Source organism: Balaenoptera borealis (assembly GCF_965194805.1).
Source record: "Balaenoptera borealis genome assembly, chromosome: 9".
Classification (NCBI taxonomy): domain Eukaryota; kingdom Metazoa; phylum Chordata; class Mammalia; order Artiodactyla; family Balaenopteridae; genus Balaenoptera; species Balaenoptera borealis.
In genome coordinates, this window is record NC_138873.1 from 8,593,901 (window position 1) to 8,738,079 (window position 144,179).

General features: G+C 40.2%; 1 protein-coding gene and 1 long non-coding RNA gene across 9 annotated transcripts; one reads left to right on the forward strand and one right to left on the reverse strand.

Moving 5' to 3' along the window:
• Positions 1-11,422: 11,422 nt before the first annotated feature.
• LOC309634527 lies at positions 11,423-17,660 on the reverse strand. The gene is made up of 2 exons (XR_014248182.1): positions 17,555-17,660; positions 11,423-11,643 (listed from the first exon to the last, which is right to left on the reverse strand). It is a non-coding gene; the product is annotated as an uncharacterized lncRNA (long non-coding RNA).
• A 309-nt stretch (positions 17,661-17,969) lies between these two features.
• RSPH3 (radial spoke head 3) lies at positions 17,970-91,754 on the forward strand (the record flags this gene model as incomplete). 8 transcript variants are annotated; one of them, XR_014248116.1, is made up of 10 exons in its annotated part: positions 17,970-18,478; positions 22,799-22,886; positions 28,415-28,556; positions 30,118-30,263; positions 31,610-31,813; positions 33,393-33,555; positions 35,728-35,814; positions 36,230-36,601; positions 46,286-46,348; positions 72,264-88,109. XR_014248116.1 is itself a non-coding variant. In XM_082404582.1 (8 exons), the coding sequence occupies 8 exons, from the start codon at positions 17,970-17,972 to the stop codon at positions 36,541-36,543; spliced, it is 1,653 nt and encodes a 550-aa protein (XP_082260708.1). In that variant the 3' UTR covers positions 36,544-36,723. The 8 variants fall into 8 exon arrangements, 1 of the variants encoding a protein (XP_082260708.1); XR_014248114.1 differs by lacking the exons at positions 46,286-46,348; positions 72,264-88,109 and adding an exon at positions 91,473-91,754; XR_014248115.1 differs by lacking the exons at positions 46,286-46,348; positions 72,264-88,109 and adding an exon at positions 91,328-91,466.
• Between the last annotated feature and the right edge of the window lie 52,425 nt (positions 91,755-144,179).

A 144,179-nucleotide genomic window follows, 5' to 3' on the forward strand; every position in this document is an offset into this window, starting at 1 on the left:
TCTCCAAAATATATAAACAGCTCATGCAGCTCGATATTAAAAAAACAAACAACCCAATCGAAAAATGGGCAGAAGACCTAAATAGACATTTCTCCAAAGAAGACATACAGATGGCCAAGAAGCACATGAAAAGATGCTCAACATCACTAATTATTAGAGAAATGCAAATCAAAACTACAATGAGGTATCATCACACACCAGTTAGAACGGGCATCATCAGAAAATCTACAAACAATAAATGCTGGAGAGGGTGTGGAGAAAAGGGAACCCTCTTGTACTGTTGGTGGGAATGTAAACTGATATAGCCACTATGGAGAACAGTATTGAGGTTCCTTAAAAAACTAAAAATAGAATTACCCTATGACCCGGCAATCCCACTACTGGGCATATACCCAGAGAAAACCACAATTCAAAAAGACACATGCACCCCAATGTTCATTGCAACACTATTTACAATAGCCAGGTCATGGAAGCAACCTAGATGCCCATCGACAGATGAATGGATAAAGAAGATGTGGCACATATATACAATGGAATATTACTCAGCCATAAAAAGGAACGAAATTGGGTCATTTGTAGAGACGTGGATGGATTTAGAGACTGTCATACAGAGTGAAGTAAGTCAGAAAGAGAAAAACAAATATTGTATATTAACGCATATATGTGGAACCTAGAAAAAGGGTACAGATGATCCGGTTTGCAGGGCAGAAATTGAGACACAGATGTAGAGAACAAACATATGGACACCAAGGGGGGGAAAGTGGCGGGGTGGTGGGGGGAGGGGTGTGATGAATTGGGCGATTGGGATTGACATGTATACACTGATGTGTATAAAATGGATGACTAATAAGAACCTGCTGTATAAAAAAAAAAGTGATCAAATGTATTCTATTGGAAAGAAGCAAAAATAGACCATGTTTACTGTCTAAATTATATAATAATTTAATGATATTTAGCATCTATTGCAGACGTATTTATTATTGCAGATTGTATTTGCCTTATCAATGTCTTTGCTTTGGTAATCAAAAAATATTTTTTTTAATTTAAAAAAAAGAATACAAGTTCAGAATTGTTATACCTTCTTGATGAATTGAATCTTTAATCATTTTATAATGTCCTTAATGCTGCTTTTTCTTGATGTTATTTTGTATAATATTAACAGTGTCAATATCAGCTTTATTTTGGTTAATATTTTCTTGGTATATATCTTCTATTTTTTTCTTTCTGTGTTTTCTGTTTCTTTTTTTTAGTTTTAGGAAAGTATGAAAAAAAGAAAAAAAAAAGACAAATATTTTAAAGTCTTAAGGAACCAGAAACATGTCAAGTGGGGGCCCTCTCTGCAGAGTGACAGGGAAGTCATCTGGGCATTTCATTCGTGACCCCAATTATTTTTATCTGTGAATCTGTAGCAAAAAGTGATGGGGTTTTCACTGTATTGGAAATAAGAAAAAGCTTGGTTTCTGGAAGACTTGTAGGTAACACAACACTTGAATTGCATGCACTTAGTTGCTAAGAAAAATTTTATACAGCGAGGTTTATATGTCTAAATCCTGAAAGGTACAGCAAACATCTGCAGGCCTCAGAACACACTGAGATGCACACGATCTAAATTTATTCCTTCCAGGATTATTAATTATAAAGTTCAATAACTCCTTTAAAGACAGGAATTGTTTGTTCAACAAACATTCCAGCAGAGCCAAGCAGCAAAGCAATCTGTAAAACTGGGCATTTGGCCCCAAAAGAGATTCCTTGTCTCAAATTGCTAAACTGATGTTGCTAAACTTAGCAGTTCTTGCCTAAGAATTTTCACAGGTGTTCATTTGCATGTGAGCAGTTCCTCTTGTTACATCATTTTTTAAACAAATTGTTTGAGTCATGTTTCAGATCTAATTTGTGAACGTTGGTATCTGACTATGCAACCCCCTAGCAGAGATGGTAATTTTTCAAATTTTCCGGCCATTCTTAGAAATCAAAGAGTTAGAAATTAGGCAAAATTTAAACTACAGTCTACTGGTCCAAGTCCCTATCATCAAATGCCCAGGCTTTAAAAATGTCATCTTATTTAATATCCTTGCCTCTGTGGATGAAAAAATTTTGCCTGACGTATCATTATACAAAGGATGTTGTGGCCATCAAGCCAGTAGCCACTGCAGCTGCCCCCAGCTGTGCTCCCTGAAGGGATTCAGGCTGGGGAAAAGCAGGATACTGGTCCTAAGGTACCTATGAGAGGAAGGATTTCAATGAGCCCAGACTCCTGCATCTTCCCATATATAGAAAAGCACGTTTTCTTTAATTAACAGTAATCTTTTGATGTTCTGCATACCTGGTCTTTCTTGCAAAAACTCCTCTATATCCTGGCTCCTCCCTTACCTCTCGGGAGCCATCCCTTAGAACGATCTGAGAGGCTGTCTTCCGGGCCGAAGTGCTCAGTTTTGTGCTCGATGCCTCAGTGTGCTCCCCCTGCAACTGATACAGCGAGCAGTGATGGGAAGCCTCACCTTCCAAACCTCACTTCATCATGTTTATCAAGACCTTCACATTCCACTCTCCTGCCTGGCCCACTAGAGGTGGTCTCTTTGCTCTTGGAGTCCCCTCCATCGTCACTGTCATTACCCCCTTATGGGGCCCCTCATGGCCCTGCCACAAAGCATAGCGGGTGAGGCTCTCCATCATCTGACCCTGCCTCTTCCTCCAGCCCACGGCTCCAGGCGCCCCTGCACCACTTGCCATCACCCCACCTGCCCCTCCCACACGCGAGCGAAGCTGATTCATGCCTGCGCCTTTGTTCACTCCGGCTCCTCTGCCTGCGCTCTACACCGTCCACACTCCTCCACTTCCTCTGCTGTGCACTTTCTCGTCTCAAGAATCACCTCTGCCATGAAGCCCTCGCTGAGCCCGCCTCCTTTCTGATGTAAAACTGATCCTTCCTCTTCTGCACGCCACGTTTTAAAGTCCTTATTTTTGTCACGTTACTCTCCCCCATGTAGACCGTAACTTCTCTGAGGGCAAAAACGCGTTGCGTTTCTCTTTGTATTCCCCGTCCTAAAAACCTTCCTGGCATATGTTATAATGTTCGTTACATGTTTGTTGAGTTAATGAAAGAACAAACAAATAAATGAATGTGAAAACTTTAATTCAAGCAGGAAAATCTAACAGTGGTTCCTTACACATCATTTATCTGCTTGCATCTTAGTAGAATTTCTCCAAACTATAATCATTCATCTTTCTACAACTTCCTTCAATATTCATCAACTTCAAGGGCTCCATGATTTAATCCTTTTCCTTTGATCCTTGTTTTCTGCTATATTCTAGATCCCAAACTCTTTGGATGGAGATTTAAGACACTATCTTTCTTATCCTTTAAGCATTTACTTAGCTCCTTCTTGGTGCCAGGGGACTAGATGGGGAAGGTTTTTAAAAAATTTTTACCTCTATCTCATTTAATTCTCACAACTTTGTGGGTGAATATTAATATCTATGTTTTATAGATGAGAAAATTTAGTAAATTGCCCCATAATGAAGTCGGCATTTGAACATGGATATTCTGAAAATGCACTCTTTTTCTCCATACCAGCATGGGGGGTGAGGAGCATACTCGAGGCTGGATACTGGTTTTATGTTCTTTCTGTAATAAATCTGCTATAAATAAATCTGTAATAGAGCTTCACAGACCTGAAATATTTTTAAAACAACAGAGTAGTTCCTGGCTTTAAATTAAAATCATATATGTACAAAAGTAATTTTATTATGCAAGTCCATTTTTCCTGTGTTTTGAAACAGCAAGACACCCAAGCACAGTGGGTGCAAAAGGGGGGTAGCGGAGGGGCTGCCCCAAGGAAAGATGTACGGAGTCATGGGCCTTATCACAATCTGCTAAATTCATTTCCAAAAATGTATTCAGGTCTCAGCTCCTGTGACAAAAATAACTCTTATTTTTAAGAATAGGAAGAGTGAGGGGGTTTTGATATCTTCTTACAAGAAATTTCCATCCACTGGCTTTAAATTGTACTTTTTATTCAAAAGCACAGCATGTTTTTATATTTAAAGCTTCCTGGGAAGATGAGAGCCATTTTCTCACACTCTGAGTCATGGTTTTACTCTGACTAGGTGAACAGCATCCTCAAACTCTTACTAGGCAGAGCCACTGAAACCTTTTAGATCAAAAGGAAATGATCGGTAAATAGCTCCTCCAATTTTCAGTTCTGCTGTAGGAAATGGAAAAGCAGAAGCTACAATGCTAAATATTAGCATCAGATTCAAGTAACAACTTTGCGGAAGAACAAGGATTAATCTGAAACTTGGGCTCTTTTAAGCCAGACCCAGGTATTGAGGGGCCTTCTGTCATTTTGGAGAAAAAGGATGCAAACTTACAAATACAAATTTAAAAATGAATACAAATATTTATATAGAGAAACAAATCACAAATTATAAATTTAATGTTCACATTAGATAAGTTATAATGTTAATGAAGCACTGGTTTGTTTGACAATAAAATCCCCCCTTAAAATTACATAATATTAATATTTTGATTAACAACCTCTAGACACATTTCATTAATGCTCCTTTTTCTGCATACATTTTTTAATCACTTTTTTTAACATCTTTATTGAAGTATAATTGCTTTACAATGGTGTGTTAGTTTCTGATTTATAACAAAGTGAATCAGCTATACATATACACATATCCCCATATCTCCTTCCTCTTGTGTCTCCCTCCCGCCCTCCCTATCCCACCCCTCTAGGTGGTCACAAAGCACCGAGGTGATCTCCCTGTGTTATGCGGCTGCTTCCCACTAGCTATCTATTTTACATTTGGTAGTGTATATATGTCCATGCCACTCTCTCACTTCACCCCAGCTTACCCTTCCCCCTCCCCATGTCAAGTTCATTCTCTACGTCTGCGTCTTTATTCCTGTCCTGACCCTAGATTCTTCAGAACCTTTTTTTTTTTTTTAAGATTCCATATATAAGTGTTAGCATATGGTATTTGTTTTTCTCTTTCTGACTTACTTCTCTCTGTATGAGAGACTCTAGGTCCATCCACCTCACTACAAATAACTCAATTTCATTTCTTTTTACGGCTGAGCAATATTCCATTGTATATATGTGCCACATCTTCTTTATCCATTCATCTGTCGATGGACACTTAGGTTGATTCCATGTCCTGGCTATTGTAAATAGAGCTGCAATGAACACTGTGGTACATGACTCTTTGTGAATTATGGTTTTCTCAGGGTATATGCCCAGTAGTGGGATTGCCGGGTCATAGGGTAATTCTATTTTTAGTTTTTTAAGGAACCTCCATACTGTTCTCCATAGTGACTGTATCAATTTACATTCCCACCAACAGTACAAGAGGGTTCCCTTTTCTCCACACCCTCTCCAGCATTTATTGTTTGTAGATTTTTTGATGATGGCCATTCTGACTGGTGTGAGGTGATACCTCATTGTAGTTTTTTAATCACTTTTTAATAAGATTTTTTCTGCATACCCTTTTAAATCACTTCTTATAAATAAAGATTTTGTAACATTTTGTGTAGAAAGAATAAAACTTATATCTGATTTTTTTTAGCTTACTTGATTAAAATGGTGTTCTCGTCAACATTAATAGTTTAGAATAATTTTTTCAGCTTCTCAACTCATTATTGGTAATGTCATTTAAATTTTTAAGACTGTTGTCAAACTTGGAGAAATTTCTATCAAGTTTCTTTCATATAGAAGCTGTAAAATCTGGAAATTTTTTCCACAGGCAACTTTCTGGCTCCATATATTTCAAGCCTTTTTTCTCCTCCAGTACCCACATACTGAGTCAGTGCTAGGCTCTGTAGAAAGTGTTCTTATATGTGTTTTTTTTAACATATTATATATATATTTTTTTAATTTATTTATTTTATTTTATTTATTTCTGGCTGCACTGGGTCTTCGTTGCAGTGCGCAGGCTTCTCATTGCAGTGGCGCACGGGCTTAGTCGCTCCGCGGCATGTGGGATCTTCCTGAATCAGGGCTTGAACCCGTGTCCCCTGCATTGGCTAGGCGTATTCTTAGCCACTGCGCCACCAGGGAAGCCCCTTATATGTGTTCTTATTCGTCTCAAAAGCTGGGTGAGTAGGCACAGTGGCCAGTGGGAATACCTCTGCAAGGCCCTTGTACCCCAGATCAGCTATTAACAGCTTATGTATTCAAGGAGGTGACTGCAAACCACATAAATACATCTCACTGAACCCAAATTAAATGTATCCATAAGTCAACTTTCCCTTAGCCCAGGCCCCAAATCTCCATGGCCACCCCAAGGCCATCCAAGTGGCTGGGGGTCGGGGCAGAGGGTCAGAGTGGAAGGAGACCACAGTCCTAACTGATTGCAGTTAAAATATCTTTTGCAGATTTTTTCAAAGCCACATGACCATTTGATCCATTTTTGACCTTGACCCTTCCCAAAGCCTTAGGAGGGACCTGGGTAAGTAGAGACTATTAGCTCAAGCGGCCTTTGCTTCACAGGAAAAGCCAACTCTAGGCTTCCTAGCTTTTCATGCCCTTAGTCTCCCACTAACAATCAGGGAAAATCATGCATGAGCTCTTAAATTACTTCAGTCTTCCACCTACCCCCATAATCACAGTCACGGAGGTTGTCAGTTAGACTGTAGAGAGTGAAGGCGAAGCTTATGAGGCACCAGGTTAGGTGATTTCAGATGTGTTCGTTCACTGACATCTCACAGCAACACTGAGAAATAGTCCTCCTATGTTCAGATTAGGAAACAGGCTCAGAATTACTAAGTAGCACAGCAGGACCCAGGGTCATCTCCCTGAAGCCCTTACTCTTTCTACTTTCAGTGGCTGCTTCCTGCGGTCTCTTTTCCCTCCCATAATAAAATGACACACACTTATGATAGAAAACATTTTCAGTATAGAGAAGTAGAAGGAATTTTTTAAAAAATTACCTATAGTTGCATTACCCAGATACAACCAAAGTATATTTCCATGTTTTATGGAACCTAGAAATTGACATTATTACATTAAATAAATCTATTTCCCTCACTTTTAAAGAAAAATATGTTCCTTGTAAAAAATATGAAAAATATTGAAAAGTATAAAGAAACTAAAAACCATCTGTGTTAGTTTTCTAGGGCTGCTGTAACAAACCGATTGGCTTAAATACCAGGAATTTATTGTCCCATAGTTGCGGAGGCTAGAAGTCCAAGATCATGGTGTTCATGGTGTTACTCAGGTTGGTTCCTTCTGAGGGCTGTGAAGGAGTCTATTCCAGTCCTCTCCCCTAGCTTCTGGTAGCTCCCTGGAAGTCTTCGGCATCCCTTGGCTTGTAGCAGCACCATACCAATCTCTGTCTTTAGCTTCACAGGGTTTCTCCCTGTGTGGTGGGGTTTGTGTCCAAACTCCCCTTCTTAAAAGGACACCAATCATGTTGGACTAGGAGCCCACCCCCACTCCAGTATGACATCATTCTAAATAAACTAATTGTATCTGCAAAGACCCTATTTCCAAAGTACTGAAGGTTAGGGCTTTAACAGATGAATTTGTGGGGAGACACAATTCAACCCATAACACCATTCCAAAACCTGTGAGCCAAAGAAAACCAATGTTAGCAATTTATTATTAGGTAGTTTCTAAAATAGAGCCACAAATTTTTTGACACTCCTCCCATTGAAAGTGGGATCTACGTCCCCTTTCCTTGAGTCTGGGCAAGGTAGCAACTACTTTGCTCAGTGGTCCTAGTATTTAAGTCATCACAACCCAGGCACCAGACAGGAGAGTGGAAGAGCTTCCAGATGTTTCCAGCCCCTAGCTGTCAAGTCATCCCCAGTTTGACTCTTACTAGCTGAGGTCCCAGGCCTCACAGAGTAAAGACGAACCATCCCCATTGCATCCTGTTCCAATTCCTGACCCACAAAATCTGGGAGCATGAGACAATGGTTATTATTGAAGCCACTCATTTCTGGGGGAACTAGTTACACAGCAATAGTAACTAGAAATGTTATGATTTTCAGGTTTTTTTCTGTGCCTTTAAGAATATCTCTCTTACTGAAGTGAGTCACTAACTTCCTTGATCAAAAGGAAATGATAAATTGTTTATCTGCTTCTGAGATTTTCTGTAAGAAATAGAAAAAGAGATAAGCTACTTTTCTAAACGTCGGCATCATATGTATATAATGAACATGCTGGTTCCAACCATAGGTAACACAGGGACATTCACAAGTCCCAGATGAGATAAAGTGAAGCTTCAGGACTCAACCGCTGCTAATACACAGTTTACTAGTCTTGCCCAATTAAAAGAACCGCAAGATCTTGGACATGAAAATGATCAATAAGCTACACGACTCTGCTCTGAGAAAAGGGGAGTGTTTAGTTCTTCTTGACATTGTATCTCAACCAGATAAGTAGCTAAGCCAATATTAGTAGACGTTGGAAAGCAAATCAGTTTTTTTTTTAAATTTATTTATGTATTTATTTATTATTTATTTTTGGCTGTGTTGGGTCTTCGTTTTCTGTGCGACGGCTTTCTCTAGTTGTGGCAAGCGGGGTCACTCTTCATCGCGGTGCGCAGGCCTCTCACCATCGCGGCCTCTCTTGTTGCGGAGCACAGGCTCCAGACGCGCAGGCTCAGTAGTTGTGGCTCACGGGCCTAGTTGCTCCGCGGCATGTGGGATCTTCCCAGATCAGGGCTCGAACCCGTGTCCCCTGCATTAGCAGGTAAACTCTCAACCACTGCGCCACCAGGGAAGCCCACCAAATCAGTTTTAAGCGGTCATCAAACATGACATTCCTTCTGAAACAAGGGGTAAAGCATGTGAGGCAAGAAATTCATTTTCTGGGACATGAGAGTTGACTCAGGAGGAATAGCTCAGGGAAGTTCTGCAGGCCAAGCTTCACCCTCAGTCCCCAGAACCGACCGGGGCACATGGAGGTCAACCAAGTAGCTGTATTTTGGTCCAAAGTGAGTAAGGTTGGTCTCATAAGTCCTCGTGAATCATCATTTCCTCATTACTGAGTTCTTCATTTTGACTGCTCTTTTGTGAGTATTTTTTAATGAGGGGCAGGATGGTCTATGGTGCAAGGCTTTGCAAATCTGAAAGGAAATGCTCTTGCCTTGAAAAATAATGGAATTTTTGAGGGTGAGGTTGTTGCCAACATTTTCCCTGAAAACTCTATTAGATGTTGTTAAATTGTCCTCTGATCTTGTTGCAGAAAAGCCTAAGGTCAGTGGGATTTTCATTCTTGCAAGGTAATTTGCTTCTTTTTGCCTGAATGCTCATAAGATCTGTTTTCTATATCCCTGTAGTATAAAAATGTTGCCATTCATTTTTCTTGGATTGTGGAGAAGCTTCTTGATCTGTGTATTCAAGTACTTCTTCAACTCAGGGAACACTTGTTAAATTACATCTTTCGTTGTTACTTCTATGGTCCCATAGGAATATGAGTTTTAGGTTGAATTGTTATCTGCTCTCTTATATATCAATACCTATCATCTCCCATGCTGGGTCAATATTTTAATCTTTTCCTCTAATTCTGGGAACATTTCTCAGGATGGTTCTTTAAATCACTGATTTGACGTTCGACAACATTCTCCATAATGTGGATTTGAATTCTGTAACTGCATGTTTAATCTCCTTTTAATCACATATTTTTAATACCCCCTGCCTCATATTCTGATTCAGACACGTTGAGCTCTCAGATCCTCAAAATTCTAGGCATTCTCTCACCTCTTGGGCTTCACACATGGTATTCTTTCCCCCTCATTTCATCTGGCAAACTCCTACAATTTCATACGGCCTGATCTCCAGCATCATGTCACGCAGGAAGCCTGCTATGACCCCAGCATGGGTTAGGGGTCCTCGTGCTTGCACCCTGTCCCACCCTGTTATCACTCATATCACACAGGATTGGAAGTTTCTGTTCCCCTGGGTTACCCCACTAGACTCGTGAGGGCAAGAACCATGGCAATTTTATTCATCATCCTATTCTCAGCCCCCAGCACAATCCCTGACATTCAGAAAGTATTTTTGCCTATGATATCACTCCCTTTCAATCGCATCTATTGTCTTTCAAGTATTCTTTTTCTTGTGGCTTCCTGCTCTTATTCATGGGTGGTGCCAATGTCTTTAGGGATGCCAAACAGTCTCACTTCTAGAGACGCATCTTCCTCTGACTGTCCAAATACATATTTCCTTTCCCCTGTTTGACAGCACTTTTTCCAGAAGCTCCATGTTTCTCCTCTTCCTCCTCACTCTTACCTTCCAGCAAGGGAATAAATCCAGACTTGGTGCTTTGCCAACAAACAGCATCATAACTGCCCCCCGGCCTCACTCGTTGTCTACCTGGGTGCATTTTAAATCTCCTTCTCAAGCTGAAACAGACTGCTATGCACAACTTCTACCCCCTGCCCCTTGCTTACATCTACTGCGCTCTTCTAAACAGAAATGAACAAACCCTATCACTGCTGCCATGGATATGTAGCTAGTACTTGGAAGAAATTCCCACTTCAGACAATGCCATTTTAAACCAAGAGTCCCCAACCCCGTGCTTTTAAAACAAATCTCAGCGTCAAGGATGTTATAATTTCGGGAAATATCCTTGAACAGTTTAGAAGACCTAGTTATGCCCTATGTTGTATTAGAGCTTCTTATAGAGATCTAAATATTTAACAATATTCATAAACAGCTGGGGCATATATACAATAAAGCACAATCCTACCGATGTTGTCAGTGTTTGGGTGAGCTGTATGAAGAGCAGGGAGACACCAGTCTCCCAGGAAAGGGAATGGTCTCTGCTTTTGAGATGTTTCCCTCAAAACAGGGGACTTGAAGTGCTAGTGTCTGCATTTCCTGGATTTCAATATAATCTCAGGGCTGGGAAGAGAGATTCCATCCATTCAATATAAGAAAGTTTATAAAACTTGCTTCTGCTTCTGCTAAGGGAATTCAGCTCAGGAGAATTTATTTTCAGATAAAATCTCATGGATAACTAAAGTGACTTTTGATTAATTAATGCATATGCAGGGAAAAAATTCAGTAATAGTTCTTTTTAAGATCTTTTGGTTAAAAGGAATTGGCATACTTGGGGGGGTTAAAAGAAATTAAATAGATCATACATGACTAGCAAATACACCTCATAAAATTGTGATACATATGTTCTTGAAGAGTTATGTAAAAATAGGTTTTAATTAACATATATTCCAGATCAGAATGCCTTTTAAAAGAATACCATTCTGAAATGTTTAAAATGAAGATTTCTTTTTAAAAAATTATACCTATCTCATTTTTTGGTAATTAAAAAAAAACTTTGATTTCTTTAAATTAGGTACATTGATCCCGTTATCTTAACTCTTTATAATATGAATTTATTGAAGATAATAATGAAAGACTGTCTAATTTTTTAAAATAAAGACATGTAGACCCAAAGATACTAGACTGTTTCAGAACATTTGGTTTTTATTTTTTTTAATTTGAAAGTCAGTATTGACAATAGCTTTCATAAATTTGAAATTCACATTCTCTTCACCAAAATCAAGGTAATTTATAGCATCTACTTCTTCAGCTGTCTTCTCACCTTCTCAACCAACAGGATGTTGTCATGTGGATGTCCCACAACCTTCATAATATCAACATGTTCCCTATTAGGTGGAGGAAGCAAGCTGGAACCAAAGAGATAAAGACATCATACAGAACGAAAGAGGAAAGTAGGGGTGCCCACGTTGCTGTCATTCAAATCCCTGATTCCAGTGACGCCCGAAGCCCTCCCATCCCCGCAGCGCTGCCATTCCGGAAGTCACATGAACTGCCCTTAGAAACATCAAAACATACCCTGCTTGCCAAGCAAGTTCAAATTGGGTTTCTACCATTTGCCACCAAGAGTCTTCACTAATATAACTGCCTAATGTTATACCTACATTGCTATAAAGTTGGGCATAAATGATTTTTATAAAAATTGTTTTAAATCTTGTATTTACATTGCACTTCACCATTTTCTAAGCATCTCTGTTATACACATCTCTTTTGACGTGTACAAATAATTGGGTGAGATGCGTAAAGTGGCCTCTACTCTTATTTTAAAATAATAATGAAAGATTAAAAAATAAATAAGACAAAGAATCATTTAAATTTTGCCTGAGGTCACACAGCTAGTGAGCGCAAAACTGGTGTTGCACCCCAGTCTTCTAACTCCGAATCCAGTGCTCTAAGTGCAGAATCCTGGCCCTCTGATTCCCAGCCTCGTGTTCAATGTGTCCCTTTAGGCCTGTGCACAGATGTTGAATACTCTAGAGAGACTGGCTCTTGAAAGGAAACCTTTCCACAGGGTAAACAACTACCTTCTAATTGGCCTATTTTGTAAATATGATTAAAAAAAACAACAACAACAGTATTTCCTTAATACAAGGTATGCTTGTGCTGCAATAATTTTACTTACCAGAAGATAATAAAGAATTAGTGACACCTTGTGGCAAAAACATATTAATTTGTGAGCTACTACCATCCATTTTCAGTTGAGAGACTTGTCCAAAGGCCTTATGCCCTTCACGAAGTAGTTAAGACAATAGCAAAACTTCTGGAAAGAGTAATCTATGGTTATAGACTCTGCTTCTCACAACTAAAACTGTCCTCCCCTTGTTCCAGTTGGGCTCAGTTCCCACCACTTCACGGAAACTGCTATTTTTGTCAAGTTCACAGACAACTTCCACGTTGGCAAACCCAATGGTTACTTCTCAGTTCTCATCTTACTTAACTTCTCATATTTGACCAGGCTGACCCCACCGGTCCTGAAACTTTTGGTTTCAGCAAGACCACACTGTTTCTTTTTAACTTCTAAAGTCTCTAAAGCCTCTAAATGTTCATGAGCACCAAATTCTTATCTCTAGCCCCAACCTTTCCACCAAACTCCAGGCTCACATCTCTAGTCTACTACTGTGACACATCCATTTGATGCCCAAAGCATTTCAGAATGAACATGCCCAAAACAGAACTCCTGATTTCCTACTCCTTCCACCCAGTCGACTGCGTCTCCGTAAATGACATGATTATCACGTCATTTTGCTCAAGCCAAAAACTTAGCAGTCAACCTTTGCTCCTTTATTCCTCCCCTCCATCTAATCCATCAGTAAGTTACCTAAATTCATTCTCCAAAGTATCCCAAATGCACCCCTTCTCTCCACCTTCCCTGCCATCACCCTGACTCAAGCCACACCCTCTCTCTAACCTGCAGTGCCTTCCTGACTCATTTCTTACCCTTACCTCTTACAATCCTTTCTTCACAGAGTGATGGGTGACCTTTCACCCACTAACTCAGATCGGGTCATCCCCCCACCTTAAAACTTTTGAACAGCTCCCCATAATCCAAAGTCCTCTCTCATCCTACAAGGCCCTAACATGCTTTGACTCCTCACTACCTCTAAAAACTCACTGCCCAGCTCTCTTCCCCTTGGTCCTGCCTTCAGGACGGGACCGTGCACCAGCTCCTCCCCTCTGCCTGTGCTGCTGTCCCCCTAACTCCATGTGGTTGCTTCCTTCTTATGTCATACGGGTCTCAAGGTAAGTATTACCTCCTCAGGCCTTGTCTTCGAGCTAATCTAAAGCAGCTGCTCAGGCACTCCTTATCATAACACCCTGCTTTGTTTCCATCGAAGCTTTTATCATTCCCCCCAAATGTTCTTCTTTCTTTCTTTTTTGGTTTACTTGCCTGTTATCTGCCTCTACCTACCCCTAGCTCTCACTAAAGTGCCTGGTACAAGGAAGGTGCTTGATGTTTCTTGAATAATGAACTGTCATAAGTTCTCTCTTGCATTCTCTTACCTATGCTCAGAAAATTTCAGAAACCACAGCCATTCACTCATTTTTTAAAAACTCTAAATTTTTTAATGCTTCCTTTTCTTTTCCTTGGAAAAACTATACAACTGTGCCATTCATTCATTCATTCACGCATTCACTCAACAAACTATTATAGACAAACATTACAAACACAAATAGGACACAATCCCTACCCTCAAGGAATTCATGGCCTAGGTGTGGAGGCAAACATGTCAACACATCATTATGACTATCACTTGATAAGTAAAAGATAGAAATATGGTTGAGGACTATGGAGAGTCTAACAATACTTGAGACTGGAAAAACAGGCAGTAACCAGACAGTGAAGGCTCATAGCATGTTTAAGGAGTTTGAACTCATAGGGCAAAGTGGTGACAGAAATATTTGAGGAGGGAACTAGCACCATCAGAGTTGCACTTCAGACAGACCATTCTCTGGTTGCACAGAAGATCCAACTTAGGCTGTATGGGTCTGGTCAAAGGCTGGTAAGAATAGTAAGAATGCAAAGAAGAGGACTCAGAATCAAGAAGAATTTAGGAGGTAAAATGGGCACGGCTTGATGATTATTTGGGAGATATATATATATATTTAGAGAGAGAGAGAAACACAGCAAAAGAGGTGGAGGGATGGGAAGAGAACAACCACCGTAAGCTGATATGTTAGTGCACAGGTTCTAGAGTCAGACAGATAAGGGTTTAAATCTTGGTTCGGTCAATTACTTGCTGTATGACTTTGGTTACATTAAAATCCTTAAGCTTCAATTTCCTTGTAAGTTAAATAGAAACAATATGACAACTAACCTCAAAGGGTCATTGTATGAAATCATGTACGCAAAGTGCTTAGCATAGCGCCTGCTATATCAGAAATCTCCATGAATTGTTAAAGGGGTTTTAAAATTATAGATCCTCGACTTACAATGGGGTTATGTCTCAAGAAACCCATCGTAAGTTGAAAATATCATAAGTCGAAAATGCATAACCTAACAAACATCACAGCTTATCCTAGCCTACCTTAAACGTGCTCAGAACATTTACATTAGCCTACAGTTGGGCAAAACCATCTAACACAAAGCCTATTTTACAATAAAGTATTGAATATTTCATGTAATTTGTGGAACACCTTACTGGAAGTAAAAAACAGAATGGTTGTAACTGTATCAGTTGTTGACTCTCCTATCACGGCTCACGGGGAGCTGTGCGTCACTGTCTCTGCCCAGCATCATGAGAGAGGATGGTCCCACATACTGCTAGCCTGGGAAGAGATCTAAATTCAAAATTCAAACTAAGGTTTCTACTGGATGCTATTGTTTTCACAACATTGTAAAGTCAAAAAATCATAAGTCGAACCATTGTAGTTGGGGACCATCTGTGTTTCCAATCTACCTGAATCTGTGATCATATACCTACCTTTTCTCCAATTGCTATGGATGAACTGTCCATGCTTCTAGACAAGGCCAATCCCTCTACTTGTGGGTAAGAGCCCATCCCTTCTTGCCTACATCCTTACATCCATTCCCTCTCTCTCCTACATCATCCATTCTGCCCTCTCTACTGAAATCACTCCTTTAAATAAACACATATACAGTTAATTCTCCCATTAAAAAATAGAAAACCTTCTCTTGACCCAACTTCCTTCTAGCTACCACCTTAGTTCCTTCTTTTCCTTTGTGGCAAACCTCCTTGATTCACAAATTTCTCTCCCCCCATTCTCTTCTGAATCCACTATAACTGACCTTTCTTCTCCATAACTCTACCGAAGGTGTGCTTTCCCAGATCACCTCTGTGTTGCTAGATCCAATGTTCACATCTTGCTTAACTTCTGAATAGGATCAGACATCGCTGACTACTCCCTTCTCCTTGAAACACTTTCATCACTCGACTCCCAGGTGACCAAACTGTCTGCAATTTCCTCCATCTCTCTGATCACCTTCTTCAGTCTCCTTTGCTTATTCTTTAACTTTCCAACCTCTAAATATGCTCAAGGCTCATCTCTCTATACTCCCTTGATAATCTCATCAAGTCTCATGGCTTTAAATGCCATCTATATGCTGTTGAGTCAAAAATCCACATCTCTACGCTGGACCAATCCCCTGAAACCCTAGACTCCCATATCCAACTACTACTCAACATCTCTACATTCAGATGACTAACATGTTTCTCAAGCTTAATGTGCCCAAAACTGAGCTTCCAATGCTACCCCCAAAATCTGCTCCTTCCCAGTGTTCCCTGTATCAGTAAATGGAAACTTCATTCTTGGCATAACTTCTAGCTATGACTTAGGAGCTTGAATCAAACCAACACTTCTATAGGAATTAGGAATATCTGTTGCTGAAAAGAAAAATAAAACCAAAGGATACGAGTAAAACAAAAACCAAAAAAAGCTGAAAACATTTAAAAACAAAACAAAACAAAAATCACACAGGCGATTTGAAGGCACTAGAGAGCAACCAAGCCAGTGAGGACATAAGGGATTGGGATCCCAGGGAGAAGAAAAATACATAGTGATAGAGAATTTCTCCATTGCTTTTTCTCCTGGGGCATTTACTGAGTTTCTGAGCACAGCACTTAGTGCAAGCAGAAAGCAGTGACCTAGAAGTGTCGGGAGTCTTTCAGATCTGGGAAGATAAAAGTTAGAGTTGAGAACTTTAGGCAGGTCTTGAAGGGACAAGACCCCAGATATAGGGGGACCACAGAGAAGTAAATCGGACAATTTGCTTGACTATTATCCTTTTATCCTTGAGACATTTGCTTAATTCTAAGCTGCAAGGGCACTAGAAATCAAGATACCAAGCAGGTGCTAAGTGGTCAAAAAGCTAAGTAGACCTTTCCACAATCTCAAAGAGCTGGGAATACAAACTTACAGAGTTCAAGGTCCCCCAAGATGGGGACCTGTTAAAACGCTAGGTTTTCTGTTGAGATTCTTAAAGGCCTATGGTCTGGAATAAGGGCAAACCAGAAATCGATCAGTCCTCCCAAAGCCTGAATCCTTTATTAAATGTCAACTCTGCCAATTGAATAAAATTAAATCCTCTGAAGGAAAACAACATAAGCTAGAGCGTCTCTGCCTTTTTTTCTATACAATGTCCAACATTTAATCAAAACCCTTAAAGTGATCTTTATTTCCTTTCTTTCTCTAGCCCCCCACTTCTAATCCATCTGTTTCTACGCACATCAAACACAATTTAAATGTCACTTTCTCCTTTAGCCCATTCAGAAACCACCTCAAAATTCAGAGATCAGACCTAAAATCTTCATCCAGTGTTTTTACCTCTAGCATTTACCATATACCTTTATGTTAGTGTTTATACAACGCCTACATCTGCTTTAGACCATAAGCTTCAAAGCACAGGAGGGATCTCGACCTTATCATTTACCAGATACAGTTCTACGTATTTTACACTTAACTCTTTTTATCCTCATGACAAACTCTTAAGAGATAAATTCTATTACCCCTATTTTGCAAATTAGCAAGATGAAGCACAAAAACATTAACTTGCCATTCGTTACAGGGCTAGTACATTGCAGAACCTGGATTTAAATCCACACAGCACTTAACTGAATTGAAGAACGCAAACACAAATGCAAATAACCGATCACTCAGGGATGCCTAAACTTCACTTACACAAACCAATATTTTTACATTGCCAATACTAAAACCAATCCATTTGCGTTTCTAAGGGCAGACCCACCCCATGATGCTTCATTCTTCAGGGCAAAGGGGGCCTAAAAGACCCAAGGCGCCCACCCTTTCCCAAAATGAGACGTCCGTGGGGCAGGCCTTCACGCTCCGTGCGCCCGAGGGTCCCTGAAGGACTAGCAACAGAGCGCTAAGCGGAGAAGGCGGAAAATGCAGACCAGCTGCGGAGGACGGCGGCAGGCGGCCCCTGGGGCGGCAAAGGTGGCGGAGCTGGGAGGCACCAGGGAAGCCCTGGCCCGGCCCTGGCACGTAACAGAGCTAGGAGCCCGGGTGCCACGCGTGTGCGATCGTAGGTGGACAGCCCGGAGTAGAGGCGCGGCGTCAGTGCCGGGAGAAGCAGCCGAGGGCGGCCCCCAAGGAACGAGGCCTGGGAGAACGGCGCCAACACAGGCCCCGCAAAGCCACACTCAAAAGTGGGGCCGGGGACCGCCGCCGTCTTCCTCAAGCCTCCGCGGGGGCCGCCATGTCCACCTCTTTCACGCGCAGGCGCATCTATAAGGAAGGCTTGGGTGGGCGGAGTCAAGAGCCGGAAGTTCCCCGGCGCACCGGCCTTCCCCCGAAACCGGCCAGCAGGAACTTCTCTGAGGTCCCGCTTCCAGCCGGAACGCTGGGTTGCTGGGCAACCGGTGCGGGTGGCGCCGGCGGGCTCAGTGCTGCACCGAGTAAGCCGAGCGTAGCTCCCACCTCCTGCCCTGGCAACTTCCCGTCCCGCCCTCTTCCCTTCTTGCCGCCTCTCCTTGCGTCGCGGAATCCCTGCCCTTGGCACTACGTGCACCTCTCCGGCTCCCACGACACTTTCGTGCCCACCTGCTTCGAAGCCAAGCTTCACCGAAAGCGAAGCGGTCTGACCCTGGGCGTGGCCTGCACGTTGACGGACCGCGCCTCCCCGGCCATGGCCACCTACACCTACACCAGCCAGCCCCGGGCCCTGCCTTGTCAGCGCCGCCGTTACCGGGACGACCAGATGCAGCCGTGAGTGAGCCAACCAACCCCTCTGTGGTCTCCACCCGCCCCCCCAACCCCGTCCCGGGGCCGCGGGATCCTGGCCCCTTCGCCCTGGCAAAACCTGCCTATGCTGCTTTCCTTTCTCTACACTCTGCGAAATATAAAATTTCCTCCTCTAAAGAACTCTCCCGTGGTGTGGAGGACTGAAGCACGAAGGCATTATTTAACTCTTACTGATGATGATGCTGGCATGATTAATAACATGTGGACGGAACCGACTTATTTCACTAAGTTTTAGTCAAGTGATGTTTATTGTTGGCCGACTATGTGCCATGCAAGCACCTTCTAGGGGCACTTACAGACATTTTCTTACGTAGTCCCCAGTGCTGTGAATTTGGTTCTATAACTCCATTATGAAAATGAAGAAACTGAGGTAAAAAGGGGTCACAATAGCGTGTCCAAAATGGGAGCCAACTAAAGCTGTTTCACAGCAGTCTTCGGGCAGGAATCAGGTTATCCTAACATGCTGGACCCCAAATTGTACTTTTACATTCATCAGTATTTGCAAATATTCAAATATCCATATTTGGAAAGGGCATTAAATGTTATGGTTCTCTTAAAGTTCTTGCCGTAAGCCTCAAATTTTGGAATCAGCAGAACTTTCCAAGAATGCATGCTCCATGCAAACAGGAACCTTTGTGACTTTTGTTCACTTAAGGCTGTGCCTGACACATAGCACTCAACACAAATTGTTGAATTAATAACAACAGGAGCAGTGTAGCTCTTGATGCTTATTTCAAACAGAGTCTAAATTCATGATTATCTTATTCTGACAGTAAAGACTTCTTTTATAAGAAATGTCTACCACTTTAAGAAAACCAAAACAAGAAAATTTAAATTTAAATTATTTATATTATAAAAGGATTCAATTTTAAAAGGGACTCCTTTGAGAAATACTTCCTGGTGCCTTTAAGTGGTTGCTTACAAATCCTTCCTATTAAATCACACCAACAGATGAAATAAGAATCAATGGTGGTTCAGCAGGAACAATTTCTTTTTTCTATAGAGTTAGTTGATTGGTATATTCAATCTGTTGATTCAAGCCTTTGACAGGAGTTCTTTTATATTATGTCTTTGATTTTTCAGTTTAAAATTATCCTTATTGGTGATTTTCAATTTATAAAAGTAATATATGCTTGTTGAAGCAAATGAAAAATACAAAATAAAGGGGAATAAAGGCAGAGTTAATTATCTCCCACTGACCTCTACTCCCACTTCCTTGTTGTAACCAAATTTAACAATCTTGGGCTTCTCTGGTGGCTCAGTGGTTAAGAATCCGCCTGCCAATGCAGGGGACACGGGTTCGAGCCCTGGCCCGGGAAGATCCCACATGCCGCAGAGCAACTAAGCCTGTGCGCCACAACTACTGAGCCTGAGCTCTAGAGCCCATGAGCCACAACTACTGAGCCCACACACCACAACTACTGAAGCCTGCGCGCCTAGAGCCCGTGCTCCACAGCAAGAGAAGCCACTGCAATGAGAAGCCTGTGCACCACAACGAAGAGTAGCCCCTGCTCGCCACAACTAGAGAAAGCCCGTGCACAGCAAAGAAGACCCAATGCAGCCAAAATAAATAAATAAAATAAATAAATTTTTTAAAAAATCTTTTATTATTCTTTCACGCCTCCTTGCTTGTTCACACATACAGGAGCATATGCACATATGTATAGAAGGTTTATTTCCAAAGTAGAATCATACTACACATATTAATCTGCAGTTGGCTCCCCCCCCATTTTATAAGCTCTAATTCCTTTTTTCCCTAATTTCTTTAATCTTTTAATAATTATCCTATCACTCATGCCTGTGGGTTTTCTTAGTACAGCCTTATTCCCCAGCCCCTTCCCCTGCAAACCTACTCTCCCTCTCCTGCCCCCAAACCATGTTAATGACTTTGAATACTTTTGTACTTTTCTCCAGGCTCACATGTTTATGTACACATGTATAAATATATACATACAGATACACATCTACAAGGGCTTTACTTCATAGCAAAGATAACATACACAATTCTCAACATCTTCCTTCGCTCACTTAATTCTTTGTGGAAATTCCTCCAATTATTCTTAATAGCAGCATGATATCCCTGATACCATATGTTATTAAAATTTTCCACTATTGATAGATATTCAGTTCACTTCAAGTTTTTACCACAAAGAAGGAAGTTTCAGTAAACAGCCTTATGTACTGGCTTTTTTATATCTATGAGGCAGATTCCCAGGGTGAGATTGTTAAGTCATGTGTTTTTTTAATACAGACAAATGGAACAAAATATCTTTCCTCCAGAAATGTTTAAATATATCCTTTTTCCCACATCCTCTCCAGCAATAGGTGTTATGGATTTTTTTTCTTTTTGTCTTTGATATCATAAAAACAAAACCAAAATTTATCCTCACTATCACTTTTAATTAGCACTAGGAGGCTTTAATCAAGTAAGCATTATGTTTGGATTTTTCCATTCTGAAAGATCACTGGCTACAGTGGATAGAAATGTTGGAGAGAAATGTTGGAAAGAAATGTTGTTCCACACAGTTAAGAGACTAAGAGACTTCTGCAACAGTCCCAGTAAACGATAGTGGTGGTGGTGAGCAGTGGGTGGATGCCAGAAAGATTTGGGGGGTAGAATCAATAGGATTTGCTGGTTGTAGAAAATGGGGAAGAGGGAAGAGTCATGGATGGCTCCCAGGCTTCTAAACCAATTGGGTGGTTAGTACCATTTAATGAAATAGAGAACACTACAGAAGTAACAAGTTGGAGTGGGAAAATGATAATTAGATCAATTTTGAGGTTGCTTTTTAGACATTTGAGTGAGATGTCATCAGGCATGTCAACTGGCTGTACAGTCTGGAGCTCAGAAGAGAGTTCTGAGCTAAAGATAAAATTGGAAGTTTTAGGTATATGGACATTAAGTGAAGCCTTGAGAGTGGATGAGGTCAACTCAGGACAAGAGAAGGCTGAATCATGAGGAAATTCTCCAGTGGGGGAAACTAACAAACACCTGGCTGAGAAAGGAGTCAGAAAAAGCAGAAGAGCATTCAGAATAATATGGTGGTATCAGGGAGGCCTGGGATGGAGAGTACTTCAGCGGGGAAGTGGCCGGCTGAGCCGAACACTGTCCAGAGGTCAAGTAAGACGAGCAGTGAAGCATGTCTGGGTTTTAAGTAATATGATGTCAGGCTATCCAGTAGTGGTTTCAATATGTGATAAACAAGCAATTTACTACCCCTAACAGAATCATTTCTGAGAGAGTACTGTTATTGGTATAGGTCGCTATTTGGTTTCATAGCCACAAATGGCATATCATTTAAAGAACTTCAAATGAAAATATCAGCTGTGTATTTTTCACTATTGATCATTCTGACCTCTGAAATTTAAATTTTATTAATATTTAAAACAATATTTTAAAATCTCTTTGAGGTTAAAGAACAATAAGAAATTTAACTTATTTTTTAAGCCTGATTCTATTAATGTAACTTTTCAATTCTGGAATCAAAATTTTTTCAGTCCTTTAGAGCAAGCCCCATTTCACCTGGGCTCTTTTCAGGTTTGTTAAGTAGTCTAACAGATTTACATCCTAAATCTAGCTCCACTTCTCACTAGCTAGGTAACCTCGGTCAGATTCCTTTCTGGGTCTACTCCCCCTTCAGTCAAATGGCAACCATCATTCCCAGCTTGAAGCTTATTGTGAGCAATAAATAATACCTGTGAAGTGCCTGGCTTTATAATAAACATTCCATAAATGGCAGCCATTTGTCTCCTTATTTTATGGACTGTGCTAAAAAAAAAAATCAATTAAAATATTTTCATCTTAAAATATTTTCATTTCTAAATCCTATTAAAAATGAGTTGACTTCAGACAGAGGAAGACAAATATGACATCACTTATATGTGGAATCTAAAGAAGTGATACAATTGAACTTATTAACAAAACAGAAATAGACTCACAGACATAGAAAACAAACTTATGATTACCAAAGGGGAAAGGGGGGAGAGAAATAAATTGGGAATTTGGGGTTAACAAATACACATTACTATATATAAAATAGATAAACAACAAGGACCTACTATATAGCACAGGGAACTACATTCAATATCTTGTAATACCTTATAATGGAAAAGAATCTGAAAATATATATATATATATATATATGTATAATTGAATCACTTTGCTGTACACCTGAAACTAACACAACACTGTAAATCAAGTATACTTCAATTTTAAAAAATGAATTGACTTCATAGATACCAATACTCTATTACAGTGATTATTTAGAATTTGCTTTTTTACAGAGCTGAAGAACCTATGCGTTACGGAAACATAATGTATGACAGAAGGGTGATCCGAGGCAACACTTATGCTCTGCAGACAGTACCACTGGTAAGTATAATTTGAATAGTCTAACACAGAGCGTTCCAGACTACCTGTGGTGAAGGACCAATTTTTGTTTCTTTTAATTTCTAATCTGTTATAGACTAACACATTTATGAAATAAAATAAAGATGAATTGCTAGAAAAATGAAATGAAAAAAAAAAAAGACATGCAAAATACAAGCCAGATAGTAGTTGCCAGGGATGGGGGAATAGGGAGTCGTTATTTAATGGGTACAGAGTTTCAGTTTTACAAGATGAAAAGAGTTCTGGAGATGGGTGGTGGTGATGGTTGCACAATGTGAATGCAATTAATGCCACTGAACTGTGCACTTAAAAATGGTTAATATGGTAAATTTTATGTTATGTGTATTTTACCACAATTAAAAGTATTTTAAAAAATACAAGCCCCAATTTTTTACTAGGTTAATAGAACTGTGGAGAACTATTCTAAAAGTCTCCAAATGTTTACTCTCAATTTCTGTAATTAAATTGTTATAGACCAGTTCAAATAGCTCACAGACAACACGAGTCTGAGGACCACACTTTCAGTAGCACTGGTCTAATATATTTAGGTTTGTTTAAATTATCTCATGCTCCAATACTGTTATCATTATTTAATCAAAAAGTCTGAATTATGCTTCTTTTCTTTAGTTCACTCAACAAATATTTATTGAGTTTTAAGTCCTGTGCTGGGTACGTAGGATACAGAGATGAGTAAGATGTAGTGTGATATTAAGAATGATTTCTTGGGGATTGACATATATGCACTAATATGTATAAAATAGATAACTAATAAGAACCTGCTGTATTAAAAAAATTAAATTTAATTTAAAAAGAAGAATGATTTCTTGGCACAGAAATGAAATATAGTTAACTTGTTAACACTATTTGACATATAAATGCCTAACACCACATGGGATGTATGGGATGTTAGACATTCTGAATCAGCATATATCAAAATCACCTAGAAAACTCAAAAATATATATGCTTCAGCATACCATGCATCTACTGCATTAGAACCTCCAAAAGTTGGACACAGGGGTATGTAGTATTAATAAACTTCCCTGGGCAATTCTGGTACAGCCAGTTCAGGGGCCAGCATTTAGAAACAATAGCTCAAATATGTGATATAGACATGTTTCAGCATTTTCTTGTGGCAGTAGCAATGAATACTGCCAGACCTCGAACAAGAGTAGAATGGGGAATCACTGCTTTTTTAGTCCTTTTTTAAAAAATTAATATTATGATGATTTGGTACATTTTTTTTTAGTTCTTTAGTCAGTTCATCAACACCTCACTTTAAAAGTATACTCAGACTTCCAGTTCCAGACAAGTAGGAATTCACCAATTCCTTCCAATTCTTCCTCTTACAACTAAAAAACCCTGGATGTAGCACCACAAACAAACATAGGAAGATTCTGAAAGGTGGAAAGAAGAAAGTGGACTGGCTAGGGACCTCTGGACTTGAACAACATGGCAATGAGTCCATGGGTTTTCTTTTTGCCTCTCACATATCCCAGAGTGCCAGAGAAGCCTGCAACCTGCAACCATGAACACCCTGGAACCTGGCACACCCTAAGAAAAGCCCGCTCCCTCTGTCCAAAGATAGAGGGTGGCCTCGTGGAACAGAAACCTTCTTACCATAGTACCCCTCCTCCAGCCACACACCAATGGGTAAACCGCCCTGCCTCTCCGCATGGCCATTGGTGAGGCTAAGGTGGAGAGCTGGACCTTGATCTCCACGTGACAGCAACAATACGAACCAGTCCTCTGATTCATCCATGGAGTTGGTGTCAACAAGGGCAGAGCAGGAAGCTGAAGTGCCACCCTCACCCAGGGGCAGTGAGGTGGTAAGAGATGGTATAAATGGATCTCCTACTTTTTCTGGGGTGGCATCAGCCGAGCCAGGAGGGAGCTGAATTTTCAACCCTCCCTGACAGCAACAAGGAGGGACAAGGTAGTAAGAGGCAGTGCTAGCCAGAACTCAACTCGCCTACACTCCAACACTCGTGTCAGCGGAGCATGGCAAGGAGCTGAGTTATCACCCCCGCCTGGCACCAATGAGGTGATACAGGTTGGCACCCTGCTTTCACTTCGTGGTGGTAAACTTCCCTCTCCACTCACACCTGTGCACTAAAACAAAAGGGGTGATTTCCTGCTAAAACGATTAAGACCCATAGTCTCACAACATAATACCCAAAATGTCCAGAATACAATTTAAAAATCACTCAATCGTACCAAGAACCAGGACAGTCACAACTTGAATGAGAAAAATCAATCAAGAGATGACAACACCAAGATGACTCAGATGTAGGAGTAACCTGACAAGACTTTTAAAGCAGTCATCATAAAATTACTTCAATAAAAAAGGAACAATTATGAACTTTCTTGAAACAAATGGAAAAAAATAGAAAATCTTTGCAAAGAAATAGACAATATTAAAATGAACCAAATGGAAAATACAGAACTGAAAAATACAATAACCAAAATAAAAACCTCTCAGATGGACTTATTGGAGATGACATAGGAAACAATCAGTGAATACAGAAATAAATCAGTGGAATTACCTGGTCTGAAGAACAGGTAGAAAATAGACCCCTGCCCCCAAAAAAGCCTCAGAGATCTGAGGAGCAATAACAAAATATCTAAATTCATGTTATAAAATATCTAAATTCAGTCCCAGGAAAGGAGAAAAAGTATGGGATTTGAAAAAATACTCAAAGAAATAGTGCCTGAAAATTCCACAAGTTTGACAAAAGGCATAAACCTACAAATTTTCACCAAGACACATCAAAATCAAACTTCCAAAAGCAAAAAACAAAAAAAGTCTTGAAACCAAGATTAGGGAAATACAAATTAGGGAAATACAAATTAAAACCACAATGATGTAACTACACACCTGTTAGAAAAGCTAAAATTTTAAAATAATAGTAAGAAGAAGTGCTTGTGAGGATGTAGAGCAACTGGAACTCTGGTAGACTGCAGTTTGAAATGTAAAATGGTACATTGACCCTAGAAAATTGTTAAGTGGCTGCTTATAAAAACTAACAAGCACCTACCGTTCAAGTCCACAATTGAACTCTTAGACATTTATCCCAGAGAAATAGGAACATATGTTCACATATTAACTTGTTCACAAATGAACATTGATAGCAGCTTTATTCATAATAGCCAAAAAACTGAAAAAACCCAAGTGTCTTTCAGTAGGTAAATGGTTAAACAAACCTGGTACGTCCATGCAATCAAGTACTACTAACAAAAAGCCATGAGGGCTTCCCTGGTGGTGCAGTGGTTAAGAATCTGCCTGCCAATGCAGGGGACACAGGTTCAAGCCGTGGTCTGGGAAGATCCCACATGCCGCGGAGCAACTAAGCCCGTGCACCACAACTACTGAGGCTGCACTCTAGAGCCTGTGAGCCACAACTACTGAGCCCATGTGCTGCAACTACCGAAGCCCATGCGCCTAGAGCCCGTGCTCCTCAACAAGAGAAGCCACTGCAATGAGAAGCCTGCGCACCGCAACGAAGAGTAGCCCCCGCTCGCAGCAACTAGAGGAAGCCAGTGTGCAACAGCGAAGACCCAACCCAGCCAAAAATAAATAAATTAAATACATAAATTAAAAAAAAAAAAAGGAATGAACTATTGATACATGTAACAACCTGGGTGGACCTCAAGGACATTATGCTTAGTGAAAAAAAGGCAATCTCAAAAGGTTACATTCTGAATGATTCCTTGTATATAACATTATTAAAAAGACAAAATCTAGAGATGGAGAACAGAATTGAAGGTGGAACTTGGAGAAATATAAAGGAGGCTCCTTTGGGGCAATGAGTTAGGTCTCTATCTTTATTGTGGTAGTGGTTACACAAATCTATATATAAAATCACATAGAACAGTATACACAGACACAAATCAATGCATGTAAAAATTGTGAAAACCCAGTAAGATCTGTTAATATCTTACATGTTAATTTCCTGATTTTGATATTTTGTTATAATTGTATAAAATGTCACCATTGAAAGAAGCTGGGTGAAGCATACACAGGATGCTATATATAGTTTTTGCAAATTTCTGTGAATTATTTCAAAGTAAAACTTTTTTAAAAAGAGATTATAACTAGATTTGAAACAGTTAAGTTAGGCAATGCATTTCTAAAATGAACTTGTTGTATTTCTGTTACCCTAAATCTTTCAAGGCTGACATTTATAATTCTATTACATTAAAAAAATAGAAATAAATCAAGCATGATATTTATAATAATGTAGAATATACACATTATACAAACGAAAAGTCCTCCATTGAATAATCCCAAAATGATATTAGTAATTGTATTAGAAAAACAAAACTAGGTGATATTTCTTTCTTTTTGGTAAAGATATTTGGTAAAGATATTTCTTTCTTTTTGGTGGTTATTTTGTAATAAAAGGAAGTGATAACTATGTAGGGGAAGAGCTAGTCTATGACAGGTATTGTGTTAGACTTGTTACCTTATCACCTGATTTGTTCCTTATAATCTAAAACTTAACAGACGTTATTCCCATTGTACAGATGAGAAGACTGAATATCTGAAAATGTGGGTTAATAGTCCAAGCTTTACTAATCCTAGTAATTAATAAATTAAGGAGTTGGAATTTGAGCTTCAGGGCCAATGCTCTTCTTTCCACTATATAATGTGAATATGGGGAAAATTTACAATAGGTAGTGTTAAGTTAGGAAAACAGTATAAAATGTATGGTATCATCACAACTTAAAAAAAACTGTATGCATTTAAATAGCAATAGCCATTGTATTAGGAAGATGGGATTATAGGTAATTTTCTTTTTTCTTTTTAAAAAAACTACAATTTCATTTCAATTAAAATGTTTTTAGAAGTCTAATTTTAAATATTAAAAATTTTCATGTACTTTCATATTTCTCCTTTTCTTTTCATATTTACCTTGAGATAAGACAAGTTAGCTATAGAGAAGGACTACAAAATTAGATATGGATACAAAATCAAGGACTGCCACATATTGCAGAACTACTGTGAATAATTATACTTTTAATCCCTGAGTCAGCTATTATTTTGTGCACTTGGACAGGCTTCGTTTGGACTGAGGCTATTTTCTTTGTGAGCTAATAAATTTTTTAAGGAAATTCTGTCCATGAAATCAGATTTTTAAAAAATTCGAGTGCTTTTCAATTTCTTAACTATACATTAAAATTTACTGTGACTGAATGGTTATATCAGTTTACTAGGCACCAGAGGAGTTCATGGTAAAAATCCTTGAATGAGGAAAAGCAATTTGTTAGATGGGATTCTGCACCCATTTTAATTAACAGTCATAAATTGAAGTTACTTTATATGTTTTGTCAGATACCTTTGTAATTACCAGACAAAGTTCAAATAAATTTTTAATCATCAAGTCACTGATAATCAGGAGGCATTCTATGACAGATGCTTTTATACCATCCAGGAATCACTTTTGGAACAGCAGTCCTATATGTTTTGAAAAATATTTTCTAAATTTTAGAAGCCTTTTCTGTCACTCAGCCTGGGCAGCCCGATCTTGCAGAGATTCAGAGACAGCAGCAGGCTAAGAGGAGAGCTCTTGCCAAAAAACGAGCCCAAGAACAGCTCAGACCACGAACGCCCGAACCCGTGGAAGGCAGAAAGCATGTAGATGTGCAGACAGGTATGTGGGCCCGCCATTGGCATGGTGGCTCCTGGGTGTGCTTGGTTTTCTAAGTCAGTTCATTTTATGTGGCCTTTGTATTATTTATGTATCTGTTATGCTGTCCAGTACTTCCCCAGTCACATGGTGGGAGAAGTTCCTTCATTAAACAAACTCATAGACTATATATTATTATTATATTGGGTATGGCTGAAAGTATGAGATGGGGTTTTTGAAAAAAGAATTTAATGACCAAATTAAGTTCTCTCTTAGCCCTTTTCACATATTCTATTCTCAAACTGGCATTATTTCTTACTTTTTATAGCCCAACATGAATCAGTGTTGGACCAACAGGAGAGGACAGCAATCTAGTTTTATTTTGGTGTTTGTCTTTTGAGGGGCGTAAACCCATTTAGATCTGAGTTCCCCACCTCTCTCACCATGGCCTCTTCTTGTCTCTCCTTTTGTTCTCCATTCGCTTTGCATACTCCCCAGGGCCATGCGGGCTCTCCTAGGCTAGTGCCAGGCTTTTCCTGCTTGTTTGACTGTTGTCAGCTGTGGAGGCTTACCTAGACCTATAGGGTCTAGCTGTGTTGTTGACAGAATCTTGATAGTCAAACAATACTTGGTGTTCTCCTTGGACCAGTGTAACTACTCGGGATTCACCTTGCACCCTGCCAAGATGGTGAGTGGATTCATCTGAGGTATTTCCGGATAATAAGGATGAAAGGAAGAGGACCATTCCGTGTTTTTTCCCTACGTTGAGGCCAAGTCTAGAATGAGTATATGTCTGTGATTAGCCAACATAGTTGTAATTCTGAGAGAGCTAAATTTTAGTGTTTATTTATACCATCAGAATATTAAGTGATGGAATAGCAGCTACTTTTTGTTGAGTATTTCTTATATCTCAGAGACTATACCAGGTCCTTTTCCTATGTATCTCCTTTATTAGAAAGAAGACTCCATGTGACTGATAATTATGATCCCTTTTACACATAAAGAAACAGGCCCGAAGAGGATGTAATTTGGCTAGTTTCTGTGTTCAACATCTGACTCCGGTTCTCATGCTCTTTGCATGATACCATACTGCCCTTGCCTCATATAAATTATTCCTAAGGTGAAATTTGGTTTCATATGTCTGTTTATAATATGTAGGCTAGAGGGAACATCAAGTAACACAGTGACATGGTGCATAGTTTTTTTTAATATCCAGGAATTTTCAAATCTTTATAAGTTGGCTATCTTAGGACTCGTTAAATAAATGGATTGTTAACTTTGCATCCTGTGTTATACTTTGTGTCTTATATACATCTATGGTTTCATGCTCTTCTTTAGTTCTGTTTTCAAATACAAAGCTCAGTGCTTTCTCAACATTTAATTAATGTTCTAGCCTGAGTGACTCTATAGTCTTCCAAATATCATAAAAACGCTTAGTACACTATGTGAATTGAACCCCACATTTGAGTACTTTTATTCCAAGACTTGTTTTCTGATCCATTCAATTCTATTTTGAAGGAACTGTAGTTTCAAATACTTGAAATTGACCAGAATTTCTAACTCAATGTATATGGTGTTCTCTTAGAATTATACCTTGAAGAAATTGCTGACCGCATAATAGAAGTTGATATGGAATGCCAAACAGATGCATTTTTGGACAAACCACCAACACCGCTCTTTATTCCTGCCAAAACTGGCAAAGATATGGCCACCCAAATTCTAGAAGGAGAGGTATAGTACATTATTGGACTTCCCTCTATCTTCTTTATAAATAGTTAAAGTTAGGTTTAGTTAAAAGCTTAACATGAATACAAACCACTTCACAGTCAAGAAGATTCTATTTACAGCATTTCTTTCCAAATTTATCTATAATAGTTTTATCCTGAGCTACCCAGAAATGTTTTTATTTATTTATTTTTTTAACGTCTTTATTAGAGTATAATTGCTTTACAATGGTGTGTCAGTTTCTGCTTTATAACAAAGTGAATCAGTTATACATATACATATGTCCCCATATCTCTTCCCTCTTGCATCTCCCTCCCTCCCACCCTCCCTATCCCACCCCTCTAGGTGGTCACAAAGCACAGAGCTGATCTCCCTGTGCTATGCGGCTGCTTCCCATAAGCTATCTATTTTACGTTTGGTAGTGTATATATGTCCATGCCACTCTCTCACTTTGTCACAGCTTACCCTTCCCCATCCCCGTGTCCTCCAGTCCATTCTCTAGTAGGTCTGCATGTTTTTAAATACCATGATCTCATTTTCCCTCTTTGCTGTTCAGAAATAAAGATTTGTATAAATGTTTTTAGAATATTTACATATTTAATTTTTGTGTGTTTGCATACTTGCTTAATGTATGAATATAAGGTAGATTTGTACCAAATAAAGAAAAATAATATCTCTGGTATAAAAAGTTCCACTGTTAGTTAGTTCCTTGTAGATTATATAAATGTTATGAGGATAATCTATGGTAGGAAAATAATCCTAAAATAATTACATTTTCATATCAGTGTGGAATACATAGATAGGCCAGTTTATGAAATTGAAGAAGAGAAGGCAATCCTTATGTACATAATGACTTCAGTGAGATTTAAGATTCGAAGGAACTTGAAAGTACTGTCATTGAAATTGGGAAATAAAGTAAGTTTTCATAATCTACATAGAAGGGTATATTTGCCTCGAAATCCTAGAGATGAATCACCATAATATCCATTATTCTTCAAACCGTTATCAAAACAACCAGTAAAAATTGAGCAGAAAAGGCAGAGAATAAGAAAGACGGATATTTCCCTTGGGTTTCAGAGTTTGATCTGAAAATTGTTGAGTATCGAGGTTCATTCTGATGATTGCATAGGTCTTTTTATAACTTTGACTCAATCAGTTTTTGCTTGTAAACAGCCTGTGTGCCCTTCAGGCTATTTTGAGGATTAGAAACCATAAATAAAACACCAGCACGGTGTCTGGCACACAGAAGACAATAAATAGTATACTGTTCTTGCTACTCTTCTGGATATTTTTTCACTGAGCCTTTGGTTCATGATTACTATTTTAAACTTGCTTTGTTTTGTGTGTTTAAGCTCTTTGACTTTGATCTTGAAGTTAAGCCAATGTTAGAAGTTTTGGTGGGAAAGACCATCGAGCAGTCTCTTCTGGAAGTAATGGAAGAAGAAGAGTTGGCAAACCTGCGGGCCAGTCAGCGCGCACATGAGGAGTTACGCAATGTCGAGCTCGCGGAAGTTCAGCGACTTGAAGAGCGAGAGAGACGACACCGAGAGGAAAAAGTATAGAATTTTAGTTTCTCTCTTAGATTTTGATTATTTAATAGACTACGTTCAAAATCACATGTAGTATGAACAGAGCTAAAGATCTTTGCAAACATATAGAAAAGACCTGTAGTAATTGTTGCTCAGGTCTCTCCTGTAGATCACAGATCTTTCCTGGACTGAATTACGTTTTTAAATTCCAGTTTACATAAATGTACCTACATAGAGTTCCCAAAGTTCCTAAATGTAACAATTTAAATTACATAGGTTCCAGTGAAAGGCACTCTTAAGTATCAAGAGTGCTAGAGAAAGAAAGAATGTCGATTTGCCCCAAGTCAGTGGCAGAGAAGGTGGCAGGAAAAAGTGGAGTATCTTTGGGTAGGTGGGTGGTAAGAAGCAGAGGATCTGCCTAGAATTCTGGATCTTCTTCTCTGTGGTGAGCCCTGCTCCACATCTGTAGAGTCTACTACTTGGGTCTTTATAGAATATTTATACTTGGGTCTTTATAGAATATTTCTCTAGATTATAGGTTTTTAGAACCTTTAATAAGAAAAGTTTTAGAATCCAATTTTTAAAATATGCCAGAAACCTCTAGTTAGGAAGCACAAGGCTCAGTAATCTTTAGATAAGAGTCTGTCTGGGGCTGGCAATAACTGTCACCCTGTGGTAAACACTGGCTGGATAAATGATAAAAGAGTTCCCAAACACCTGAAAGGGCTCAAAGAGTCTAGCTTACTACACAGAATAGCTTAGTTGTCGGGACATTCTACTCAAAACCTAATCAAACGGACTTTCAGTTCTCCTCCAAAGTGAATAATTAATTGTGTAAAGAGCATGGGGCTGATGGTAAAGATTGTGCAAATGCACGATTATTTGTTCACAATTATAAAATGAACACTGACAGAATTAGCTTTGTTGAAATAATTGGTGAAGCCTTTATAAAAAAATAGTTAAATTTGTTTATTTACTGTTAGGAAATATATTATAAAAAATGAAGTCTACAAATCATCTAGATTTATATTTGCTTAAACTTTGAAAATAGATTTAATTAGAAAATATATTAATGTTCCCACTTGTACACAGGAGTAGAGAATAGTTCATTAGCTTCACAGATTTCATAGGAGCTACAAGAAGCAACAACAACAAAAAGAGGTTTTATAATTTTCTGAACTTTATGAACTCAAAGAATCATTACAAATGAGATAATTTATTGGCCCAAGTTTTTTAATCAAAAATGTCTAAGCAACTGTAATTTTCATATCAGCAATACTTTATAATACTAATTAAAAATACATATAACTATTATTATTCTTTGGTGTCAGCCATACAGTCAAACACGTATATCTTGAAGTTATTTTACTTGAAAATGGATCAGGAAATGAATTTTACCTTAAGCTTCATCTCCTCTGAATTTAGTACCTACCTAGTTGTTGAAATTCATTAAAATCTTGATGAAAAACATGAACTGGTAATAGACACCTTGCTGTTCATTTTTGGATACAAATATAAGTCCAAATTCTTTCGCTCACTAGAGTCAGTATTTGGGGAAGACGTAATAGCTGAATAACCACCTGTGGTGGCGTTTTTCTCTGGGCAGGAGCGTCGTAAGCAACAGCAGTGGCAAGTGGTTCACAAGCATAACGAGACTGCACAGAAAATCGCCGCCCAAGCATTTGCACAGCGTTACCTGGCCGACCTTCTCCCTTCTGTTTTCAGCAGCCTCAGGGATGGTGGCTACTTTTATGATCCTGTTGAAAGAGGTCTGTGGAGGTCTTTGTTAAATTAACTGTCACAATAAGCATCCTCTTCATGGTTCAGATTTATCGCGTGCCCATTTTTAGTTTGAATTGGAATCTTTCTATCTCTGAAACAAATTTTAAAATCAATTATAGTTGTTTTAAGAAAGAACTTTTACTAGTAAGAGGTGCATTATAAAGATCTTGATTTTAGGATGTTTACTTTCATTGAGAAACAACATTGGATAGTAGAAAGAAATATGGACTTGATGTCAAAAACTTGAGCTTGAATCCCAGTTTATCATTAACTAGCTCTATGACCTTCAGTCTCCTCCTGTGTGACACGAGGATTATTTAGGAGCTAAATGTCATAATGTAAATAAAACTTAAACGCGGACTTTTTTCACCCAGTACGTACTGCAGTACGGTCCGTGGTTGGTTGAAGCCGCAGATGCAGACCGGCAGATACAGAGGTCTGCCTGTGAAGTTATACGCAGATGTTTGGCTGTGCCTGCGGTCAGCAGCCCCAGCCGCCATGTCCTCCAGGGGTCAGTTGTATATGTAATCTATATGTGTAAGTAGTTGTCGCTAAGTTTTTCTCAGTAGACTTCCTATTCCAATCAAAATCTCTTTGGGGACAGCTAGTGAGGTTATGTAATGAGGTGTTTATACTATCCCAGGCACTGTATTAAGTGTTGGAGGCTTCAACAACAACCAAACCAACCTGATCTCGGCCTTGATAGAACCCGTACCTGTTAGCCATCTCCCAGCATCCCCTCACAGCCACTCTCCTCAGCTTAGCATGGCCAAACGGAGGGGAAAAATTGGCACTTTCTCACTGCCGCCCTCCTTCCTCGGGTTCAAAAGCACTTACATCCATGTTGCTTTGTACGCAGGTCCTATTTCAAATGGCTAATACTGTCTGAGGGCAGATATTCGCAATGTCAGTTTTCACCGATGACGCACTCAATTCAATACATAAGGGTCAGGCTACAGACAAATATTATTAGTTTACATTTCTATTGTACTTTGCAATTTTTGTCGTGTTTTTCACACGTGATACCATTTGGCGCGCCCGAAAGGGCTGTGAGGGAGGGAGTATGGCAGATTAAGTCCCATTTTTCAGAAGTAGAAACTGAAGCTCAGAGAACTTGAATTGCTCTTGGACACTCGGGGGTGCTTAGGCCTGGACTGACTGGGGCTCTGACTCCAGGTCCAGTGCCCTCGCCATGCTGCCAGCTGCCCAGGGTCCAGCTGGGCCTCTTGCTGTTAGTCACAGAGGCCAGCAACCTTTTCTGCATTCATGGGCTGCTGGAAAAGTCAGTTATAGATCATGTAAAAGCTTGCAAAGGAGATTCATGCTTCAGATTAAGACTACTATAGTAGTGAATATATATTCTATCACACTCTCTCTTGTCACCCATTGAAAAATAACAATTAGATGCCTGCCCCCAAAAAAACCTTTTTTTTTTTTTTGGCCATGCCGCACGGCATGTGGGATCGCAGTTCCCCAACCAGGGGTCAAACTTGTGCCCCCTGCAGTGGAAGCACAGAGTCTTAACCACTGGACCTCCAGAAAAGTCCCCCAAAAAAGCCATTTTAAAACATTAAAATGTATATTGTAAGGGACCATATTTTTTAAAGGCTTACACCATAGAGTAGATTTCCATTTCAGTTTGAACAAATTTATCACTAATGGAAACACCTTGTTTCCGACCCATTTCTACATGGCCTTCTTCTCAGATGCCCTCTGACCCTTACCTCTGAATCTTGATCAGCTTCCGTCAGACCCCAGGCTTCAGCTGGGCTTCAGGTGGAGGTGCCAGCATTGCTCAGTCCTGGCTTTGCATTACATTTGGATTGGAGTTCTGCTCCCAGTTCCACACCCCATGCTTCCACCCCCCGCCTCCTTAATTCATCTCATGTTGCACCTATAAAGTCAGTTCTAACAGCTTTGACTCCAAGGAAGGCCTCATAGTTCTAAAAATACTATTTCTACTGCAATTGAAAGGAAATAGACCAGAAGATATATAGAGAATGTGGTAACAGCAAAAGTGATGCTGTATGAGTCTATTTGACATTTTATAATAAGAAAACAATATTGATGTATCTGTAACATTAGGGGAAAGCACAGATGCTTCCAATCTATAATGATTCCTAAAAATCACTTAATGAAGTTAACTTTTTAAATTACAGATATTGAGATAGGATTCCTTCCATGGCTAATGAATGAAGTTGACAAAACCATGGAGTGCAGCATGGTTGGAAGAACAGTGGTTGACAGTAAGTTCTTTTATTTTATTATTGAAAAGTCATCTCTGAAATTTTTCAGTAGAAAGAATATATAGAAGAAAAGATATTTTAAAGTTTTGGTTCTTAAATTTTCAGTATATCAATTATATTAACAAAGGTACATATTTTTACCCTCAGTATTAATTTTGGTTCTTTTATAATTTGATCAGAATTAATATCTTCTGTCATTACTTTATAAATTATATTCTGTTAAAACGGGCATTGAATATAATGCATATTTAGTGCATTAAGTGGCACAGAAGGTAAGTATGTTGAGTTTATATAAAAGGTCATGCTACAGGGAAGGGACGAGGGCTGGTGAATATTTTGTACTCATCTGTAAGTCAGCATTATAACTACTAAAATACGGAAAATCACAGTGATTTCTGCACGTATAATTTTTCAGTGTTGATTCGTGAGGTGGTTGAGAAACGACTGAGTCTGTATGAGCGTAAGGGGGACAAGCACTCTTCTCTGAAACCTGAGGATGGGCTCAGTGGTCCTGGAGGAATGAGAGATCCACTGGTGGGCTACGAATCCCAGGATCACGGTGCATCACAGGCACAGAGGCCACTTCCGGACAGAGACTCCCCGCAAAGAACACCGTATGATGCAAGGTATATGGAGAGAGTGTCGTCCCAAGACAGGAAGCTTATGGAAGAAGAGGTTGAGCAAACAGAAATGAGGAAATCCTTCAGGAGTGAAGAACCGTTGCAGTAGAGGGGAGCTTCGGAGCCGTGGAACCCATCAGCAGCCAGTCAGCATTGCGAGCAATCAGGTAATGATGCGCGAGTCCCCTCAGGTTATGCATTAGGTTGTGTTTAGTCAACCTGCCTTCTTGTCTAATGGACTGAGCAAATCAAATACGTTGAAATAATAAAACTAATTTTTAAAATGAAACTTTATTTAATAGTAGACTATTTAGAAGCTATATTATAACTCTAATGAGAATTATGTCTAATTACAAGCTTCCCATTACCAGTATATATAACTAATGAATGTATTTTTCCTTAGTCCTTCCATCGCCACTGTGTAACTAGTATATTTTTACTTACTCTTCCCATTACCACTGTATATAGCTAATATATTTTTCCTTAGTTTTGTGGTTTAGTTCTTTTTTTAGTAAGTATGCTATTTAATGCTAGATATCAGTGCTGTCAGCCATTGAGCTTTTCTTCTCTGTAGAAAAACTGTTTAACTTACTCTAACCAAGAATCCCTAAATGTTGGGTAACTGAAAGCTATAGTGCTGTCTCCTTGCAAAGACCAAGAAGTATACCCATATTTGTATAAAATTAAACAGATAGTTATCCCTTCAATCTTCAATATTCAAGTAATGCTCAAGGGATTCTATGAATTAGTAATATGCTCTCATTTATTTTTTCACATTCCTGCTATTAAAAAATTTCAGGCAATGCCAATAAAGCTAAAAGTCCCTCCTCAGAGACGACCACTGTCATCCATCAGGTGTGTACCTTCCAGGCCTTTTTCAAGATAGTTTTATAGATATAGATTTGAACACCTGGAAATATATGGGTTGTATTATTTGCATTTTTCACCTAACAGTATATCTTAGACCTTTCAACATTAGTACATATAAATCTCTTTTTAAAATATGGTAAGATATTGCCTAGTATGACTGTGTTATAGGGAATTACCATTTGACTTTTTAATCTGAACTTCTGTGGTGAATTTACCTGCACTATTGAAAATCACAGGTATTTTATTTCTAAAGTTATGTTAATCTTTAATCACTGAAGTCTTCTGAGGCTTTCGGTAGATATAGTCTGTTTTTCTCAGAATATTTATAAATATATAATATTTATAAATATATATAAATATTTATAAGTATATAAGCTATTTGAAATAGCTTGCAGTTATTAACACACTTACCTTAGTTTCTTTTTTTTAAAATTTATTTATTTATTTATTTATTTTTGGCTGTGTTGGGTCTTTGTTTCTGTGTGAGGGCTTTCTCTAGTTGCAGCGAGCAGGGGCCACTCTTCATCACGGTGCGTGGGCCTCTCACTATCACGGCCTCTCTTGTTGTGGAGCACAGGCTCTACACGCGCAGGCTCAGTAATTGTGGCTCACGGGCCTAGTTGCTCCGCGGCATGTGGGATCTTCCCAGACCAGGGCTCGAACCCGTGTCCCCCATTGGCAGGCAGATTCTCAACCACTGTGCCACCAGGGAAGCCCTTCTCTTTTTTTTTTTAAAGATTTTTTTTGATGTGGACCATTTTTAAGGTCTTTATTGAATTTGTTACAATATTGCTTCTGTTTTATGTGTTTTGGTTTTTTGGCCACAAAGCATGTATCATCTTAGCTCCCTGACCAGGGATCAAACCTGCACCCCTTGCATTGGAAGGCGAAGTCTTAACCACTGGACCGCCAGAGAAGTCCCAACCTTAGTTTCTTTCTAAATTAGGTATTAAAAATATATAAGAACATCTTCTCCATTTGTAAAAAGAACTGCACTGTATGTCTCTATAGCATTTTTCATGATTCTCAAGCTAATTCCCCACATATTATAACCCCACATCATTTTAACCTCAGAGCAACTTCTGCGGTGTATGTGACAATATTTTTATTTTCATTTTCAATCAGTCTTTGGTTTGTTCAGCCAGCAAACATTAACTGAGTGCCTGCTGGGTGTGGAGCACCTTGAGGAGGCTGCAGATACAGCCTAGCAGTGGAGCTGAATGAAGCAGGGGTAAAATGAGGAAACCACAGCTCAGGGGTTTTAAGTGATTTGCCCTAAGTGACAAACCTAGTAAATAATAGGATGAAACCTGGAGCCCAAATCTCCTTCCTTCTAATCTACTATACTTTCTTCTGAACAACCTTGAACCTTTGTGAGGTACAAAGAATAACTTCAAGTAAATTATTGCATTAACAGCATTTTAAAAACTGGAATCACTCCTGTTATTCACTGCTGGGTTGGTTCCATCTTGTTAAACAGTCTTTATGATCCTCCTAAAATTTACAAAATACTAATTTTGGTAGTAAGAGCAGGAAATGTTTTTTAATTGGGGTTGTTGTGGATCACTTTTATTATGGATTGTTAAATACCCACAATTTTAAGAATGCTTTCAAGATGGATTTGAGGTTATCTTCTACAATTCTAACCTTCCTTTATAGTAAGCCAGTGCATTAAACACTTCGCAGATGTTCTGCTAACCATCCAGTTCTGAGCTCTACAATTCCATAAGTTAATTCAATTTATTAAATATCCTTACATCTGTAGACCCCACACTGAAGTTGGTTAAGCTTAACTGCCATCCTGTTCCATCCTCGAGAGAAAAAAAATAGTTGAGAAGTTAGGGCACTGTCCCGTGAAGCTGGTTATATATTATCTGTAGAAAAAAAATATTGAACGGAAACTTTAAATTGGCTATGCTCACATTTTCTAATACTCTTCTTACGAGTTCTGTTCCTTTCTATTTTCAACCAACACTAAGCTAACAGAAGCTAAATAGTAATAAAACAGATAATATATAATAACTTTATAGAGATTGTCATCCCTGACAAAAATTCCCATATCACTGAAATAGATCTGAAAGGTAGAAGTAATTTTCTCTAGTGTAGGTATCATGGTGTTTAAGCCATTCTGACTTCTGTTGAGCTGAGGAATACTGGCGTGGCCTGAGAAGTCACTCAGGGCATCACAGGGTGGTGACTGAAGGCAGACAACAGAGCCAGACTGCCTGGTCTTGAATTCTTCACCACACATAAGGGGTTTGCCTCTGTAGTTACGAAAAAGAACTGGTTTATCAGACTGTGGTTTATTTTGAAAACATGTAGGAGAGTGGAGGTTTTGCAGAAGGAAGAAGTATTTGGAGAGGATAGTTCCTTTACATCTCATAATGCATGTGGGAGAAGTGGCATTTTGCATATCGTATCAAAATGTTATGGTACCATAACCATCAGAATGTTAATGGTACTCATTTCTTCTAATCTAAAAAACTTTCATTTTCTTGTCATGTTGTTAAAACATATTAACCACATCAGCTAAATTTTTTATCTATAATTTTAGTTTTCATAAGTTTTATTTACTATGCAAAATTTGTTACATTCTGCTTTTCTCTTTTGTTTGTAGGTAAATCACAGAAAGTTTTATTATGCATTCTATAGCTCAATAGCCATAGCCATTTATCTGGGTTTATTTAGCATAAAGGCATTCTGAAGAGGCCCAAATATGGGTTTGATTTCCCCATAGCCCAATTAGCACCTATTGTTTTTTAGCCATAGCTCCTAGGTCTAACCAGAAGCAACCTTCTCCAAGCTTCTCCAAGTTTGTTCACAGAGACCCAGACAAAAATGTTACAGATCAGGTGTCACTATCATGAAAAACTACTGTTAATGGTATTGGATTGATGTCTATAATTCTCCCTTTGAATTAGAGCATATTAACCTTTCTGTTTTAGTGCTTTCAACTTACAAATTAAAATTTAATAAATTGATAGCTTAGGTGATGTTTTTCTGTTTTTCATAAACCATGAAAATGGCATAAATGAAATATATGAGTTAAAAGATACAGTAATGGTGTTATAGGTTTGCTTATAAATAAAATCAATCAAGGTATTGAAGTTTGAAATTTCAGTATAAAAATATAACATTTAAAGAATTTAAAATTCTTTTTGAAAATAGAATTTGAAACATTAATACATTTTTATCACAATGTGCATTTATAATTTTTGTAAATTATACATTTTGTTGTTATACATCTTTATTTTTGATAATGAACTTGTGTGTATGGTCTTCTAACATTTTGGATTATTTTGATATCTATTTTTACCACTAGGTGTCAGTAAATCCCTAAAGTAAAGTTGACTTGCCTCCAACGTCATACATAATTTAATGACCATAAAGAGACCTTGGTAGACAAAGAGTTCAAAAATATATTGTACTCCTTGGAGACTCTAGACCAGGGGTCCCCAACTCCTGGGCCGCAGACCACTCCCGGTCTTCAGGCTGCCAGGAAGCGGCCGCACAGCGGGAGGTGAGCAGTGGACCAGCGAGCGAAGCTTCATCTGCCGCTCCCCATCGCTCGCACTACCGCCTGAACCATCTTACACCTCCCAACCCATCCCTGGAAAAATTCTCTTCCACGAAACTAGTCCCTGGTGCCAAAAAAGTTTGGGACTGCTGCTCTAGACTCACACTGAGTATTTTATCTTGCCCTAAAGTCATCTGCCAGCTCTGTAGGGACTGCAGCAGACTCCACCCTGTACCTCAGACCCTTAACGTGGTAGCGTTACAATGGACTTTAGCTCTATATACTCCAGTCTTCTATCCAATGCAGCATCCTTAACAGGTGGTCACTTAGTCTTTGTTTAATCACTAAGGATGAGGCTTTCCCTTTATGAGCTGCCCTAGAATAGTGATTCTGTCTTATTTAGTTTTGTCTCCCCAGGCTCAAGCTATGGTAATACTTAGTCAATTATATTGTTGGACAGTTCTCATTATTAGAAATCTCTTCTATATTGAGTCAAAATCTGTCCCATTATAACCTATTCTTTTTCGTTTATAACCTATAATCAATTGGCATGATTATGGTGGAGGGAGACAGAATATTTTTATTACCATACCAGCCCTGTCCTGTACTCCAATAGTTTTTTCTTTTTTCCAAGTTTTTCTTTCTCCCAATGAAGTACCACCACTCTTCCCAATTATTCCTTGTATGGCATAGTTTTAGAACTACTCACTCTCCATCCTGGTTACTGTTACCTTGAAATTCCTATTTGGTCAAAGCCATCTTAAAACATGTTTCCCAAAATTAGGTATACCACTATAGATATAATCTGACTCAGCAAGGAGTATTGTGGGACTATTATCTCCCGTGATTTGGACATCACCAACTCAATTCTTCTAAATTCAGGTATCTAGAAACCTCAGTTTTAGAGCATAAGAGAGAGAAAGCCAAAGTGACTTCTGAGCAGTCTCAATGTCAGAGTCCACACATTTTGCCATGGACCATCCAAAGCTATTCTAACATTGCTACCCAATTTGGCTGTTTATTAACCCCACAGCATATTAGAAGTAGCATATTGACAAGGAGAGAGGGACTGCTATGGGAAGACCGTGGGCTGACATTTATAAGAAAAAAAAGGTAGAAGAAAGGAAAAAATAGATAGCTCAAAAGGCACAGCAGTCTGGGGCCAAAACTGAATATTCCTCATCAGCTCTTGAATACATGATTACATTACAGCACAGTACAGAAATTAATGTTTATGGAAGAAGCCCTTCTGGAATGGTGGAGTAAGGACCTCTGAAACTCAGCTCCTCCATAAAAGCAATGAGAACACAGGCAAAAATTGTCAAAAAAATAACATTTTCAGAACTCTGGAAATTAACCAAAGGCTTGCAACAATGAAGAGTATCTATTCAAGAAAAGTAGCTGAATCACAGACAAGTAAGCTTTGTGGCATTTTAACTTGCCCTATTCCCATCTCATTCTTCCCAGCTCCACAATAGCCTTGAAAACCAACAGACTCAAAACCATGGTAACTGAGAAAACAAGCAGCCTGTCAGCCACTGGAGGGGGCAAAACATGCCTAGAGCTCTCCAGAAAAGCCATGTCCCCAGAAAACTGTCAGTATTCGACCTGTCTGGTGGCTAGCTCCCTGGATAAGTCCTGTTACAGGGCTTATCTTTGTTTGACCTGACTCAGAGCTTGCTCGGTGAGGAAAGTCCCAACACCAGGACATTTGTTTAAAACTAAATAAATAATCAGCAGTAATTGTCCAACATCACAGCTGGCTGAGGTGGAAATGCCAGTTGGAGCAAACAGGAGGCTGGCCAAAAAACTTGAAAAGGAAATCTGAGGAATGAGATGTCCACAGGAGGTTTTGAAAAGCTTCAACATATTCCTGGGAATCTATATGTATAGGGTGCTTTGTAGGGCTGTTTGCATGCCCAGGAAAGACCTGGGAAGGCCCTTATCTCTCATCCCTGGCTGACCTTGAGGATCTACACAAGCAGGAGTTAAAAGCTAAGTCAGAGTTGTAAACTGCTGAAATACTGAGGGTGTGTCTCGACACACATAGAGCCCCTCAGCAAAGGGTGTAAGACTTACTGGTTCAGGGCACTTAAGAAATCTCTCTAATGATTAGCTGAGCACTAAGCTAACTGAGCAAACTTCAGTGGCAGCACAAAGAATACAGACTTTACAGAATTTGTTTAGGAAGGTCATTAAACAGACAAACACCAACAAAAAACCCAGGTTGAAGGGGTAGAGCAAGAATCTGATGTCCAGAGTTACCACATTTTAATTCTTTAAAATGTTCGGGCTTCCCTGGTGGCGCAGTGGTTAAGAATCCACCTGCCAATGCAGGGGACACGGGTTTGAGCCCTGGTCTGGGAAGATCCCACATGCCGTGGAACAACTAAGCCCGCGAGCCACAACTACTGAGCCTGCGTGCCACAACTACTGAAGCCTGTGCGCCTAGAGCCCATGCTCTGCAACAAGAGAAGCCACTGCAGTGAGAAGCCCACACACCGCAACGAAAAGTAGCCCCCGCTCACTGCAACTAGGGAGAAGCCCACACGCAGCAACGAAAACCCAACACAGCTAAAAATAAATAAATAAAATAAAATGTTCACATTTCAACAAAAAAATACAAGACTTGAAAAAAATAAGAAGGTATGGCCCATGCAGAAGAAAAAACAAAGCAGTCAATAGAAACTGTCCCTGAGAAAGTCCAAATTTTGAACCTGTTTAACAAAGACATTAATCAGCAATTATAAATATGTTCAAAGAACTAAAGGAAACCATGTCTAAAGACTTAAAGTATGAGAATGATTCTCACCCAAGAGTGAATATCAAGAGATAGAAATCATAAAAAGGAACCAAATAGAAATTCTGGTGTTGAAAAGTACAATAACTGAAATGAAAAATTAACCAGAGGGCCTCAGATGTGAACTGTTAGAAGAAAGAAGCCATGAAATTGAAGTTAAATCAATTGAGATTATCCATTCTGAGGAACAGAATGAAAAATGAATGAAGATAAACGAATAGAGCCTCAGAGATGTGTGGGACACTATAAGAACACTGACAGACACATAGTGGGAACCCCAGAAGGAGAGGAAAGAAAGGGGCAGAAAGAACACTTGAAGAAACCATGGCTGAAAACGTCCTCAATTTGAAGGGAAAAAAAAGTTAATATTTACATCCAAGAAGCTCAGTAAACTCCATGTATAATAAACTCAAAGAGATCCACAACTGCACACATCATAGTCCAACTGCCAAGAGACAGAGACAAAGACAATTCTGAGACAGTGCTGGGGAGGGAGAAATTCTCCCCCTACCCATCTTGAATTCTTTTGGCTGGTCTAATAATTAAACTGCCATAAGACAGATTAATAGGAAAAAAAATCAGTTGAATTTGTATGCACAGAGGTCTCATATAAATGGGACCCCCAAAGTCACCAAAGCAGATTGTTTAAATATCATTTTTAGACAAAGAAACAATTATTTGTGCCTGTTAACAAAATAAAGGGGCTTGTGCTTGGAGTAGCAAAGAAAGGAAGTAACAAAGTTTGTTTACAACGCTTACTTAACCTTGAATTTCCTAACTCCGTTGTTAAGGATGCTTTCTGTCCTGCTGGTACAGGGAGGATACCTTCTTCACATGGGAGATTTATTTCCCACTTTTAGGGGGTAAGGAGTTGGGGGCATAGTGGGTTTTTTATATCATTTTTTTCACTGACTGTTTCTCAAGTAACTTTAATTCAAAATAATCAATATGCCACTGAGGCATAATTGGGGGCAGCATGCCCTGGGCCTCAACAGCAGCAAGACAAAAATAACTCATCATATACAAGGGCTCCTCAATATTAACAGCTTATTTTTATTCAGTCACCATGGAGGTCAGAAAGCAGTAGAATGATGTACTCAAAAGTGCTAAAAGAAAAAGGCTGTCATTCAGGAATTTTATATCCAACAAAACTGTTCTTAAAAATGAAGGAGGAAGTAGGCAATCTGAATAAGCCTATGTCTATTAAATAAATTGAATCAATAGTTAATAACCTTACAAAACAAAACACCAGGCCCACATGAGTTCACTGGTGAATTCTACCAAACATTTAACAAATTATACCAATTCTCTACAATTTCTTTCACATAATAAAAGCAGAGGGAATATTTCCTAACCTACTCTATGAGACCAGCATTACTCTAATACCAAAATCAGACATAGACATTACAAGAAAACTACAGACCAATATCTCTCATGAACCTAGTTGCAAAAATCTGCAGGAAAATATTAGCAAACTGAATTCAACAACGTATAAAAAGAATTATAGGGTTTCCCTGGTAGCACAGTGGTTAAGAATCCACGTGCCAATGCAGGGGACACGGGTTTGAGCCCTGGTCCGGGAAGATCCCACATGCCGCGGAGCAACTAAGCCCGCGTGCCGCAACTACTGAAGCCTGCGCCTAGAGCCCTGCTCTGCAACAAGAGAAGCCACCACAATGAAGCCCGTGCACCACAGCAAAGAGTAGCCCCCGCTCGCCACAACCAGAGAAAAGCCCGCCCACAGCAATGAAGACCCAACGCAGCCAAAAATAAATAAATAAAATTAAATAAATTTATTTTTTTAAAAAAAGAATTATATACCGTGACTTAGTTGGATTTCTCCCAGGAATGCCAAGCTGGTTTAACATTTCAAATTCAATTAATGTAATCCATCACAGAAACAGGCTAAAAAAGAAATGTCACATGATCATATCAATTGATGCAGGAAAAGCATTTGACAGAATTCAACACCCGTTCATGATTTGAAAAAACAAACAAACAAACAAAACCTCTCAGTAAACTGGGAATGAGGGGAATTCCTCAACTTTATAAGGAATATGTACAAAAAAAAAAAACCTACAGCTAACACCATGGTGAGAAACTAGAAGCTTTCCCACTAAGATCAGGTACAAAGCAAGGATGTCCCCTGTCACCATTCCTTTTCAGTATCATACTGAGTCCTAGCTAATGCAATAAAACAAGGAAATAAAAAGTATTTAGATTGAGAATGAAGAATTAAAACTGTCTTTGTTTGCAGATGACATGATTGTCTATGTAGAAAATCTGAAAGAATCAACAAAAAGACTCCTGACACTAATAAGTGATTATAGTAAGGTGGCAAGATGCAAGGTTAATATACAAAAATCAATCACTTTCCTATATACCAGCAATTAACAAATGGAATTTAAAATTTAAAACAATACCATTAACATTAGCATCCCCCCCCAAAGAATGAAATACTTAGGTATAAGTCTAACAAAATATGTACAAGATTTGTATGAGGAAAACTACAAAACTCTGATGAATGAAATCAAACTACTAAATGGAGAGACATTTCATGTTAATGAATAGGGTGACTCAATATTGTCAAAATGTCAGTTTTTCCCAACTTGATCTATAGATTCAGTGCAATCCCAATCAAAATCACAACTAATTATTTTGCAGATATCAACAAACTGATTATATGGAAGCGCAAAAGACCCAGAAGAGCCAACACAGTATTGAAGGGTAAGAACAAAGTTGGCACTACTTAATTTCAAGACTTACTATAAAGCTAATCAAGACAATTTGAAATTGGTGACAGACTAGACACATAGATCAGAATAAAGGGTCCAGAAATAAACCCACACAAGTATAGGCAACTGATCCTGACAACGAGCAAAGGCAATATAATGGAGAAAGAATAGCCTTTTTAGCAAGTGGTGTTGAAACAACTGGATATCCACAGGTAAAAAAATGAATCTAGACACAGACCTTACATGCTTCACAAAAAGTAACTCAGAATGGATGACAGACCTAAATGTAAAATGCAGAACTATAAAACTATAATATAAGAGAAAATCTAGTTGACTTGGGTTTCGTGATGACTTCTTACTATACTACAAGAAGCATAATCCATGAAAGAAAGAATTGGTAATCTGGACTTCATTAAAATTAAATATTTCTGATCTGAAAAAAAAAAAAAAACACTGTCAAGAAAATGAAAAAACAAGCCGCAGGCTGGGAGAAAATATTTGCAAAAGACATATCTGATAAAGGACTGTTATCCAAAATATAAAAAGAACTCTTAAAACTCAACAATAAGAAAACAAACAACACAATTTATTGAAAATGGGCCAAAGACCTTAACAGACACCTCACCAAAGAAGATGTATAGATGGCAAATGAGCATAAGATGTTCCATGTCATTTGTCATCAGGGAATTACAAATTAAAACAATAATGAGATACAATTACCCACCTAATAGAATGACCAAAATCCAGAACACACAACAAATACTGGTGAGGAGGTGGAACAACAAGAACTCTCATTCATTGCTGCTGGGAATGCAAAAGGTACAGTCACTTTGGAAAAGAGTTTGGCAGTTTCTTACAAAACTAAGCATACTCTTACCATACAATCCAGCAATTGTGCACCTTGATATTTACCCAAAAGAGTTGAAAATTTATGTTCACACACAAAAACCGTACAAGAATGTGTATAGTGGCTTTATTCATGATTGCCAAAACTAGAAGCAAAAATGATGTCCTTCAGTTGGTCAATGGATGAATAAACGGTGGTATATCCAAACAATGAAATTTTATTCAGCACTAAAAAGAAATGAGTTATGAAGCCATGAAAAAACATGGAGAAACCTTAAATGCATATTACTAAGTGAAAGAAGCCAATCTGAAAAGGGTACATACCTATGATTCCAACTATATGATGTTCTGGAAAAGGCAAAATCATGGGGACTTAAGGCAAAATATCAGTGGTGGGACTTCCCTGGCAGTCCAGTGGTTAAGACTTCGAAGGCCTTCCAATGCAGGGGTGCAGGTTCGATCCCTGGTCAGCAAGCTAAGATCCCACATGCCTCACAGCCAAAAAACCAAAACGGAAAACAGAAGCAATATTATAACAAATTCAATAAAGACTTTAAAAATGGTCCACATCGGGCTTCCCTGGTGGCGCAGTGGTTGAGAATCTGCCTGCCATTGCACGTGACACGGGTTCGAGCCCTGGTCTGGGAAGATCCCACATGCCGCGGAGCAACTGGGCCCGTGAGCCACAACTACTGAGCCTGCGCGTCTGGAGCCTGTGCTCCGCAACAAGAGAGGCCGCGATAGTGAGAGGCCCGCGCACCGCGATGAAGAGTGGCCCCCGCTCTCCGCAACTAGAGAGAGCCCTTGCACAGAAATGAAGACCCAACACAGCCAAAAATAAATAAATTAATTAATTAATTTTAAAAAAAAAGAAATGAAAGGTTAAAAAAAAATGGTCCACATCAAAAAAAAAAAAAAAATATATATATATATATATATATGTATCAATCAGTGGTTGCCAGGATTTAGAGAGGAGGGAGGATGGATAGAAAGCACAGTGGATTTTTAGGGCAGTGAAAATACTCTACATGATACCATAATGATGGATACATGTCATATATTTGTCCAAACCCATAAAATGTACAACATCAAGAGTGAACCATTATGTAAACTATGGACTTCGGGTGATGATGTGTCGATGTAGGTTCATCAGTTGTAACAAATGTAACACCCGGAGGGGGAAGCTTATAATGGGGGAAGCTCTGCGTGTCTGGCTGCAGGGGAGATACAGAAAATCTCTGTACCTTCACTTCAATTTTGTTGTGTACCTAAAACTGCTCTAAAAATAAAATCTATTTTTAAAATGTTATTAACATTTTTAAAAATTAAGGAGAAATTAAGACATTTCCAGATAAACAAAAACAGAACTTGTCACTAGCAGACCTGCCCTACAAGAAATACTAAGGGAGTCCTTCAGGGTGAAATAATAGGACACTAGACAGTACTCAGGTCCACATGAAGAAATAATGAGCAGCAATAAAGACAGTATATATGTATATAAAAGAGTAGAAATGTATTTTTCTTTATCACTCTTTTGTCATTTAAAAGGCAGCTGCATAAAGCAATCATTATAAAACTGTTGATGGGCTTCTAATGTATAAAGATGCAATTTATAGGACAATAATAACACCAAGGAGAGGGAGGGAACAGAGTGATATTAGAGAAAATGTTTTGTATACTATTGAGATTAAATTGGTATTAATCTGGACTGGACTGTGTTAAATTAAGATGTTAATTATAATCCCCAGAAAAACCACTAAGAAGATAACTTTTTAAAAAAATACTAGAAGAAACAAGATAAAATTAAAATGGTACAGTAAAAAATATCCATTTAATACCAAAAAAAAAAAAAAAGGCAGTAATAGAAGAATAGAGGCACAAGAAAAACATTAAAAAAACAATGGAATGGCACATGGAAATGCTAACTGGTCAGTAATTACATCAAAATTAAATGGGTTAAATGCTACAATCAAAAGGCAGAGATTGGCAAAATGGATTTTTAAAAAACAATTTAACTATACTATCTATGAGACATAATTTAGATTGAAAGACACAAATGGGTTGAAAGTAAAGGATAGAAAAAGATATGACATGCAAACAGTAACTAAAAGAGAACTGGAGTGGCTATACTAATATCAGACAAAATAGACTTTAAGACAGAAATTGTTACAAGAGATAAAGAAGTGTATTATATGATGATAAAAGTATCAATTACCAGGAAGACATAACAATTATAAACACATAGGAATATAACAACAGAACCCCAAAATAATGAAGCAAAAACTGACAGAACTAAAGGGAGAAATAGACAATTCAAAAACAACAGTTGAGGACTTCAAAACCCCACTTTCAGTAATGGATCAAACAACTAGGCAGCAGATCAACAAAAAAATAGAACATGGGGACTGCATTATGAACCAACTAGGATTACACATCCATAGAGCACTCCACCCAGCAACAGAATATATATTCTTTTCAAGTGTACCTGGAACATTCTCCAGGATAGGTGATGTTCGGCCATAGAATAAGCCCTAATAAATTTGAAATATTAAAGTCGTACGAAGTATGTTCTCCAACCACAATACATTTAAATTAGAAGTCAATAACAGAAGGACATTTTGGAAATTCACAAATATGGAAATTACACATACCCCTAAATAAATAGGCCAAAGAAGAAATCACAGGAAAATTAGGAAGTATTTTGAGATGAATGAAAACAAAAATATAACTACCAAAATTTATGGGATGCACCTACTTTTTTTGTTTGTTTGTTTGTTTTTGGCCATGCTGCGCAGCTTGCGGGATCTTAGTTCCCCAACCATGGATCGAACCTGTACCCTCAGCAGTGAAAGCGTGGAGTCCTAACCACTGGACCACCAGGGATTTCCCTTTGTTTAAAAGAAGAAAGATCTTAAGTCAGTAACCTAACCTTCCACCTAGGAAATTAGACGATGGAGAGTGAAATAAACTCAGAGGAAGCAGAAGGAAGAAAATAATAAAGGTTAGAGTAGAAATAAATGGAGAATAGAAAAACAATAGAATCAATAAAGCCACAAGTTGGTTCTTTGCAAATATCAACAAAATTGACAACCCTTAGCTAGACTGACCAAGAAGACTCAAATTACTAAAATTAGAAATGAAAGAGAGGATATCACTACCAACTCTACAGTAATAAAAAGGATTATTATGAGAATATTATGAACAACTGTATGCTACAAAGTTAAATAACCTAGATGAAATGGACAAATTCCTAGAAAGACACAGATTACCAAAACTGACTTAAGAAGAAATAGAAAACCTGAATATACCTATAACAAATAAAAAGATTGAGCTAATAATTTTAAAAACTTTTCACAGAAACCCAGGCTAAGATAGCTTTACAGGTGAATTCTAATAAGCATTTAAAGAAAAAGTAATACCAATCCTTCACAGACTCTTCAAAACATAGAAGAGGGAATACTTCCCAGTTCATTGTATGAGGCTAGTTTACCTTGATACCAAAGACGTCAAAAGAAAACTACAGATCAACATCCTTTAAAGTCATAGTTGCAAAAATCCTCAACAAAATACTAGCAAATTGAATCCAGCAACATATAAAAAGGATTATGTATCATGACCAAGTGGGATTTATCCCAAGGATGCAAAGTTGTGAAATCTGAAAATCAGTCGATGTCGTATACCATATTAATAAAATAAAGAACAAAACCTGATCATCTCTATAGATGCAGCAACAGCATTTGACAAAATTCAATTTTTTAAATTAAATCAGCCAACAATACTGGGAATAGAGGAGACCTCCCTCAGCCCTATAAAAGGCATTTAGGAAAACCCCACAGCTAACATCATAACGTAACGTGAAAGACTGAATGCTTTTTCCCCCTAAGATCAGGAACAAGACAGAAATGTCTACTCTTGCCACCTCTGTTCAACATTGTACTGAAAGTTCTGGCAATGGCAGTTAGGCGGGAAAAAATAAATAAAAGGCATCTAGCATCCAGATTGGAAAGGAAAAGTAAAACTATCTCTAATTGCAGAAGACATGGTCTTGTGTACAGAAATTTTAAGGAATCTACGAAAAGACTACTAAAACTAATAAATGAGTTCAGCAAGTTTTCAGCCTATAAAATCAATAGTATGCAAAAGTCAATTGTATTTCTATACACTAGCAATGAGCAATCTGAAAGGAAATTAAGAAAGCTATTTTATTTATAATAGCATCAAAAGGAATAAAATACTGAAGTATAAACTTAACCAAAGAGATGCAGAACGTACATAATGAAAACAACAAAACTGATGAAAGAAATCAAAGACCTAAATAAATAGAAAGACATTGTATGTTCATGTTGGAAGACAATATTGGAAAGATGGCAGTGCTCCCCAAAGTGAGCCGCAAATTCAATGCAATACCAATCAAAATCCCAACAATCTTTTTTTCAGAAATGGAAAAGCCTATCCTACAATTCATATGGAATTTCAGGAGAACCAAAAAAACACTAAACAATCTTGAAGAAGAAGAGCAAAGTCGTAGGACTCACACTTCCCAATTTCAAAACTTACTACAAAGCTACAGTAATGAAAACAGTGTAGTGTGGGATAAAGATAGATGTATAGATCAACAGAGAGTCGAAATAAACCCATACATTTATGGCCAATTCATTTTAACAAGTGTTCAAAACTATTCAGTGGAGAAAGAATAGTCTTTTCAACAAATAGTGCTGGGACAACTGGATATCCACATGTAAAAGAATGAAGTTTGACCCCAACTTCACACCATATGCAAAAATTAGCTCAAAATGGATGAACTCATGTGGATTTAGGTCAAAAACCTAAATGTAAAAAGCTAAAACTTTAAAACTCTTAGAAGAAAACATAGGAGTATAATTGTGTGACCACAGTTTAGAAAATGGTTTCTTATATATGACATCAAAAGCATAAATGACAGAAGAAAAAAATAGATAAATTTGATTTCATCAAAATTTTAAATGTTGTTCTTCAAAGGACACCAGCAAGAAAGTAAAAAGACAAACCACAGAATGGGAGAAAACATGTTCAAACCGTATACCTAATAAGGAACTTATATCCAAACTATACAAAGAACTCTTACAACTCAAAAATAAAAATGACAACCCAATTTAAAAATCAGCAAAGGATTTGAATAGACATTTTTCCAAAGAATTTAAACAAATGGGCAATGAGCACATGAAAGGGGTTCAATGTCATTAGTCAACAAGGAAATACAAATCAAAATCACATTATTATACTACTTCATACCCACTAAGATGGCTAAAATCAAAGCCAGACAATAACAAGAGATCATGAAGATAAAGAGAAATTGGAAAGCTCATTTACTGCTGATGGGATTGTAAAATGGTACAGCCGCTTTGGAAAACAGTTTGGCAGTTTCTTAAAATGTTAAACATAGAGTTACGTATGACCCTGCAATCCACTCCTAGGTATTCCATTTCTCCACCCAGGAGAAATAAAAACATATCCACACAGAAATGTGTACATGAATGTCCATAGCAGCATTATTCATAAAAGCCAAAAAATGGAAAGAATCTAAATATCCATCAATGAATAAACAAAAAGTAGTATATCCAAACAATGCAATATTATTTGGCAATAAAAAGAATGAAGTGCTGTTTATATGCTATAACATGGATGAACCTTGAAAATAAATTATACTGTAGAAAGAAGCCAGTCATAAGTCACATTATGTCATTCTATTTATATGAAATGTCCAGCATAGGCAAATGCTAGAGGCAGAAAGTATATCTGTGGTTGCCAGAGGCTGTAGAGGGTGTAACTGGAATGCCTGCTAATGGGTATTAAGTAATGAAAATGCTCTAAATAATGGTCATAGTTGCACCGAGTTGTACATTTTAAAAGGATGAGTTTTATTATATGTAAGTTATGTCTCCATACAGCTGGCATAAAAAAGTTAATGTTTATAAAGATGACCTTGAAGCATCAAAAAATTAGTGAAATTATGTTCAGTGCATTCCATGTAAGATTCTTAGTGTGTAATGCTCTATAGAAAAATTTGAAGATCAGACAACTGCACAATTTTGCTGTCCACAATAATTTATTCTTCAGTCTTCCTGGATAGATGAAAGACTGTTTTTCTGCCCCAAATATGTTCAGTAATTGAGGCTTCCTATAGATAAACTAGTTTTTGCTGTCGCACAAAGAAAGAGCATCATATTCTCAGTCTTTTGAATTGTTGCTCCTTCAGATATACCTGCCTTAGGGTAAAGAGTTCCATGAAAGAATTTCAAAAGAGCAGATTTCCACCACCTAATAAGTAACCAATAACTAAAAAGCTCTCCCCTTTAAAACAACAAAATATACATGGGGAAAAAACCCAGCAAACACACTGCTTTTAATTTTCTACAAGTGGAATTGTTTTTTTGCAAATATTCTTTGCTGACTTAGGGTATATGACTATGTCTCAGTCATTTAGGAAATATCTAAATCCATTAGGAAATTCCAACTGTCAGAATAGTAAATATTATTAAAATTCCAAAAAAATAAAGAAAAACTTAAAGTTTTAAACCCTAGAGATGGCTGAGATACAATACCAATTTATTTACAAGTCAATCCTTCTTGCCACATGATGGTTTCTAACCCATTCTACTATGAGTTCACTGTGAGTCTACCAGAAGAATTTCTGCATTTCAAGGTGAAAGAATTTTCGTGGCCATCAAAATTCAGCAAGCAAATAAAGTTAATGATTTATGACAGGACATTGATCATGTATGGATTTCAGGCCCTAAAAATGAGTTGAAGACCATATAATCATAGCACAGAAAGAGACTTGAGAACCTGTCTAATCCTGTGGATCTCAAAATTCGATTTAGTCCTCAAAAACTCTTCATTAAGCATGGCAAACGTCGAAAAATAAGGACAGTGCTATGAGTTTTTTGTTTAAAGATCTTTAATTCTGAGATTATATTTGGGAAGGGGGTGATGAAAGCAATTGAAATAAAGGTAACAGAGGGTAGTTGCTTGGGATTTTTCCCTCTACATGTGCATTCTTAAACTTGTTTTTTAAAAGTTATGAGTCTGTGGAATCTAAAAATGTAGGAATATTTGTCCAGACCTCCCTTGTCTCTTGAGTAGAGTACATATATTAATAACTCCTGATAATTCCTATCCTATAAATGAAACTAGCAGAAATTCTTTTCATTGGGAGTGAGAGGAGCCTTGAAATTTTACTTTCTAGTATCACTTTCAAGATCTATAGACTTTTTTATTGAAGTGTAATTGATTTACAATATTATTTAGTTTCAGGTGTACAACGTAATGATTCAATATTTTTATAGATTGTAATTCATTTAAAGTTATTATAAAATATTAGCTATATCCCCTGTGCTGTACAATATGTCCTGTAGCTCATTTATTTTATACATAGTAGTTCATACCTCTTAATCCCCTATCCCTACCTTGCCCCTCCCCTCCCCATTCTTCTCCACACTGGTAACCACTGATTTGTTCTCTATATCTGTGGGTCTGTTTCTGTTTTGGTATGTTCATTCATTTGTTTTATTTTTTAGATTCCACATATAAGTGATAACACACAGTATTTGTCTTTCTCTGTCTGACTTATTTCACTAAGCATAATACCCTCCAGGTCCATCCATGTTGTTGCAAATGGCAAAATTTCATTCTTTTTTATGTCGGAATAATACTCCATCATATATATACCAAATCTTCTTTATCCAGTCATCTGTTGATGGACACTTAGGTTGCTTTCATATCTTGGCTATTGTAAATAATGCTCTATGAACATTGGGGTGCATGTATCTTTTCAAATTAGTGTTTTTGTGGGGTTTTTGGATATATATACCCAGGATTGGAATTGCTAGATCATATGGTAGCTCTATTTTTAGTTTTTTAAGGAACCTCCATACTGTTTTCCATAATGGCTGCACCAACTTGCATTCCCATCAACAGTGAACTAGGGTTCCCTTTTCTTCACATCCTTGCCAGCATTTGTTATATGTGGTCTTTTTGACAAAAGTCATTCTGACAGGTATGAGGTGATATTCATTATGGTTTTGATTTGCTTTTCCTGGTGATTAGTGATGTTGAGCATCTTTTCATGTGCCTATTGGCCATCAGTATGTCTTCTTTGGAAAAATGCCTGTTAAGGTCTTCTGCCTGTTTTTTAATTGGGTTGTTTGTTTTTTTCTATATTGAATTTTATGAGCTGTTTATATATTTTGGATATTAATGCCTCATCAGTCATATCATTTGCAAATATTTTCATATTTTCTCCCTTTCTATATGTTGTCTTTAATTTTGTCAGTGATTTCCTTTGCTGTGTAAAGGCTTTTAAGTTTAATTAGGTCCCATTTGTTTATTTTTGCTTTTGTCTCCTTTGCCTGAGCAGACAGATCCAAAAAGATATTGCTACGAGTTATGTTAAAGAGTGTTCTGCCTGTGTTTTCTTCTGTGGTTTCAGGTCATGCATTTAGGTCTTTAATCCATTTTGAGTTTATTTTTGTATGTGGTGTGAGAAAATGTTCAAATTTCATTCACTTTCCAGTTTTCCCAGCACCAGTTATTGAAGAGACTGTCTTTTCTCCACTGTATATTCTTGCCTCCTTTGTCATGAATTAATTGACCATAATTGTGTGGGTTTATTTCTGAGCTCTCTATTTTGTTTCATTGATCTACGTATCTGTTTTTGTGCCAGTACCATTACTTTTTGATTACTGTTGCTTTGTAGTATAGTCTGAAGTCAGGGCATGTGATACCTCCACCTTTGTTCTTTTTTCTCAAGATTGCTTTGTCTATTCAGGATCTTTTCTGGTTCCAGATAAATTTTAGGATTATTTGTTCTAGTTCTGTGAAAAGTTTAATAGGGATTGCATTAAATCTGTAGATTGCTTTGGGTAGTATGGGCATTTTAACAATATTAATTCTTCCAATACATAAACATGGGCTATCTTTCCATTTTTTTGTATCATCTTCAGTCTCCTTTATCAGTGTTTTGTAGTTTTCAGAGCATAGGCCTTTCACCTCCTTGGTTAAGTTTATTCCTAGGTATTTTATTCTGTTTGATGTAATTTTAAACAGAATTGTTTTATTGCTTTTTCTTTTTGATAGTTCATTATTAGTGTACAGAAATGCAACAGATTTCTGTATATTAATTTTGTATCCTGCAACTTTACTGAATTCTAATAGTTTTTTGGTGGAGACTTGGAGACTTCAGGGTTTTCTATATAAGGTATCATGTCATCTGCAAATACGTGACAGTTTTACTTCTTCCCTTCCAATTTGGATGACTTTTCTTTTTCTTGTCTGAGTGCTGTGGCTAGGACTTCCAATAATATGTCAACTAGAAGTGGCAAGAGTGGACATCCTTGTCTTATTCTTGATTTTAGAAGAAAAGGTTTCAGCTTTTCACCATTGAGTATAATGTTAGCTGTCATAAATGGCCCTTATTATGTTAAGATATGTTCCCTCTATACCAACTTTGATAAGAATTTTTATAACGTTGAATTTTGCCAAATGCTTTTTCTGCATCTATTGAGATGATCATGTGATTTTTATCCTTCATTTTGTTCATGTGGTGTGTCAGATTAATTGATTTGTGGATATTGAACCATCCTTGCATCCCTGGAATTAAATCCCACTTAATCATGGTATATGATCCTTTTTAAGTATTGTTGAATTCTGTTTGCTAATATTTTGTTAAAGATTTTTGCATCTATATTCATCATACATATTGACCTGTAATTTTTTTTAATTAATTAATTATTTATTTATTTATTTTTTGGCTGTGTTGGGTCTTCGTTTCTGTGCGAGGGCTTCCTCTAGTTGCGGCAAACGGGGGCCACTCTTCATCGCGGTGCGTGGGCCTCTCACTATCACGGCCTCTCTTGTTGCGGAGCACAGGCTCCAGATGCGCAGGCTCAGTAGTTGCGGCGCACGGGCTTAGTTGCTCCGCAGCATGTGGGATCTTCCCAGACCAGGGCTCGAACCCGTGTGCCCTGCATTGGCAGGCAGATTCTCAACCACTGCGCCACCAGGGAAGCCCTTGACCTGTAATTTTCTTTTTTTGTAGTGTCTTTGTCTGATTTTAGTTATCAGGGTAATGGTGGCCTTATAGAATAAATTTGGGAACGTTCCCTCCTCTTCAGTATTTTGAAATAGTTGGAGAAGGATAGGTATTAGCTCTTCTTTATATGTTTGGTAGAATTCCCCTGTGAAGCCATCCAGTTCTGGACTTTTGTTTGCTGGGAGTTTTTAAATTACTAATTCAATTTCACTACTAGTGATCAGTCTGCTCAGATTGTCTATTTCCTCCTGATTCAGTCTAAGAGATAGTATGTTTCTAGAAACTTATCCATTTCTTCTAGGTTGTCCAAGGATCTATTAACTTTTAAAAAGTAATTTTATTGTTGTTTATTCCATTATTTTATTTCATTGAGACGATTTGGAAGTTATTAAACATTATTAAAAAGGAAAAAGATCACCTATAATCTCACCACCAAAAGCTAATAGGAGTTATCACCTATAATATTTTCTTCCAGTCTTTTTTTTTTTAACATGAATGTGTATGTTTATAATTCCACCAGATTGGGATCATGTTGAATATAGTTTCATTTTCTGCTGTTATCATTTAATCTTTTTTGCATTTCACACTTTATTCAGTATTCTTTACAAACAGTACCTAAAGTGCAATTACTGGTTTAATGATGTCCTACTGTTGGTCCTTGAGGAACTTTAGGCTCACTACATATTGATGTTAACTGCTTTCCAGAAAGATTGCCCCAGTTTTTTACCCTCCCATCAAGGTCAGTGTAATTTGGATGTTGTATTTTTACCTTCTTGAAATAAATCACCTTTAAGCTAAAAGGCAAATAGGAATCTCAACCTCCAGTAATGACAGAATAAGACCTGACTGGAGAACTCCCCACAGAAAGCAACTGTAAGCCCTAGACATAATACAAAAAGCAACTATCTCAATGAATTGGAGAGTGAACAGAGCAGACAGAATTTGGTGGAAAGGACAAGCTCAGAGTAGGAGAGGAGGGAGCTGCACAAAGTAAGTTCCCTGTTTTATGGCTTCTATTCTGGGGTTAAATGTGGTCTATGAGTAGTACATGGTCTTGGAGGAGGTGCTAATTGAAAACAGCAATCTCTTTGGCCAGAGAATCATGGCCACTGAAGAGAGTAGAGGAATCTTGGAAGGGAAAGAGCAAGAAAGGGTTCCACCAAATATGTCTACTCACATCTGAGTGACCCCTGAACCATGTATATATAAACCAAACTGAGCAGCTCATCTAAGGACAAAATATCTGAACTGAGACTGGAACTGTCACCCAAAAAATAGATTTTACAATTCAAGCACAGACAAGATAGTTGCCCGCTTAAACAAAAGAAACAATCATGTGAGAAAAATAACAGAATTCAGAATTTCCCCAATTTAATATTTATCATTACTGGGGTACAGTCGATACCTACTTGTCATATAAAGAACCAAGAGAATGGAACACATTCTCAAGGTAAAAGAAAATCAACTGAGTCCAACACCAGGATGTTCCAGATACTGGGACTAGAAGACAGTGATTTTAAACAGCTGTCTTCTTCAGTGAAGTAAAATAAAATATGCTTTCAATAAGTAAAAACTAAGAAATATCAGGAGAAAAATAGAAATGATTAAAGAAAGAACAAAATGACATTCTAGAACTGACGAATTTCTGAAGTTTTTAAATTATTGGATGAACTTATCAGACAAATGGAGATGACAGAATAAATAGTATACTTGAAGAGAAATCAATAGAAATTATTCAGTGTGAAGAACAGAGAAAAAAGTGAAAGATATCAGATGGTCAGTGAACACCAAGCAGAATAAACAGGAAAAATTTCACACCAGGGCACATCATAGTCAGACTGTTGAAAGCCAAAACTAAATAGCAAATGTTGAAAGTCATAAGAGGAAAATGACACATTACATACTGGGGAAAAATGATTTGATTAACAAATGAGTTCAAATCAGAAACTATTCAGGCCAGAAGAGAATGGACCAGCATCTTTAAAGTGTGAAAGAAACAATCGACCTGGAAATATATACCCTTCAAGAATAAAGGTGAAATAAAGACATTTTCAGACCAAAGAAGACAGAATTTATCACCAAGAAACCTACATTTCAAGAAATGCTAACAGAAGTTCTTCAGGCTGAAGGGAAATGATACCAGATAGAAAGTTGGATCCTCAAAAAATAATAAAGAGGATGAGAAAGGATAAATATCGAGACACGCAAAAGATGATTTTCTTCTTTTTGCTTTTTCCACTTTTAAATTCTTTATACAGTGTAAGTTTTATAGCTGTTTAAAGCAAAAATTATAAAAATTGTCCTTGATAATAAACAATTAAGTGTTTACTCAGCAAAGGTTTATGAGTACCTATGAGAACAAAATTGCATACTTAATATATGCCAGGTACCATATCAAGCCTTTTTGCATGCATCAATTTAATTATCACAATAGTCCTATAAGATAAGAATTCCCATTTTACATTAGAGGAAACTGAGACTGTGAGAACTTAGGTGACTTGCCTATGGCTGGCCTGCTCGTGCACAGCAGAGCCAGTACCTGATTCCAGTTCTGCCGGATCCTCAAGCCCAGGCTCTCAACTCCCTGTACTGTGCTGCCTCCCATCTATTTGGACTATAAGGTATGAGACACATCTGGAAATACGAAGTGCCAGAAGAGAGATAGAGACCAGAGCCTGCAGTGCTAGTGGGAGGAGAGATCAATGTGGACTGCAGAGAAACAGGGAAACCTTTAATGAAGAGGGGGAGATTTTAATAGGGCCTTAAACAATGGTTAGGGTTTGTATTGGCTTTAAGGTAGGAATAAGCAAAATATTTGGGAAGGAAGTATGGGGTTAGTAAACCTATTAGACTTACACTAACATTTCATGGTGGAAACCGGTATGAAATTGGTTTAGAAAAGTAAATTAGAGGGAATTCCCTGGCTGTCCAGTGGTTGGGACTCCGTGCTTTCACTGCCGAGAACGCAGGTTCAAATCCCTGGTCAGGGAACTAAGATCCTGCAAGCCACACCAAAAAAAAAGAAAAAAGAAAAGTAAATTGGAGCCAGGCTGGAAAAGCTTGGATATAAGGATAAGGTATAGCCATGTGTCTGTGTGTGTGTGTGTATTTTATATATATATGTATATAAAATCATATCAGAGGCACTTTTCCAAACCTTAGACACCTCACTAGTATAATCAATCCTCTCTTTCCTTTCCTTCACACCCACTTCTTGAAACAGGGACTGCACTTGTCCTCCCGTTCTTACCTCCTACTGTTTTCAAACCCATGGCAATCTGGATTTTGTCTTCATCACTCCTCTGAAACTGGTCATCCTAAAGTCTCCAGTGATGTCTCAAGTTTCAGATACAGACTTGCTTATCTTACTGACTTTCACAGTAATTAACACTCCTAAGCCCTCCTGTGTGAAGCTGAAGCTCATTCTCACGTGTCTGTGTCTTGGTCTGTCCCATGTGCTCTTCTCCCCTCCTTTCTCTGCTGGTAGTCAGTGTTCTTCAAGGTTCTCTTCGCTCTCATCTCTCACTTAGTGCTTCTACTCCCCAAATCGCAGGTAATCTCATCAGCACCCACGACTTCAACCCACCTGCACTCTGATGAGACCTCGGGCCTAAGCTCCAAATCTGTATCTCTAACCATCTCTGGATAGCTCTGTCCAGAACTATGAACTACTTCCAAGTTATCAAATTAGCCTGCCAGAGATTCATGGATGCTGGTAAATTTTGGCATAAGACTCCTGAGTCGGAGACATAGGGTGATGTGTTACTCACGGCAAGAGTTGTACCCAGAATATCAGCGTTTTTGTGCTGGTTCTGGAACCCTAGTTCCCACAATGCAAAATGAAGGCCTGATGGAACTTGCACATGCGGTGAGTGGCCTTATGGGAGAGGAACGTGAGCTTAGAGAACTCCAGTCTTTTATAGTGGGCAGCAAGCATGCCTGCTCTTTGCTCCAGAGGGAGACACTATCTTTTTCTTCAAAAGTTGTTCAAGTGTTTTGGGACTTCCCTGGCGGTTCAATGGTTAGGACTTCACCTTCCAATGCAGGGGGTGCAGGTTTGATCCCTGGTTGGGGAGCTAAGATCCCACATGCCTTGCGGCCAAAAAACCAAACCATAAAAGAGAAGAAATACTGTAACAAATTCAATAAAGACTTTAAGAACAGTCCACATCAAAAAAAAAAAATCTTAAAAAAAAAAAAAAGTTGTTCAAGTTTTCTTCAAAGGTTATTTGCTATCTAAACATCCCTGAAAAGATAGTCTGAAACAAAGGACAGTCCATGACTTACTCTCAAGATGCACAGAAACTCAGGTGACTCATAGAGAATTGTTTCTTTACAAGTTCCATTTTGCTCTCACCGGCCTCTCAAATTCAAGACATAGTTAAACAAATTCATCATCATCTTCTGAATTGGTTCCTTTCTGTCTTCACTATATTGAATTAGTGGTACTACCCACCATTGATTTCCTTACTTCTATACATCAATATAGGCTAAAAGCTGAAATACTTAAAAACAAATCAAAAAATCTCAATGGCTTAAACACAATAAAACTTTGTATTACTCTTATGTAAAACCCAGTTCAGATGTTCCTGGGATGGTGACTCTCCTGAGAATCTCCCTTACAAAAAAATAAACCAAAGATCCAGGCTGTTCCTGTCTTGTGGCTCCACAATCCTGTGGCTTCAGGGTCTCTTTGGCTTGATCACATGTGCAGTCATTCAACTCGACAGTGTTCCCTCTCCCGTCATTTTCTTCTAGACCATTGCCACCACCTGCCTCCAGTCTTAACCGTCCTCTCACTTCTACTCTGGCAGTCCATCAGAACTTTAGATCTGATTGTGTCACTTTCCTCCTGAAAATCCTTCAGTATCTTAACCATAGTGTACAAAGTATAAAGTCCTTAATAGGACATGCAGGCCCTCTGTGATCTGGCCTCTTCCTATCTTTCCAGGCACATTTCCCATGACTCTTGCACACATAGCCCTTTGTTCTCACCAAATCAAATTACTAATGATTTTCTGATTTTTATTTCCTCTGGTTTGCTTTCTGCTTTTGCACGTGTTGTTCCTCTTGTCTATAAACCTCCCCCAACCACTGCCACACACACACATACGCACACACGTACACACACACCATTTGCCTGTTTAGCAAACTTCTCATCCTTAAATACTCAGCTAAAGTGTCCCCACTTCATGAAGCCTGCCTTAGGACTGTAGCGTTCTGGCAGCACACATACCAGCCTGAATAGTACTTATGGGAGGAAAACTTAGAAACAGGAGTAGTAAAGTGCAGAGTTTCCCCATTCTCCATCACAATCTGGGGTAGCTGACAGGGATTGAGCAGAGCTGGAACTAGACTCCAGGAGAGAAACCTCAGCCCTGTGTTATGACATGCATCTGATCAGTTGCATAATAGGGTAAGTATTAGGCCCTCCCCTAGCAAGATCAGGGTCTGGGATCCAGGCCTTATAGTTGCAGCTGTATAACGTGGTGGATCCGTGATTTCCAGCTCTGATCTGCCACTCAGCATTCCATCAGGACTGACTGCACTGCCTTAAGCACCCAGCTATGGCCAGTTTCCTTAGCGCAGATCGAAGATCCCAGTGGTCCTGTTCCATGGAAAGCCAACTCCGTCTCTGAAAGGCCAATTCTGCAGAGGCGGAGTCCTGGATAGGTTGACCCCTACCTCAGTTCACCTTCCTACATCCAAAAGCTGCCTCATTCCTTGTTCCTTCAGCATCTCATACCATTTCACTCACGAGGACTGAGATGCCAGTCCTTGACATACTCTAAAGAGGCATTGCAGAACAGCCTAGAGGCCGTAAGATCCAGATCCAGGCAAGAAAAGAGGTCACAAGATCAGAGCCAGCATCACGGGTGTGGCACCTGTGTCCCATTGCTTTTATAGGGGCTCGAGCTTGATTTAATGCTCTGTTGTCACTATCTTGAAATTGTTAATAGTTTTTGCACAGGGGCGCCACATTTTTATTTTGCGCTGCACCCGCAAACTCACGTAGCCAGTCCTGTCCAGGTGTTCCCTGGAACATCGTAAACAAGCATCCTTCTCATTCTTATACGTGGGAGACTGACTGTTCCAACTCACTGCTGGTGTCGATCCACATTCAACACGACGTGTTGGCCAGTGGGCAGACAGGCACACCCTTAGGCAGCCAGCAGAATGTCAGGAGCGATCCTCTTATCTAGAACCACCCTGGCCAAGGAAGCAGGCCAGCCTGCTGGATCTTTATGCCTTGGAAAATCTCACTGGCTCTTTGTCCAAGCACAGCTAACAGATCGATATCACTGTTGTCAGCTCAGTTACCCCCAGCCAAGAATGAAGCCACTTGAGCAATTGTGGTGTCTCCTATATCCCACCGGAATATTCCACCATCACAGGAAGGTTGCCCACTCACACTGGGGCCGGGGGACGGCTGCTCTGGGTAAGTGTCACGTGTAGTCACAGGGATCAGTTGGTCAGTGGCCATTCTCGCCAGCAGTGGGCACAGCGATGCCATGAGAATGGGCTCTCTGAGGTCAGCAGCGTTGCTCTCAAGCATTCTCCAGTGGCACCCCTGTCATCCTGGCACACTGAGCATGGCCTGCTCAGCCCCAGGGCCAAAGGTCCATTGCTGGCACTATCTTACCTCAGATTCAGCCCCCATCACGTGGTGTTATCGCTGTTCATCAGCCAGTTTCTACCACTAGACTGTGAGCTCCCTGAGGACCAAGATATGCTTTGCATTTGAATTTTCGGTTCCACATCGTGGGCATCAACAAATGTCCACCACGTGAACAAAACCAAGGAAGGATTAGCCAACATTCGTCTGGCTTAAACTTCAACAAAGCTATTACATCAAGCTCACTTCATTTAATTGTTTTCCGTATTTTTCTGACCCCTTAGTTTGCCGGTACCCATTCTTATAATTCACCTCAACTCATACATCACACTTGTAGTGTATGAACAGTGCTTGCCCAAATGACCAACGCCTTGTTTACTTTTTCATATACCTAGTAATATTTTTGTGTCAACCAATTTTCATGCTTTCTTATGACTTTGGTTTTTCCTAAATTTCTAGTATCTGATCACTTTTTTAATAAGATGAATCAATAAGATACACTATTGCGGATGTGTTACCAACATCACCTAAAAAAAAACTCGTTTCAAAAGTAATTTTGGCAATTAAGTTAATCAGTGACTCATTTTTGTTAGTTACCTTGTTGGTTAAAACTAAGTTACTCAGTGCTTTAAAGGTAAACTTATTAACTGCCTCTTGGTTGAGTCTCCGCGTTCTCTGTAAAGCAGTCATGCCACAGAGTGGTAAACTGGACTCCGCTCTCAGGGGTTGCGCTGAGGCCGCTGAGAAAGAGGCAGGAGGTGCAGGGCTACTGCCTGGGGAGCAGGGGCGCTCGGAGCAGGGCCCCGAGGAGCTGCAGGGAGCCAAGTACCCCAGAGTGGGGGTCCTTTGGGGGTGACTGGGGCGCTGTGCAGTTTCTAGGCCGGAAGGAGGCTTCCCGGGGACCACTCAGGAGTTTGACCTACGATCCCTGGAGTTGGAGTTAATTGCCGTTGAAGGGTTTATAGCAAACTTTAAGAAGTATCACCAAATAATAAACAATGGATTTACACAGCACGTCATAAGTGACAAGCTGCTGGACAGGAGCATTCAGACTCCCCTCAGGACATTTTAGGGCAGGACCTACCATGCCCCTTGTTCCTGCCCACCCCACTGACCAACAGCTTGGTGACTTGAGCATCTGGCAGGCGAAAGTGCTGGCTGGAGCCCCGGATGGCCCGCCAGCCCTCAGAGCTACCCCAGCGGCTGATGGCAGAGCCCACTTCTTCAGTCAGTGTGAGACAAAGAGCCAAGCCCTTACATCCACCATCCAGAGGGCCCTGATGGCAGAGCACAGCTGCCCACCTTGGGGGGGTCTCCCTCTCCCTGGCCCGGGCTCGGAGGGGTCAGAAACAGGCGTTCACAGCATGTTGGGGAGACTGGGGGAGAAAAGGAGGAAGGGCCTGACACACCACCCCCAGGCCTCTGCCACCCCACTGCAGACCAGCAAACCTGAAGCTGGCTGAGTCCCGGAAGGGGAAGCGCTTCTGGTTGGATGAGAGTCTGGATTTTGACTACTGCACTGCATTAGACTCAATTATTAAACTGGAGGTTTAAGTACCCTAAGAGTGACCAGAAAAGCTCTAGAACCTGCCCAAGATTTCATCCAAGAAGCAAGGAGAAACAAGTCCACAGAGTGGGCTTAACGAGCCAGTGGGGGAAGAATGAAGTGTGTTCTGCCTGCCCTGCCTCAAGTATAGCTTGCTCAATACTCTGCTTCCACTGTGTAGGAGTAAAGTGTATTCATTAAATGCCATGAAGGTCAACTTCTCGACATTGCCACCCTGTATAGATTCTTTTGTTCTATTCCACAATCATTTATCTTTCTCTAAACATAACACAAAGGGAATGCAAACACACACATTTACAGAGCATTGAGTTTCTAAGCAGACATACAGCCAGGTTTCTATCTTGCCCTGGTAAAGTTGAGTACTTTGACAGCCAGCAGGGTTTCAGCAGGTCCCTGAATTGTAAGCGAAGCCACTGTAATCAATAGAAAATATCAGGTAGTGACTTCACATCTTCTATTCTCATTCCTTTTAGGAAGAGTCCTTATAAGTTTAAAAGTTTACCAAAATAACAGGAATACATAGCATTTTGCACAATGCTGAACTGAATCAATTTAGTTAAGAAGGTTCTCAATATTTATCTTCAAACAACTATATCCAGTTATCTGTTTTTTAAAAATCTATCAGAAAATGAGAATGGAGTTTTTAAATATAAAATAGTAGAACTAAATAAAAGGCTCTCCTATAAAGCTTAAATTCCTCGACAGCTGAACCCAGTGAGTTCAGAGGAGACAGGACAGGCCACGCTGGCCTTGGCAGTAACGTTGTGAGAACTCAGCATCGGTGTGCTAATGTTACATCAAGCAATGCTGTGACCCCGCTACTGTTAGTCTGCTTCTCTAGAACTTCACTTCAGACTCTGAAGTAATAGAACATTTGAGTTTTATTTCCACGAGGTCTAGGAATTATTATTTAGTAGGTGGCTCAGCCTGTTGGGTCATCTAAGACCATTCTAGCACATAATGTGTGTGTGATGAATGTTAATTTTTAATATAAGAACAGTACTGAATAAGAACTATTGCCTTTAGCCTGACACACCAGAACTAAACTGACTATATCTTATAGATAGATGTATTTGCTGTTGTTACATTAATACCTCTATACACATATAAGGGAATGCTACTTGTGATATCTTTGTCTGGATTTGGTATTAAAGTGGTGCTGGCCTCATAGAAAAAGTTCGGAAGTATTCCTTCCTCTGCAAATTTTTGGAATAGTTTCAGGATAGGTGTTAACTCTTCTCATTTAGAGAAGAGTTTAGTTTTGTAGAATTCACCCATGAAGCCGTCTGGTCCTGGACTTTTGTTTGTTGGGAGTTTTTAAATTACTGATTAAATTTCATTACTGGTAACTGGTCTGTTCATATTTTCTGTTTCTTCCTGGTTCAGTCTTGGGAGATTGTACCTTCCTAAGAATTTGTCCGTTTCTTCTAAGTTGTCCATTTTATAGGCATATAGTTGTTCATAATAGTCTCCTATGATCCTTTGTATTTCTGTCGTGTCGGTCATAACTTCTCCTTTTTCATTTCTAATTTTATTGATCTGGCTCCTCTCCCTTTTCTTCTTGATGAGTCTGGCTAAAGGTTTATCAATTTTGTTTAATTTTTTCAAAGAACCAGCTTTTAGTTTCACTGATCTTTTCTATTGTTTTTCCTGTCTCTATTTCAGTTATTTCTGCTCTGATCTATATGATTTCTTTCCTTCTACTAACGTTGGGTTTTGTTTGTTCTCCTTTCTCTAGTTGCTTTAGGTATAAGGTTAAGTTGTTTATCTGAGATTTTTCTTGTTTCCTGAGGTAAGCTTGTAAACTATAAACTTCTAAGGGAATGGTATTTGAAGTGTGCCTCTTTTAAAGAATTATGCTGAGAAATAACATAGTACTTTGAAAAGATTGAAACCATACTACCTACTCCCTGAAGGCCAATTGAAAATTGTGTATACCAAATTAATTTTTCTCTGCTCTTCAGTCTGGATTGTGGAAACTGTTTCATTCTAGCTTCTGTATTGTGATGTCTGGTCAAGGATGAAATCTTCTGGGAGGGCAGGAGAGGGCAATAGTAGTTTTTAAGAAAGGAATGACCTCAGATTTATATTTTGAAGATAATTCTAGCAGAACTTGAAAATAGATTTTCGGTATGATTGGAAACAGGAAGGTACAATCCCAGTTGTCCAGACAAGAGATAGTAAGGTATTGAGAGGGTGGAAAATGAAAGCAAGGGACAGTTATGAGAGACAAAGCTGAGAGATTATAGATGAAACAAAGTCTATAAGTTAAGAATTTAAGAGAAGATGAAATCAAATTCAGGTGAAGAAATTGGACTAATTAATTGCTCACTGAGTCTCAGTTTTCACATTTCTAAAATGGAGATTTAACAATATAGTCCCTCAGCCTCATCACAAGATTTCTGTAAAAAATAAAATAGGTAAATGTCAAATGGCTTTGTAGTTTCAAAAATGATCCACAGATATTTGTTCTTATTATCTCTTGAAATAGATTTTTAAAATTTGTGTGCCAAAGCAAAAATATGTCACCAACAGATTGAGCCGACAGCCACTTGTGCAATAAATACACACTGCATGCTTGCTATGTGCTAGGGACTACTATTCTAGACACTGAGGTTCCAGCAGTGATCAAAACAGACCAGAGGCCTGCCCTCATGAAGCTCCCACTCTAGTATCAAGAGACATAGGAACAGCCTTTGGGAACCTACCCTGCTTCTGAGTAGAGACAGTGAAAGATGAGAAGATAGTGGAAGTGCCTGTGACAGAAACAGGACTGAAAGGAACTGCTGGTTTGCAGGGAAGGAACAGGGCGGCCGTGATTTGGAACCTGTTCAGGTTGTGGGGAAACGTCCTCGTGGAGGTATGCAAATAAGCTGTTGGGGTGACAAAGAAGAGTTTGGGCCAGGGATTGGTTTCGGGGCACCATCTCATAAAGGTGGTAACTGAAAGTGAAAGAATGCATGAGATCTTGGAGAGTGAAAGAGGAGAGACATTCACAGGGTGATAGTTGTAGAATGCAGTTACTGGACAGGAGGAGGGAAGAGGAGGCCGGGAAGGGAACAGATGATACGATAGAAAACTTGGAGGAAACCTGAAGAAATGGGACAGTAGAATAGAAAGTTGGATTTAGCTTCTAAAAAAATCATTGTAGGATTCCTTTAGGCAGCCTTTCATCTTAATTTAAAATTAATTAAACTTGTAAAAATCACACTTTATACAGACTCTAGATATACCTCAACTTCATCTAAGAAAACGATACCTGAATTTTTCACATTTCTAGACCAAAAGTTAATATTCAGTCATAACGGGATACTTTAAAAATACTTAATTCTCTAAAATGAATATCAAAGTGTGACTAATTAGTTTCTGATATAAGTTGTCAGCAGTTCTTTTTATGATTTATTTAACATAGTACCACATTTCATCATTCATGGCATAGTTGTGTATTAGAATTTTGCTACCACACCTCCCCGCAAAAAAGAAATGCTGGAAGTGATAAGCTGAATAATGGTTCCCCAAAGATGTCCACATCCTAATCCCCAGAAACTGTAAAGATGTTACCTTTCATGGCAAAAAGGACTTTGTAGATGTGACTAAGTTAAGGATCTTGAGATGGGGAGATTATCCTGGATTATCTAGTTAGGCCCAATGTAATCACAAGGGTCCTTTTAAGAGGAAAGCAGGAGGGTCAGAGTCAGAGAAGGTGATGTGACAGTGGCAGCAGAGGTTGTAGTGATATGCAGCCACAAGCCAGGGATTGTCGGCAGCCTCTAAAAGCTGGAAAAAGCAGGGAAATATATTCTCCTCTGGAGCCTCCAGAAGGAACCAGCCCTGCTGACACCTCAGTTTTAGCCAACTGAAACTAATTTCGGGCTTCTGACCTTCAGAACTGTAAGACAGTAAACATGTGCTGTTCCAAAGTCGTGAAGTGGTCATTTGTTATAGCAGCAATAGGAAACTAATACGCTCAATAAACATTCTTAGTGGAAAAGAGGACTTTGTAAATTTATTTATTTATTTATTTATTTATTTTTGGCTGTGTTGGGTCTTTGTTTCTGTGTGCAGGCTTTCTCTAGTTGCGGCAAGCGGGGGCTACTCTTCATCGCGGTGCGCAGGCTTCTCATTGTCGCGGCTTCTCTTGTTGTGGAGCACAGGCTCTACACGCGCAGGCTCAGTAGTTGTGGCGCACAGGCCTAGTTGCTCTGCAGCATGTGGGATCTTCCCAGACCAGGGCTCGAACCCCTGTCCTCTGCATTGGCAGGCAGATTCTTAACCACTGCGTCACCAGGGAAGCCCTGGAAGAGAAGACTTTAAAGTCAGATGAGTGAATTGTCAAAATTCCTAAAACTTCAGGGATTACTTTCATAAACTGTCTAAAAACAAAAACAAATAATAGAAAACAGACCTATGCTCTGGACTGCACTAATAATTGACATACCTACTGGCATGTTGTTATTGATGGCATAGTGATTGCCACCAGCAAGTCCACTCCAGGAGAATTTTGTGCATGTACGATATTAGAAACCCTTGTTGTTTTACTTTTCATATTTTTTCAGATTCATATGATGGCTTTTCTTTTTCTAAGTTCAGTTACTATGCAAGAACTCGACCCTTTATAATGTAGAAAATACTGGATGTAAGAAAATACATCTTACAATGTAGAAAATATAATGCAGAAAATGTAGAAAATACTGGATGTAAGCGCCAGGTCAGTGGTTGCTCCCTGTGCTATCCCGCACAGCCTTGCACACAGCACGTGGGTGCTCAGTGGGCGTCTGTTGAATAAGTGAGCAGCGTGAAGCCCCGTCAGGAGCACCGGACTCTTGTCCCAGCCCCTGCTTGGTGGCTGTGGAAGGGGGAAAGCCCTTCAGTTCTCTCATTTCACTTTCTTCATTTGTCCAGTGAGGGCCTCAGCTAGATCTATGCAAGGTCTCTTCCAAATTCCTGAATGCTGTGAATGACGGCGGCATCATGCTCACTCTTGTTTACTTCTCACAGGCAGTGATGGATGTAAAAGATTGTGTCAAAAATCCTCCACCATGTTCGTTTGTGACCCTCCCTCAAATGCCCACTTTTAAAGCCGATACAAATGTCGTCTCCCTCAAGCCTCCTGAACATCCTCCAGGGAACCTTTTTTGCAGGGCTTGGACGAGCAGTGCAACGGGACTCCAGCCACAGCATCCAGTGTGATAAGACTCCTGGCTGCTGCGGTCATAGGCGTTTGTAACAGACGTTTAAGGGTGCCAAGTGCCCAGGAAAAAAAAAAAAAAAACCAAAAGCATGTGAGGCTTTGTCAGTGTGGAGAGTAATAGCTAAGTGGGTAAGACCTAGAGCCATGCTAAGCTCCCTGCCCTCCGTGTGGCACTGCAGCCCCCCAGCTGCCTCAGACATAGTGAGCACTGTCATTATCCCCCTTGGTACAGGGGGAGCTAAGACCACTGAAGCTGAGTAATTTGTCCCAAGGTCACACAGCTATTCAGAGGCAGGGCCAGGATTCACACCCAGCAGGCTGGCCCCAGAGGCCCCTCCTGCTAAGCTGGGAAAGGACGGTCAGCTCCACCATTACCATCTAAGTGAATTAGCAAATAGGAAGCTTGCCTCTAGAAATTCCGTTTATATGCTGACTTTCGAGAGAGAACTGACATTGCTTAAAAAAAGATATATCAGCAGCTGGGTTTTCAGATTAACCCTGATGCTACTTTTCTGGTCATATTTAGACCATATAGAACCTCAGAAAGTTTGTATCACTTTAAAATAAAAAGTGACTGCATTCACATACTGCACACGGGATTTAATTAGTTATAGAGCTAGTTCCACATAAATGAAGACAATGGTATAATAGTTTACATGACACTGAAATAGTGTAGTCTTCCCAGAAGTCAAGAGAGAACAGTTTGGTTTACATGTGTGTAACATGTGCTTCTTTCTTTCTTTTTTTTTTTTAAGTAGTATCCAATAAGTTGCTATGCATGGGTTTTTTAGGAAAAAAAGGTATTTGTAAACAAACGAATATGCCCCCAATTTTAATGAAAAGTTATCATTTAAAAATTGTTTAAGGTTCAGGTTCCCATTCTTCGGTTAATACAGGCAACAAATATCCCTGAAATGACTCATCTACTTCTGATCATTAAAAAAAAATCTTATTTCTTCTACTTAGGAAAATTTTTAAAAATCTAATGGCAAATAAAAGCTGTCTATAGCACCTTAAGAACAGACTATACAGGGACTTCCCTGGCAGTCCTGTGGTTAATACTCCACACTTCCACTGCAGGGGGCACAGGTTCCTTCCCTGGATGGGGAACTAAGATCCCACATGCCATGCAGTGTGGCCAAAAAAAGAACAGATTATACAAAGGACTCATAAATATACAATACACAAATTTGTTATTTTTAATACTTTTTATTTCTTGTGTAGTACATGCTAAAATTATTCCTAACAAAGTCACAATAGGTGAAATATGTTTAGATAGCATACCTATATAAATTATAAAATAATTTTAGTAGATCTAGAGATTATAGTGTTATAATTGCTTCAATATTATTCATGTTTAAAGTATTAGTCATTCCTTTAATAATGTTCATGTAACTTCTTAAAGAAATCATCATGCATTGCTTTCTATTGGGGGCATGTCAGCTAAAAATTTCCATTGGACTCCCTCAGCAGGGTCATGTTTCCTGTCCTAAAAAAATGGGTCCCATGGAAAATCATGTTGTTTGGTCAGGGTTCTGGATTTTTTCAGTGAGAGAACTGTCTTATATTCAATGTGATTTTATATATTTTTATATATTGTGTATATGTAATTTCACAGATCTTTATCCAAGATCATTCTTCATCCTTGGCATCAAGAAGATTTTGACCACAACATTTTGAATCATCTGTTTTCATTTTTTGGATGGAGGAAGAAGGGATAAACGAAAATGTGAACACTTCTATTTTGTGGTGGTTATCTATTCAATATAGATTCTTAATGAAACCCTTTTTTTGACACTATTGTTTTCACTCGTGAGTCAGAAAAAACATAAACCACTATTTACTCCTTCCTCCAACCAAAAAAAAAAAAAAAACACCCAACATAAAAAGATAGTATTCAATAAGAAGAGGCATAAATATCGCCTGTCAAGCAGATGACAGTTTTGTTAGTGGGACGATCAGGGAGGAGCCAGCTGCGCGCTTGAAGGGAGAGTCCAGAGTGCACGGCTGAACCACGGGGAGAAAACAGAGTTAGTCTCCATAGTGTGTCATTTATTTATTCAACAAATATTTATTCAGTACCTACTGTGTGTCAGGCTCTTTTTTGTGACTAGGAACACAATGGTGAACAATCAGGTAAAGTTGCTACCCTGACTTTCACATCTCCTGAAAACAAATAAATAAAATTCTGCCCCCCTCATTTAGCAAACCCCGTCAGCCCCATTATGATCATTATGAGATACACCTAAAAGTACTTTTCAGACAACGCTTTTTTTAACGTTTATTTATTTTTTTTAATTGGGGTATAGTTGTTTTACAGTGTTGTGTTAGTTTCTACTGTACAGCGAAGTGGAGTTCCCTGTGCCATACAGCAGGTTCTCATTAGTTATTTTATACATATTAGTGTATATATATATATGTCAATCCCAATCTCCCAATTCATCCCACGCCCCCCCCCGCAAACAACACTTTTTTCAGTGAGTATAAATTGTGATTCAGCTGGTCTGGGCAGGGCCTGGCTATCATTCTTTTAAAGCTCCCCAAAGCTAGCGGAATGTGCAGCCACACACACTGGTGAAAAGTTGAAAACCTCTAAGCATTGTGTCTTCTCTGGGTTCTTTCCTAAATGGTGGTTTCTTTATTCTCATTTGACCCAGAATATACTTCCCAGTGTTACAGAAAGAATAGAATTGGAGCCACTGGATTAGGGGCTGCTGCCAGACCCTAGCCATGCCTGCCAACCTCTCCACCCCCAAAGAACGTGGCTGGAGGGAGCGCGGGCCATAAACGCGGTGCTGAGGGGAATATGGTCATCACTGACCCCATCCGCCCTCCTTAGCCACCTGCTACGTAAAGTGTTCAGGTAGAAGTGTGGATAAGAGTCCAAGCCCCCGGAGAAAAAAAATGCCCCAAATCTGTCTTATTTATAATTAAAATGACTATAACCACATTGTGTCTTCTTTGCTTTGGTGAATGGTAAAAACAATATTATAAAATTATATAAAAACAATCTGTTCCTTTTTATTCAGAAATGTAGGAGATATCTATTGATAGATTTTAAGAACATAGTCATGGATTTATTTTCAGGTACTATTGGCCAAAGCAAATATTACAATATTAAAATAGCATCACATAATAAAAATCAATGAAGTATGAACGCTTTAAGTTTAAATAAGTTATCTATTTTAATTGATCAGTTATTTAGTGTGATTATTATAATATATATATAATTCCTACAATGCTTTCATGTCCTGTAACTTGCTTTGGTTGAAAATGTAATTTAATTAAAGGTGGTTTATGAGTTTCTAAGTTGATAATTAACCATAAACTGTAATGAATCTCACCGGGTGGGAAAGCCTCACAGCGTGTACAGTGTGGTCTGACAATCCTGACATATGGCTTATTGACTGAAAACCTCATATCATGTTCTCTTAAAACTATTCCAAAAGTTCCAAGACATACTCAAAGCAGCATATAGTACTTTTTAAAAAATATTTATTTATTTATTTTGGCTGAGCCGGGTCTTTGTTGTGGCATGCGGGATCTTTTAGTTGCGGCATGTGGACTTCTTAGTTGCGGCATGCATGCAGGATCTAGTTCCCTGACCAGGGATCGAACCCAGGCCCCCTGCATTGGGAGCGTGGAGTCTTACCCAGTGGACCACCAGGGAAGTCCCCAGCATATAGTACTTTTTTTGTTTTGTTTTATTTTTGTTTTTGTTTTTTTTGAATTTTATTTTATTTATTTTTTATACAGTAGGTTCTTATTAGTTATCCATTTTATACACATCAGTGTATACATGTCAATCCCAATCTCCCAATTCATCACACCACCACCCGCCCCGGCCACTTTTCCCCACTTGGTGTCCATACGTTTGTTCTCTACATCTGTGTCTCAATTTCTGCCCTGCAAACCGGTTCATCTGTACCATTTTTCTAGGTTCCACATATAATATAATACTTTTAAAAAACAGAATCGCTATGCGTCAACAGCTTCCAAATTAAGCAAAACTGATTTTATATTTTAAATTGCTGCCTGGGTGAACAAAGAGGAGAATAAAAATCTTAAAAAAAAAACATTTGTACCTCTATAATATGTTCAGAATTTGTCAGAGACTACTAATAAATACCTTTTCTTCACTCATTCATTCCTTCAACAAACATTTATCAGGCTCCTGGGTTTGCGAGATACAAGGATGAACAAGACAGACAGGGTCCCTGCCTTTCCAGAGCTTGGACTACTTCAGTTTGTTTTCCTGCAGAACAGAGTGTGCCAAGGTGCACAGCAATACCAGAAGCAGGAGCCCAGATAGGGATTTAGCCAATGTCCAGCATTGAGAACTGAAGTAACAATGGAGAGAGTTTTAATTTGGTAGTAATCTTAAATAAAGTATGTCCATCTGGAGGCAAACAAATGGAAAGACATTTTGTAAAATTCAAATTATACTGTTTAAATAGCTAAAACTAGCATTTACAAATAACTGCACTTAGGAAGCCGGGAGGAGGTTAATTCTTTGAAGCATTGTGCTCTTTAGGAGATAAGCAGGTGTAGGAGCGCGTTCTTTATGATGTTTGGAAATATTGTGGATGTTGACTGCGTTACCCACAACCCAATGCTCCCCGGAGCCTGGTGCGAGGAGGGCATCGTATTTCACCAGTGTCCTTTCATCAGCTTCACTGAGTTTACTGACTGAAGAACCAGTGTTAAGAGACACTGTAAACCACCTGCTAAAATATTCTGATACTTACTTAAGACTGCACCAAACGCTCCCTGGGAACGGGGCGCTAAAGTCAGCACATTAACTCTTTCAGACGGAAGAGTCTGCATCAGGCAGATGCAGGAGTGCCTGGAAGCAGAGCACTTAGGCTGACGCTGCTCAACCCTGAAGCCCTTGGCAGAGCCTCTGAGACTCTGGGAAAGAGGCCTCAGGTGGTTTATTCAATTGAATTCAATTTCATCTACAGAGCAAGGTTAACAAAAGAACCGGTATAAGTTACCTGCTTCACCACAGAGAACATAGACAGAGGACCTGTGATGTTAGCCAAAGGGTCCCAGGGCACTAAAGTATAGGGAACACAGGTAACAGCCTACTGCATCCACCATTAAATCTTTGGGACCAAAGATTCTGAAATCATGTAATAAAGCTCTGAGCCTTAACAGATTTAAAAATAATAGAATCAATGTTACTGATCTACGAACAAGACAGTCTAACCCATAACTTTGTTTTATAGCAATTTTATAAATGTACCATTAAAAAAAAAAGTTTGAGTTCTTGCTTTTTCTGGTGCGGAATAAAATTGGTCAGTAAATATTTGGTAAGGAAGGTTGCGGGTCTAGTATTCTTAACTGAAATCAAAAGTAAATTGCAAAAATATAAATGAGGTTTTCAGTCCATTCTTTAGACTTGACGTTTGAACACTGCCAACTGCCTGTCCTTCGTGGCAGAGTACATTCTTGGGGAATGATGTCAGTGGAGGGCTCTGAATGCTAATGGAAAATCACATTTTGTCCTTCTGAATTGTTAATGCAAAATGTTATTGACTATAATCAGCTACAAGAGATGAAGGAAAACTAAAAAAAAAAAAATTATGTTCATTCCATGACCACACTCTCCATTGGGTGATCAGACAATGAAAAGTATTTTAAAAGGGGATTTTCCTGGAAAATCCAACAGTTTCACTTTTATGAATCTTATACTGTAGAGGCACTGTACTCCTAAGAGAACACAAAAAAGTAGGGTTATTTTTTTCTCTCCTGACTCACAATTAACTTAATGCTGCTAAAGTTTAGAAGAAGAAAATATTCTCATCTGATAATAAAGTAATTGTGGGTTCTCTGCTTTATGAGAAAAGTACAAGAACAGTCCACATTTGTAAAATGCAATTCCAGTATGCAGACAAAATCACTATTTATATACATTTATTAATTAGGTAGTAGCATTCAAATAAAATGAGCTTGCTACCCCTGAAAAAGATTTCACTTAAACTTTCAGTTTCAGAAGCTCAGTCTTCTTATGTATACTAGTTTTTCATTGTTTTTTATGCACTATTACTTTTCTAAGTGCATTTGTTACATAAGGTGAACTTACCTTGGATTTCCCAGGCAGCCTATGTAATTTAAGTGAACTCAATAATCATTTTTAAATGATGGTAATAAAAGTTCCACTTCTGGCAAAACTGAGTTGTTTCTGGGCCAGCACTCCTACCAAGAACAATTTAGAAAACCTGGACGGAATATAACAAAAACAGGTTTGAAGATTTCAGAGATCTCCCAAGGCAGTGAGGTACCTTCAGAGCTAAGATATGAAAGAGGTGGGAAGCCAAGAGAAGTAAGCCCAACATCTGGGACCACTTTTCTCCTTGAGGCAATTGTCAATTCAGAAAGCAAAAGCAATAGCTGACAGGTTAAAAAGGTGAACAGAGCTTTTGATTGCTTCAAGGGCTGGGGGAATAAAACTTGGACTTCTGAGTCTACCCAGGATGAAGGGCCCCTGTAAACACTCTAGGGTTTTAATTGGGACCCCTAAGAAAGGTAAACCGAAAATAGACCAGCTCTAAAAAGGCTGGAGCCCAGCTATGAAACGTCTCAATCTCTGACAAAAATCAGGTGATCTATCCCCAGCCCAGCTGTCTGCCAAAAGCAAAAGTAGATTTTCTCTGGAGGAAAATACCATCATGCAGCACCTCAAATTATCACTAAAAATTTTATGCATAACATCTGGCACTCATTCAAAAATAACCAGAGCATAGGAGAAATCTGGCAAATTCTGCTTTAACCACGTGATCAAAATAAACGTCACTAAAAGTGGGACTATCTAAAATTTTGTGCCTCCTTAGTGATGCACTAAGAAGGACACAACATCAGTTATTATCCAGTATTTCTGCCAAATAAGTGTAACCTTATTCTAATCAATCAAACTCAAATTGAGAAAGCTGTAAAACAACTGATTCATACTCATCAAAATTTGTCAATGTTATGAAAACAAAGGCGGAGGCAATGTTTCAAATTAAAAGAAAACTAAAAGAGATGTGACAACTAAATGCAAGATGTGACCCTGGATGGATCAGAGATAAGGAAAAAATATAAAAGATTGAAACAAAGGGCATCAATAGGAAAATCTGAATATATTGGGTGAGCCAAAATGTTCATTTGGTTTTTTCCGTAAGATGGCTCTAGTAGCACTTAGTTGTCTTTAACTTCATTCGAAACAATTTTGTTAGATTGTATGTTACAGCTGTCATATCAGCATGCATTTAAAAAAAGACATCAAAATTGGTGAATTTTTGTGTAGCCATTTTAATATTGAAAATGGAAGAAAAAAACAACATATTCAGCATATTATGCTTTATTATTTCAAGAAAGGTAAAAATGCAACTGAAACGCAAAAAAAGATTTGTGCAGTGTATGGAGAAGGTGCTGTGACTGAAGTGTCAAAAGTGGTTTACAAAGTTTCGTGCTGGAGATTTCTCGCCGGACGATGCTCCACAGTTAGGTAGACCAGTTGAGGTTGATAGCAATCAAATCGAGACATTAACTGAGAACAAGCAACGTTATACCACACAGGAGATAGCCGGCAGACTCAAAATATCCAAATCGAGCATTGTAAGTCATTTGCACCAGCTTGATTATGTTAATTGCTTTGATGTTTGGGTTCCACATAAATTAAGAGAAAAAACCTTCTTGACCATATTTCTGCATGTGATTCTCTAATGAAACGTAATGAAAACATTCCGTTTTTAAAACCAGTTGTGACAGGCAATGACAAGTGGATACTATACAACAATGTGGAACAGAAGAGATGGTGGGGCAGGTGAAGTGAACCACCACCAACCACACCAAAGGCCGATCTTCATCCAAAGAAGTTGATGTTGTGTATATGGTGGGATTGGAAGGGAGTCCTCTATTATGAGCTCCTTCCGGAAAACCAAATGATTAATCCCAACAAGTACTGCTCCCAATTACACCAACTGAAAGCAGCATTTGACGAAAAGCATCCAGAATTAGTCAACAGAAAACGCATAATCTTCCATCAGGACACTGCAAGACCACATGTTTCTTTGATGACCCGGCAAAAACTGTTACAGCTTGGCTGGGAAGTTCTGATTCCTCTGCCGTATTCACCAAACACTGCACCTTCAGATTTCCATTCATTTTGGTCTTTACAAAATTCTTTTAATGGGAAAAATTTCAATTCCCTGGAAGACTGTAAAAGGCACCTGGAACCGTTCTTTGCTCAAAAAGATAAGTTTTGGGGAGATGGAATTATGAAGTTGCCTGAAAAATGGCAGAAGGTAGTGAAACAAAAGGGTGAATACGTGTTCAATAAAGTTCTTGGTGAAAGTGAAAAATGTGTCTTTTATTTTTACTTAAAAAACCGAAGGCACTTTTTGGCCCACCTTATAGATTGTATTTTAGACAAAAGTATCATACCAGTATTAAATTTCTTTTTTTACTGAGGTATAATTGACACACAACATTATATTAGTTTCAGGTGCACAACATAATGATTCAATATTTGTATATATTGAGAAATGATCACCACAATAAGTCTGGTTAACGTCCAACCATACATACTTACAGAATTTTTTAAAATTTTATTTATTTATTTATTTGGCCGTGCCATGCAGCATATCAGATCTTAGTTCCCTGACCAGGGATTGAACCCATACCTCCTGCATTGGAAGTGTGGAGTCTTAACCACTGGACCGCCAGGGAAGTCCCCAGAATTTTTTTGTGTGTGTGTGATGACAACTTTTACGATCTACTCTCTTTGCAACCTTCAAATATGCAACACAGTATTATTAACTATAGTTGCCATGTTGTTCATTACATCCCCATGAATTACTTACCTCATAACTGGAAGTCTGTAACTTTTGATGCCCTTCATCCATTTTGTACAACACCCCCCTTCCCACCTGCACCTGGCAACCACTTCACCTGTTCTGTGTATCTGTGAGTTTGGTTTTTGTTTTTGTTTTGTTTTTAGAATCCACATATAAGAGAGATCATACAGTATTTGTCTTTCTCTGTCTGACTTATTTCACTTAGCATAATGCCCTCACGGTCCATCCATGTTGTTGCAAATGGCAAGATTTTATTCTTTTGATGGCTAAATAATATTCCATGGTGTGTATGTGAATATGTGTGTATCACATTTTCTTTATCCATTCATCCATTGATGGACACTTAGATTGTTCCATACCTTGGCTATTGTAAATAACACTGCAATAAACATGTATCTTTTCAAGTTAGTGTTTTTGTTTTCTTCAGATAAATAACCAGAAGTGGAATTGTTGGATCATACAGTAGTTCTTTTTTAAATTTTTTGAGGAACGTCCGTACTGTTTTCCATAGTGACTGCACCAATTTATATTCTCACCAACAGTGCACAAGTGTTCCCTTTTCTCCACATCCTCACTAACACTTGTTATTTCTTGTCTTTTTAAAAATAATAGTCAACCTAAGAGGTGTGAAGTGATATCTCATTGTGATTTTGATTTGCATTTCCCTGATGATTAGTGATGTTGAGTATATTTTTATGTACCTGTTGGCCAAATGTATGTCTTCTTTCAAAAAACTGTCTATTCAGGGAATTCTCTGGCAGTCCAGTGGTTAGGACTCGGTGCTTTCACTGCTGTGGCCTGGGTTCAATGCCTGGTTGGGGAACTAAGATCCCACAAGCTGCGCGACATGGCCAAAAAAAGTCTATTCAGATCCTCTGCCCATTTTTTAATCAGACTGCTTGTTGTTTTGCTATTGAGTTGCGTGAGTTCTTTCTATATTTTGGATATAAACCACTTGTTGATTTTTGCTTTTGTTGCTTGTGCTTTGGTGTTAAATCCAGAAAATCATCACCAAGACTGATGTCAAGCAGCTTACTGCCTATGTTTCTTCTAGAAGTTTTACAGTTTTAGGTCCTATATTCAAGTCTTTAACCCATGTTGAGTTAATTTTTGTGTATGGTGTAAGACAGTGGTCCCATTTCATTCTTTTGCATGTGGCTGTCCAGTTTTCCCTACACCATTAATTGAAGAGACTGTCCTTTCCCCATTGTATATTCTTGGCTCCTTTGTCATAAATTATTTGACCATATATTCATGAGTTTATTTCTGGGCTCTCTGTTTCATTGATCTCTGTGTCTGTTTTTATGCCAATACCATACTGTTGTGATTACTATATTTTTCTAATATAGTTTGAAATCAGGAGCATGATGCCTCCAGCTTTATTCTTCTTTCTCAAGATTGCTTTGGCTATTCAGTGTCTTTTGTGGTTCCATACAAATTTTAGGATAGTTTGTTCTATTTATGTGAAAAATGCCATTGGAATTTTTATAGCGATTACACTGAATCTGTAGATTGCTTTGGGTAGGTAGTATGGACATTTTAACAATGTTAATTCTTCCAATTCACGAACATGATATACCTTTCCATTTATTTGTGTCTTCAATTTTTTTTCATCAACCTCTTATAATTTTCATTTACAGGTCTTTCACCTTCTTGGTTGAATTTACTCCTCAGTATTTTATTCTTTTTGATACAATTGTAAACGGGATTGTTTTCTTAATTTCCCTTTCTGATAGTTTGTTATTAGCATATAGAAATGCAACAGATTTCTATATCCTGATTTTGTTTCCTGCAACTTTACTGAATTCATTTATTAATTCCAACAGTTTTTGTTAGAGTCTTTAGGGGTTTTAATATTTAATATCATGTCATCTGCAAAGAGTGACAGTTTTACTTCTTCATTTCCAATTCGGACACCTTTTGTTTCTTTTTCTTGCGTAATTGCTGTGGCTAGGACGTCCACTACCATGTTGAGTAAAAGTGGCAGGAGTGAACATCCTTGTCTTGTTCCTGATCTTAGTGGAAAAGATTTCAGTTTTTCACCATTGAGTATGTTAGCCATAGGCTAGACATATATGGCCTTTATTATGTTGAGGTACGTTCCCTCTATGCCCACTTTGTTGAGAGTTTTTATCAGAATGGATGTTGAATTGAATTAAATTTATTGAATTCAATAACTGCATTGTACTTATATAGGAGAATGTCTTTGTTTTTAAGACATATGCTGAAGTATTCAGGGATAGAATTCCTATAAGGTGTCAAGGCAGAAAAGAATAAGAACAGTTGGTCAAAGTTGAGTATTTCTGTCCACATGCCCCTCTTCCTGGCATATGAGCCTATCTGGGGGCTTGAGCAGGAAGCAGAGACGGGGCAGCCTCAACAACCATGTTGTAGCTGTTTGATCCTGTGCTCTGCCCCCCACCCCCCTTGCCGATTGGTCCATGATAAGACAAGTGACCCAAGGGAGACATGCCACATTCTTTCACACTGAGAGCTGGAATTTCAAGGAGACAGAAAGAAACAGAGAGTGGTAATTGCTAGTATAAGTCACATTAAAGACAGTGTCCTTTTCAAAGTTCAGTTGTTTAAATTCCCTTGAAATCCCCGGGCCTCCTCCCTATAAATTCCCTTTTTATTGAAAATAATTACAAAGTTGGTTTCTGATACTTGAAACCCAAACAACCTTAGCAATTACAAGCAGATTACTCCAGAGGAGCTATAAAACGTGAAATGCAATGAATGCAGAAATTACTGGGGGTGAGTTATGTCGTGATCAGTTGTAATCATAGTTTATTGTCATTTAATGATTAGCTCTCTACTTCCTGCCATTATCTTCTCAAACAGAAATCCTCTGCTAATTCCCTTTGGAGAGTTGAAAGAGTACTCCAGACCTAGCTTGAATGTATCCTCCTGTACTGATCATACTTTTTTTTTTTTTTGCCGGGAGTGGGGGTGCTGCGTTGGGTCTTCATTGCTGCACATGGGCTTTCTCTAGTTGCAGCGAGCAGGGGCTACTCTTCATTGTGGTGCACGGGCTTCTCATTGCGGTGGCTTCTCTTGTTGTGGAGCACAGGCTCTAGGCACACGGGCTTCAGTAGTTGTGGCACGTGGGCTCAGTAGTTGTGGTTCACGGGCTCTAGAGCATAGGCTCAGTAGTTGTGGCGCATGGGCTTAGCTACTCTGCGGCGTGTGGGATCTTCCCAGACCAGGGCTTGAACCCGTGTCCCCTGCACTGGCAGGTGGATTCTTAATGACTGCGCCACAGGGGAAGTCCGTGGTTTTTCTTGTTTTGGTTTGGTTTTTTTTTATCATACTCGTGTTGTTTGTGTGTTAACACAATCTGATTTTAAAGGAATTGTTTCTTAGTAATAATAATCTGGCTTCTATGGTTCACATAAATAACAACAAGAAGTATAGCCCTTGTTACATTGTTCAGCTGGTCATAAAATCATAATGTGATGTGCCTCTTTCCACTTCTGACAAAAGGAAGAGTTTACACACTATTAAAATGCCTGGCTACATTTACTGGATAAGAAGCATGAGTTAGAACATTCTGTCAAAAGTGTATTAATTTTTGTATATTGGATTTTCATAAATTATGGCTAAATGATGATCACTTACAGTATCTCCACCTACTAAATAAGATTTGTTCCAGATCAAGTATTCTGCCTAATTCAGCCACATCAAGTTCTGAAACATTAAAAAATAAAGCATATACCATTTGTTTTAAGAGAATGTTTTAAAATTTGTCTCATTGAGAAAACACTCTCTCTCTTATTTTCCAAGACAACCACACTCCTCAATAAAGGGAATTCCAGCACTGTCCAAACTTCCCCATAGTGAGAATTATCTGGTTGCTTGTTAATCACACAGCTCCCAAGGTGATCCTAATTTAGTGGGTCTAGGGTGGATCCCAAACTTCACCTTGGGTAGTTGTTATCATCAGAAAAGCTGGATTTGATGATAGTTGTGTTCCTTCTCTGTTGCTTTTGAAGTTGCTGATGTTGACAGTTGTGGTTCTGCAGCAGTTGGATATTGTTTCCATAGGTATCAGTTAGGTCAAGCTGGTTGATAGTGTTGGTCAAATCTTCTATAACATACTGATTGCCTATTTGTTCTATCAATTACTGAGAGAGGGGTGTTAGAAATCTCATTATAACTGAATCTTTTATTTCTCTCTTTAGTTTTGTAAGTTTCTGCTTCATGCATTTTGAAACTTTTTCACTAGGCATATACACATTTAGGATTCTTAGGTACAATCAATTGCTTTGATTAATTGATCCTTTATCATTATAAAACTTCCATATTTTTCTTCAGTAATACTCCTTGTCTTGAAGTCTTCTTTGTGTTATATTAATATACTCACACCAGCTTTTTTATACTTACTGATTGCATAGTGTAACTTTTCCATCCTTTTGCTTTCAACTTGTCTCTATGTATTTGAAGTATGTCTCTTCTATACAGCATATAGTTGTCTTCCTTTTTTCGAATCTGAAAATCTATAGATTTTAATTGAAGTTTTTAATCCATTTATATTTCGTGTAATTATTGTATAGTTCAGTGTAAGTAAGTCTACACATCTATTGATATGATCAGATTTAAGTCTACCATCTTCCTATTTGTATTCTAGTTGTGCCATCTGTGTTTTGTTTTGGTTTGGTTTTTTGTTCCTCCATTCCTCCTTTCCAGCCTTCTTCTCAGTTAATCAAATATTTTTTAGTATTCCATTTTAATTCCTTTCTTGTCTCTTTAGCTGGACCTCTTTATTTATTTAGTGGCTATTCTGAGATTACAATATTACTGCTTATCTCACAGTCCACTTAGAGTTAATATTGTCATTTCACATAAAATCTAAGACCCTTATGAGAGTAGAATGTCTGTTTAAGTCTTCTGCCCATTTTTTGATTGGGTTGTTTTTTTTTTATATAAATTTATTTCACTTATTTTATTTTTGGCTGTTTTGTGTCTTCGTCGCTGCATGCGGGCTTTCTCTAGTTGTGGCGAGTGGGGGCTACTCTTCATTGCAGTGCATGGGCTTCTTATTGTGGTGGCTTCTCTTGTTGTGAAGCATGGTCTCTAGGCGCGTGGGCTTCAGTTGTTGTGGCTCGCAGGCTCTAGAGCGCAGGCTCAGTAGTTGTGGCACACGGGCTTAGTTGCTCCGCAGCATGTGGGATCTTCCCGGATCAGGGCTCGAACCCATGTGCCCTGCATTGGCAGGCGGATTCTTAACCACTGCACCACCAGGGAAGCCCATTTCCTCTTTTTTTTTTGATCTTGAGCTGTATGAGCTGTTTGTATATTTTGGAAATTAATCCCTTGTCAATTGCATTGTTTGCAAATATTTTCTCCTAATCTGTAGGTTGTCTTTTCATTCTGTTTATATTTCCTTTGCTGTGCAAAAGCTTTTAAGCTTAATTAGGTCCCACTTGTTTATTTTTGTTTTTATTTCCATTACTCTAGGAGATGGATCCAAAAATATATTGCTGCAATTTATGTCAAAGAGTGTTCTGCCTATGTTTTCCTTTAGGTGTTGTATCTTGTATCTGGTCTTACATTTAGGCCTGTAATCCATTTTGATTTTATTTTTGTATATGGTGTTAGAGAATGTTCTAATTTCATTCTTTTACACATTGCTGTCCAGTTTTCCCAGCACTAGTGGTTGAAGAGATTGTCTTTTCTCCATAGTATATTCTTGCCTCCTTTGTCATAGATTAATTGACCATAGGTGTGTGGGTTTATTTCTGGGCTTTCCATCCTGTTCCATTGATCTATATTTCTGTTTTTGTGCCAGTACCGTACTGTTTTGATTACTGTAGCTTTGTAGTATAGTCTGAAGTCAGGGAGTCTGATTCCTCCAGCTCTGTTTTTCTTTCTCAAGTTTGCTTTGGCTACTCAGGGTCTTTTGTGTTTCCATACAAATTAAAAATGTTTTTGTTCTAGTTCTGTGAAAAATGCCATTGGTAGTATGATAGGGATTGTATTGAACCTGTAGATTGTCTTGGGTAGTATAGTCATTTTGACAGTATTGATTCTTCCAATACAAGAACACAGTATATCTTTCCATCTGTTTGTGTCATCTTTGATTTCTTTCATCAACATCTTAGAGTTTTCAGAGCACAGGTCTTTTGCCTCCTTAGCCTGATTTATTCCTAGGTATTTTATTCTTTTTGATGGGATGGTAAATGAGATTGTTTCCTTAATTTCTCCTTCTGATCTTTCATTGTTAGCATATAGAAATGCAACAGATTTCTGTGTGTTAATTTTGTATCCTGCAACTTTACCGAATTCATTGATGAGCTCTAGTAGTTTTCTGATAGCTTCTTCAGGATGTTCTATATATAGTATCATGTCATCTGCAAACAGTGACAGTTTTACTTCTTTTCCAGTTTGGATTTCTTTTATTTCTTTTTCTCCTCTGATTGCTGTGGCTAGGACTTCCAAAACTATGTTGAATAAAAATGGTGAAAGTGGACATCCTTGTCTTGTTCCTGATCTTAGGGGAAATTCTTTCAGCTTTTCACTGTTAGTATGATGATGGCTGTGGGTTTGTCATATATGGCCTTTATTATGCCCACTTATGGAGAATTTTTATTACATCCACTTTTGTCATATATGGCCTTTTTCTGTACCCACTTTCTGGAGAATTTTTATCATAAATGGGTGCTGAATTTTGTCAAAAGCTTTTTCTGCATCTATTGAGATGATCATATGGTTTTTATTCTTCAATTTGTTAATGTGGTGTATTACAGATTGATTTGCAGATATTGAAAAATCCTTGCATCCCTGGGATAAATCCCACTTAATCATGGTGTATGATCCTTTGAATGTATTGTTGGATTCGGTTTGCTAGTATTTTGTTCATAATTTTTGCATCTATGTTAATCAGTGATATTGGCCTTTAATTCTCCTTTTTTGTGGTATCTTTGTCTGGTTTTTGTATCAGGGTGATTATGGCCTCACAGAACGAGTTTGGGAGTGTTCCTTCCTCTGCAACTTTTTGGAATAATTTCAGAGAGATAGTTGTTAACTCTTCTCTAAATGTTTGGTAGAATTCACCTGTGAAGCCATCTGGTCCTGGACTTTTGTTGTTAGGAGTTTTTTAATCACAGATTCAATTTCAGGCTTGTAATGGTCTGTTTATGTTTTCTATTTCTTCCTGGTTTAGTCTTGGGAGATTCTACTTTCTAAGAATTTGTCCATTTCTTCTAGGTTGTCCATTTTATTGGCATATAGTTGCTTGTAGTAGTCTCTTATGGTCCTTTGTATTTCTGGGGTGTCAGTTATAACTTCTCCTTTTTTATTTCTAATTTTATTGATTTGGGCCCTCTCCCTTTTTTTCTTGATGAGTCTGGCTAAAAGTTTGTCAATTTTGTTTATCTTTTCAAAGAACTAGCTTTTAGTTTCTTTGATCTTTTCTATTGTTCTCTTAGTCTCTATTTCATTTATTTCTGCTCTGATCTTTATGATTTCTTTCCTTCTACTAACTTTGGGTTTTGTTTTTTCTTTTTTCTCTAGTTGCTTTGGGTGTAAGGCTAGGATTTTTATTTGAGATTTTTGTTGTTCCTGAGGTAAGCTTGTATCACTATAAACTTCCCTCTTAGAACTGCTTTTGCTGTGTCCCATAGGTTTTGGATCGTCCCATTTTCATTTTCATTTGTCTCTAGGTATTTTTTAAATTTCCTCTTTGGCTTCTTCGGTGATCCATTGGTTGTTTAGTGTTACTCTGTTGTTGTTTTTTTAATATGTATTTATTTTCTTTATTATTTTTTTTTTGGCAGCATCAGGTCTTAGTTGCGGCATGCGGGATCTTTTGTTGCCACGCATGGGCTCTTCATTGCGGCTCACGGGCTTCTCTCTAGTTGTGGCGTGTGGGTTTTCTCTCTCTAGTTGTGGCGCGTGGGCTCTGTAGTTTGCGGCATGTGGGCTCTCTCAAGGTATGCAAGCTCAGTAGTTGTGGCACACGGGCTTAGTTGCCCCGCGGCATGTGGGATCTTAGTTCCCTGATCAGGAATCGAACCCGTGTCCCCTGCACTGGAAGGTGGATTCTTTGCCACTGGACCACCAGGGAAGTCCCAGTGTTACTCTGTTTTTGCAGGTCATTTTTATTAAACTATACCATAACAATATGTTCTAACACAACACCAACATGTGTTTACTGACTGCTTTGAAGATTCTTTAGACCTGAGACTGCTCCAGTAGAACCAAGACAGAACATTGAATTTGTATATTAGAAAGCCCATAGCTAACTTTAGAACAAAATTGGGTTCAAGAAGTTAGCCAGGGGCTTTCCTGGTGGCGCAGTGGCTAAGAATCTGCCTGCCAATGCAGGGGACACGGGTTCAAGCCCTGGTCTGGGAAGATCCCACATGCCACGGAGCAACTAAGCCCATGCGCCACAACTACTGAGCCTGCACTCTAGAGCCCGCGAGCAACAACTACTGAGCCCACATGCCACAACTACTGAAGCCCATGCACCTAGAGCCTGTGCTCTGCAACAAGAGAAGCCCCACAATGAGAAGCCCACGCACCGCAACAAAGAGTAGCCCCCGCTCGTCACAACTAGAGAAGGCCTGCAAGCAGCAATGAAGACCCAACGCAGCCAAAAATAAATAAATAAATAAGTTAATTAATTAATTAATTTTTAAAAAAGAAGTTAGCCAGGCCAATTCCCATGAATCCTAGTCACTAGTGGTAGGAGGAGGGTAGCACCCAGGGAGTGGATGAAAGTGTCTGGAGACTGAAAGCATCTTCAGAAACATCCCTAGAGTAGAGACCACCACATTTTTCATCTTCTATCTCTATTTTTTTTAATGTTTTTTTATTGTGGTAAAAGTCATATAACATAAAACATACTATTTTAACCATATTTAACTGTGCAGTTCAGTGGCACTAAGTACATTCACATTGCTGTCAGCTCTCACCATCATCCATCTCTCGAATTTTTCACCTTCCTAAACCAAAACTCTGTCCCCATTAAACACTAACTCCCCATTCCCCCTACCCTCCAGCCCCTGGCATCTACCAGTGTGCTTTCTATCTCTATGAATTTGACTATTCTAGATGCCTCATATAAGTGGAATCAAACAGTGTTTGTCTGCACCTAATGTATATTGGAATGCATTTTTAAGGTTAACAGAAGGTAGCTTGTATTCCTATTAATGGGGTTTCTAAAATAATGTTTTATTATATTTGTTAATATTACCAAAAGGCTTATCCTCGTTATATATATATATATATATATATATATATATATATATATATATATATATATATATATTTAGAAAGAAAATGTGATTTTAAATGTTGCATAACTTTTTTTTAAACATCTTTATTGGAGTGTAATTGCTTTACAGTGGTGTGTTAGTTTCTGCAGTATAACAAAGTGAATCAGCTATGTGTGTACATATATCCCCATATCTCCTCTCTCTTGCTTCTCCCTCCCACCCTCCCTATCCCACCCCTCTAGGTGATCACAAAGCACCGAGATGATCTCCCTGTGCTATGTGGTTGCTTCCCACTAGCTATTTTACATTTGGTAGTGTATATAAGTCCCTGCCACTCTCTCACTTTGTCCCAGCTTACCCTTTCCCCTCCCCGTGTCCTAATGTCCATTCTCTATGTCTGCGTCTTTATTCCTGTCTGGTTCTTCAGAACCAATTTTTTTTTTAATTCCATATATATGTGTTAGCATACGGTATTTGTTTTTCTCTTTCTGACTTACTTCACTCTGTATGACAGACTCTAGGTCCATCCACCTCACACAACTCAATTTCATTTCTTTTTATGGCTGAGTAATATTCCATTGTATATATGTGCCACATCTTCTTTATCCATTCATCTGTCAATGGACACTTAGGTTGCTTCTGTGTCCTGGCTACTGTAAATAGAGCTGCAATGAACATTGTAGTACATGACTCTTTATTTTTTATTTTTTATTTTATTTATTTTATTTTTGGCTGCATTGGGTCTTTGTTGCTGCACACAGTCTTTCTCTCGTTGCGGCGAAGGGGGCTACTCTTCGTTGCAGTGTGCGGGCTTCTCATTGCGATGGCTTCTCTTGTTGCAGAGCACGGGTTCTAGGCACAGAGGCTTCAGTAGTTGTGGCGCACGGGCTCAGTAGTTGTGGCTTGTGGGCTCTAGAGTGCAGGCTCAGTAGTTGTGGTGCACAGGCTTAGTTGCTCCGCAGCATGTGGGATCTTCCCAGACCAGGGCTCAAACCCGTGCCCCCTGCATTGGCAGGCGGATTCTCAACCACTGCGCCACCAGGGAAGCCCCTACATGACTCTTTTTGAATTATGATTTTCTCAGGGTATATGCCCAATAGTGGGATTGCTGGGTCGTATGGTAGTTCTATTTTTAGTTTTTTAAGGAACCTCCATACTGTTCTCCATAGTGGCTGTATCAATTTACATTCCCACCAACAGTGCAAGAGGGTTCCCTTTTCTCCACACCCTCTCCAGCATTTACTGTTTGTAGATTTTTTGGTGATGGCCATTCTGACCGGTGTGAGGTGATACCTCATTGTAGTTTTGATTTGCATAAAATGTTGCATAACTTTTAAAATTATTGGTTTAATACTTTATGGTACAGCAATTTGAAGGTCTGGTTTTAAGCTCATTTTATTTCATTACTTGGTTAACTGAAAAAAGTATCTCATGAAGATGAGTAGAGTCAAATGGAAGAAAGATATATATCATTAGCTGTGTTTGTTAAATTACAATACTCATTTATTCATCACATTCACCAATACACAAAAGTTTTGGGTTGAAATTCAGCTAGCAAATTTAAATCCTCTCTGATACCCATCACTTGTTCTTGCAAACTAATGAGAGTGTTCCATTTTTATAATTTTAATAAATGGTTTGAAAGACTGAAAATTTTAACTTGGAACATTTTAAGCAGGTTAGAAAATTCTGTTTCCAACTTTTGAAGTGGGGAAGTATGAAAAATTTAAAAAGTCACACATCATTTTCAGTAACAAAATCACATAATAATAGAAATAGTTCCAAAACAAAACAGTGCATAAAAATGATCCTCCATGAACAAAGGAAATAGTTTAACATTGAGTATATTTTATTTTGGTTTCCAAAAGTAGCCACCAGGAACTTGCCATGTCAGAAAGCATTTGCAAATTTGGAACAGTCTTTTTACATAAGAAAACTGTGTATCTCATCTTTAATTTTCATAACTCTTTTTAAAAACTTTTCTATGAGAACTAGTGAGCATCTGTATGGTACAGAAGATTTTCATAGTCATTTCCTATCATTAAAAATCACTATCGGGAATTCCCTGGCGGTCCAGTGGTTAGGACTCGGCGCCTTCACAGCCGTGGCCCGGGTTCAGTCCCTGGTCGGGGAACTAAGATCCCACAAGCCGTGTCATGGCCCAAAAAACAAACAAAAAAAATCACTATAAATAACTCTAGTTCAGATTTTTTTGCTAATACATCTTTATTGAGGTATATTGACATGTAATAAACAGCACATATTTAAGGTGTACAATTTGAGTTTGGACCCATGTACATTCCCACCACCACAATCAAGATAATGAACATACCCATCATTCTGAAAAGTTTTCTCACGCCCTTGGGAATCCACACATACCCCCATCCTCAGGCAACCACTGATCTGCTTTCTGTCACTATAGATGTGTTTGCATTGTCTAAAATTTTATAGAAATTCAATCATACAGTATATACTTTTTTTGGTCTGGCTTTCTTTTACACAGCATGATTACTTTGGGATTCACCATGTTATTGCATGTACAATAGTTCATTCTTTTATTAGTAAGCACTGTTCCATTATATGGCCACACCTTAATTCATTTATCTGTTCACCAGCTGATGGACCGTGGCCTCATTTTCCAGTCCTTACTTGAGATGTGAGCTTCTTATTCCTGTTAAATGAGTCAGTCAAGATCTAGGATGTGGGATGGGAGACAAGCCAATACTTAGGGCTGATGTCAAGTGTGGCACAATCCTACAGACTCTGCACTTCAACAAGAACAAGACCAAGCAGCCTGGAGGTTCCTGCGTGAAGAACGTTCTCTGGGAAGAGATGAGCCATGTTTGTGTTTGTCACCGATCCCCAAGCTCAGCTGTGAAATTCTCTGGTCCTCTGTGAAGCCAAGCTATTATTTCTTCTAAAACATCTTTATATCCTGAAGGGAAAAGAATGTGTGTGTGTGCATGTGTGTGTGTGTGTGTGTGTGTGTGTCACAAAAATGTGAGACTTGCTTAATGAGATTCGTATCAAGAAATGGCTGGCAAAGTTCCCATGAAAATGCCCTTGCTTGACTTTGCATGACCTATCGTGCAGTAACCACTGGGCCTCACATAAGGAACCCAGGGTCAGTTCACAATTCAAATGTGTAATTTGACCCAGCTGTTTAATGGTCTACCACAATAAAAGGGTAATCCTAACAGCTCTAAAGCTATTTCTAGCACAGATCCTTACCCCAGCAGTCAAGTCACAGCCAACCATGCCCACATGTTTCCTAAGGGAAAAGCAAAATTAGAAAAGGGCAGTCTCTCCATTTGTTTTAACCTCTCTGATCTAAGATGGATCTACTTCTCAGAAGTCTTGTGGGAAAGCCACAGAAGGTCTTCTTTCCCTGGGCAATAATACAGCTTCTAAGTAACGTGCACTCTCACAACCCAGACCTCCTGGCCATGCTCCGCCCTGGGGGAGGGGGAGAGAGAGGAGGAGGGGCTTCAGATGACCTTCAAGGCACACCAAATCATCTTCTGCCCGTTTCTTTCTTTGGACCAAGAATTTAATTGAAAAAGAACTTTAAGTCTAACTAAGTATATGTTTCAGAACTCCTACCATTTTACCTACATTAAAGTGATTGGGGTGGGATGGAGAAGAGCCAGTTAGAGATAACGGTACAGCCCACCCATTCTAAAAGTCGACTTGGGCAACAACAACAACAGGCCCTCTGCCTGGGTATGTAGGTTGTGTCTCTGAAACATCTAAGGAAAGGTTGTCAATCTGCGACCATCTTCAAGTTTCTGTAAAACAACCAGGGATGAGCTTGATGACCTTGCAAATTCCCTTCCTGATCTGACATTCTGCAATCTGATGGGAAGAGACTTGGAGAACCAGAAATAATTCTTCAAGGACATTCTTTTTAAAGGTGTTTCTCAACATTTGTTCCATTTCTGTCTTTAAATCCACATGCAGAATATGTCATCACTCTTTCTTCGCTGCTCCAATAACGTACCATGTTACCATCTGAAGGTCCTGCTGCCCACTCACTGAGGGCCACGGGCTGTCTTGTTCACCTGTGTGTCTCTAGAATCCAGTGCAGCACCTGGCACCAAGCAGGGACTCAGTAAAAGTTACTGGGGAGCGACTGAAGAAATTCACTGGATGGATGGAGACACAGTGTGTAGTGCTAGGATCAGGAGGTGGAATAACTCAGGAAGACAGCTGCGGCCCTTTGGGAGGCAGGAAAAGCAGACGGCTAGAATCCAGTGAAAAATTAGAGTTTGGCAGAGACGGACGTGCAACTTCTCCATCGCAATTACTCGTGGACCGCCCTGGCTGGAGCCTCTCTATAGCTCTAGGTTTCTTATCCGATGGCCTAGTATCTGCTAGTCTGAGGGATTTCCTCTGTGCTTCCACCTTTCAGGTAAATTACCCTCCAGGACCTAAGCTCCCTGAGCAGGAACCTTTGTCATTTTGAGTAGCTTCTATGTATTGTCCATATATTTATTATGAACACAATGTAGTTCAAGTGTCTAGAACAGTGCCTGGCACTTATTAGATACCCAGTGTATATTTACTGAATGAGTGGATACATTCAGAATGAGAAAGTTCACTGAGTCTGAAGCGAGAGCCATTATTTTCTGACCAAGCCAATATTTTTTGTGGTGCAGAGCGGTTGCAAATTTTGCAAACACAAGGCTTAGGTGAACGAATGACTGCAAACAGCCTCCACAGAGCAAAGCAGTGGGGCGGACGGACCAGCTGCCCGGCTGCCAGGCCCCGCTTTGCTCCGCAGGAGCCGCGCGCTCAGGAGCCTCCAAGTGCCTCTGTCCCCCGCAGCCGTGTGGGCTTAACGACAGCACCTTCCTCTCAGGGTTTTTATGAGGATTAAGTAAATCAATAGGCAAAACGCATGCAGAAAAGAGCCTGGTGCCCCCTGCTAAGTACTACATATGCCACGTTCATTAGGACTTTTCTGGATCTCTTGAATTTGCTGAAATTGTATGCAATTATTAGGTGAGAGAAGAGTGTTGAGTTCTTTTAGCAGTGCGGACCAGGCAGTCCTACGTGATCGTCCAAATGGCTGTACTCCTCCACAGTCCCAAAGGGTCAGCAGGATAGCAGCTCTAATAACTTGAAAACAATATTTGCAGTTACTACCCTTTCTGCAGAAGCCCAGCGCTGTGGAGATGAATCGAATGCATACATCAAGTTATAATCCAGGAATGGTCTTTATTAAAGCTAAAATATAGCCAAGAATCCCAGCCCGTCACCCTACCCATCCCCGCCGGAAAAAAAAATCCCCACTGAAAAGGTCAACTGGACCAACTGCTTAGTCTCCACGAGGAAAGGTTTCCCGGCCGTCACTGCACTAGGCTGCAGCTCCTATAGGTTCAGGGATTCAGTCCCTGTTGCAGGAACCAAAGTTCCGGGGTTTTGCTAAATTCCATTTTTGTTCTATAGCCACTTCTCAGATTATGACGCCATGGAGGCAGGGACTCCGGAACCCATCTGTCCTGCACTTGGCCCTGCACGATCACTACACGGGGGCCCCGCGCCGCACCCGACATTCTCACACAGGAAACTGCTTAAAATCCGGGCTGCCTTAAAAGGAAACAGAGGGGCAGAGCACGGAAGCACAAGAGGCCTCCCAGCCAGCGAGCACTGGGAGGGGAGGCAGGTACGAATCCCACGAGGGGAAGGGGTGGCTTGGTCTGGTTTCAGCCCTAGTGGCCATCACCAGACCTTGGAGTACATACAGGGTTTGGTGTTCTGCCTCGCCAAGAATCCTCGGCGCGTTCTGAAAGAAATAAGTAAGGCGACAGAAAAGAGATTCATAGACCTAAACTCTGTATAGCTTATATAAGGCTGTATAAAAAGATGCTCACTGAGGCAGAAAGCTGCGAACTCTCTAGACAATGTCTTTATTTACATACATTTTGACAGGCATATATAATGATGATATAGATGATATTTATTGAAAAGGAGAAGTGTTCACTGCATGATCAGTTTTTTTAAAGTGATGAAAATATTGTGCAATATCACTTTTTAAAAAATGAAATAAAACTCTCCCTATATAGCTTTTTTACCTCAAGTATAAATAGTAACCATATGTATGCAGTACTTTATTCATTATTTTAGTGGTTTAAATTTAAAAAATTAATAGAATATGTAGCACTTAATGAATTGTTAATGAATACGTATCACTTTTGAAGAAAGAAACAAACTTTTTTTAAACTCACAAAACTGCCAAAGAGAGGAAGCCAAGCCAAAGGAATCTGTTTCTGATAGAGGGATTTCAAAGCCGAAGCCCTTTCTTTGGGGAGGGGCTGTCTGCCCTAACTCCCTATGTCATGTCACACCTCCCTCCTGTTCCCCACTCACACGGTCAGAGCCCCAGGTGGCATCTTGTTGAGGCATGTGGCTGCCACGTCCCTGCCTAGAGTCCTAGGGTCACCCCTGTGGTCCGTACAAGGGACTTGGTACATTAGTCCATCACCTCTGTATTCAGCAGCCAGCCCCATGCTTGGACTGCTAAGAGGTAACACCCTATAAAAAATAAACATGAAGGAGAAAGAAGCGATTCACTGGGATGATACCCAATACTGACCTTGAGAAAGAGGCCAGTTTCTTCCCAAAGGTAAGTGAGAATGCCTGGAAAAGCGGCCTCTGCTGGGTAGGTGTGCGACGCCAACCTTGATCTGTCACAAGCATTATCGAAGAAAGCGCTCTGAGGGCCCGTGCCAGCTTTAATTAATAGCTAACCATCCCATACTGGAGATGGTTTTTCCTGCTGTAGTGGAATTTTCCATGAGACTTACTGACAATATTTTATGTCAAATAAGTTAAAAATCGAGCTGAAAGGTCCAGGCTGGAATGGGGTGATCAAGAAAGGAAAGCCGAACAGAAGTGCCAAAGGCACGGTTTAATGTACTATTACATCCCTGGCACAGTCAATTACTCAAATGCGTTAGCAAACATAAGGACTTGAAGGTAACCTCTGCAACACAGAATTCAAGAAAAGTAGGGCATTCTTGGCCCTCGTTTAATTGCTACCTCTGAGGAGAGCAAACCCAACCACTAAGAGGCAACGCCTGCAAATTCCCTTCCAGTGAATCTTTCCAGGGCCCTAAATTCAAACAGCTGGAATTATCATTCAAGCACCATCCACTTAGCCTTTGAAAATGAGGGATCTGTCTCCTGATGGGAAATGTGCATTTCGTTTCACCAACGGGACACAGTGTTCTGGGCCTCGTTTATTCTCCACATAAACAGCCTTTCTGGAGAATCGTGTGTTTGGCATTTACTACTTAACACAGGTTACAGCAAATTCATTTCTGTCATGAAAGGTTCCAAGTGTACAGAGGAAGTTAAGAAGAATAAAAACCTTATAACAAAACAACCTCTGCTTCCCAAGTTTTCAATTGCAAATAACAAAAAATGTGGCTTGAAAACATCACTAAATTCCGTTTTAAACATCCGAAGTTCATAAGGAGAGACCCAGTCATGGGAAGAGGAAGTAATAAAATAAATAACCGAGCAATGAAAACTTGGTGGCCCAGATGGTGGAGGACGAGTAAGTCAGCAATGTGTCCGGACAGGGAAGCCAAGCAACCGCGCCGCGTCCTCAATCCTGCCTCAAGTGGGGAAAGTAATATGCGGCTCAAATCCCTAGAACTTATAACTACAGGTACTTTAAGAGGAGGAGAAAATCTTTGCATAGTAAAGCCCAGACTCTTGGGCTTCCAAACTGGGTCCCAAACAAGAGATATCAACGCACTCATACTGGCGTGTAAAACTACCCAGCATGCAGCAACCTGGATGGACCAAGAGATGATCATACTAAGTGAAGTAAGCCAGACAGAGAAGGACAAATACCATATGACATCCCTTATATGTGGAGTCTAGAAAAGTGATACAATTGAATTTATTTACAAAACAGAAATAGAGACATAGAAAACAAACTTATGGTTACCAAAGGAGAAAGGGGTGGACAGATAAATTGGGAATTTGGGGTTAACAGATACACACCACTATATATAAAATAGATAAGCAACAAGGACTTACTGTAGAACACAGGGAACTACATTCAATATCTTGTAATAACATATAATGGAAAAGCATCTGAAAAAGAACATGTATATGTATATGTATATATACATCTAGATATAGATCTGAATTACTTTGCTATACACCTGAAACATCGTAAATCAACCACACTTCAATTTTTAAAAAAGGAAGCCCCCCTCAAAAAAATATCCACAAAACAAACAAAAAGATACCCAGCATGTATTTGTATCTCTGTTTTCTAAATCAATTAAATATGTCTTGGCCCTGAGCCACCAACCTGGCAGAAAATCCAGCCTGGTGGTGCTTTGCGAATTCCCCGCTCTACGTGGCCCTGGGCTCAAGCAGGAACGGAGGACTGAGGAAGGGCCTGCGGATCTGGGGCTCCCGCCCATGACCCACACGGTCCTCATGTAGGTAGGTTGTCCACTTCTTCCTGGCTGAGCATCAGCGTGAAGATCCAAGCCAAGGCTTCCAGGTCGGGCCAGCTACTCTTGGAGGGCACACAACTCAGGTGACCCATCCAAGACATTGTGGGTACACAAGGCACAGTTCTGCCCCCAGGGGGGAACCCCACAGGCCTAAACTCAAGCCAGCCACCCTCTCTCCAGGGTGTCACACTCCTCTGTTCCTGTCCACGCAGCAGCCTCCTTCCTCTTCACTGGTGGTAGACAAGGTGCAGGACGATTTCAGCCTCATAACTGCCTTCCCCCAACCAGAGGGGTAATCGGACTCTAGCCCAGATATTACAAACCAGACGCCTGAAGGCAAAACTCTGAGTTGTTTTGCCCCACACTCCGTTTGCTTTTGTTACTTGCCAACACACACCCACACAAATCTAGAATTTGCACATAAAAACCCAGCTTCCTATCGTTTATTGAAAACTCAAGTGCTCTGGAAACATCAGGCCTATGTGCCCACATGCCGTTAACTGATTGGAGCTAATGGCTTTTCATGGGACTGTGTTCTCTGCTTTGCCACAGTCTCCACTATGCCCTACTGCTGCCATAAGGCCACTCCACAAACTTACATTACCTACTTGTGAGAATCAGATTTGGCAATCCTTGATCTAGGCCTTAGGACACAAATATGTGGCTGCATTTCTAGGGATAGGAAAAGGAATTCTTTCAGATTTCCCAAAGAACAAGACAAAACATAATGTTTCAATAGCTTATCCTGTTATATGCGTACAAATATAATTCCTTTGATGGCAAAGCACAGGAGAAGCTAAACACCAGCAACTTTCCAGTCGCACTTGGCACGCAGCAACTAATTCATCCACATGTTAAAGAAAAAAATCCTTCTGATACTTGTTAAAATGGTGAGGCAGACTTACTCTGGACTGCTGTGACCCGTACAGGGCCCACTGCAAAGGGGTTTTGTAGCGGGGGAGAGACGGGGCTCAACTCCGGATACAAAAAGTGGTCATTTAGAGCCAAGGAGCAGGATGAGGGTAAATAGATGGAAAATTACTAAGAGGAATCATCAAGGGTGAGAGGGGATTTCTGGCTAAAACAACCTACCAGGATTCTTGCTGAAGGCAGGCCAGGCTGATGGAATATCCACCACCTGGGGGTTGAGGGATGAGGAATTTGGTCAGATTTCAGGGGTGGTCAGATATTGAGGGTGGGGTTCTGGTGAGGCTGATGTAAGGCTCCCCAGAGACTGGGCCTCCTTGAAAAGGCACTCAGAGGAGCCTGACGAGAGTGCGGTCCGGGAGAGAGCCCTTGTCCTGCCTCCTCCCCTCGGAGACAGCCCCCGCCCTCCCACAGCCCAGAGGGCCTGTCACCGGCTGGCAGTGTCTATAAAATGCCAGCCCTTCCTCCCGCAGTTCAAGGAGCTGTGACTAAGATTTTCTTGGGGCAAATCCCCAAAACAGCAGGGATTGCAGCTGGTGAAAAGCGGCACTAAGTGACCGGTGGCGTTAACCGTGTATCCCAACAGCGGAACCAGGAGAGCTAACCTGGAAGTGACAGCGGCCAGGAGCTCAGCCCCACCACTGTGCACTGAGGGCACACACCCCTCCCAGGTGCTGTGTCACAACACAACAACTGAAGGTAGGAGGCTGTATCACACGTCACAGAAAAATACTAGAATGCCTACAAGCAGGCTGTTGTGGGGTAACCTCCCAGCGTCCATCTCATTCCCTTAACCAGAACGACACAGTTCTAGAGTGAGTTTTCTAATGTATCTGAGTCTCAAGGACGACTTAAGATAGGAGCAGACCCTCTTTCCTGGGCCCCAGGCCACCAGATGTACACCCAACAAGGGAGCTCATCCCAGTGCCTTTGCACATTCAACCGCAAGAGCCAGCGCTCCACATTGCTTCTAAGACTCCCATCTGTCCACTGGAGACACTCAGCACAGCAGGTAAGCAGTGCATTTTTGCCTTTGAAACGTCTTTCATATTTCCAAGTTCAGTCTCCAAGCCGCTTGACCTGAAGTGTGTTTGTCTTTAGAAAGCAGCCATTCTTGACAAAAGGCACACACAGAGGACTTCCCTGGTGGCTCAGTGGTTAAGAATCTGCCTGCCAATGCAGGGGACACAGGTTCGAGCCCTGGTCCGGGAAGATCCCACATGCCCCGGAGCAACTAAGCCCGTGCGCCACAACTACTGAGCCTGTGCTCTAGAGCTCGCGAGCCACAACTACTGAGCCCGCATGCCACAACTACTGAAGCCCGCGCGCCTAGAGCCCATGCTCCACAACAAGAGAAGGCACCGCAATGAGAAGCTCATGCACCACAACGAAGAGTAGCCCCCGCTCACCACAACTAGAGAAAGCCCACGCGCAGCAACAAAGACCCAACACAGCCAAAAATTTAAAAAAAAAAAATGCACACACAGAGAGACAGCTATCTACCTGCTGGAGCCTCCACAAGAAACTGGCCCCTCCCTCTCCAACGCCTCCACTTCTAAATTGCAAGCTACAATTTTTGGCATGAGCATTAGAAACCATGATACATAAGAAGGTTAGGGAAAAGAGAAACATGATTTACTCTTCTCCCTCCCACCGGGTTACCTGAATTTCTAAAGGTAGCGGTATGCTCGGATTTTTCTTGAGGGTTAAGTACGCAAGAAACTCAATAATCAGAAATCAGGCTAATGATAAATGCCTTTCTTCAGTCCTCATAGCCCTCTTCTCAAAGAGGTCCACAGAGCGGGAAAGATACAGGAGACAAAAGAGATAAAGAAAAATCTAGGGCAAAACCAAAAAAGTAGAAAACCTCACAGCAGTGTTCTTGAAATCTAAACTAAATCCTGATTAATCAAATATTTTGAGTTTGAATCCTAAGATCAATCTCTGCTTTTTCATTAAAAAGAAAATATCTACCTACTAATATTGTATAGAACAAGTAAGAAAAAGAATCGAAAATATAAATTCAAGAATATTTTTTTACACCTAACTGAAAGCCATCAAAAATTTAGAGAAGTGAAAGTAGCTAAAATAAGCCCTCATTCTTTCGTTAAACCTTTGCTGATGCCTGCTTAGAGCAGAGCCAGAGAAAGGCTTAAATACAAAGGAGAGGGAGGGTTGCCTTCTGATCAGCAGTCGTGAGAACATGGGGGAAAGCAGGGGACTGGCACGGGGAGGGAGTCGGGAGTTAGGGGCTCAGGCCGGGGTCCTACTGCCCCCCTCCTGGGTACTTCCACCTCCCAGCAGCTGCCCTTTTTCCACCTGCAAAGCCCCTTCCCAAGTCCAACTGCTCTTACGAAGGTCTGTTATGGTATGTTTGGTTAGAAGCCCCCAGCCTTCCTGGGCTCAATTGCTGCTAAGTCTTTTTAGATGTTAATTTGATGATTCACTCAAAGGCTTTCAAAAGAGGCTTTTAAGTAATGAAAGACGCAAAGGGGTTTTAAAGCCCTGGCAAGCGATTCAGATTAGTCTCTGGAAAGGTACAAAAGCATGCTGCAGAACTGGTTTGGCTTGGAACTGAAACACAAAGAGGAGAAAATGTTAGCAGTATAGGGAGGCGTCACTTCCAGAAGGGAATTTAGCAAGGGGCCCATTTCCCAGTGTGGTTTATTTATCTTAAGAGATTTCTTCCCTGTCCACGTATCAGTATCACAGGAGACTGGAAACAATCACCAAGTGAGAACTCCTACATTTAAATATTTAAGATTCATATCCAAGCAATAAAAGTTTCCTATGATTAAATTTATTAAGTTTCAATATATAACTATTTGTTCACCAGTCTTGTCCAAGATGCAGGATTCTGGATGACTTTTACACTTAACTTTACTGTGGAATTTCCTTTCCATTTGCAAGATTTAAGTGTTTGTTTAACAAGTATTTGCTGGTGAAGGGATTAGCAAAAGCACTGGTGAGTCACACAAGAATCTGTTTACACACTAAACCGCTAAGACGAGGGAAAGTGCAGAGGAGGGGGGTCTTCTCAGGGGAAAAGGTAGACACTAGGATGTGCGATCCCTCCAAGAGTGTGACTGCCACCACTGAAGTCCACCCACACACCTGCCAGCCCCTACCAAAGCAGGGAGGGGCTCAAGTGGCTTCTTTTCTTTTCTTTCTTTCTTCCTTTTTTTTTTAAATGAAATATTTCAAACATATGGAAAGACGTAAAAAGGCATACAATCAATACCTTTTACTCCCCACCACCGACTTTTTTTTAAATTTAATTTATTTATTATTTATGGCTGTGTTGGGTCTTCGTTTCTGTGCGAGGGCTTCCTCTAGTTGCGGCAAGTGGGGGCCACTCTTCATCGCGGTGCGCGGACCTCTCACTACCGCGGCCTCTCTTGTTGCGGAGCACAGGCTCCAGACGCGCAGGCTCAGTAATTGTGGCTTACGGGCCTAGTTGCTCCGCGGCATATGGGATCTTCCCAGACCAGGGCTCGAACCCGTGTCCCCTGCATTGACAGGCAGATTCTCAACCACTGCGCCACCAGGGAAGGCCCCCACCACCGACTTTTAAGAAATAAAACATTTCAAATAGTTCCCAGTGTAACCCTAATTCTCCTCTCTCTTCAAGAAGCAACTCCTGTCTTGAACTGAGTGTCCTCATTTCCATGTTCTTCTTTTACTAAGCGTGTATAGACTACTAAACACTAGTTAGGTATTCTTTTGTTCATTTTAAAGCCCCATCTGAATATGTTACTGCAGGGCTGCCCCAAGATGTGCAGGGTCCTGGGCAAATATTTTTTGCGGGGTCCTTGAGTTGCCCAAAATTGTGTGTCAGCACCCTGCTGGCAGCCCAATCTTGCTCTATGAAGCTCACAGCCAGCAGGAGCCATCTGCCCCAGTCCCAAGGAGGCACAGGCCAGAGCGCCTCAGGGCTTCTGGTCAACCTTACATGCTGTGCAGCAGGTTTGGGAGAGGGCAAGTCCATGGTCTCTGCCTAAGCTCAGAACGCCCTGCCCAGAGATCTGGGCCCAGGCACTGGAGAAGCGGGGTGGAGGAGTCCCTCCAAAGTGCAGGGACACCTAGACAGTAGGACCCAGGACAGGGGCCCAACTTGCCCCAGGCTAAGACCAGCACTGGTTTACTGTATGTCCACTTCCGCAACTCACGTTTGCCACTCAACACTGTGAGATTGCTCCACGTCGACCACCATAGCGCCAGCTCATTCATTTTCATTGCTATTTAATGAATAGGTAACAATTTCTTTATCCATTCTCCTGATGATGACATTTCCTTTGTTTCCAGTTTTCCACTATAAAAAACTCGGTGTTGATTCAAACCTCAAACTCCAAACTCATACAAGTGGAGATGTGTGGTTACAAAGTCTTGGAAGCTATTTTTTTCCCCCCACTCAGAGCAACGGCAAAGACAAATTTCCTTATTATTTCTCTTTGCTAAAAGTCAGATTTTTTTTTTTTCTTTTATTCAGCCCTTTCCTGGAGGACGTAGCCCTTTGAGGGTCTTGGAATTATGTGGAGTTCTCTTTTTTGTCTCCCTACTTGCATGGGCCCCCAAGACATTGTTTACCAAGCTCACGGGGCCAATCCAAGCATCTAGGTTACCAGATGGGCAAATACTCCCCCCATGGCAGTGGCTTCAGCATTTGCTTACAACTCCCATTTCCAGCTCCCTTTCCATTTGTGACCCCTGGAAATTTCCTTGATCTTTTTCTGACCTCAGATAGGTATTGAAAAGGATATTTGTTACATTTAACCTAGCATTTCTACGTATTTTGTATTTGCGTTGTTTTCACTTGGTTGTGGTTTGTCTGTTTGTTCTGGTGGTAGAATTAGCAGAGGTTCCAGTTTAGTTAATAGGGCTGTGTGTCTCGGGAGCAGGGCACAGGGCATTAGTTTTTGCTGGTAAAGTTCTAGCAGACCAAGCAGGGCTCAGGTTCAACCACTGTGGCAGCAGCTGCCCAACATCTAGAGTGAAGCTGACTGGGGCAAAAGTAGCAGCTCACCAGAGGCGCCGGTTCTGGGGTGCTGTTCTCACAGCCATTCTTGGAAGCCCCACGTGGGTCCTGCCCCTTCAGCTCTTCCAGTGACCTTGTCAGAAGCTAATTTCCTCTGTCAAAGCTCTTCCTCCGGGCCTCCCTGGTGGCACAGTGGTTGAGAGTCTGCCCGCCAATGCGGGGGACACGGGTTCGAGCCCTGGTCTGGGAAGATCCCACATGCCGCGGAGCAACTGGGCCCGTGAGCCATAATTGCTGAGCCTGCGCGTCTGTAGCCTGTGCTCCGCAACATGAGAGGCCGCGATAGTGAGAGGCCCGCGCACCGCGATGAAGAGTGGCCCCCACTTGCCGCAACTAGAGAAAGCCCTCGCACAGAAACGAAGACCCAACACAGCCAAAAATAAAAATAAATAAATAAATAAAATTTAAAAAAAAGAAAAAAAAAAAGCTCTTCCTCCTTAAAACAGGAAGCGTGCTGTTATCTCCAGCTGAACCTTGCCTGACACAAACATCAGGAGCCTAAAGATAGAAGTGATTAAATATATAAAAAAGGAATCAGCCATATTTGTAATTGAAGAAATGCAAATTAAAACAAGATACATTTAAAAAATTTTTCCTATTATTTTTTAAAGATACATTTCACCTATCACACTGGCAAATATTCAAAATATAATGCCCAGTAATGGTAGAGACTTGAGGAAGCAGAGATAGCATACCATCATTCACTGCTGCTGTTAATATAGAATTAGTACAATCTTTCTGGACAAAAAAGCTTTAAAAATGTGTATGACCTCGGACCTAGTGAGTCTACTTCTGAGAGTTTATCCTAAAGGAATAATTAGGATGTGCACAAAGATTTAATTGCAAGAATGTTCAATGAATTATAGTCTAACTTTTTAAAAAGGAAATTATGTCATGTTGAACAACTGAGGGCTGGTCAAATAAATTATGGCACGTACATAATATAGAACACTATCCAGACTTTAAAAAATCGATAGTAGAAGAATGCTAATAACGGGAAACTCTTGCCAATATATTAAATGAAAATATCAGTTGTAAACAATGGGCACAAGAGGATTCCATTTTTGGTAAAATAAGAAGTTGATAAAATAATGTTTTCAAAATATTAACTAATAATATGGATGAATCTCACAGACATCATTTTTTTTAACACATTTTAAATATTTATTTATTTATTTTTGGCTGCGTTGGGTCTTCGTTGCCACGGGCGGTCTTTCTCTAGTTGCGGCGAGCGGGGGGCTGTTCTTCCTGCCGGTACCCGGGCTTCTCATTGCGGTGGCTTCTCTTGTTGCGGAGCACGGGCTCTAGGCACGTGGGCTTCAGTAGTTGTGGCTCACGCGCTCTAGAGCGCAGGCTCAGTACTTGTGGCGCACGGGCTTAGCTGCTCTGCGACATGTGGGATCTTCCTGGACCAGGGCTCGAACCCGTGTCCCCTGCACTGGCAGGCAGATTCTTAACCACTGCGCCATCAGGGAAGTCCCTCCCAGAGATCATTTTGAACAAAAGGAGCCAGATATAAAAAGTGCACATTAAAAGAAATCAAAATGGTGTTTACCTTCATGTATGGGAGGCAGGGGTGCAGGGAGAATGGATATTGACCGGGAAGGAACATAAGGGAAACTTCCAGGGTGCTGGAAATATTTTCTGTCTTGAGCTGGGATGTCGGCATATAGGTGTCCACAAAAGTAAAACTTTTTTGAGTTGGGCACTTAAGATGAGTGTTCTTCATGCACTTTATTGTCTGTATGTTAAACCTCAATTTAAAAAACGTAAAAATCTTCCTGCTGATGTGTCCCATGCCCTGTCCCTAAACACCGCTACCATCATATTGGAGCATCCAGTACGGTCGGTCACCTGTTCGTCGTCTGGAGAGAGGCGTGAGGGACCGGTAGTCGGGCAGCAGCAGGGTTAACGCCCAGGGGCGTTTGGCCATCCGCAAGGTGCAGCTTCACACTGAGGCTCGGCTTAGGCTCTGATCCTACCCGTGAGGATAACCCCGTCTTATATTGTCCTAGGGTATGAAACGATGAGAGGAGACTATGCCCCAGGAGAGGAGGGGGATGAAGGTGAGAGGTGGGGAGCACAGACACTGAAAATATCTAGTTCATGAAATTCCTAAGCAGAGAAAGTGGTTAAATGCCTCCCATTGCAAAGGTATAAAGGAAGGAGGGAAAGAGAGAGGAAGGAAGGAAGAAAGGAAGGAAGGAAGGGAGGGAGGAAAACAGGGAGGGAGGGAGGAGTGGGGAGGGAAGGAAGAAGGGAAAAAGGGAGGGAAGGAAGGAGCAAAAAAGACTTAAAAGATGTAGCTAAAATATAATAGAATTATGGATGATTTTTTAAATGTTTGCTTGTCTGTATTTTCTAAATTTTTTTTTTTTACAATTGTGTATTATTTTTGCAATAAGAAAAGGAAGCTGTTTGTTCGTGCTTCATGATACTTACACTGCATGCCGTGGTGGGAAGTCAACAGTTCCCAACAGGTCCTGTTCAATTTTGACCTTAGGTCAATCCACCCTGGTTTTACGTGACCTCAGGTGGACCCACCCTTGTCTATGAGCATCTTGGGTAATTTATCACCTTTAGGATTGTGCAAGAAACACGACTTTGTTGGGAGTCTTTTTTCTTGATAACAAATTACGCAAGACATAACCCAGAAAGAAAGTGTGCCCAGGCGCACGTGTGCACAGAGCAGGCTGGTTTCTCTCCAGCGCTACACACAGGTGGGCCCTGGGCACAGAGCCGCAAAGGAGGGGGTGGGTTACCTTAGGCCACCAGGGCCTCGGCTTTCCATGCTCCTCCCTGCTTTCAACACTTGTTCCCAGGAAAGGTTCTGTAGTCTCTTTCATACTGAATTTAAAAGCACTTAGAGAGAGATCAGAGCTCTCAAGGGGCTCAGAATCTAAGATCAGAATCTAAGCAGAGATGCTCTAGTTGCAGATTTCTGCAAAAACAATCAACCGCTGCACAGGTGTTTTAATGATAGAATAGGAAGCCTGCGTCAGCCCTTTGATAAAAGCTGCCACCAAGTCTGCCACTCTAAGACCCTGACCCCACCCCATCTCCCACCCCAGTCACTGCTCCAAGTTCCCTGTTCCTGCTTGGGATGGTCCGTGGTTGTTGGCACACTGTAAAGCCATGTCAACATTGACTGGACCCCATTCTACACTCAGTTTGGTGACCAGATGCCACTGGACAGAAAGTTTGAGGCAGGCTGTGTTGCCCCAAGAGGCTTCTCTGGGGGAGGTGGGCTCATCAAGTACCGGAAAGATGCAAGTACAGACAGTCCCCAACTTACAGTGGTTTGACTTACAATTTTTCCACTTTATGATGTTGCAAAAGTGATACACATTCAGCACTCGCTGTCACTGCCCAGCATCATGAGACAGGATGGTCCCGCATTTCCCTGGCCCAGGAAAAGATCCAAATTCCAAATCTGAAGTACGATTTCTACTGAATGTGTGACGACAGTCAACAACCAATACCTTACAACTACTCTGTACCCAGACAAGCATTGTTTTTCACTTTCAGTACAGTATTCAATAAATCACATGAGATATTTCAACACTTTATTATAAGATAAGCTTTGTATTAGATGATTTTGCCCAACTGTGGGCTAATGTAAGTGTTCAGAGCCTGTTTAGGGTGGGTGAGGCTAAGCTATGGTGTTTACTAGGTCAACTATATTAAATGCATTTTTGACTTACGATATTTTCCATTTACAATGGGTTTCTCAGAGTGTAACCCCACTGTAAGTCAAGGAAGATCTATAGTTGGGGCCGGTAGGGATAGTTTGCATAAGTGATTGAAGGCAGGACAATGATGAAACTCATGTGGCTGGAGCAGAGACTTCTGGATGGAGCTCCTTCTCCCCAAAGGCTGGAGTAGAAAGTCAAACACACTTATTGATGGACAGATGGGATGGTAGGATATCAAAGAGTGAGCTGATTAATTTGTATTTTATCTTAAAAGTGATAGTGAGTCAAACAAATGATTCTGAGCAGACCAGTGATAAGCTGAAACTGTACTTTAGAAAGATGTACCTGCTGAGTGGATAAGGCAGGGAGAACCGGTGATGAGGAAGCTAGGCTGTAGCCTACTCCCCAGGAGAGAAAGCACTTAGGGAGCCAGCCACAAAAACAGACATTGTGAATTAAGAATCATTGGACTTCAGTGCCTCATTGGGTGTGAAGGGTTCAAATGAGGAAAGAATCGAAGACAGTGCTGACATATAAACCTGGAAAAATTTGACACATCCCCTAGCTCTTCCCATTCATTCATTCATTGAACACCAATTGAGCATTTACCATGTACAAAGAGCTAGAGATTTTTAAAAGATGGGTAAGAGAGACAGCATGTACTCTTGAGAAGCTCATAGCCCAGTGCGAGAGAAGACAGAATCAACAAAATGATGTGAAGATGCAGGACTTGCACTTGGCTCGGGGTGCTGCATGGAGAAGCATGGAGAAGGGTCTTTAATTCTCATGACAGTTACTGTCATCGACATGAACCTTGCTCCCCCATGCTGGCTCATTCTGTCATGGCTTTAAATAGAGGCAAAGGCTGGAAAATTCCTAAGGGGCTGGGGCACGGGGGGATCTCTGGGACCAGTGAGAAGGAGAGCACTGAAGATGGGAAGGAGCCCCAAGAAGCCTGTCTCCCCTCCCTGAGCACAAGGTGTGGTGGGTGGACCCCAACGGTACCAGGTCATCTCGCATTTGGTTACATCCCTGCTTAGATTCTCACGTATTTTTCCTCTCACTATTCTGCAGATAACGCTGAGAGTCCTTGATGCTGGAGCTGGAAAAGATAGTTTAGTATATACAACCTCATCTGTAGATGACGAAAACTTCCCTTTCAGTGTTCCTTGTTCTTCCTTCCTCTCCATTTGCTCTCGCTAACAAGACTTAACTATGCTGGGTCATTAGAAAGCTAAGTGGGGACTTCCCTGGTGGTGCAGTGGATAGGAATCCGCCTGCCAATGCAGGGGACACAGGTTTGATCCCTGGTCCGGGAAGATCCCACATGCCACAGAGCAACTAAGCCCGTGCACCACAACTACTGAGCCTGCACTCTAGAGCCCGCAAGCCACAACTACTGAGCCCACGCACCACAACTACTGAGCCCACACGCCACAACTACTGAAGCCCGCACGCCTAGAGCTCATGCTCCACAACGAGAAGCCACCACAAGGAGAAGCCCGTGCACTGCAACAAAGAGTAGCCCCCACTCGCCACAACTAGAGAAAGCCCATGTGCAGCAACAAAGACCCAATGCAGCCAAAAATAAAATTAAATATTAAAAAAAAAAAAGCGCTAAGTGATAAGTACACAATTTTTTTTTTTTTTAATTTCTGTACGGCTGCATCAGGTCTTAGTTGTGGCATGCGGGACCTTTCGTTGTGGCACTCGGGCTTCTCTCTAGCTGTGGTGCTTGGCCTCAGTAATTGTGGTGTGTGGGCTTAGTTGCTCCGTGGCATGTAGGATCTTAGTTCCCCGACCAGGGATCAAACCCGCGCCCCCTGCATTGGAAGGCAGATTGTTAACCACTGGACCACCAGGGAAGTCCCCATAATAATGTTTTAATGAAGTCACAGAATGGTGTTAAGAGCTGGTAATGACTTAATGTGTTTTTCCTTCTAGGGTCATTTACATTTTATAATAGAAAGTTCTTAAACACCCTTAACAACAACAAACCCCAAACAAATATTAATAAAAGCCAACAAAACAAAATGAAAACAGATGAAGGTATGCATGCCCCCAGGTGGATTGTATCAGATTAGAGCAGAAGAGGGTAGACAGGCTTTCTGCAGAGGGGAGTAAGAGCTTCTCAAATTTCACCCTCCAAACCCAAGTTGCTGCCCCCTTGGCCTTCTATGAACACAGCTGACCCTGTACATACAAATTCTTCTCACACGGACCAAGCTGATGGATGTATGATCTAACTGGGAAAAAGAGGCAGGTGGGAGATAAGAGTATGAAGACAAGAGGACACCAAAGAGACACAAAACATGAGTGATGATATTCCCTCACTCCTCTTTCCTAATATTGGGATTTGAAATTATTTCACAAGCAGTGTAAGGTATGTAATGTCACTTGCATATCAGAGATTTAGATCAGTGATTTGGGGTCAGAATCCCTGGGAATCATCAAAAAACAGCCCCTCTATTTTCAGTGCTGACGCTGATGAGCTGGGACCCACCTTCCCATAGGAGGTTGACTGTGTTCTCCAGTCTTCTGGCCTGACTTCCTCTCCAAACAATGTAGAAATGTGTGCACTGTACAGAGGCTCAGCCAAGGGGACAGAGAAGCTGAAATCCAGCTCATGCTCAGCTCACTAAGCCTTGAATCACGGGCAGGTCTGCACTGCTCCAGAGAAAAGAGCACTTTTTTTTTTTTTTCTTTTTTAGTGGTCTGACCAAAGAAGTGTCTGTTCCTAATTTGAACGCAGGAATATGTAGGTTAGGGGCATCTATCTACTTCTTGTCTCCCTGGAACCTACAAAAGACTAAATTGATGTCTTTGGAAATAAGTAAGGTACTCTCGGTCTCTCCAAGGGTCCATGTCAGACCATACCAAACAAAACAGTGCTGAATTTAAAAGAATACTGTGAAGAGGAATCTCCCTTGTCTTTCCAAGTCCCTTGAATGAGTGTCCACTATTACCCCATTTATTCAACATTGTACTGGAGGTCCTAAACAGTGCAATAAGGCAAGAAAAAGAAATAAAAGGTTTAAAAACTGGACAGCGACAAGTAAAACTATATTTATTTGTAGATGACAGGATTATATAGAAGAAAATGAACAAATTATTAGAATTAAAAATAAATTCAGGGCTTCCCTGGTGGCGCAGTGGTTGAGAATCCACCTGCCAATGAAGGGGACATGGGTTCAAGCCCTGGTCCAGGAAGATCCCACATGACGTGGAGCAACTAAGCCCATGCGCCACAACTACTGAGTCTGCCCTCTAGAGCCCATGAGCCACAACTACTGAGCCCACATGCCACAACTACTGAAGCCCACATGCCTAGAGCCCATGATCCACAACAAGAGAAGCCACCACAATGAGAAGCCTGCGCACCACAATGAAGAGTAGCCCCCGCTCGCCGCAGCTAGAGAAAGCCCACACACAGCGACGAAGACCCAATGCAGCCAAAAATAAATAAATAAATAGGTAGATAGATAAATAAATTCATCAAAGTCACTGGCTATAAGGTTAATATTCAAAAATCAATCATATTTCTATATACAACCAAAAAATTGAAAATGAAAAATATTTAAATACCATTTATAATAGTATCGAAAATATAAATACCTAAGAATAATTCTAACAACAACAACAACAAAATGTGCCCAATCTCTATGCTGAAAACTGTAAAACATTTCTGGGAGAGAAATTAAAGAAGAACTAAATAAATAGATATTCCAACATAAATGAGGGAGAGTAATCTATATAGTAATAACATTTCTATATTCTACTTAGAGTGATAAAATATTAGTTCTAATTAGACTGTGAAATATTAAGTATGTACATTATAATCCCTACAGCAATCACTAAAAACATATACAAAGAGATATAATTTTAAAACTCAATAGAAAATTAAAATAGAATACTAAAAAATATTCAAATAATCTAAAACAAGGGAGAAAGGGGAAATAAAGGAAAGAAAAACAGAGATAACAAACAGAAAAGAAATAACAAAATTTTAAAACAACCTAAATCCAGACATATCAATAACTACACTATTAAATGCAAATGATCAAAACCACAGGTCAGCAAACTTTTTCCATCAAGTGCCAAATAGTAAATATTTGAGGACTTCTCAGCTATCTAGTCTCTGTTATAACTACTCAGCTCTGCTTTTGTAGGGGAAAAGCAGCCATAGAAAAGATTTAATCAAATGAACATGGCTGTGTTTCAATAAAACTTTATTTACAAAAACAGGCAACTGGCAAGATTTGACCCACAGGCCCCTGGTCTAAACACATCAATAAAAAGATAAGAGATTTTCAAAGTGGATTAAAAAACAAGACCAAACTATATGCTGTCTATAAAACAAAACAAAACAACACATACACACACCCTGTCTTAAATAATAAAAGGATGGAAGGAAGTGTACTGTTTAAATACTAACCAAGAGAAAGCTGGAGTGGCTAGGTTGATATCACAAGGTGGACTTCAGAGCAAGAAAAATTACCAGGGATAAAGAGGGACATTTTGTTGAAAGACAATTCTCCAAAGGCTCTAACATTGTCAACATCTTGTGAGCAGAGGCAATGACTGTCTTGGATCTGGAGTATCTTTTCAAGGATGTTTGTATAGTCAGCAGCGCTGGAAATAGAAACAGCCCTTCCCTCCTTAGCAAGGGGCTGGTTTGTTTTCATTCTAGTACAATAAGGATAATGTCTCCCTTTGGATCAAAGGTCAGGAAAGTCTGCTGCCCATTATGAGATTTGGGTGCCCTAATCTCAGGGATCCTCTGCTGTGATGCAACCCACTGCATGTACAGGTGCCATCTGGTCCCCTTTGCATCATCCAGTGGGAAATGGGCCTCAAGGCAGTAGTGCACATGCTGAAACTGTGGCTACTGCTTTAGTGGCTAATAAAGTCCTGTGACATTGACCTGGGAGCCTGTGTCTTCTGTCAGTACCCATAAAACTGTGGCAGGATAGCTTGTTTGCAAGTAGGGTAAAACCTCAGACCCTTCACTGTTCTTACAAATGATAAAAAGGGTCACCATGGTAACACAGCCATTCTAAACGTGTATGCACCTAACAACAGAGCTTCAAGATGCCTGCAGCAAAAAGTAATAAAACTGAAAGGAGAAATGGACAAATCCGCAATTACAGGTAAGAGTTCAACACTCCTCTCTCAGTAATCACTAGAACAAATAGAGAATTAGCAAGGATACAGAACTGAAAAACACCATTAACCAAATAACCTGATTGATATTTCTAGACTATTTCACCAAATACATTTTTCCTGAAGAACATTCATCAAAAGAGACCATATCCAGGGTCATAAAACAAACTTTGATAAATTTAAAAGAAGTAAAATCATATAAAATATGTCCTATGACCATAATGGAATTCAGAAATCAATAAGAGAAAGATAACTGGAAAGGGCGGGGCAACTAAGCCCACAGGCTGCAAGTAGAGAGAAGCCTGCACGCCACAACGAAGACCCAGTGCAGCCAAAAATAGATAAATACATAAATAAAAAACCCAACAGCCCTCTCGCATGTATTTAATCTAGAAAAATGAAAATGTATCTTTACATAAGAACCTGTACACAAATGTTTACAGCAGCACTAATTATAATTGTTAAAAAGTGGAAACAACCCAAATTTTCTTCAACCAGTGAAAAAACAGTGGTACATGCAACAACACAGATGAATCTCCCAGGCATGACACTGAGTGAAAGAAGCCAGACCCAAAAGGCTACCCATTATATGAGTCTATTTATATAACATTCTGGAAAAGGCAAAACTATAGCCACAAAGAATAGATTAGTGGTTCCCAGAGGTTACAAGCGGGGCAAGGATATGACTACAAAAGGGCAGCACAGGGAGTTCTGGTGTGATGGAACTGTTCCCAATCCAGATTATGGTGGTTACACCCTACATATGTCAAGTCCCGTAGCACCATAATTTTCTTTTTAATTTAAAAAACTCAGTGTTATTGTATGCTCACTTTAAAAACAAAATAAAATAAAGACACCATAGGAAACTTAACAGGCAAAACACAGACTGGTAGACTATATTCATGATACATGTGCCTAATAAAAGACTCATATCCAGAAAATATAAAACATTCCCAGAAATTGTAGGGAAAAAAAGACAGACGAACCCATTAAAAAATAGAAGATCTGAACAATCATTTCACAAAAATAAGTAACCTAAAAGGCCAATAAGTTAGTAAAGGGGCTCAACATCATTATTCATTAGAGAAAAACAAATGAAAACCACAAGGAAATCTTGCTACATACCAATAAATTTTTTTTAAAACTGTTCATGCCAACTGTTGGCAATGATGTGAAGTAACTAACTTTCATGTATCACTTCAACTTTGGGTGGAAACTGCTAAGCAGTGTCTATTAAAACTAAACATATACTTATCCTATGACATAAAATGTCCACTCATCTGTGTAAACCCAAGATTGTGTGCATTTACTTACCAAAAGACCATATGAATGTTCACAGCAGCTTCATTCCTAATAACTGAAATCTGAAAACCAAAATGCCTATCAATGGTGAAACGGATAAATTAATTGTTGTACATTTCATACAATAGACTACTACCCAGTAGTAAACAAACTACTGATATATGCAATACCATGGATGAATCTTACAGATATTATGTTGGGTGAAAGAAACCAGATGGAAGAAGGCACACTGTTTGAGTGCAATCATATGAAGTTTAAGAACAGGCAAAATTAATACATAGTAATAGAAGCCAGAATACTGGTTACCTCTGGGGTGATAAGTATTAACTGGGAAGGAGCGGGTGGACACCTAGGGTGATGAAAATATCCTATATCTTGATCTGGGAGATGATTACATGTGTAAAAGTTCACCCAGCTGTTCTCTTAAGATCTGCGCAGTGTATTATGTGAAAGTTATACCTCAATTTTAAAAAAGGGAAGAAAGATGAGGAATGAAGGAGAAAAGAAAGAAAATGAAGGAGAGAATGAAAGGAAGGAAGGGAGAGAGGGAGGGAAGAAAACGAGACAGAATGAATTTGATCTCCAGGGGAGCTCCTCAAAAATACGTTATTGGGTAGGTACTGTTGTCTGCATCTTAAAGACGCGACCACGCCGAGGTTTGCTGATGTGTTCAGTGTTCAGTGTCACAGAGCGGGTGTGTGACGCGAGCAGAGGCTGGAACCCAGGTGTGTACGACGCCAAAGCCTTTGTTTTTCCACCTACTATCTCAAGTCACCTCCTCCTAGAAAGGTGACCCCAAGAGATGCCTCCCTGAATCGATCGTTTCTTGGTGGGAAGGATGTCTATCTTACATCCTTTTCGAATAGGAAAGCAGTTAGAGGAGTGTAGCGCTGAGTTCTGTTGACGTGGAGCCCGTCAGCGCCGCGTCACTCACACAGAAACGCAGATCCCGCGGCTGCTGGCCAGCCGCCGCGGACCACCCTCCCCGCCTGCGACAGGCGGAAGGCCCGGCCCTCGCCGCCCCTCCCCGCAGGTGGTCGGGCCCGGCAGCACACCTGCGAGCGCGCGGCTGTGAGCTGGCCGCTCAGGCCCGCACGCATTTATAAGGCGCTATTTTGGTCGCGCGTCCTGATTGGCCGGCCGCGGCCGAGGACACGCTCGCGCGCGCCGCGGCGCGGGGCGGGGCCGAAACCCGGGGGAGGGGCGCTTCCGGGGGCCTGGCGGTGTGGGGAGGCCGCGGGCTCCGGTTTGCCGAGGACCCGACCTTCCCCGAGGGTGATCTGGGGCCGCCGTGGCCACTCAGCAGTCTGTCGGTTGGGTTACATTTTAACGAAAGAGCCTGTGTCACCGAAAGGGGCTGCTAAGAATCAACTGATTCACGCTTTTGGAGGGAGTTGCCGGAAGCCCTGACACTCACAAGCCACATGGCGGGAACTGCGAGAACCTTAGCGGACGCGAGCCCGAAGCCGCTGGAGTGTCAGTTCCTGTGTGTACAAGCGCTTGCCAGCTCCCTCTGCAGACCTGTCTTTCTGTCACTCGTTAACTCGCCCTTTGCTAAACCAGCCCTCTGAGGCCGTCGTCCGACTGCGGCTGGGCCTCCATTTCTCTCTTCCCTCGGTGCTGTCATTTACCCTTTTCTGAAGCAAGAGGAACAAAACACTCCCTCGACGTCTCAGGAGGCTCTCATTTCCACCACATTCCCGTATCGTGGTCAGAGCCACGTCTGGCCTTCCCTGCTTTCTGGCTGTCCATCAATCAGGTGGTATTACTTCTCTGAGCTTCAAGGTTTTTTCTTTTGGTGACAGGCTGGTTTGAGCTTCTTTGGTGAAAGTTACTAAATAACTACAGGGTGTGATTCACGGAAAATCCTATCGTGCTTAAAAAGATAAGCAAAAAGAACCATCTGAAGGCACCACTACCTATTGGATGGGAACTTAGCTTGAAAGGGATTCTGTTTAGGAGTTCTGTTACCTCATTAGAATCACAAATATTACCTCTGGTTGCAAAACCCTTAAAGGCCTTTGAGATTTCCTGAGCTCACAGCCTTGAAAATCATTTGCATTTAGATATGTAGAAAGAATATAACTTAGTAACTATTGAACACATCAATAAAAATTATCATTATCTTTTTTTAATTGGGCTTTCCCTAGTTGTGGTGGGCGAGCGGGGGCTGCTCTTCGTTGCGGTGCGCGGGCTTCTCATGGCGGTGGCTTCTCTTGTTGCGGAGCACGGGCTCTAGAGCTCAGGCTCAGTAGTTGTGGTGTGCGGACTCAGTAGTTGTGGCTCGTGGGCTCTAGAGCGCAGGCTCAGTAGTTGTGGCTCACGGGCCTAGTTGCTCCGCGGCATGTGGGATCTTCCCAGACCAGGGCTCAAATCCGTGTCCCCTGCATTGACAGGCAGAGTCTTAACCACTGCACCACCAGGGAAGTCCCTCATTAAGTATTTTCAATAAGCCAGACATTGTAAATGCTTAACAGGCATTTCTCTTAATGCTTACAAAATCCCCATGACTTAGATACCATTATTGCTCCCATTTTACAGAAAGGGAAAGTAAGGCCCAGAGGGATTGAATAATTTGACTGAAGTCACATATTAATCTGATGTCAGTGCTGGGATTTATACCCATGGTGGTCTGATTCCAATGTTTGTGTCCTTAAGTACTAAGCTCTGTAGTTTCTTTTTTCCTTGTCTTATCTGATTAGGAATTCAGTCTGGTCTGGCACAAAAGGAGGTGAGGTCAGTCAGTAAGTGCTGTAACTTCTCAGGAAGATGTTTGTCCTGCTGCTGGCTTAAGAAAAGGATTGCTAGGAAGGGAAAATAATGGTGCCAGGGGTCTTAACATTCTCTGCTTCCCCTGAACAACAGACCATATTCAACCTGGAGAACAAAGTTTTGGAAAAGATTTTGAATTCTATTGTGCCCCTTGATATGCAGACTGGACTGTTTACAAAGTGGCCTCACTTAGATCCAGTTGGTTGGTTAGGAGCCAAGAAGCAAACTGGTCTTAACAGTGACTTTCAAACATTTTTCTACACATTCCCCCACAGAGCTACCAAAACCACCTGATGGAATTTACAAATGCAAGACACGCAGTGGCTCCAAGGCTCCAAATCCCCAGCCCAGCACCCTCCTTCCCTGTCTGATGTTGTGTGCATTTCCAAACTTCTCTGAAACTCATTTTCCTTATCTGCTGCAAGGATTAACTGAGATCTGTGAAGTTCCTGGATTAGTGTGTGGTGTATATAGATACTAGATGTTTGTTCTCTTTCTTGACCTTTTCCTTGACTGTTTAAGAAGGAAAGCACCTAGCTGTGACGATTAGTCCTTTATTTCTTTTACAGAGCTACACTGACAGTACTAAATTTCACAGTCAAGTAATAATTTACATTAAGACCATTTAGTATCATCTATAACTGTAAAAATCCTTATTGAAATTTCAGCAACATCATTTCCAAATAGCAGCTTCAGCTTTCTTTGTGTCTGTCATTCATTTAACAGATAGTTACTAAAAATCTATTGGGTATAAGACATGGTTATTCTTTAATAGAGCTTTCTGAAAACATTTCAACAAAGTAGACAGTTCACAAGCAGGCATTAGGGAAATAGACTGTATTTTACGGTAATAATAGCTTGTTCTTTCTTACTGGTCCTAAGCTTCAACTCTGACCTTAACTCTTATTGAAAATTATTTGGTCTGAGAAGACAAAAAAGAAAAACAAACATAAAAAACTAAGAACAGGAACAACTAGGCATTAACAAAAATTAAAGGCATTTTTTAAAAAAATATAATGCAGAGGATGTTTTTCCCTTTAAAAGCCAATTCATTTTTGTTGATTGATCTTGCATGATCAATTAACAGATCGTTTTCATCACTGCTAATCAGGCAAAGAGACGCTTTTAAGTCTTCTTTTCAAATATAAAGTTATAAAATGTGCTGTGTTCGTGCGTGTGTTGCACAGCGAGGTGGCAGTGGATGTTACTACAAAAATGCAAAGTTCACGAACCATTACACATCCAAATATGTTTTAAGTAAACTGAGCCTCCAGAAACTTGCAAAGCATTACGTTTAACTAAATGGTTTGAATTTAAGTGGAGCTACTTTTTCCTAATTCAAAAGTGTGTGTAGTAGGCAACACGTACTTGATACACAAATACCTGTTTGGATTATTTGATTCAGTCATATGAGCAGCAAATTCAGTTGAAAAGAAATGAGACAAATCCACTTTTTTCGGCCACTGTAACCTATACTTTTAGACTTAGAAGTCTTTAATAGAATTTGTGTCTTAGGGGTGAGAAATTAACATACAATTATATATGATATGAGAAATTAATATATACCATAATATACAAGATCAGCTATTGAAAATAGCTAAGTTATTAACTACAAAAATGTAGTAATATGAACTGAGCACGTAGTGTAATAGATGCAGAATGCCAGTATTGCTTAGTATAATGGTTTTGATTCATCCTTTTAACTCCTTTCATTGCCAGCAAGAGTAATTTAGGGTGTGATTGGCTCAGATTACTTTTTTGCTCCAATAAAGGGCTCCTTCTGAAAACCTGCCTGTCCCCTACCTCTTAACTGTTGCCCCAGTACAACATCTTCTGTTGACAAAACTGAGAAACCAAACAGTAGCAGGTAATGGAAGTGCCCTCTACTATTGCAAAGCAAGTGAACATAGCCTCCACCCTGGAATCTCACCCAACGAGAATCTACATTTTAAATGGCCCTTTTGAAGCATGCATGCATGCATTCATTCATTCATTCAACAAATAATTCTGGGTCTCTTTTTATGTCCCAAGCATACAAATAAATATGAAAGTCATGGTAACTGCTATAACTGGCTTGCAGTCTAGAGGAGGTGAGAGATGAACAAGCAAATAACGCAGCTGAGAACTAATTTCTACCATAGAAGAATTTAAATATGTGTGCAAGGGCATAGAATTGGAGAAAGCTACAGAGACTGTAGGCAACACCAAGCTCGAGGGTTCAGGCTGTGGGAGTATTGGGAGATGAAGGCAGTCAGAACACAACAGCCTGAGAGCCACACTAAAGCATTTGATCACCAAGCTGCAGGTTGTGTGGAGTCCAAAGGAATTAAGAGGATGTCAGAAAAGCTGCTTCCTGAAGTCTGCAGACTGGCTTTCCGTGCTCTACCAAAGGAAGACAAATGGAAGACTTGGATCTGGTTTACGGTGTTGCTGAGTGGTGGTATTGCCCCTAATACATGCCATGGTAAGGTATTTTACTATCTCTGCTTTACCTAGGATTAGAACTTTAGCTGAACTTGTGGGTTTTTAGGGAAATGATTTTGCCAGACATCAGTCCTTGTTCTCTGATAGTAAACAAATGGTTCCAGCAGCCTGGGGGACAATTGTCACATTTAATACACACAGTATTATAATATGGTTAGACTTGGACTTTTGTCTAAAAACTGCAAGTTTAAGGATTTTTTACTGACATTGCTCACTTTACTGTGAAACACATGATAAGCCTCTTTGCTTTACTTGGGAGTTTATAGTAATGGCTCATTCAAGGTCCTAGCCAGTTTGCATTACAGAATGCCACAGTCACTAAAGGGACACATTTTAACATAAGCACAATCAATAAGGTGAAGGCTGAGTGTTCCTGCCAAAAGAATCAGTAGAGCACAAGAAATGCACACGGTGGAACGAACACCTGAAGATCAGTTCAGAGGTACGTCTGAGCTAGGAAAGGTGCTGGATACTGATTCTGTAATGGCTGTGTTCAGAGACTATGTAACTCAGATTTCGTCAGAATGAAATACAGAAATGTTCCTCGCCATTCACTGTGTCTTGCACTGGGGAATCTTGATTATTCCCTTGACAGTAAAACTAAAGAATTATACCAGGTGGATCTGGGCAGGATGGTTCATGATGGTAGCATTTTACAGCAGGAATCCTAAAAATGCCTGGAATGCAAGATAACCCCTTCTCTGGCTAACATCAGCAATCATCAGATACCTTCACATGGTCCTTGGTCACAAGCCCCTTCTTCAGAGCTCACTTCATATGACAGAGCTCACTGGCTGAAACATTGTGGTGATTGCTGTGGGAATCTTGACTAAAGGGAGATAGCTAGCTAGATAGGTAGATAGCTAGCTAGATAGTTAGATAGCTATCTAGCTAGCTAGGGCAGCTTCACCAGGTACATGAAAAGCCTTTTAGGAGGGAGCTGTTTCACACCACTAGGGATAGGCTGTCAAGATGGGCAGACTTTGAAAAAGCCTGATGTCTAGCCATTTCTTAGGCCTTCTCCAAAAACTGGAAGTTTCCAAGGAAGAGCCAGTGGCATACATTCTAGAACTGGCTACATAACAACTCACTTGCCAGTAGAAGTGTAACTTTCAGAAGCATGCTGGTGCCTGCAGCCCCAAGGGTCTCAAGCTCTGCTGGCCAAAGACCAAGGACAAGACTCAAAATAGGCTCCAGCTCCAGTTCTGGCTCCAGCTCAGGCCTCCTAAAGGTGGCTTTATGCACCATAAAGGTCTCCATGTGCCAATGTGAGGAAAGAAGGACCGGTGTCTTCCTGGGCTGCTGTCTGCATGAGGCTGGCGTCCTCCTGTGCTATTTGTACAAATAAACCTGAGGCAGGAGCTGTCAAAAAAAATTAATGTCATTGATAATGGGACAAAGAAAATTATGTGTCACCTGATAGGATGAAGTAAGAACATGAAGCACTTCTGTGAAATTCCTGCCAAAAATGCCTAATCTGAATCTAATTATCAGAACATATCAGACACACACAAATAGAGGAACATTCTACAAATTAACTGGCCTATAACCTTCACAATGTCAGTGTTTTGAGAGACAAGGAAAGACATATCAACCATTCCAGACTGAAGGAGATTAAAGAAATTTGACATCTAAATGAAGTGCCTAATCCTGGATTGTATCATTTGTCTCTAAGGAATGCCATTTGGACAATGGTGAAGCTTGAATGGAGTTGGTAGTAGTTGTAATGGTCCAGCGTTGATTTCCTGGTCTTGATGGCTACCTTGTGGTTATGTAGAAGACTGTCCTTGTTTGTAGGCCATCTGCAGTAAAGTTTTTAGGGCTAAGAGGAAATCATGCCTGCAGCTTACTCTCAGATTGTTCAAGAACTAACAAGATCTTTGAATTATTCTTGCAACATTTTTGTATTTTTGAAAACATTTAAAAAATTTATTTTATTTATTTATTTTTGGCTGCATTGGGTCTTTGTTGCTGCACGCAGGCTTTCTCTAGTTGTGGCGAGCAGGGGCTACTCTTTGTTGGGGTGCACGGGCTTCTCATTGCGGTGGCTTCTCTTGTTGCAGAGCATGGGCTCTACGAGCACAGGCTTCAGCAGTTGTGGTGTGCGGGCTCAGTAGTTGTGGCTCACAGGCTCTAGAGGGCAGGCTCAGTAGTTGTGGCACACAGGCTTAGTTGCTCCGTGGCATGTGGGATCCTCCCGGACCAGGGCTTGAACCCATGTCCCCTGCATTGGCAGGCAGATTCTTAACCACTGTGCCACCAGGGAAGCACATATTTTTGAAATGATTAAAACAACACAAAAATCCAAGGACTTCAAGCATGCTAGGGCTAATACTTTGTATTCTACCATTCGTTCATTTACTACCATTTACTATTATTTACTACTATTCATTCAATTACTACCATTCGTTCATGAACCATTTAGTAGGCACCCACTAAGTGTGAAGCAGTCTGTCCAGTCGCCCTTGCTGAGCCAATTGTGCCCCACTTAAAAAAAAAGGACTCTGAAAAGTTGGGCCTGGCATCACAAATTTACTATTTATTTATTTATGGCTGTGTTGGGTCTTCCTTGCTGCACGCGGGCTTCTCATTGTGGTGGCTTCTCGTTGTGGAGCACGAGCTCTAGGCGCGCGGGCTTCAGTAGTTGTGGCACATGGGCTCAGTAGTTGTGGCACACGGGCTCTAGAGCGCAGGCTCAGTAGTTGTGGCGCACGGGCTTAGTTGCTCCGCGGCATGTGGGATCTTCCCGGACCAGGGCTGGAACCCGTGTCCCCCTGCATTAGCAGGCAGACTCCCAACCACTTCACCACCAGGGAAGCCCCCAGATTTACTTTCTGAGATCAAGTGTCTATTGAAGTCAGAATCTGCAGCACAGTACACACGACCCCTCATTCTTTCCACTGAAGCGTCCTTACGGTTAGGAGCCATCTTGAATCATGCAATGCTTGCTTAAATACTGCCAAGGTTCTAATTGCTTGCTGCTCAAGATTAATGTCATCTTCAAATTGGAAATACACCCAGGGGCAGGTCCAGGCTTTATTTATGCCCCACCCCAGATAAATAATACAAAATTATGAATTAAAAAATTGGCACAGGACCTTTGCTGGGGGCCAGGCAAGTGAGGTGCCTGAAACTCTTGCTCCACTCTCTCCATAAATCCACCCCTGACTCCACACAAATCAGACAGACCCCCCTATTCATGAGAGTCAAGAGGTCACCTGACTGAACGACTTCCTGTGTGGTGGTGTCTTTTAAATCTAGTGAATCAAGGTTCTTCTAGGACTTTTGTCTCCAGATAAACCTAAGCTTTGATTTGGGCTGTCGCCTTAGGCACCCTCTTGGTATCTACAGAATGACCATACCCACATGTGAAGGAGACTTGTTCAGTGGAATGCCAGAGTTCTCATGGGTTCATTCAGCAGGGGGGTCATGCTTCATGCACAGAGGTCATATAATAAGGCCACAGAGAACAACTGTGGACTTGACAGTGTAATTTGTATAGTCATTCTGGAGAACGTCACAAGGCTGTTAAGTAGAGTAACCATTTACTGCAGTATTTTTCTCACCTTTACCACATAGGGAATGTCACCTACATAATGAAACCTGCCAAGTGCCTGGGCATGTGTGGTACTGCATAAGATGCTACAGACCCTTCGCAACAGGGAATCCCTAAGCCTCTGCCTTACGTGATCCTCCATGACACGTCCCCACCTCCTTTCGATTCTCAGGGTCCCATCATTAGAGCCACCATGGTCCTCATTTAGCTCCTTACTGCCCACAGGTCAAGGTTTTGACTCCTTGGATGCACACAGGCCCTCACATCAACCTCCACTGTGCCTTTCCAGCCTCCCCTCCCCTTGGCCCCATTCCCTCCTCCACTCCAGCCAACCCGGATGCTCTCCCGCAAGAGGCCACATCCTTTCACACCCACCTCTTTGCCTTCACATCCTTCTCGCAGTGCCCAATGCACCCTTTCACCTCTTCTCCCTCTGGAGCCCTGAAGAAACAGCCTGTCTTAGACGGCTCAGGCTGCTGTAACAAAATACCACAGACTGCGTGGCTTATAAATGACAGAAATTTATTTCTCACAGCTCTGCGGGCTGGAAGCCCAAGGTCAAGTGCCAGCATGGTCAGGTTCTGGTGGGAGCCCTCTTCCTGGCTCATAGCTGAGGCTTTCTTGCTGTGTCCTTATGTGGTGGGAGGGGTGAGGGACGGCTCCGGAGCCTCTTTTATAAGGGCTCTGATCCCATTCATGAGAGTTCCTGCCTCACACCTGAGCACCTCCCAAAGACCCCACCTCCTGATACCATCATCTTTGGGGGTTAAGGTTTCAACATATGAGTTTTGGGGGGACACATTCAGACCATGGCACAGCCCGAATGTCACCTCCCCTCTCAGAGATAGATTGGGCACAGAGTGTGCTATTCTTACTTCTCCCTTCATCACCTTCAGTTTAATAATACATTTTTTGTCAGTTGTCCACAGTGGCCCGGAAACAGCCAGAGGCAGCAGGGACCACATCTTGCCCATCTCTGTAGACCCAACACCCTCACACCGCGCCTGGTGTATGTTTGCTACTCGGTTGTTTCAGTAAGCTTCACCTATTAATAATATCAGCAAGTATTCTATTCACTGACTGCTTATTCTCCGCCAGGTTGAACCAATACACGCAGCTGCTAAAATGCACATGTGACCCGAGGAGCGGGTGGGGCCTCTGGGAGGCCTCCTCCCTCCAGTAAATGAGGGTGCGATGACTGAATTGTCATCTTGGACTGAGACCTGGGATCCAGAGGTCCACGGGTGGGAGGGGCTCCCAGCTGGCCAACTTTGGTCAGCCAGAGGCCACTGTGGGAGCCTCCCAGGTTAGGGGGGGCCGCTCTCTGAGGTGGGGCTCCTCAGGAGGGCGGGGCAAGGAGAACAGGCCATAGGTGATAGGGCTCTCCAGCCAGTGCCAGGGAAAAGAGGAGACACAAGAAGTGGCCTTGGGTCTCTTTACCTCTACAGCCAGGAAACATCTTCGCATGTTGGATAAATCCTTGAAAGAACAGATGAAGAACTGGAGTAGCGTTGATGCACTAATAACAGCCGTGTAAAAACTAAATCGTTTCACATACAAATCCATCTGAGGAAAACGCAAAGCTCAGCCAACTGGCCTGAAAATTGTTCTTTGTGCCCTGTTAAAGAGAAAGGGAGGAGAAAAAAAAGGATTGAAGAGTGCCAGAGACTGTGGAAAATAAATCATTGCTGTTTAGATTCTGCCCATTTCATCAACATTCCCTGTTGCTCTTCCAGAGACGTCTGGCCTAGCTGGAGCTTGACATTGCCTGATACCTTCCATTTATCTCTTGGTTTATCTCTCAAAGGGAAATATTTGGGAGAAGTGAACTCCACACTCTCTGCTGAAAGTGCCTTAGTGACTGCATTCAGCACGACTCTTGCTGTCGCGGAGGGCTAGAGTATGTGGCTTAGCAGGGCCTGGAGATAACCAGCATTAGAAAACCTGCCACTAGGAAATTCCGATCCTGGATCTGGTTGCACCTTGGGTTCGAACATGCCCAGGTCCACTGTGGCTGAAATAGAGTCTGCTGTATGGTGACATTTCAAGGTAAGGACAGGCTTGTTTAGAATATTTTAAAGTCACTTTTTCCACCAATAAATAATTAGTCCTGAGCACCTTGAGTCCTTTCCCCTGTTTATGTCCAGGAGCAGGGACAGTCTCAGTCCTTCCTAGGCCCTGGGATCAAGGCCCTTCTGCCCTGTGTCAAGGCCATGCAATTCTCCCATCCATCCCAGCATCATGGGCTACGCTGCACCCTGAGGGCCACACATGAAAAGAAGGGGGCTCCTGCTTTAATTGGGAGCCCTCTGTTTGGGGATATGTTGGCCCAAGGCTCAGAAATAAATAGACCTAACACTCTTCTGCTTCAGCTAATAATAATAATAACAACAACAACAACAACAATATCAACAAGTATTCTACCTACAGATTGCTTGTGCTGTGCCACGCTTTACACTAAGCACTTTATATATCATCTCATTCCATCCTCACTCCAGTCCTAGGGGATTGGTGTTACTATCCTCATTTCTCAAACCTACCTAGTCTCCCAGCTACTGAATGGCAGAGTCCAGTTTCCAAGCTCCTAGCCTCTCCAGCCCTTCCACGCCCCCAGGGATATCTGGCAGGCTGATCCTGTCCTTGAACCGGGAGCGGTTCCATACACCATGAGGGTTCCCCAGGTCACCCACTGCCTTATGGAGGATCTGGGGTATTTTTACTCTCCTTCCCATCCAATCTCACCATGAGGGACCCATCTCAATCCCTCATGCTCCAGGAAACCTCCCTGACTCTACCAGGGTCCACTGACCAGCTCCCCTCAAGAGCTCTCTGGAACCCCAAATACTCAAAGTGTGATCCGCAGACCAGCAGCCTGGGCACCGACAGGGCGATATGTGGAACCTGAGACCCTATCCCAATCCATGTTTTAACAAGACCCCACGTGACTCCACTGCATTTAGGCTCTCTGTGATCTATGTCTTCCTCACTTATCAATGGCCTTGTATGGTTCTAGAGCTGTTTCTTAGGTGGCCCCTTTGTCTTTCTGGAGAGATTATAAGTGGAATGTTGGTTTGCCGCAATCACTGGAGGCAGTCTAAATTGGATAGTTGGAATAGAACAGGTAATTTGGGGTCCTGGCCCCCAGAGTGATCATATCATAAGCCCTGTTGAATGGCGTCTTGTACATCAGTATTATCCCAAGGATCCCAGTGGCCTTTTGGACACCACCTCCCCTTGACTTTTGTTTGGTTGGGTCCTGGAGGTGCATAAACATTCATTGATTTATGTAGGGGTTTTAGGGCGCTGAGGTTCATGGAAGAAGTGACACTTTGTTTTTTTTTAATGCTGAAAGAACCCAGCCCAAACTCTGGAATTCTCCCCTACGGCTGGCTGCCTCGCTGACCCCACGTCTCAGGTGTCCCGAGTGCCCCAGTCCTTACTGCATTCTTGGCAGCCCAGCAATGCTGAATCAAAGAGGAAGCCACCTCCTGCGGGCTCTGGAATTTCAAAGCCCTGTTCATAAAAGAGTTCATAGGAATCCTGCGGTTTCTACCAGGCTACCACCAGGTCCCCTGACTCATTGTACTTCTCCAGAGCTGTCACTACCTCTTAAACAGCTCTCACTTTTAAAAATCACCTATTTAACATGTGCATCAGTGCTGAGAGAAAAACTATATATATATTTACTCTTTCTCACTTCCTGGGGGAAGGGTGGGACCCACCGCTGACTACTCTTTAGCAGTTGCTATGACTCACTCTGGGAGTGAGGGCCTTTTAGCAGGGAGGGAAGTGATTTGTGTGGTCTTTGGAATGCAGGTATGGGCTGTACTTTCAGGAGTGTTTGCTGATAAAGGATAGTTGTGAGAGGCAAACCTGTTACCTAAAAGCACGTAGTGTGTGTGTGTGTGTGTGTGTGTGTGCCTGCCCCCAGCCCCCATCCCTTGGAGGAGAGGGCAGTTTATGTTACGGCAGCCTTTGGCAGGGCTGGAGTGCCAGAATGTTCTCTCTGTAATGAGAGTCAGTACATCTCCTTGGGTGTAGCCCCAGGCCTGCCCTTGCAGGGAATGTACCACCTCTTGGCGGATGCCAAGTTAGATGCTACTGAAGCTGTAAGGATGCAACTGAGGCAGGTGGTGTCAGAGTGCCTTGCCTGGCTCTCCACGAAGACCAGTCCCAGGCTTTCAGGGTGCAGGTCCGGAGCGGTGAGTCTCAAGTCAAGGCCAGGGAGGCCCGCTCACCCACAGCATAGGTTCAGCTCATGGACAAGGGAGCTCTGGGCTGGCTCTTGCATTCACTAGGTTTGCAAGACCCTTGAGCCTTGGTGCAAGTGAGCCATCGGCCTTAGAACAGCCCAGAACAAGGCCAAGGAGAGTGCAGTTGCGGAAGGCAGCAGTTGGGCGGAGAGGCCTGGCGCGGTGACGATTTGTGTGTCGGGTCACCCTTTCCCGTTCTCTGTTTCAGAGGTGTGTCATAGAAGGCTTAGGACAGTGGAGTCGAGCGAGCCTGCCAGGGTCCCAAACTCACTTCTGCTGCATACTAGATGTAGAGTCCTTAGGCAAGTTACTCAACCTCTCTGTGCCTCAGTTTCTTCCTCTATAAGGTGGACCGTAATAGCTTCCACCTCATAAGATTGTTGGGAGGATTGAAGGGATTAATTCATGTAAAGAGTTTAGAACAGTAGCTTAATGAGTATACCATTATTCTTTGGGAACAAAAATCAACGTCCTAGAGGGTGGCAGGGATGGGGTAGGGGAAGCATTTTAATCTTCTGAAACCCAAGAGACAAACTTCACCCATAGATTTTTCTATACTGTCAAAAAGAAAGACCAGCACATATGTCACTTCCTACTGTCAGGGATACCTTTTCAGATTATGTTGTAACATGGTAGCAAAGCCCTAACTCGGGTTTAGGAGAAAATCATACCTTAAGAAAAAAAATTGAACATTGAACATGGGGCTGGCTCTCAAGCCATTTCCATTTTTAGAATTAACTCTATGGTCCCCTAAAATTAAAAGAATATCAGTGTTCTGAATCTATAGCTGAGAGGTTTTGATTGATATTTCTATGTAAAACATGGTTTTATGGAGGAAAGACAGGTCTTTAACTTAAGTGTATTTAGATTTCTGCCTCTTTTTACAGTACCTGTAATATCAATCACCACTTCACTTTTTTCAGGGTCTGCCCTGAATCTATAGAAAATCCATGTAACTGGAAAAGGCAACACTATATTAATCTTTGTGCATCCATTCATTCATCTGATATTCAACAAGCATTTATTAAGCATCTACTACATCCCAAGTTAGATGTTGTTAAGACTGTAAGGATGCAAGAGATCCAGGGCCCTATCTTGGGGAGACTATAATACAACAGCACACAACACACATACACTAAATGAGGATGGAATCAGTAAAAGAAGAAGAAATATAGAAGACACCACAACATGTTCACATCAGGATTAGCTAACTAGTTTAAAATTATAAAATCAAATCCAGTAACATTTCCAAATGTAGATATGTTCTCTGTTGAGTAGCTCAGAGGCATACTGACTACTAAACCCGAGGAGTTTAGAGGCTTGGAGAGAATCACAGTCACACAAACCACAGCCAGATAAGCCAAACAATGGTAATCAGATGAGAAAAGGAAACATGTCTCTTTAAGCAAAAGGTTTCTCAGGTGGCAATGAAAAGCAAACAAAAGAACAAAGATGTAGAATAGCATTCCCTTTCATAAACACTGTTTACTATAATCTTACGAATTAATATAAACTCCATGTGTACTTCTTGTACTAAGAAAATGCCCTGCTTTCATGAAACAAAAAGAGCACTCGGTTCTTTAGAGAAAGGGAATTGTTGTCACATAAAACCTATTGCCTGGCAACAAAACAGCAACTCATCACACTTTTCTCCCAGCCATAGACACACACATTTGTAAGTCATGCCTCCTGACTTACAAATACAGGATTCTTTTAATAGGATCTGTGGTTACGGTAACTGGGTTTTAAGGTTCTAGTTTAAAACGCAAATCAGTATGAAGTCCTGCCAATTGCTAAGAAGTTAATCATATAGTCAGAGCCTCTGAAAAAGCCATGATATAATAAAACTGGGTTCCTTTGGGCTGGGTTCCCTTTCTTTTTCTTTTCCTATACTGAAAGTTTCTCAGAAGTGTCTCTCTCTCTCTCTCGCCCCTTAGCCAGGGGCACTGGGATGGTCCTTCGTCTCTGGCTGTCATGCTCAGTGTGAAAATGGAATCATGCAACACAGCACCTCTCTTCAGAGTCTAAATCTATTGCTGAAAACCCAAGCCCATTTCAATGTCAGATTTGTTTCATTGCCTGATGCTGAGTCAAAATGAGCAGCTCGTCTCACTTTCAGATGTTGTGTATAACAGAACCAGTGGACTCGATGTTTGGAAGCGAGTTGCTAACCAACATTCTGTAGAATAGAGTGTATTCAGTGATATGACTCACAGATAAATCACTTCACCCTCATGGACCTCAAACTGGGTGTGCCGTTTGCTGTAGATTGACTCAGTGCTTAACCCTTCCAGGTATGGGGAAATTCCACTCACCTTCTTTCTCCCAAAGTCTCAAATGTTTCTGAGTGGTGGCAAGGGCGTCCGTGGGAGGCACAAACTGCTGGCTTGGGAAGATGGTGGCCCTCGGGGGCCACCTCACCTGAGAGCTGGATTCATTGTTTCTCACTATGTTCCAGCTATCAACAGGGGCATTAATTACAGGAAAATGCAAATCTCAGCAGTTTGGCAAGTAGGGGTAAACACTGGAATACCTTTCATCTCTAGCTGTGTAGGCAGTTTTACATTCAGGAAAAGTTCAATATTCCATGCAATGAAGCATGTTATCCCATCCCATTTATTGCCTTTTTGAAATAGACATTTAAAGTGTGTATTTCTTGTCAGCATTCCAAGGTCTTAAACCTCTAATGCTAGCTGAAGGCGTGAATAGGAGGGAGCAGTCTGTATACCTGCTCTGTGTGGGCCCCATCTAAATGTTTATAAATGTTTTCTTGTGCAAATAAACGGGGACATTGCTGTGACACCAACAGGCATACCTTCAGCTTCAGTCATCAGAGACTTTGTGATCTGATGATTTGTCATTTTCTTCCAATCTTTTTTCCGCTTAAGATCAGTTACAGTAGGAGTCCAATGACGTGATAACAGCAAAGGCAAAATATTTAATCTGAGCTCTGAAATGTTGCGATAGTCTTATTACTGCTAATAGAGGGCTGATGATTTCTGCAAGAGTTTAGAAGAATCTAGAGTGACAAGCTGAAACAAGAGACTGGGAAAGTAGTTTTTTTTTTTTTTTAAAGACATTCATTTTTTAGAGCAGTTTTAGATTCACAGCAAAACTGAGGGGAAGGTACAGAGATTTCCCATATGCCCCCTCCCCCCCCCCCACACACACAGCCTCCCCCATTGTCAACATCCCTCACCGCAGTGGTACATTTGTTACAACTGATGGACCTGCATGAACACATCACTGTTACCCAAAGTCCATAGTTTGCATTAGGGTTCATTCTTGCTATTGTACATTTTATGGGTTTGGACAAATATATAATAACATGCATCTACTCTTATAGTATCATAAAAAGTAGTTTCACTGCCCTAAAAATCCTCTGTGCTCCACTTATTCATCCCTCCCTCACCACAATCCCTGGCAACCAGTGATCTTTTTACTGTCTCCATGGTTTTGCTTTTTCCACAGTGCCGTATAGTTGAAATCATACAGCCTTTTCAGGTTGGCTTCTTTCACTTAGTAATATGCACTTAAGTTTCTTCCACATCTTTTCATGGTTTGATGGCCCATTGCTTTTTAGTGCTGAATAATATTCCACTGTCTGAATGTACTACACTTTATCCACCACCTAGTAAAGAAATCTTGTTTGCTTCCAAGTTTTGGCAAATATGAATAAAGCTGCTATAAACGTTCATGTACAGGGCTTTGCGTGACATAAATTTTCAACTCATTTGGGTAAATACCAAGGAGTGTGATTGCTGGATTATACGGTAAGAGTATATTTAGTTTTGTAAGAAACCACCAAACTGTCTTCCAAAGTGGTTGTATCAAAGTGAGGAATGAGAGTTCCTGTTGCTCCACACCCTTACCAGTATTTGGTGTTGTCAATGTTTTAGATTTTGGCTATTCTAATAGGCGTGCAGTGGTATCTTATTGTTGTTCTAATTTGCATTTTCCTGATGACAAATGATGTGGAACATCTTTTCACATGCTTATTTGCCATCTGTATATCCTCTTTAGTGAGGTGTCTATTCAGGTTTGGGCTGAATTTTTAGTCAGGTTCTTTGTTTTCTTATTCTTGAAAGAAAGTAGTTGTAAGGAGTAAGTTAGTCTCTTCATCACCTTAACACCCAGATATGTCACTATGCCTCTGGACCCCATGGTGCAGTAACATTCCACATTCCAGAACAGCCCTCATGCTGCCACAAAGGTGACTCAGAGGCTAAGGGGACAGCCTTGGAGACCCCGACTCTGTACCCTTCCTACTAGATGACCTTAGGCAAGTTAATTCACATCTCTTACACTTAGGTTTCTTTTCCATAAAAATTAAGATCATAACAGTCCTTATGTCCAGGAGTTTGTACAGACTAAATAATATTGACAATGGTCTAGCACAGTGCCTGACACATAAGGTAAGGGCTCAGGAAATATTACTTGTTATTAATAAGAAGTGAACCATGGTATGGAATTATTAAGTGAAACTGGGCTTTAAGAATAGGAGTATTGGGCTTCCCTGGTGGCACAGTGGTTAAGAATCCGCCTGCTAATGCAGGGGACACAGGTTCGAGCCCTGGTCCAGGAAGATCCCACATGCCGTGGAGCAACTAAGCCCATGAGCCACAACTACTGAGCCTGTGCTCTAGAGCCCACAAGCCACAACTACTGAGCCTACGTGCCGCATCTACTGAAGCCCGCCACGCTCTAGAGCCCGTGCTCCGCAACAAAAGAAGCCACTACAATGAGAAGTCCGCACACCGCAACAAAGTGTAGCCCCCGTTCGCTGCAACTAGAGAAAGCCCGCACACAGCAACGAAGACCCAACACAGCCAAAAATAATAAATAAATAAAAATAAATAAATTTATTTTTAAAAAAAAAAGAAGAGGAGTATTGTTTTATTTCCCCTTTGGTTTCTTCAGTGATCTCTTGGTTATTTAGCAGCGCACTGTTTAGTCTCCATGTATTTGTGTTTTTTACAGTTTTTTTCCTGTAATTGATTTCTAATCTCACAGTGTTGTGGTTGGAAAAGATGCTTGATATATACGATTTCAATTTTCTTAAATTTTCCAAGGCTTGATTTGTGACCCAAGATGTGATCTATCCTGGAGAATGCTCCATGTGCACTTGAGAAGAAAGTATATTCTGCCACTTTCAGGTGGAATGTCCTATAAATATCAATTAAATCCATCTGGTCTATTGTGTCATTTAAAGCTTGTGTTTCTTTATTTCTTTTCTGTCTGGATGATCTGTCCATTGGTGTAAGTGAGGTGTTAAAGTCTCCCACTACTATTGTGTTACTGTTGATTTCCCTTTTTATGGCTGTTAGCATTTGCCTTATGTATTGAGGTGCTCCTATGTTGGGTGCATAAATATTTATAATTGTTATATCTTCTTCTTGGATTGATCTCTTGATCATTATGTAGTGTCCTTCCTTGTCTCTTATAACAGTCTTTATTTTAAAGTCTATTTTATCTGATACAAGTATTGCTACTCCAGCTTTCTTTTGATTTCCTTTTGCATGGAATATCTTTATCCATCCCCTCACTTTCAGTCTGTATATGTATGTGTCCCTGGGTCTGAAGTGGGTCTCTTGTAGGCAGCATATATATGGGTCTTGTTTTTATATCCATTCAGCTAGTCTGTGTCTTTTGGTTGGAGCATTTAATCCATTTACATTTAAGGTAATTATAGATATGTATGTTCCTATTACCATTATCTTAATTGTTTTGGGTTTGTTCTTGTAGGTCTTTTTCTATTCTTGTGTTTCCCACTTTGAGAAATTCCTTTAGCATTTGTTGTTAAGCTGGTCTGGTGGTGCTGAATTCTCTTAGTTTTGCTTGTCTGTAAAGTTTTTGATTTCTCCATCAAATCTGAATGAGATCCTTGCTGGGTAGAGTAATCTTGGTTGTAGTTTCTTCCCTTTCATCACTTTAAATATATCGTGCCACTCCCTTCTGGCTTGTAGAGTTTCTGGTTAGAAATCAGCTGTTAACCTTATGGGAGTTCCCTTGTATGTTATTTTTTGCTTTTCCCTTGCTGCTTTTAATATATTTTCTTTGAATTTAATTTTTGTTAGTTTGATTAATATGTGTCTTGGTGTGTTTCTCCTTGGGTTTATCCTGTATAGGACTCTGCACTTCCTGGACTTGGGTGACTATTTCCTTTCCCATGTTAGGGAAGTTTTCAACTATAATCTCTTTGAATATTTTCTCAGATGCTTTCTCTTTCTCTTCTTCTTCTGGGACCCCTATAATTCAAATGTTGGTGTGTGTAGTGTTGTCCCAGAGGTCTCTGAGACTGTCTTCAATTCTTTTCATTCTTTTTTCTCTATTCTGCTCCTCGGCAGTTATTTCCACCATTCTGTCTTCCAGCTCACTTATTCATTCTTCTGCCTCAGTTATGCTGCTATTGATTCCTTCTACTATATTTTTCATTTCAATTATTGTGTTGTTCATCTCTTTTTGTTTGTTCTTTAGTTCTTCTAGGTCTTTGTTAAACATTTCTTGTATTTTCTTGATCCGTGCCTCCATTCTATTTCTGAGATTTTGGATCATCTTTACTATCATTACTCTGAATTCTTTTTCAGGTGGGTTGCCTATTTCCTCTTCATTTATTTTGTGTTGAAGGTTTTTACCTTGCTCCTTCGTCTGTAACATATTTTTTTTGTCATCCGATTTTTTTTTCATGGGGGGGACTGTGTTCCTGTCTTCTGGTTGTTTGGCCTGAGGCTTCCAGCACTGGGGTTTACAGGCAATTGGGTCGAGCCGGGTCTTGGTGCCAAATTGAGGACCTCCGGGAGACCTCATTCCAATTAATATTCCCTGGGATCTGAGGTTCTGTTAGTCCAGCGGTTCGGGCTTGATGCTCCCACCACAGGAGCTCAGGCCTGACCCCCAGCCCATGAACCAAGATCCTGCAAGCCGCGCAGCACAGCAAAACAAAACAAACAAACAAAAAAAGAAAAACAAAGGAGCAGAACAATAACAAAGAATAAAAAATAAAATAACATTAGAAAACTAACAGGAATATTAGAAAAAAATAAAAATATAAATGAAACAACAACTGAAAGGTAAAACAGAACCACAATAGCAAAAAAAAAAAAAAAAAAGAAAGCCTGGAAAAGGCCTTGGCTGTGGGGGACAGGGCTTAGGCAGGGACAAGACCTAGGCTCAGGACCCACATGGCCAGAAAAGGCCCTGAAGGGGTGAGGGGCAGGGCTTAGGCTCAGCGCAGACCGAGGGGGCCCTGGAGTGCTTCCAGCCTCGGGAGTGTGGAGGATCAGGCCCCGGACCTCTGCAGGCTTGCCAGGGCCCAAGTGGGCAGCGGAAGTGCCAGCCACATTTCCCCGATCCTCTGATCCCCGGGGGTCGCTCCTTGTTCTCCTCTACTCTTCCTCCCCACCTCACTCCCTCCCATGCCCCCAGGACCCATGTGGCCAGAGGGGGCCTCAGAGGGCAGAGGACCAGGCCTGGGACCTAAATAGACATTTTTCCAAAGAAGACATACAGATGGCCAATAGGCACATGAAAAGATGCTCAACATGGCTAATTATTAGAGAAATGTAAATCACAACTACAATGAGGTATCACCTCACACTGGTCAGAATGGCCATCATCAAAAAATCTACAAACAATAAATGCTGGAGAGGGTGTGGAGAAAAGGGAACCCTCTTGCACTGTTGGTGGGAATATAAATTGATACAGCCACTATGGAGAACATTTTAGAGGTTCCTTAAAAAACTAAAAATAGAACTACCATACAACCCAGCAATCCCACTACTGGACATATACCCTGAGAAAACCATAATTCAAGAAGAGTCATGTACCACAATGTTCATTGCAGCACTATTTACAATAGCCAGGACATGGAAGCAACCTAAGTGTCCATCGACAGATGAATGGATAAAGAAGATGTGATACACATATACAATGGAATATTACTCAGCCATAAAAAGGAACAAAATTGGGTCATTTGTAGAGACGTGGATGGACCTAGAGTCTGTCATACAAAGTGAAGTAAGTCAGAAAGAGAAAAACAAATATCATATGTTTAATGCATATCTGTGGAACCTAGAAAAATGGTACAGATGAACCTACTTCCAGGGCAGGAATAGAGACATAGATGTAGAGAATGGACATGTGGACATGGGGGGGAAGGGGAGGGTGGGACGAATTGGGAGATTAGGATTGACATATATATACACTACCATGTGTAAAATAGATAGCTAGTGGGAACATGCTATAAAGCACAGGAAGCTCAGCTCAGTGCTCTGTGATGACCTAGATGGGTGGAATGCTGGGGGAGGGAGGTCCAAGAGGGAGGGGATATATGTATATATATAGTTGATTCACTTCATTGTACAGCAGAAACTAACACAACATTGTAAAGCAGTTATACTACAATAAAAAAAAAAATAGACGTGTTGGCCAGTATGGTTTGTATATTAGTTTGCTAGGAATGTCATAACAAAATATTAAAGATGATGCAGCTTAAATAACAGAAATTTATTTTCTCACCTTTCTGGAGGATAGAGGTCTGAGATCAAGGTGTTAGCAGGGTTGGTTTCTTCTGAGGCCTCTCTCCTTGGCTTGTAGATGGCCACCTTCTCACTGTGTCTTACACAGTCTTCTTTCTGTGTTTATCTGTGTCCAAATTTCATATTCTTATAAGAACATTGCTCCTATTGGATTAGGGCCCACCCTGATGACCTCATTTTAACTTAATTACCTCTTTAAAGACATTCTCTCCAAATAGTCATATGCTGAGGTGCTGGGGGTTAGAATTTCAACATATGAATTTTCAGGGGACACAATTCAACCTATAACAGTCTGGAAAATTCATGTGTTTTAGTTGGGCTTTTCAGGGAAATGAGATAAGTTTTGAAGTGACCAGGAAAAGGAATTCTGTCTGCTCTACACTCTGAACTCTGCTTCCTAGGGGTTAGCACATGAGGGAGCTGGCACTGTTCAGTGGAACAAGCAAAAGCTGCCTTGTCACATGGAATCCTCTAACACCAACTGGCTACCCAGATTCACAGCCCCATGTGTTATAGGTTGAACTGCGTTCCCCCCAAATTCATATGTTGGAGTCCTAATACTGACCCTAGTATCTCAGAATGTGGCCTTATTTGGAGATGGGGCCCTTATAGAGGTAATCAAGTTTAAAATGACGACCTTAGGGTGTGCTCTAATCCAATATGACTGGTGTCAGAAAAGGGGGAAATCTGTACCCAGAAACACACATTAGGAAGATCTAAAGACATATCTACGAGCCAAGAGGGAGGCCCAGAACAGATCCTTCCCTCAGTGCTCAGAAAGAACCATCCCTGCTGACACCTTGATTTAGGACTTCTAGCCTCCAGAATTGTGAGAAAATAAATTTCTGTTGTTTAAGTAGTACTTTGTTATGGCAGCCTTAGCAGACTAATACACCATGCCTCTTTCATTTACTTGACAGTCATTTAATCTGTTTTCATAGTGTGCTAGGCCTAAGGTACAATCAGGAATAATGTACATTTCCTACACTTGTAGAAAGCTTGCAGGCTTTGGGGAGGAGCAATTACATTAAAAAATCATTGTGGCTGGTGTTCCATTTCCTCGTTGGTTGGAAATACATTTTCAGCTTTTATTTTACTTTGGTGTCAAAACACTGATTTTGCTAAGAAGGAGTCATTCTCCGTGGAGTGGGAGAAAGGCTCAGCCTCCCTCAAGTTCCTGCCTGCAACCCTAGTCCCCTAATGCCCCATCCAATCTAGCCACCCCCAGTCCTCCCTCCACACAGGGTCTTTGGGAAGGCAAATCGCTCATGCCACAGCTCAGTCCACCCCATCCCTCTCTGGCTGAAAGCATTTCAGTGACTTCCCATTTTCCCAAGATCAGCATCACCCCATTGGTCTCCTGCTTCCGCCACATTGGCCTTGCTCCCCCAAAGGGAGCTTGGTTTGCTGTTCCTTCTGCTGGAACGCCTCTTCCCTCAGTTCTTGACCTGGTCAATCTACCTCCCTTCAGATCTCATTTAGTCATCGTTTCTCCTAGAGAGCTTTCTTTGAGCACCCCACTTAGGGAAAATCTCCCTTATAACCCCAGTACCATATCTATCTATATCCTTATCACTATTGAGATTTTTTTTTTATTTGTGCAATTGTTTGATAACTCTGAGCTTTGTGAAACTGTGTCTATATCCATTCACTATAATATCCTCAGTGCTTGGACACATAGTTGGGGCTCAGTAAACACTGGTTGAGTAAATCAATGAATAAATGAATGAGCAGGTCAATACTGACCCCTAAAATTTTCAATTTGGGAAGCAAGCTATAGTATTTGAAAAATAGTAAAGTATCAGTGAATATGGGCAAAGTCAGTACAAATTTGAGTATTATCGTGGAAATAAACTTTTTGCAAAGTTGTTTAATATTAAGAAGCTCTTCTTATCTCTGAAAATTAATTTCCTCCTATTACACTTGGAATAGATTTCCTGTATATTTACTAAATATTCTATTTACTAAAAAATCTCTCATACATGTTTAGAGAATTTTTAAGGTAATTCTAATCCTCTCTTTTTAAAACAGTTGGACACAGGTTGACTGGTGACAGATTACTAGATTTCATTGCTAGACTAAGGATTTTCGAGGTCTTCTGAGTTTAATTTAATTGAATATTGAATGATTTTGAAGGACTATAGAGCAAAGGTATTTCTGCTCCATAATTGATCTACCAAAGTTTATTGGCTTTTGCTGATATAAAGAAGATTATGAGTCTAGAGGTCCAGCCCTGGAGGAGTTGTTGATCTGCCCCAGGACACAAAAATGTAAACAGATATTACAGTGCAGCAAGATAAATGCTCCCAGAGGAATGTACAAAATGCTATTAACTTCACACAGCAAATGGAAAATACAGATTTACACAATCACCCCAACTTTCCACGTTTCAATAAGTATCACAATTGGAGAAGGAAATATGATGAACAGGACAAGACTTAATTACACTGTTTGTTTGTTAGAACAAATAATTTTATATTCATCCTTCCTTACCTTTTAGCAAGAGTAAGCTTACATGTTTCCTTATTTTGTCAGCTTTCGTGAGAAAATCGCTTCCTTTCTTCTTGTCATTTCTCCCCCTTCCTCTGTCCGCCAGTGCCTTCCCCCATGTATAATTATTTTTTCACTTTATAGTTGGTCTTTTGGCACTGGGTTCCATAAGGGAGACAAATTAGTATTCCCTAAATCACCTGACTTTTCAATGTATCCTCCTCGATTTCTAGCTTTCTTAAAAATATAAAATAACTAATTTCTTATCTAGATATTTAAGAATTTGGAGTGAATGGGGAAGCTAGAATCTTAAGATACAAGTTCAATTTTTCAATTAGGTTTGGAGTATATATAATGCAGCTATCTAAACAACATGGAAATTGGTGTAGTAAATTAAAAATTTAACCCATTCAACATAAATTTTCTTTTAGCTACAAGCATAATTTATTACTAGCTGCTTCCATTCCGACCCCACTGGGTAAAATTGTTCAGATGAGTCAAAATGTTTTCTCAGAAACATTTTTGATATTTTTAAAAATCTGATTTATTTTTTAATCTATCAGGTCCAATTAAGTTCTGAAAATATTAGCGAGTAAAGCTATTGTAAAGTATCTGCTTTCATAATTTATAGAAAGTAGAATCTCTTGTTATGTAATTATTTAACAAAAGACACCCCTTCCTGATAGTAGAGGCAGCTATATAGGTGACCTGCTGGTGGGTTATGGCCTCTTTTGCTCACTAGGTGGCTGTTTCCTTAGACCCCAGCAATGAGTCTTTAGCCAATCATATAGAGAGAGTCATATGATAAGCCAAATGGTCATTCATTCAATCGTTCACTCATTCAACTAACTTTTATTGAGTTCCCTCTGTGTGCCAGCCACTGTTCCAGGCCCTGGGGAAACAGCAGAGAACAGAGCTGGCGAAGTGCCTGCCTTCATGGAGCTTACATTCAAGTAAGCAAAACAGACCATAAACACATAAATAACCATATACTCTAAGGTCCAGTGACATTAAGTGTTATAAAGAAATTAAAGCAGAGGAAGGGGTCAGAGCTGATGAGAGGTGATGTTTTAAATAGGATGAACAAGAGAAAGACAAATACCATATGATATCGCTTATATGTGAAATCTAAAAAAAAAAAAAGTGATACAAGTGAACTTATTTACAAAACAGAAACAGACTCACAGATTTAGAGAATGAATTTATGGTTACCTGGGGGGAAGGGTGGGAGGTGGGGTAGATTGGGAGTTTGGGATTGACATGTACCCACTGCTATATTTAAAATAGATAACTAAATAAGGACCTACTGTAAAATTAATTAATTAATATGAAAAATGAAAAGATTAAAAAATTAAGAGGATAACATAGTATCTATCCCAAAAATAAATACATAAATAAATAGGGTGAACAAGGAGGGCTCTCTGAGGATTTGACTTTTAACTGAAGACCTGAAAGAAGTGCGAGCCATTAAACATCAGGGGAAGAGCGTCCCATGCAGGCGATAGAGCAGACACAAAGGCAATGAGACAGGAATACGCTCAAGATCCAAGTGCAGAAAACTTTTCTTTTTTAATCAAACCAAGAACAACACATTCTAAGTTCATTTCAAATGACAGAAAACATGTCTTATCTTGTGAGTTACTCAATGATTCATTAGTTATGAGACGAGTTCCAATAGGAATTTGTCAACCTGGAGAGACTTAAAATATTTATTTTCTACTAATTTATACCTTCCAACAGCTGGTATGTATGTGCAGAGAAGGGTAGGAAATTAGAAGATATTCAGGACAAAGGGAGGGAACAGAATTTTCTAGGTGGAGCTTCTGGGTGGACTGTTTTAAAAGGGACACACTCAGATGGCATGTGCCTCTTATCCTTTGCCCTTCCTCACTTTCTGTCCTGAACACAGATAGGTTGCTAGAGGTGGAGCATTTATCTTGCAACCAACTGGCAAGGAGCATGAGGGACAAACGTCACATGCAAAGGATTGCTAAACCAAAGGCTAGAAGCAGCCCAGGATCCTGATGGCCGCCCTGACCCACCAGAACCACCAATCCACAGGCTTCTTGTGTGTGGGAAAAGAAACCAAAAGAAACCTGATGTGCTAAGCCAGTCTGTGCAGTGTTCTGTTACTCTCAGCCAAGTGAGATGCTCATTTATATTACACAGCAAGGTATTCCTCCAGATTTGAAGATGGACTTGATTATTAATAGAATGTGTGGGAGGGTTATTGAAAAAAATTTAGCCCCTGAATCAAAATTCACTGGCCGCACTTCACCAGGAAGGAAGAAGGTCTTACAGGGAATCTAGTTCTTGCTCTTCCATTTCCACAAGGTGCAGGGAATAGTCATTTGTGTTGCGAGAAGAGGGCCCTGGGGCCTGACAACCTTGACCTGGACCCTAGAGTTCAGCTTTGCCATCTGCAGATGAAAATGACTCAGGCCCAACTCTCACGTTATTTTTCAGATATCTAACTGTAGCTCAAGGTTTAATATGATTCATGTGTTATAAACCTGAATGTATACTTGTAGATACTTATAGCACTTTTGTCATGTTTAATTCTTAAAGCTGTCTTTGCACAACTTTCCACATATGAAGAGGTTAGGAATTAAGGTCTGTTCTCACAAGTGTGTGAGATGAGAATCTTGCTGTAAATGTCAGCAAAGCACTTTGAGATTATTCTGCATAATATTCCAGAAAATTCCTGGAAATTCTAGATAATATATAATCAACACTCAATGACTTGTACCCTTTTTTAAAAGTTTCTCCTACTGCTCAGTCATTGCTCAGAGAATTCAAACTAATTGAAATCTGAGCCCAGTTATAAATTAGGAAGCTTATTTGCTAAGAGAAAAAAAAATAATCATGATGAAAACCAAAGGACATCACAGGTGATCTTAGGCTTTGGACTATACATACATTTAAATAATATGTGTGAAGTATGTAAAGAAGTTCAAAGTACCACGCAAATTTAGGTTTATTTTTATTGTTGCTTAGTAAATTCAAGGTCTAGAATATTTTTTAAAGGATGGGCTGGCTTTTATCCTTCAGATACCCTAGCAATGGAAGGAATATTGGCAAAATAGGATTCTTTTAAAATTAATAATTTATTTTTCTAAGGGCTTTTCTTTCAATAAAAGCACTGATATGCATTCTAAATGTTCTTTCATAGAACCTATCAGATGTATTACTTACATAACACAGTTTAGAATTTTTAAAAGAGAGCTACAGAATGCTCTGTATGTCCTGATGATGTTTCAATGGTTGCATGATAATCCAAATTTACATTCAGGTTAATATCAGTCACAGTGATCTATAATTAGTTGAATTTTAAAGGTACTGCTCCAGATTTTTGGTGGTGATTGACAGAAAACCCAACTCAAAAAGGCATAAGAGAGAAAAGGGAATTTCTTAGTTCACTTAACTGAAAGATTCAGGGGGATTGGCAGAGTTGGTCCCAGGAGCTCAAACAATATCATCCAGACCCAACCTTTCTTTCTTCTCTTGGTTGTGGTTTCTTCCGTTTTTACTTAATATTCGGCTGTGCCAATGTCACATCCTAATAGTAGGAAGTCCATTTCTAAGTCTCCCAAGAGTTAAAAATATAAAATAAAATAACATAACCCAGAATTGAGTCCCATTGGAGGAATTAAGGATCACATGAAGCTAATCACTGTGGACAGGGGACTCTCACCTTCTTATTGGCCATGTTTGTGTCACATGCCCAAACTTGGAGCTAAGGTTTGAGTCAGCTCACCAAACCACATGGACCAAGAAGAGGGAGTGAACAGCTGTCCAAGGCAAGTATTGATTCTGTTACTGGAAGAAGGGGGAAAGAATGTTGGGTAGCTAAAATCAAGAAATGTCTGTGATTGGCTCAAATAGCACTTTGTGTATCCAAGACCTCTAATTGTACTGTTTTATCATTTTTTTCTCTATTCCCTATTAGATTGTAAACTCCTTAAAAGAAGGGAACATGATTATTTGATTATGGCCACATTTTCCCCTTTACTCTCTACTTTGGACAATGCCTAACATTTAGCTGGTACTCATCAAATGATTTTTGAATGAATGAATAGCAATTGATACCAGTGAGAAGTATTTAAATTATTACGACAAATAGCAGTGAGATGAGTGCTATTAAAAGGTTTACTTATTTTCAATTCATACCACTTTCTGGTTCTCTTTAAGGCAAGTCTGAGCATCTTAAGTGTAGTCTGAAATTATCTAACGTTTATAAGTCATATGATTCCTTTATAGGTTGTGTACACTTAATATTCCCCAAACATAGGACAGAATTAAATACCCATATTTGCACTTAATGACAGAACAAAAATAGACAAGGACAAGAAATATATTAGGGAATAACTTTACAAATTATTTATTTTATTTTTTGAGGTTTTTAAAATTGCGGTAAAAAGCACATTACGTAAAACTTACCATCTCAACCATTTTTAAGAATATAATGCAGTATTGTTAACTGTATGTACATTATTATGCAACAGATCTTTACAACTTTTCATCTTGCAAAACTGAAACTCTGTACCTTGAAGAACAACTACCCTTTTCCCCCTCCCCCGCAGCCCCCGGCAGCCACCATTCTACTTTCTGTTTCTGAGTTTGACCACTTTAGATACCTTAGATAAGTGGAATCACTTATCTGTATTTGTCTTTTTGTGACTGGCTTATTTCACTCAGCATATAAAGTCTTCAAGGTTCTTCCATGTTGTAGCATATGACAGGATTTCCCTTTTTTTTTTAAAGGTTGAATGATATTTGATAATTCATTGTATGTATATACCACATTTTCTTTATCCACACATCTGCTGATGGACAGTTAGCTTGCTTCCACCTCTTGGCTATTGTGAATAATGCTGCAATGAACGTCAGTGTGCAAATATCTCATCAAGATCCTGTTTTCAATTTTTTTAGATATATACACTGAAGTGGGATTGCTAGATCATACAGTAAATTATGTTTTTGATTTTTTGAGGAACCACTATACTGTTTTCCATAGCAGCTGCATTATTTTATATTCCCACCAACAGTGCACAAGCTTTCCAATTTCTCCACATCTTCACCAACACCTATTGTTTTCTTTTTCTGTTTTTTTTTTAATAAACTTTTATTTTTTTAATTTTTATTTATTTATTTTTTTTGGCTGTGTTGGGTCTTCGTTTCTGTGCGAGGGCTTTCTCTAGTTGCGGCAAGCGGGGGCCACTCTTCTTCACGGCACACGGGTCTCTCACTATCGCAGCCTCTCTTGTTGCGGAGCACAGGCTCCAGACGTGCAGGCTCAGTAGTTGTGGCGCACGGGCTTAGTTGCTCCGCGGCATGTGGGATCTTCCCAGACCATGGCTCGAACCCATGTCCCCTGCATTGGCAGGCAGATTCTCAACCACTGCGCCACCAGGGAAGCCCCTCGTTTTGTTTTTTGATAGAAGCCATTCTAATGGGTGTGAGATATCTAATTTTGGTTTTGATTTGCATTTCCCTGATGGTTAGTGATGTTGAGCGTCTTTTCATATGCTTGTTGGCCATTTGTATGTCTTCTTTGGAGAAATGTCTATTCAGGTTCTTTGCCCATTTTAAAAATCAGGTTGTTTGTCTGTTGATGAGTTATAGGAGTTCCTTACAGATTCTGGATATTAACTCCCTATCAGATGTGTGGTTTGCAAACGTTTTCTTCTATTCCATAGGTTGCCTTTTCACTCTGTTCATTGTTCTTTGCTGTGAAGAAGTTTTTAAGTTTGATATAGTCTTATTTGTCTATTTTTGCTTTTGTTGCTTGTGCTTTTGGTATCATATTTGAGAAATCATTGCCAAATCCAATGTCATGAGGCATTCCCCTTATGTTTTCTTCTAAGCGTTTTATAGTTTTAGGTCTTACATTTAGGTCTTTAATAGGTTATTTTTTGTATATGGTGTAAGGTAGGGTGTAACTTCATTCTTTTGCATGTGGTTATCCAGTTTTCCCAACACCATTTGTTGAAGAGACTATGCTTTTCCCACTGTGTAGCTTTGGCACCTTGTAGAAGATCATTTGACCATCTACACAAAGGTTTATTCCTAGGCTCTGTATTACGTACCATTGGTCTATGTGTCTGTCTTTATGCCCGTGCCTCACTGTTTTGATTACTGTAGCTTTGTAATACACTTTGAAATTAGGAAGTGTGAGGCCTCCAGCTTTGTTTTTCTTTCTCAAGGTTGTTTTCATTATTCAGGGTCCTTTGAGATTCCATATGAATTTTAGGATTGTTTTCTATTTCTGCAAAAAATGCCATTAGTATTTTGATAGGGATTGCATTGAATCTGTAGATCACTTTGGGTAGAATGGACATTTTCACAACATTAATTCTTCCAATCCATTAACACAGAATGTCTTTTCATTTATTTCTGTCTTCTTTAAATTTTTTTTTAACAATCTTTTGTAGTGTTAAGTGTACAAGTCTTTCACTTCCTTGGTTAAGTTTATTCCTAAGTATTTTATTCTTTTTGATACTATTGTAAATGGAATTGTTTTCTTAACTTCCTTTTTCAGGTTGTTCATAGTTGGTATAGGAATGAAACTGATTTTTGTGTGTTGATTTTATATCTTGCAACTTTGTTGAATTTTTAAATTAGTTCTAACAGTTTTGGGGAAGGGAATCTTTAGGGTTTTCTATATATAAGATTATGTCATCTGCAAACAGAGATAATTTTACTTCTTCATTTTTGATTTGCATGACTTTTATTTCTTTTTCTTGCCAAACTGCTCTGTTTAGAAC